This window comes from Osmerus eperlanus, chromosome 2 (genome assembly GCF_963692335.1).
Source record: "Osmerus eperlanus chromosome 2, fOsmEpe2.1, whole genome shotgun sequence".
In the NCBI taxonomy this organism is placed as follows: domain Eukaryota; kingdom Metazoa; phylum Chordata; class Actinopteri; order Osmeriformes; family Osmeridae; genus Osmerus; species Osmerus eperlanus.
Window position 1 is genome coordinate 7,433,865 of NC_085019.1, and position 139,060 is coordinate 7,572,924.

At 45.5% G+C, this 139,060-nt stretch overlaps 13 protein-coding genes across 18 annotated transcripts in view; 8 read left to right on the top strand and 5 right to left on the bottom strand.

The window, feature by feature from the left end:
* Window positions 1–9,026: 9,026 nt before the first annotated feature.
* trip10a (thyroid hormone receptor interactor 10a) lies at window positions 9,027–23,213 on the bottom strand. Its single transcript, XM_062450068.1, is given in 17 exon segments — window positions 9,027–10,705; window positions 11,605–11,738; window positions 11,868–11,956; window positions 12,348–12,480; window positions 12,613–12,722; window positions 13,278–13,301; window positions 13,592–13,756; window positions 15,710–15,898; window positions 16,027–16,173; window positions 16,349–16,477; window positions 16,845–16,949; window positions 17,537–17,599; window positions 18,272–18,309; window positions 18,312–18,418; window positions 18,720–18,776; window positions 19,398–19,513; window positions 22,925–23,213. Coding segments are annotated over 17 exon segments (1,782 nt in total). The 5' UTR covers window positions 22,949–23,213; the 3' UTR covers window positions 9,027–10,553.
* Window positions 23,214–23,967: 754 nt separating this feature from the next.
* Window positions 23,968–30,300, bottom strand: icam5 (intercellular adhesion molecule 5). Its single transcript, XM_062450069.1, is given in 10 exon segments — window positions 23,968–25,364; window positions 25,567–25,839; window positions 26,034–26,261; window positions 26,532–26,768; window positions 27,064–27,216; window positions 27,219–27,359; window positions 27,594–27,866; window positions 28,108–28,482; window positions 28,573–28,851; window positions 30,086–30,300. Coding segments are annotated over 10 exon segments (2,220 nt in total). The 5' UTR covers window positions 30,141–30,300; the 3' UTR covers window positions 23,968–25,158.
* Window positions 30,301–30,426: 126 nt separating this feature from the next.
* On the bottom strand, window positions 30,427–35,888 carry angptl6 (angiopoietin-like 6). Its single transcript, XM_062483056.1, has 7 exons — window positions 35,465–35,888; window positions 34,350–34,840; window positions 34,076–34,213; window positions 33,781–33,976; window positions 32,492–32,685; window positions 31,291–31,561; window positions 30,427–31,075 (listed from the first exon to the last, which is right to left on the bottom strand). The coding sequence occupies exons 2-7, from the start codon at window positions 34,812–34,814 to the stop codon at window positions 30,891–30,893; spliced, it is 1,449 nt and encodes a 482-aa protein (XP_062339040.1). The 5' UTR covers window positions 34,815–34,840; window positions 35,465–35,888; the 3' UTR covers window positions 30,427–30,890.
* A 360-nt stretch (window positions 35,889–36,248) lies between these two features.
* Window positions 36,249–40,372, top strand: ppan (peter pan homolog). Its single transcript, XM_062480363.1, has 13 exons — window positions 36,249–36,500; window positions 36,782–36,952; window positions 37,098–37,199; window positions 37,568–37,618; window positions 37,767–37,937; window positions 38,150–38,226; window positions 38,447–38,554; window positions 38,756–38,879; window positions 39,044–39,122; window positions 39,309–39,438; window positions 39,523–39,683; window positions 39,796–39,954; window positions 40,308–40,372. Exons 1-13 carry the CDS (start codon window positions 36,486–36,488, stop codon window positions 40,370–40,372), a joined length of 1,413 nt encoding a protein of 470 aa, XP_062336347.1. The 5' UTR covers window positions 36,249–36,485.
* On the top strand, window positions 39,976–44,732 carry eif3g (eukaryotic translation initiation factor 3, subunit G). 3 transcript variants are annotated; one of them, XM_062450072.1, is made up of 10 exons: window positions 42,095–42,237; window positions 42,323–42,369; window positions 42,938–43,026; window positions 43,126–43,185; window positions 43,314–43,418; window positions 43,556–43,757; window positions 43,863–43,979; window positions 44,212–44,348; window positions 44,432–44,538; window positions 44,628–44,732. In XM_062450072.1, the coding sequence occupies exons 1-10, from the start codon at window positions 42,215–42,217 to the stop codon at window positions 44,641–44,643; spliced, it is 903 nt and encodes a 300-aa protein (XP_062306056.1). In that variant the 5' UTR covers window positions 42,095–42,214; the 3' UTR covers window positions 44,644–44,732. The 3 variants fall into 3 exon arrangements, 2 of the variants coding, with proteins under 2 accessions (XP_062306056.1, XP_062306057.1); XM_062450073.1 differs by having other exon boundaries at window positions 43,863–43,973; XR_009928351.1 differs by lacking the exons at window positions 43,126–43,185; window positions 43,314–43,418; window positions 43,556–43,757; ... (2 more) ...; window positions 44,432–44,538; window positions 44,628–44,732 and adding an exon at window positions 39,976–40,760 and having other exon boundaries at window positions 40,924–42,237.
* A 947-nt stretch (window positions 44,733–45,679) lies between these two features.
* dnmt1 (DNA (cytosine-5-)-methyltransferase 1) lies at window positions 45,680–55,659 on the bottom strand. 2 transcript variants are annotated; one of them, XM_062450070.1, is made up of 34 exons: window positions 55,494–55,659; window positions 54,721–54,763; window positions 54,499–54,606; window positions 54,180–54,417; window positions 53,997–54,069; window positions 53,798–53,888; window positions 53,669–53,709; window positions 53,548–53,599; window positions 53,218–53,301; window positions 52,974–53,083; window positions 52,667–52,878; window positions 52,409–52,560; window positions 52,093–52,280; window positions 51,676–51,690; window positions 51,198–51,381; window positions 50,936–51,033; window positions 50,571–50,724; window positions 50,308–50,423; window positions 50,022–50,223; window positions 49,789–49,922; window positions 49,492–49,671; window positions 49,138–49,362; window positions 48,813–49,005; window positions 48,629–48,713; window positions 48,397–48,531; window positions 47,980–48,262; window positions 47,728–47,869; window positions 47,435–47,601; window positions 47,139–47,316; window positions 46,855–47,050; window positions 46,573–46,736; window positions 46,271–46,387; window positions 46,044–46,137; window positions 45,680–45,955 (listed from the first exon to the last, which is right to left on the bottom strand). In XM_062450070.1, exons 1-34 carry the CDS (start codon window positions 55,538–55,540, stop codon window positions 45,900–45,902), a joined length of 4,557 nt encoding a protein of 1,518 aa, XP_062306054.1. In that variant the 5' UTR covers window positions 55,541–55,659; the 3' UTR covers window positions 45,680–45,899. The 2 variants fall into 2 exon arrangements, with proteins under 2 accessions (XP_062306054.1, XP_062306055.1); XM_062450071.1 differs by lacking the exon at window positions 51,676–51,690.
* A 1,757-nt stretch (window positions 55,660–57,416) lies between these two features.
* On the bottom strand, window positions 57,417–74,449 carry s1pr2 (sphingosine-1-phosphate receptor 2). 2 transcript variants are annotated; one of them, XM_062450074.1, is made up of 3 exons: window positions 73,996–74,449; window positions 59,600–60,825; window positions 57,417–59,385 (listed from the first exon to the last, which is right to left on the bottom strand). In XM_062450074.1, the coding sequence occupies exon 2, from the start codon at window positions 60,747–60,749 to the stop codon at window positions 59,634–59,636; it is 1,116 nt and encodes a 371-aa protein (XP_062306058.1). In that variant the 5' UTR covers window positions 60,750–60,825; window positions 73,996–74,449; the 3' UTR covers window positions 57,417–59,385; window positions 59,600–59,633. The 2 variants fall into 2 exon arrangements, with proteins under 2 accessions (XP_062306058.1, XP_062306065.1); XM_062450081.1 differs by having other exon boundaries at window positions 57,417–59,395.
* Window positions 74,450–95,260: 20,811 nt separating this feature from the next.
* On the top strand, window positions 95,261–101,685 carry LOC134010805 (hemicentin-1-like). The gene is made up of 9 exons (XM_062450092.1): window positions 95,261–95,561; window positions 96,130–96,405; window positions 96,633–96,956; window positions 97,064–97,285; window positions 97,449–97,676; window positions 97,784–98,050; window positions 99,170–99,487; window positions 99,587–99,835; window positions 100,432–101,685. Exons 1-9 carry the CDS (start codon window positions 95,444–95,446, stop codon window positions 100,635–100,637), a joined length of 2,208 nt encoding a protein of 735 aa, XP_062306076.1. The 5' UTR covers window positions 95,261–95,443; the 3' UTR covers window positions 100,638–101,685.
* Window positions 101,686–106,619: 4,934 nt separating this feature from the next.
* On the top strand, window positions 106,620–111,025 carry LOC134010826 (hemicentin-2-like). Its single transcript, XM_062450112.1, has 5 exons — window positions 106,620–106,753; window positions 107,303–107,578; window positions 107,805–108,134; window positions 108,413–108,658; window positions 108,782–111,025. Exons 1-5 carry the CDS (start codon window positions 106,702–106,704, stop codon window positions 108,943–108,945), a joined length of 1,068 nt encoding a protein of 355 aa, XP_062306096.1. The 5' UTR covers window positions 106,620–106,701; the 3' UTR covers window positions 108,946–111,025.
* Window positions 111,026–111,179: 154 nt separating this feature from the next.
* Window positions 111,180–114,291, top strand: LOC134010837 (synaptogenesis protein syg-2-like). The gene is made up of 6 exons (XM_062450123.1): window positions 111,180–112,110; window positions 112,501–112,767; window positions 112,895–113,227; window positions 113,323–113,574; window positions 113,666–113,724; window positions 113,824–114,291. Exons 1-5 carry the CDS (start codon window positions 112,059–112,061, stop codon window positions 113,671–113,673), a joined length of 912 nt encoding a protein of 303 aa, XP_062306107.1. The 5' UTR covers window positions 111,180–112,058; the 3' UTR covers window positions 113,674–113,724; window positions 113,824–114,291.
* A 105-nt stretch (window positions 114,292–114,396) lies between these two features.
* Window positions 114,397–117,512, top strand: cdc37 (cell division cycle 37 homolog (S. cerevisiae)). The gene is made up of 8 exons (XM_062450101.1): window positions 114,397–114,671; window positions 115,018–115,299; window positions 115,423–115,528; window positions 115,611–115,726; window positions 115,864–115,986; window positions 116,088–116,270; window positions 116,381–116,452; window positions 116,831–117,512. The coding sequence occupies exons 1-8, from the start codon at window positions 114,564–114,566 to the stop codon at window positions 116,969–116,971; spliced, it is 1,131 nt and encodes a 376-aa protein (XP_062306085.1). The 5' UTR covers window positions 114,397–114,563; the 3' UTR covers window positions 116,972–117,512.
* Window positions 117,513–117,790: 278 nt separating this feature from the next.
* On the top strand, window positions 117,791–126,973 carry tyk2 (tyrosine kinase 2). Its single transcript, XM_062450131.1, has 25 exons — window positions 117,791–117,940; window positions 118,840–119,039; window positions 119,412–119,535; window positions 119,634–119,763; window positions 120,058–120,221; window positions 120,353–120,731; window positions 120,830–121,015; window positions 121,270–121,427; window positions 121,503–121,620; window positions 121,731–121,914; window positions 122,045–122,163; window positions 122,326–122,502; window positions 122,698–122,785; window positions 122,986–123,113; window positions 123,272–123,407; window positions 123,692–123,843; window positions 123,961–124,111; window positions 124,217–124,308; window positions 124,593–124,785; window positions 124,945–125,063; window positions 125,579–125,751; window positions 125,848–125,965; window positions 126,084–126,194; window positions 126,275–126,475; window positions 126,731–126,973. The coding sequence occupies exons 2-24, from the start codon at window positions 118,856–118,858 to the stop codon at window positions 126,413–126,415; spliced, it is 3,525 nt and encodes a 1,174-aa protein (XP_062306115.1). The 5' UTR covers window positions 117,791–117,940; window positions 118,840–118,855; the 3' UTR covers window positions 126,416–126,475; window positions 126,731–126,973.
* A 2,304-nt stretch (window positions 126,974–129,277) lies between these two features.
* The window catches only part of raver1 (ribonucleoprotein, PTB-binding 1), an 11,763-nt gene continuing 1,980 nt past the window's right edge, over window positions 129,278–139,060 (top strand). Inside the window, exons 1-14 of one of the 2 annotated variants that reach the window (XM_062450150.1) lie at window positions 129,278–129,655; window positions 130,856–130,922; window positions 132,947–133,416; window positions 134,475–134,666; window positions 134,777–134,897; window positions 135,473–135,573; window positions 135,688–135,759; window positions 136,048–136,126; window positions 136,250–136,452; window positions 137,489–137,573; window positions 137,713–137,855; window positions 138,231–138,302; window positions 138,396–138,530; window positions 138,900–138,962. In XM_062450150.1, coding sequence (XP_062306134.1) covers window positions 129,332–129,655; window positions 130,856–130,922; window positions 132,947–133,416; window positions 134,475–134,666; window positions 134,777–134,897; window positions 135,473–135,573; window positions 135,688–135,759; window positions 136,048–136,126; window positions 136,250–136,452; window positions 137,489–137,573; window positions 137,713–137,855; window positions 138,231–138,302; window positions 138,396–138,530; window positions 138,900–138,962 — 2,127 coding nt within the window. In that variant the 5' untranslated portion in view covers window positions 129,278–129,331. The remainder of the gene's footprint in view (window positions 129,656–130,855; window positions 130,923–132,946; window positions 133,417–134,474; window positions 134,667–134,776; window positions 134,898–135,472; window positions 135,574–135,687; window positions 135,760–136,047; window positions 136,127–136,249; window positions 136,453–137,488; window positions 137,574–137,712; window positions 137,856–138,230; window positions 138,303–138,395; window positions 138,531–138,899; window positions 138,963–139,060) is intronic. The other variant, XM_062450140.1, reaches the window with a different exon arrangement.

The window sequence follows — 139,060 nt, forward strand, 5'->3', positions numbered from 1 at the left end:
TGGCCAAGTGAACTGAGATAGAGAGGGGAGGTGGGAGGTGGACTGCAGGGTTGACAATAGGAATATCAATTTTGATCAGGATACGAAGGAAAGGTAAATACTGTATGATCTCTGTCATGGATTATGAATGTTGGACAAGGGGTTTGTCATAACCTTCAAATAGTGAAAACAAAGAAATGGCTTCGAAATGCAAAGATAGCGATTTTTTTAATTAAAATGACTCGATATATATGAATTCATTATCAATCAATCGATAGTTCTGGGTGTTTGATTACTGCCATCGCCTTGGCAGTTCTATGATAATTCATGTGGATGTTGGACTGGGCAGGCGTGCTGCAGTCGAATCCTAGCTCAAGGCTTGATGGATTCTCCCAGCCCGTCCACCAAACCCAACATGAAGTTGCGCATGTCCTGGCGACAGCAGCAGCAGCTTCCCCACAGAGACCGTGGTTGGCTAGGAGGAGAATGTCAGCATGGGAGAGAAACAAAGTCATATGCTAAACAGAAAGGAGGAGAAATGAATCGAGGAGATGACGCTGCCAGTAAATCTTTGACGAGTGTAGTGGAAATTTGGAATACAGTTATAATGTGTGTGTTTTATATATGAGGAATGTGTTTTAAGGGAAGTCTAAAGTTGGTTGAGAAGCTTGATACAATGAATGTTGAATCAACTCCATTTGGTAGAGATGCCATTTGCAGTTTATGACACCTGGGGAGGATGAATTGTATTGTTATTGTGATCTGAGGGAGCAGTTTAAGATAGATGAACTGATCAAGCTGCTCTGACCCTTCCTGTTGCATGGGTGGTGTTAATTAAATATTTGTTTGAAGATGTCCACACAAAGGACAGTTGACCATTTGACTGGTGAACTCCTGTGGCTTTACTATCTACTGGTTTGGGGAGAGATGCCACATCAAAGAACTGTAGGACACTTGGTATGGAGTCAAACTGTCACTGAGCAGTGCTGACCAATCACAGAGACCGCCATATTGATGGATTGACCATCAGAAGAACCATTTGTTCTAAGTTTATATAAGGCAGGGTGTTAGGGTTGTTCTTCATCACTCTTGCGAACGATCTGTGGCTAGCACCCCCTTTGTTATGACTGATCACAAAGTACTTTGTTAATTCTTAATTTGTACAAGCTAAATAAATTTATTGAAACCGCCATCTCTTGACTATTCAAATCTACACAGTGCCACTAGAATTTTTCCCCAACACGAGTCCCAAACTATTCCTCGTGTTTGGCAAGTGAATGCTTGGGTATTTGAATCATGGCGGAGTTGTTGTTTTTTTCCTTGTCTTTGTGAAGGGTAGAATCACTTAAAAGGAGTCACCCGAACCAACATAGGATATGTGGAACGGCAGGATGAGTAGAGGGACACATATTCACAGCAGGTGCTTGTGTGTGTGTGTGCTTGCTTTTCTGCAAACAGCATTTCTGTTTGATAATGCAATGCCTTGCTTCATGCTTGCCCAGTTGATTTGGGTATTTCCTGTTAATGCATTTATCCACAGGGTTTTTCCTGTACAAAAGCTCTGGTATACCAATGAGCTACATGCAATACATTATTGTAGATGACGATCGGGGTTAGGTTAAGGTTATGCAGACAACTCCAAGTGGTTACAGTAGGTTTTAGTCTGGGGTTAGGCGAAGGTGAGATGGATGACAAGGTAAGCAATGTGATTTCCGTCTCTGTTTCCAACCCATCCTTTTCACACTGCGTACAATGTTTTATTACTCGCAGTATCTGTCCTACAAACATTTTTAGGCATACCTTTTTGCTATTGAAATGCATTACGGGAATGTTGCATATTTGTGTGTGTGTGTGTGTGTTTGTGTGTTTGTGTGTGTGTGTTTGTGTGTGAGCCTCTGCATTTTGCTGGTCCCCTATTTCCATGAAAACATGATGGACCTCATTGGAAAGGTAAAGTGACAGCCATGTTTAATTTCCAAGCAATAACATAAAATTGAACACATTGAAAATGGCTGGTGACAAGGCTTTTCATCATGAGAATAGCCCCAGACAAATAAAAAAGCTTCACTGTAAAACCACTCTGCCCTAGCTCGACTTAAACAAACACATTAGGCAAACACCAGCCTTTCGAAAACACTCGAAAACATCTAAAAACATACTTCTACACGCAAATACATTGACAGCTTCGAGCACGCAACCTCCTACAAAGCCAAATCCCCCCTCCCCCCCAAAAAACAGACTTAATGCTTCTTAATTTAGTTGGTCAGGACTTCATTCCTCGGCTAAGAACAAAACAAAAATCTATTTTCTGAGCCTCTGAATGCAGAGATGAAAGTAGTTCAGCCGTGGGTGCGGAATAGTGAGGATGAATATTTATACAGACCAACACGTGGGACCACTTCACTCAGCGGCGGAGAGCCCAACTGCAAGCAGTTCACCACTCTCCTTCCTCAAGCCCAAACACAGCTCTCCCTCTCTCCCTCAACTCCCCTCCAACTCAACTCCCCCCCCCACACACACACACACCCACACAGCCCGTCTCCCTTCACTGCGTGCAGGCCACGGGTCTTATTCGCAGCAGAGCCCGCCGGATCCAGTGACATTAACTCTCCCTTTCGGAAAAAAAACATCCTTTTCGGCAGGAGCCGGAGAGCGATCCCCTCCATCCACGGGTGGGAGTCACAGGAAGGCCCGGTGCGTTCCGAGGACGGCCGCAGCCTGGCGTTTTATCTGCAGACAAAAGTAGCTCCAGGGTGAAAGGGAAGTGGAGGGCGTTTTGGGAGCCCCGCTGAGAGGGCCCTCAGCCCCAGATCACTGCCCCTGCTCAGAACCAGCACCTTGTCACACAAGACGAGCCACAACATCGCAGCCGTTATTATCACGCTTCAAACATGCATTGCTCTCATTACCGAAGCCTCTCTTGATAGCATGGGATGGAAATGAGCGATGCAGGGGCAGTGGGTGTTCGAGAGGATGACGTACCACAACGTGTGCAGTCTACAGCCGTTGTTGTGAGCAGATATAGATGGAGTGGAATGGGGTGGATTGGAGCTGGCTTGGAGCTGCAGCGTGGTGCTGCTCATGGCACGGTCTGTCCACTCCCAGTGTTGGTGAGGATGCAGGGTTTTAGAGTTCACGCGGTGCAGTTTGTGCCCGTAACACTGTCTGTTCTTCAGACAAATACAGAAACGGCTCTCACTCTCCTGTCTCGTTCCAAGAAACAACTTTGCTCTCTGAGTGTAACCGAGAGAAATACAGCCTCCCAGGCCAGCCTGCCCCAGACTCTGGCCCTGCCAGACAAACGAGCTCGAATTTCCCTGGTGGGAGCGGGTGAGCCTGCTCGAACTGCTTCGAGTGGAATGCCTGCCCCGTTTTCCATCTCATTGCACAGCTGGCAGCTACATCTGCATATGCCAATTTTGCCACTGCCGCAAAGGGAACCATGTCATGTGATTTTAAAAACATGGTACACAGAAGAGGCCGCTCAAATGTTTGGGGAGTTAAATGATGGTGCTCTGTGCAACTGAGCATTATGTTCAAATGGTTTCAACGTTTTTTTGGACACAACAGTAATGTTTTTTTGTCTCAGGGGTAGATACTTGCCCTGTGTGTTCTGCGGGTATTGGGTGTTGGTGTGCGTGTGGGTACTGCAACGGCTGACAACTGACAATTAGCACATTTCAGCAGCTGAGCTGTTAAATATCACAGTTCAGAGGTCTTCTTCAACAGAAATATAACAGATCGGCCTGGTTGGCGGCTCTTCCAACAAGACATTGTTGTGGACGCGTGGTCCGCCTATAATTGCAATTACCCGGCAGAAAAGAGCAGAGAATCAAATGGGGCCATGGGGCCATAGAGTAAGATGAGCACAGCAGCTTCCGCTAGAGACAGGCTCCTGCCCGCAGACATGAAAACACCGACAGAGGTATTCGGGGGCGTCGGAATTGAGGGGTTTGATTTGATTGCCTTTTGTGTAAGAAATCATTCAGCCTCCGGTGAAATATCCGGAGACTGTTCTCGAATCATCAACACACACCGTCTCCTTCAGCGGTTCCTCACCGTCGTCGAGCATGACGGCATGACACCGGCGAGGCAGGTGAAGTGAAGCCATCACGCCCAGTGATGCGTACGGTCCTTGCTTGTAGCTCACCAATCATCGAACGCCATGGGGCTTCTACCTGACGGTGCAGCGGTTCACTGTGCAGACCTAGGCCTCACTGCAGCCTCCACCAGCCTTAACTGCCGCTGGGACACATTATTCATAAAGCCTCACCCTCTTCCATCTGTTCTGCTGTTGCGGTCTCTTTGTTTGCGCGTCGTCTGGGTCCTCCCCCCTCGCCCTTGTCGATGACCCTGGCGGATTGATTGAAACGAACGCTCCTCTCCGTCACGACGCGCTGATGATTCAAGGAGCGCACAGAAACGCTCTTTCGCTCGTTCTTGCTCTCTCTCTCTCTCTCTCTCTCTCTCTGCTTTCAGATTGCCTTCAAATGAACGTGTACGCGTTCATCCATCCTAGCTAAACGTCACTGTTCCTCAGCAGCTTTCTCAACGTGGAGGATACCAGAGAGACACATTAGACACGCACTCAGCCAAGGCAGGGATCTGAATTCAAGACTAGGAATTGTACAGTTTTATGTGGGGGCATCCTGTGCTCCAGCTCACAAAGACCCACACGGGCACACTCACCGAAAAGGCTCACAAAGACCAGAGAGGAAGTGACACCCCCCCCCCCCCCCCCCCCCCCCGAAAAAAAAAAAAAAAACTTGAAACCTACAAGCTTTTTTCTAACTCCTGGTAATATGAGCAGCTCTGGAGAGAGAGTCCTCTGTTTTGGGTGGAGCTGCGTGCTGCGTGTCATCACAGCCAGCCTCTGTCTGTGATGACAACCACTGACTCAAACAGGAACAAGAGGAAGTCGCTGGGAAGACAACTGACAGGGGGGGGGGGGGGGGGGGGGGGGACCGTGCGGTCCAGCCTTTCTCCCCTTGCATGTCTGCCTGCCTCTAGTATTAGTCTGTCTGCCTGCAATTCTTTCTGGCCTTCCTAGGCCTGTCTGTCAGCCCTGTTCGTGGCTGAGGATGAGGGGTGTCAGTGTGACTCGTGAAGGCTGCCTCTTCCTGTAGCTGACATTTAATCCATGCTAATGTATCACTCCTCCTACCACAGCAGACCTTATTGGGCGGCAGGGGCTTCTAATTGACTGCAACAGCCTTGGACAAATTGCAGGTGACAGTTTTGTGTGTGTGTGTTTGTGTGTGTCTGTTGCGTGTTTCATTTTAATAAAGAATACAGGAGACTTGCACACAGAGATTCTTCTGCAACAGCAGGAACACGAGCATGTTACAAGACTGATCTGAATACATTTGAATAGCTTAGAGGTGACAGGAACAGTGCAAAGTTCCTTCAAATTTTAATGAAATTTTTTTGCTGCATTGAGGTAATTGTTGGCAATCATTTTGGCATCATAAATAGCGCAGCAGGTCAATGTTAGTGCATCTGTTATATGTTTATTAAAAGAGGAGAGAGCGCTAACAAATAGGAACGAATTGGAGTTTCTTATGAATATAGGGCTAAAGCTGTCAAACATAGTTTTTTCACTAAACTCGTCTGAGAGCCTTGGGAGCAGCAGTCCACTCCGTCTCCAGAGATAATAAAAACACAGATTAAATTAATTTTCTGTCAGTCCTCCCCCTGCTGGCTGTGCATCACAGAGATTGATTTTCGTCGTGTTTGCTACAGGGAGATGATCATCCCATGGCTTCAAATAAGTGTTATACCAACAGATTACTGTCACTACGGTCTGTCTTACACACAAAGCAATGTTTGTGGCGGATGTTGACGCGTAAACTGTCACACAATAAAAAAGACGCATTGATTTTCTTTTTTTCGGGGTGTGAACACTAAAGAACGTAAACATCAGGGAGGAGAGGATAATAAACATTTCTCTGACAGACAGAATCAGCCATCACTGACCGCTCACTAAATAAACGCTTCTTCCTATAGAGACACCACTTGGAGTATTGATTCAAATCACACAACGGAGGCCCTGGAGAGAAGGACGCTAATGATGAGAAACGTACAGGTTTCATCTCATCGTTTGGCAACTAGAACTGTAACTTATATTTCACTATATATGTAACTTCACTTCTGCAATGAAGCAAACAGCGATTAACGAAGCAAACGAGTTCCCCGCAAGGTAGCCACCACACATCCGGAGGACAAGGGAACAGGAGCAGTACTGCATTCAGATCCTCACCAGGAGAAACACACAGGCAATGGGGACTGTGTCCGAAAAAAACAAAAAAAACACTTAATTTGTTCCACCTCTCTGCCTCTCTTCCTCTCAGCTCAATCCTCCTACTTCCTCCTACATTCTCCCAGCAGCTCTCTGAGGCCCATGGCCCATCAGTCCAGTTTAGACCTCTGAGGGGCCATCCATCACCAGGCCCACACTGTAGCCTGGGGATAGATTTCCGCTCCCCCAGCCGGCTCATCAATCAACAGGGGCTACCCTGCATACCCAAGCAGGCTGGAGAAGGTGGGAAAGGCCAGACAATGTCACATGTACTACCAGGCACTTTCTCAAAAGTGATACAGCAGCCTAAATGAAAATGGGGTGAACCTCAATCTCGGAAGAACATTCCATTTCCGTCCTATGCGTTTCGGTTTCCTACGAAAAAGAAATGACTCTTTATATGATAAAACTGCCCTTAGCTACTAGTATTTTCTTTTCGACAATCAAAGAGGGAATTCTGTGATTAATGCCTGACTGAAAATGGGGCGGAGTCCCATAAGTGACGCAAACCAATGCAAGGAAGACAGAGACTTGAGCCAGCGGAGAGCACAACTATGATAATCACACGCCACAGAGACACAAGGAGGGAGCTGATGCAACAATATAGAAAGAACGTAATAGGGCGAGATGGGTGTGAAAGAAACAACGCTGGGATGTGGGCGAGGATGTGCGAGGCGAGGTGGCTTATACAACCAAAGGGCACTAACAGGCTTCGTAGGAACATGAACAGTGCTCATTAGTCGCAGCTGCCGAAGTCTAGCCTACAGAGCTAATGAGAGGTGTGCATCTGCATGTGTGTGTGGGGGGGAGAGGGGGGGGGGGTGCGGGCGGTGTGCGGTTTTGTGTGTGTGCGTGTTACTCCTTGTCACAGGGCAGAGTATGTGCTGGTGTCAGCCCAGCCCGAGCCAGGTGCCCCCCCTCCACACTGGCTCCTCCCGAGCCCTGGGTGAGCGGCAGAGGGGAGAGAGAGCTGCTGCCGCAGACACACTTTGCAATTAAAACCTCTAATTAATCAGAGCTATTTAAAGAAAGCCATTCATCCCTCTCGGCATGCTGCACGCAGACAGGAAGGCAAGATAAACCACAATGTTCTGATTTACCTTTTCTCCAGCAATGCTCCCCTTTTACCGGCTTTAGCTGCTTCATGAAGACTGATTAGAGCAGCGCTGGTGTAGGAATTGAAATGTAGAACACTGTCTGAAGTCAGAATAAAGAGCTAGCACCCTCATAAAAGGGTGAGTGCTGGTTTATGGCGTTTGTTTTAAGTGCCAGCACAGCAGTCTCCAAAGTTTGTGACTTGTGAGATTGATCCAGGACTTGAGATCTTCTAATGGCTTCTTTAATTGTCACAAGGACAAGTGTAAAAACACTTGACCGTGACTCAAGATTTCATCTTGCTTTTCTTCTACGACATAAATCTGAAAGAGGATTGAGTTTTTGAATATTTAATCACCTCGGGTGAACACTGCAGATAAATAATTGCTTGTTTTGTAAGAGCAAGCTGCAATGAAATGGCTTTGCAGCCTGATGCTGTGTGTCAAAGGTGTCAGAGTCTGATTCCTACTGAAGAAAAGATGTCTACAGGCTTTCAGCTTGTTGCTTTTAACATTCTATAACTCTAATTACTTCCATTCAGCTGAACTACAATGATGTAATCATCGACATGGTGCTCTTCAACTGATAATCATGGCTTTACTTAATTGTGAAGAGCTAGGTCCACTGGATCAATCAAAGACAATCCAGTTGACTGACAATTAGTTAAATGTCTTTCCCAGCATGACACTTTGGTAACCATGGCACTGTGCTCCTGGTGTTCACTCACCTTGACTTACCTACCTCCAGAGACCTACTCTCATCACCGAGGCTTGTGATGTTGTACACCTCCCTACTCATGATGTTCATTACTTAATGGGGCACCTCAAAACGCCAACTTCATAACCTTCTAATGTAATGTATCCCCACTAGCAAAGGATAAATATGATGTTGAGCTATGTGTGGACATTTACCGCTGGCAACTTTCTAGACATGCAGGTCTGTTCTCTAGCAAGCCCCTGCTACCAGCAGTATTGCATATCCAGTTGAGACAGGCAGTCTTATGGAAAAGCTGACCTTTACCAATCCTTTAGAGTTAAAGGGATGCATACAAATGATGATACTCAATCAACTGACCAGTCAGTCAGCGTGGGTGGTTGCCTAATTCACAGTGTGGTGCCGCAAAATAGATTGAGCTTCACATTGAGTATTGATTGAACCTTTTATGTTTCTTCAGCTCCTGTTCGTAACCCTGGTACACAATTCAGGTATGATTTTCTTTTTCTTTTTTTTGTGAAGGGAAAGGCTTTACAAGACCAAAATCAATATTTTGACAAAGTGCAAGACTAGTGAATGAAGTGCATGCCTTGTCCACTAAACATAATGCAAGACCCTTATTTAAATCATGCAGATAAATTTTGCCCGTGCAATATAAATCAACGATGCAAATTTCTGGCCTACATTTCGCTCAAATACACAAAGTTAAAAATATGCACCGTGTGGAGGAAGAAACATGGAGAAGTGAACACTGCAACACTGCCACCTGCTGCTCTAAAGACACACTGCACGGATCAGAACATTCTTTATCTAGGATGTACAGTAGACCGGCTGAGAGGGCCAAGATGCTTTCTAGAATTGAACAAGACAGGTAAATACTAACGATACGGGTCATCAAAGTAATGCAAGAAAAGAATCAGAAAAGAGAACACACAAAATCTAAAATGTGCTTAAGGTTTATTTAGTCTTGAAAACCAAAGACATTTCAATGCAAATATGGTATATACACAATGCTTTAAACCAGAAAGGCACAGGGACACGAGTCCATTTGACATGAAGAACCCCCTTCCTGTCTGGCTCAATAACACACTGATGTACTGGAGACAGGTATCAGTCCAGACAATATGAACATTCTTGTCAAAAAACACTTACACACAACTTAGAAATCTTTATTCGTGAGGTTAGAAAGCTAATAAGACAATAGTGGTGTTGTGATAGCTAAAATATATATATATATATGTATATATATATATATATATATATATATATATATGTATATATATATATATATATATATATGTATATATATATATATATATATATATATATATATATATATATATATTACTTATTACATAAATACAAAAGTCAAACGGCACATTTTTGTCTGCATCTATCCTAAAAATGTGTACTTGTGTCTACTGACAGTCCTCCATGTTTTCAGGGAAAAACCACAAGAGCAAGTCAATTCCCTAAAACAAAACAAAACTTTAATTCAACTGGAATCCTTAAGTACTTTATAATAACTTCAACCTTCTTAATAAATTATGTTTTAATACAAACAAGAACTTAGCATTTAAAGATCTTGATTCTAAACAGTTATTTCGTAGACACCATTGTTGTTATGGTTTTAAGTGTGATGAAGATATGGTGTTGATTGTCTGACCATTCGAGTTGCCATCACCTTATAGTCTTTGGCCTCATGTGTAAAACTAATTGAATCTGGATGCTAGACGCTGTTTCTCTACCAGGACTTAACTCTCTACCTAGAACACAGAGGCAGAACTACCGAAGCCCTGGTATTGTGCAGTTGTATAAATTAAGACAATTCCTTTATTTCTTCAGAGACAAAAACAACAACAAAAACGCAGGAAACTACAGAAGGGCAAGAACGTACTTTGATTCGCCATTTGTCTGTGAGGGAGTGAGAAAAGACGAGAACAGCTATTTACAGGTTAGGTCACATCCTCCCGATCCTAGCTCCACCGGCCGTCTTCTCGCTTCTCTCCTCATCCTGTGGACTCGTGGTGTGGACAGGGTCGCACGCTGACGACGGAGAACAAGGGTTCGTAAACCCCACGTAATCATATTCATTTACTGACCATAACCACGAAGCACAAGTCGATATCATGGCATGAACTCGAGCAAACACGTGTGTGGTTTGTGTAACTACGGGCCTTTACGGTGACTTGGTACAGTCACAGAGACCCTGGAAGCCCTGCGCACCCATCTCTGGCCAGCAGGTGACAAATAAGTATGGGCGTACATCACTGAGGTCCAGTCAAGTCTGTTGGCCCCTCGGCTTTCGAATGGACATTCGTGTTTGGGGTGGTCCCGTCTCGTGGTACGGTCACTTCTCTGCGATGGGTCTCGGGGGCAGAGCTGTGATCGAGATGTTCAAATGATGGGTGGACTTATGGGAAGACCCGCGGGGGGAAGGGTGGGCGGGGGGGGAGGGCGGCCTGGGTCACTTGTTGAGGGCGATGCTGACGTAGGAGGTGGGGATGTAGCCCTCGTCGCCGTTGGTCCTGCGCACCCGCGTCCATCCGTCCCCTTTGTCCTCCTCCACCACAGACAAGACCTCCCCCTCCTGCATGGAGATGGTCCCCTCGCTGGCACCTGCCGGGTGGGGAGAAGAGGGGAGGTGGGGTGTTGGGAAGGGAAGAGGAGGGGTGGGGTGGGGTGAGGAAGGATGGGGAGAGGAGGGGTGGAGTGAGGAAGGATGGGGAGAGGGGGGGTGGAGTGAGGAAGGATGGGGAGAGGGGGGGTGGAGTGAGGAAGGATGGGGAGAGGAGGGGTGAGGAAGGATGGGGAGAGGAGGGGTGAGGAAGGATGGGGAGAGGGGGGGTTGAGTGAGGAAGGATGGGGAGAGGAGGGGTGAGGAAGGATGGGGAGAGGAGGGGTGGAGTGAGGAAGGATGGGGAGAGGGGGGGTGGAGTGAGGAAGGATGGGGAGAAGGGGGGTGGAGTGAGGAAGGATGGGGAGAGGGGGGGTGGAGTGAGGAAGGATGGGGAGAGGGGGGGTGAGGAAGGATGGGGAGAGGAGGGGTGGAGTGAGGAAGGATGGGGAGAGGGGGGGTGGAGTGAGGAAGGATGGGGAGAGGAGGGGTGGAGTGAGGAAGGATGGGGAGAGGGGGGGTGGAGTGAGGAAGGATGGGGAGAGGGGGGGTGGAGTGAGGAAGGATGGGGAGAGGGGGGGTGGAGTGAGGAAGGATGGGGAGAGGGGGGGTGGAGTGAGGAAGGATGGGGAGAGGGGGGGTGGAGTGAGGAAGGATGGGGAGAGGGGGGGTGGAGTGAGGAAGGATGGGGAGAGGAGGGGTGAGGAAGGATGGGGAGAGGAGGGGTGAGGAAGGATGGGGAGAGGAGGGGTGAGGAAGGATGGGGAGAGGAGGGGTGGAAGGAGGCGACGACACGCAGAAGCGAACGGTTAGTGACAAAAGATTCCTCTGGAAAGGGGAATCCATTTGAGTGGGGGGGGGGGGGGGGGGGGTCCGGGACGGCGTCCGCGCGGGGCCTCACCCGGGAAGCTGTACATGGCCGTGCACTGGCCGATGGGAGCTGCGAGTTCCTCGTCCTCAAAGTCGTCGTCGAACTCGGCGTAGATGGCCTGGGGACGGTCGGGGGTGCCCTCGTCAGAGTGCGCTACGTCAGGGCTGGGGGGGGAGGGGGCACGGAACACACACACCGTCAGGGGGACAGTCCGGGTACGTACGGCCCATTGGCGTCCGGTACTCGGTGTTCTGAAGGGCACACAAGAGCGTTGGGGACTCCCCCGGGCTCACCTGTACACGTCGTGAGCGCCGTTGTTGTTGAAGGAGTGGGACGTGTAGCGCAGCGTGTCCCCTCGGCCTCCTGCCTCGGCCAGCCACGACTGCAAGATACGAAGCCCATGCATACGATCAGGAAACACTGTTGTAAAGCCCATGCATACGATCAGGAAACACTGTTGTAAAGCCCATGCGTACGATCAGGAAACACTGTTGTAAAAGCCCATGGATACGTAAAGGAAACACTGTTGTAAAGCCCATGCGTACGATCAGGAAACACTGTTGTAAAAGCCCATGGATACGTAAAGGAAACACTGTTGTAAAGCTCATGCATACGATCAGGAAACACTGCTGGGAGAAGAGAACCCACAGAGAAGGCAGAAGGAACGTTGTACCTCTGAAAAGAGTATCTACCATATACACTCATATAGAGGGCAAGAAAAAGGCACATTACAAATGGAACTGTATTTTTTTTATCATGACAGGGTGTATTACCTCATACTTGTTGACTTCTCCCCTCAGCCTTTCCATGTTCTGGGCTGTCTGGGTGATCTGAGGGGCCAGACTGGCAGGGTCGCCCATCTGGGGATTCTTCTCGTAAACATCCTTCATCTTCCCCAGGGCCTCGCTGCAGACAGGGGGAAGGGAACAGGGCCGAGGCGGAGAGCGTCAGTCCCCGTAGGAAAGAACCCCCCCGCAGGGCCCAAGCCGAGGTAAACGCCACGCTCAAACGCTCACAGCAGGTTGTCGAAGCGCTCACCTCTGGTCGACTTCTTTCTGCAGCTCCTTGCCGATGTCATCGAGTTTCTGCTGTAACCTCTTCCTGCGCTGCTCAGGGGGCAGGTGGCCAAAGTCCTCCGTTACTGTGGGCTAAGGGTGCAGAGAAAGTGAGGATCACAGCATTTCTGTACACACACACACACACACACACACCACACAGACAACTCTAGAGGAAGGTCTGTGGGTTCAACGGTTTTACTGACAAAACATGCATGCATTAACTTTAAGATAAGAGTTCTTCATTTGGTTCGCTGAAAAAGCCCAAGACTTCCACCTTTACCCGTGTAATTACATGCAATCCCGTTTTATTCAGAAAATCACAAATTCCCTAAATGACTGAGCTTATAGGTGAAGGTCCAGTGTTTTCTGGTCATATTCGTTGTGGAAGAAAAGGACACTGTAAACAAGAGAATTAGCACTTGTCCCAAATATTTTAAGCTTTTGTTTGCTTTCAATAGAGCACAAAGACTAAAACACAATTACATGTCCCCACCACCAGGTGGCACCAACTCTCAAAAAGGGCATGCACTAGCAATCGTGTGGTGATTGAGGTGGTCCCGTCTAAAGCTTGTGTAAATAGTGAGCACCCCATTAACCCCCCCCCCCACACACACACACACACAGCTCCCTTCTAAACGTCATTACCGTGGTCCTCTCTGGAGTAAACCTCTGGAGGGAGAGAGAAACACAACTAGCAGTAGATCTACACAAAACATCCTCACTACTTTCCATTGAAAACACACACACACACACACACACAACAGGAGAGAGAAAGGTCTAGACGTACTTTGGGTTACGGAGTGTCTGAGGAACAGTACCATTCACTTGAGGAGTGACGTGTTATAAGAACCACAACATGACAACAGGTTCATCTCAGCAAACAGGTTGGGCTGGGTGGAGGCCTCGGAGAACGGGGCGTGGGCCCCCGAGCCCTCTCACCCCTGACCTTGGTGACTCACCGATCGCCTGAGGGTCCGGAAGGAGGAGATTCGGGGTTTGACTGTCTTATTGATCTCCTTCAAACAGTACGACAGGGGGTCCCGGCCAAACTTGGGGGAGGGGGGTCCGTTAGCGGGCGAGGGGGCGGGGGGCGTGGAGAAGGGAGCGGGCGAGGAGGGAGAGAGCTGGGGGGGGGGGGGGAGCAGGACCAGGCACAGACACCCAGGGGGGTATGCAGAGGGGATAGGATGGGGGTTGGGCAGGAGGGAGGGAGGAAGGGTGGGAATAAGGAGGTGAGGAGGTGTGGGGTGGGGGGGGTGGGGGGGGACCATGGGTGGAGGGAGGACAAATAACAAAAACAAACAAACAAACAAACAGGTGACAAGGGAAAGAGAGAGACACCGTCAAACACCTTAAGCGCACCACACAGCGAGGAAGACAACGTTGGAGCTAGCCTGGCGGGAACCCCGAGACCTCGGAGGACAGGGGCGCCGCGCTCCTACAGCAGCCCACCACCACCAGCAGCCAAACACGAGACAGGGCGGGGCAGGGGGGGGGGGGCAGAAAGGCCCCCCAGGCACATCACTGGTGATGCCGATCAATGAGTAAACGATACGTCCCATTGGCTGACACCAAATCCATCGTGATTACCCGTAAGTACAGTTCCTTCAGGGCACGCAGGTATACTATCCTAACTGAACATACGACGATGGCTAAATTAAATCAGGTGAGAACATAAATCAATTTCCAGCCAAGTTGGACACATACCAGTACGGATGAACCAGGTGTAACATGTCAAAATGAACGCGACACAGCTGAAAGGAGGGGGGGGGGGGGGGGGTGAGGGCGTAACTGTTGGAGGGGGAGTGGGGGGGGGGGTTTGGTACTAGCCGGCTAAAATCTCTCTCAACTACATCTACGGTAAAGCCACGGACAAAACTCCAGAAGACACCAGGACCAACACAGGACCCCACACACACACGCACGCACGCACACACACTCACACACACAGAACAGTACACGAGGGTGTAGCAGAGAACAGAGCCACACAGCCCAGCCCAGCCAGTGGGGCATGCAGCAGCAGCAGGGGGAAGAGCGGGGGGGAGCAGGGGGGATGGAGGGGGGATGGAGGGGGAGAAAAGAGGGGCAGGGGGGTGGGTGCTGGGGGGGGGGGTCAGTTAGGAGCTGGCTCAGGGGGCACGCTGAGGAGATGGTTTACTACACCCCCTTAAGGCAAGGTCAGGGTGATCCATGATCTCCAATGAAGCTTTTGAGCTCTCGTCTACATGGCTCCCCATTTTGGCAAAGGCTTTTTTGGGGGTGGGGGGTGGGGGTGGGGGGGGGGGGGTGGGGAGGGGGGTTAAAACATGACTCGGCCACTCACTGAGACTTCCCTGATCATGATCCGACCCCGATCCGATCCTTGGCAGAGAGCAGTCTCTGTCATGCGACTCTGAGGATGCATTATAAGCAGTATAATGGCAGCAGTGTTGTTTGTGGATGCCTGTTAGCGGAAAAACCAATGTGTCTGTGCCCTGTGCTGATGAAAGCACAACCCCGGCACAATGCTGCCAGTCGACCTATTGGAAACCGGGGTCAAATGCTGCAGAAGGGGGGGCGGGGGGGTGGGGGGGTGGGGAGGGTAAATCCCAGCCAGGGAAACAGCCATGCAGGAGGTCTATTCTAGAAAGGTGATGCACGGGCATATCTGCAAGCATCGTTGTTTGTTTGTCTGCACGCTTGTTGGAGTATGTGTGTGTGTGTATTTGCGTGTGTGCGTGCGTGCAAGAGAAAGGGAGGACCGTGCAGTACGGAGCTCTTAGTTAGTGGGAGGTGTGTGTGTGTGTGTGGCCGCAGCTTCAGGTCTAGTGAGAGTTCCCCAGCGAGGGGTGGGGGTGTGGGGGGGGGTGGTGTTCTCCCAAGGCTCTGCCTCTCTGTCTCAGCCCCTTGGCCTCTGCCCTGACTGCCTCTGCTCTGCCTCTGCCGGAGTAAACATACCCTGTGGCGCGTGTACGTTTGGTCCAAACCACTGTCTATTCCTCATGCAAAAACACGGCCCATCTAACATGGTCTCGGCTATAAAACGCGGGGCCCGGTCTAGATGGTGTTGACATGGACCCCCCTTTCCCTGCACCTACCTTGCTCTTCTTGCTGAACAGCCAGAAGGGCTTGCTTTTGTTCTTGCCCAGCAGGTCCAAAGGGCCTTTAGGGGTCCCCAGGCTGCTGTCGGACGAGGCCCGGTTGATCCCCTGGCTGTAGTCCTCAAACTCCAGGTCACCCGGGCGCTCGAAGCCAGACTTGTGCTGCTCTATAAGAGCCATGGAGTCCTGGAGGACGGGAGACCAGCACACAATGACAGAATCCATATTCGAGTCTGTCTGTACTGAAATCCACTGTGTGTGTGTGTGTGTGTGTGCGTGCGTGTTTTTGACAGCATGTGATAAGGAAGCCTTACACTCCTCTCATTGATATTAGTGCCAGCTTTAGTAATGCCTTCCAGACACTTCCCAATGATGGGCGTCACGTGCTTCTCCGTGTCCGAGAACAAGATGTAGCCCTGGGCCAGTTTCTTCACCCTCCTCTCATCCATGTCCTGGAGTTTCTGCAACACACACACACCCGTTGACATTGGTCGTATCCCCTCGCCGATATTAGCGCACGCAGAAAAGGGGAAGGGACTCTTTTCGCTTGGCCAGCGAACCGACCCCACAGACCCCGTGCTGTGCGAGTCTGAAGGGGCGACTCGGGGGCCTCGGAGAGGCGGCCATCTTGCTTACGTTGAAGATGAGCGGCATGTCGCCGAAGTAGAACTGGCTCTGCTCTTTGTTGTACTTCTGCAGCTGCGCCGCATAGTCGTTCTTACACTCCTCTGCTATGTGTGTCCGCATGTGGGCCTGCTGCTTTGCCTAGAGAGAGAGAGAGAGAGAGAGAGAGAGAGAGAGAGAGAGAGAGAGAGAGAGAGAGAGAGAGAGAGAGAGAGAGAGAGAGAGAGAGAGAGAGAGAGAGAGAGAGAGAGAGAGAGAGAGAGAGAGAGAGAGACCATTTTGAGAGCTCAAACTCCACTGTTAAGGGAGCAAACGGGGAATGTGTCCCCCCTCCCGTCCCCCCCCCGTTCCCCCAGAGGTTCAGTGAAGTGAATCTGGAAGTCTGGGGTAAGAGAGAAAAAAAGAAAAGAAAAGAGAGAGGAGGGCCAACACGGTGGGGGGGGGTCCGGGTCCATACAGCTTTCATCCCGGTGCTTTGACCTTCCAGGTCTCTATCGGGCGTACTCACTTTCTCCACATCGGCCTTTGTCGCATTGATGTCCTGGTCGGTCTTCTCGGCACACTGAGCCGCTCTATCGGCTTCCCGCCACTCCCTCTCGAAGCGCTTCTTGCTCTGGTGGAGAGGCACCGGGAGGAGACGCTGGTCATTTGCGCCCGTCCACGTCAACAATGGGCATGGTCTGACTGGGGATTTGGTTTTCAGAGAGCCTTTCTCGGCCAGGATTTACATCAGGTAAAAAAGGGTTTCCCCCCCCCAGGCTGTAAGGAAATGGATCCTTCCGGAACGTCCCCTAACAGGGCTCAGGTCCACTGAGGTGTATAGTCAGAGGCAATGGGCAAATATTGGATATTTTGGACACTCAGACAGCCTTTTTTCTCCCCATATACAAATCAAATCCCCATACTAGGAATACAACGTACACACACACACACTCTCGTTCAATTGTTCGACATTGTATTGTCACTGCAGTGAAGACACAAAGAAACACAGTGGGCAAATGCCAGGGACAGTATGGAAATTCGCCTGGCTGCGTTGACGGGTCGAAAGCGAAAGTACAGCCCTTTGAAAAGAAAGAATGCACAGGGGGGAAAAAAAAAAGAAAAAAAACCTGCACCCTCCATTACACTGAGCAACAATTTACACTGCATGGAAATCCAGTGGAACATACAGAGTTCAGCTGCCAGACAAGCCAAACTTACACTGTCGAGCTGCTTATAGGTGATCTCCAAGCTCTGCTGGGATTTTTTGGCCTCGACCAGATGCTGTAGATGTGTCGAATGAATAAGAGAGAGGGAGAGAGAGAGAGATGGAGCAAGAGAGGGAAATGGACAGAGACAGAAAAGAACAACAGACTATTAGAGGGAGACAGCAGATGACAGAAGGGTGACAGTAACTACTTGGATAGTCAATGGGCTGAGGGGCACCGAATAAACAATGGCCTCCGAACCCACAACGCCAAATAGATGATAAACAAATACCAGTGTGTCTTGTTTGGAACATCATGTCTACTGGGAGACTTTGTACAGTGCTGCTCTGTTAACATTCCAGTGGGAACGAGCCAAGGCATTCCTCACCGCCAGTGACTCAATACTAGTGTGACCACCCTCCCCCGGTCCCTCCCACCAGACAACAAGCAACGCTTCCTTCCTGCCACAACACCCAACCTATACATCATCTGTACACCTCCTGCCATCTGACCCTCCCTGTCCCTCCCTCCCTCCTCCACAGCTGTTCTCCTCATCCCCTCGCTCCATTGTTTCCAGTGCTTCCAGAGTTCAACGTCACCCAGTCTGAACCCAATCCCTCCTCCCGTCAGGTGACTCTCTCTCTCTCTCGTTTCTCTTTCTCCATCCCTCATTTCTCTTTCTCCATCCCCCTCTCCCCCTCGCCCCCTCTCTCCTCTCTCTCTCTCGACATCCCTCTCTCCCCCTCACCATCTTGCGCTCCTGCTTGAGCTCCTGGAGGTACTTGTGAGCTCGATGCAGATGTTCATCATCATGTTCTCAGCGATCAGCTCCCTCTGGCCCGCGTAGTCGTTCATCTCGTTCAGGATGTCTAGGAAGGACTGGTGATTTGAGAACCTACAGGAGGGGAGGGGCCAGGAGAAGGAAGGATGCAGAGATAGGGTTTCGAGCAATTACCAAGGTTGTTGATGAAAGGCCTCAGCCAATGGACGCCAAGTAATGACAGGCTCCATTCACTTCATTGATGCTGTCGCTCGGGCCCGGCAAGGATAGTAGCAGGCATTTGCATTGCTAAAAACGTTACTGTGCTAAGCTTCCACATCCCCATGGTAACTAATATAAGCGTTTCGGTGTTTTAACTATTGGGATTTGATAAGTTGAATATGCTGCCGTGATGCAAGCCTCGACCGTTTCTCACCGGCATTCCGGCTCCTCTTTACTCCCTCGTTTAGGGTTGTATTTCTTCGTCAAGTTCCTGGGACCACATGGGAGAGAGAGGAGGAAGGGAGATGATTAACGGGTCGGCATTGCAACATTCGACAGACATTTCTGGGGTTCTGGTGTTTCATTCGACACAAACAAAAGCAACCCCAAAAAAAAACAAAAAAAAGGCCCACTTCTCCTAATCTTCCTCCTCTCACTCTCCTGACCACATCCCGTCTATCATGCGCTAGTCTACTCCCACTTCCCCTCCTGTCCAGCAGAGCTCAGCAGACAGCAGCTGGTGGCTGATTGTGGGGCCTGGGGAGAGCGAGAGTGAGCCAACGGACAGAGTGAGGAGCAGAGAGAGAGAGAGAGAGAGCCATGTAGGTCTGAAGCTTGAGAATGAGGCCAGTGTTGCTGGGAGCGTCTGGGCTGGGCCCAAGCCAGCACGCAGAGGAGGAGGAGGAGACTAGTTCGATTCGGCCCCGGACAAGTCATAAGACTTCAACATGCATTTCATAAACAGCATTTCCATGCACACACACACACACACCAGCTGCTGTAGGCCAAAAAGCCACAAACATACACAAATCACACGTAAGCACACAGGCATATATGAGCCGGGAACATTCATTTGATGTCGGTGAGGAACCATGTCAGGAATGAGACCTACCTCAGTTGCTTGGCATAGCTCTGCTCGATCTCAGTCCTCTCCTTCACAAATTTGACATACTTCTCCACCAGTTCCAGGCCAGACTGGGTGTGCTTCTCGATGATGTCAAATTGGTCCTTCGGACCAAAAAGGGGTTGGAGAGAGGGAGAGAGCAGACGAAAAGTGAGCTACAGATGGTATTCCTTGTGAACAGGAGACAGATGGACATCGCAACAGCAGATCGGGTGTTCCACATGATGGTAACGACCTCGTATGAAGAATAATGGACGCCAAAACTCAGAACAAGTTGGGATTTATAAAACTCTAGATACCTTCTTCCGTCTCGTCGACCTCCCTGACACAGCTCCTTTCAAGAATTCACCATGAAAGCATAACCCTTGACCCCGGCAATGTTATCTATGGCTTTTAAATCGTGTCAATGCTACGGAGACAGACAGGGGATACTCAGAGAAAAGGCCGGCCCAGCGGCAAAATGACCAGGGTTCTCAAGACAGGAAACAGGAAGGGTCTCCTCTCTCCCATTTCCTGCGTGTTTGCAGACTGTATCGGGGTGGCGAGTCGAATCATAACACAACGAGAGTACACCAAACAGAGAAGGACTATTACTATGCATCCCGACTGAGAAGACATTCCTAGAAGGACAACACAAGTGTAAAAGGCACCACACGGGCCACCTTTGAACCAAAGGAAACTCCCACACTGGGACATGTTAATGAGGTGATTGTAGACCTGTCTCTTGCCTGCCAGGACCTTATTTGGCTGGGTGCTTTATGAGCACTTCAAGCACAGACAAGCCTGTTACAGAGATGATATCTACAAAAACCCCAATCCTGCGTCACTCCCCCTTCCACAAACACCTCCCTCCAGCCCTCTCCCTTCAGTCTGATGACTTTTACAGTATGGGGGAGGGGGCACCTCTTGGAAGAGATTCCAAACATGCTGGGCCATGTTGTTCTTGACCTCTCTCATATGCCCCTGCATAAAGAAGATACACAAAGAGAACGGGAAATAGAACGTCGCTTTTCTTTCCAGGACCTCTGTCCACTAATGAGTATCAAAGTCACTCCCTGGGTTTTTTACGTTTATATTATGTGAATGGGGCGAGCGTCTGTGTGTCAGTGTACAAGCGTAACACACTATGTACAAAAATGAGGTCATGGGTCGGTGTTAGAATACCCGGAATAGCATTGTCTTTTGAGTGCCTTCACTGAATGAAAAAGAAGAAACACATTAGACAACCGACTTTCAGGAAAATAGAGCCATTCCTTTTCTTTTAGGAAGTGAAACTTTTTCACTACCTTTATTGGACGATTTCACCTACAGGCTGGCTTTCAAATAAGGCAACACAGCCCCTCAGGAAACAAAAATATGATCAAGCCAAAATAACGTTACAAGCTAAATGGAGGCTCACTTTCACACGAAAGCTAAGGAACCTAGCCTAATCAAGGCGTCACCCTGGTGAGACACCCAAATGCAACAGAGCACATGTTTCAGTCTTTAGTCACTGCATTTTATACACTTTATGAAAGTCTCATGGGCCTGTCTGGCATGTTCCAGGTTGGCAGAAGACACGATTCTTTCACCAATAGGCCCAGGCAGGCAGGCTCTTGCACTGTAAAAACTTGTCGCTTAAAATAGCAAGAGGATTAACGGCACGGAGAGCAGGGGACAGATGTCATAGTGCATCGTTGGCCGCGAGGTTTCGGTTACTAAGAGAACACAATCCAAACCAATTAGGCCCCCGGTCTTAAGGTGTACAATGTTTTTCTCTCTCTCTCGCTCTCTCTCTCTCTCTCTCTCTCTCTCTCTCTCTCTCTCTCTCTCTCTCTCTCTCTCTCTCTCTCTCTCCTCTCTCTCTCTCTCTCTCTCTCTCTCTCTCTCTCTCTCTCTCTCTCTCTCTCTGTCTCTCTGTCTCTCTGTCTCTCTCTCTCTCATATATCAAGTCTGTTTTAGATTCGGAATTAGGCCTAATCTGTCTGTTAGAGGATACAAAGGTCTTAGTAAGAAACAAAGAGCTTTAACCCAAAAAGATTTCCACGATATCTGAAATTCAGATACAGGAGCAGACTTCATTAAATTAGGGCAAAACTAATTAGGTTGGTGCTCCAGCGTTGTGATTGGAAAGGGGACAGGGGGGGGAAGAGGCCCGGGGGGGGAGGGGGGGGGGGGGGGGGGGGACTCTAATGAGGTCAGAACCTCATCACCCTCATCTCTGTAACGCTCTATTTACATATTCTGTTTCTGGTACTGTACGGCTTCCCCTGTGGGTGGGTGTCTGTGTGTGAGAGATGCTGCTTTCTTTACTGTCACTTTAACAGAAAGAGGTGTTTGTTATAACAAAGATGAGACCGTGCAATAGCGTTCGGCGCATGGGGTTCAGAGCATGTTCTGGCTTGGTTTGATATGTCAGGCCAGCCCCAAAAGCTTCCTCTTCATGACTTTCCAACAGAGGATATAACTCGTTTCTGATAACAGTGCAAAAGACCACACGGATCCTGATCTCATCTTCCTACAATGGGAATTTTAGACATTTTCTCTTAAGCTCTTAACAAGTAACTTTTAGTTTTTTGCTTCCTTGTACGGTCAATATCAAATGGCTAACTACATTTTCATGCATGTAAAAAAACAAAAACATTGCTTGTCTAGTAGGTGGCGTCTAAAGTGTCGTCATCGCTTCTGAAATAGTCGCAGGGACTTACAGGCCTTGATTGTCAACAGAATTAATGTGGAGTCAGGCTAGAAATATAGTGTCTCTCTTATGCATCGTTCAATGGCTACATCGTCACTACTTCCTTTTAACAGTCAATGTCCCAATACAATAGGTCGTAGGACGTACTTGAGACCATAACAAACATGTTGGATACTGTACTGTATGGCTCCTGCAGCTGGGTAGAGTTTACAATCTTGAATAATACAACAGAGAATCCCCCAAAAATTGTTACCTGAATACTGAGTAAATACCTACATGAATGTATCTATAACTTTAACATAAATATGTCTTAAAGGTGTATGTAGTTACCAAGATTATTGTATTGAGGGCACAACATATTTTCAGTATACAGTTCACTCTACCTAGCAACACTCAAGTCATGACAGTGAGATCAACAAAACAAAAATCCTCAACCTGAATTGCCAACGAATCTATATTTCAAATCTGGTTCCATTTAAACGTGACTACTTTTAATTGAGATAAGCTAGCTTGCTCGTTTAGCAATAACGTGAATCACGCCGCAAATTATGCGCGCAATTGGCTTGGAGCTGTGAGAAACATTGCAAGTAGGAAACGTTTAATTTCCTAACCCTAAACTACAGTAGCCAGTTGATCACTTTCTGTAACATTAGTTGAGTCTGACTAGTTAGCCTTTACTGTAACACAGTTTTCTGGGGATCGTGTAACTCGTCCGTTATACAGTCAACTGGCTAAACACAATCCTCACATTTTGCAAGCAAACATTAGAAATCTTCATCATTGGGAAATGCGATCTATTTCACGTGTCAACTTCAATCTTGACAACTGGTGAACTTACCCACAGATCTGTGCCCCAATCCATCTTCAATTTGCAGATTTCTCTCTGTAGCCACCCCTGAATACAAAGAACTTCTTCAAAGTTGTCCCGACATTCAGAGGACGCCCCAATCCCTAAAGATGATGAACTGTAACTCTAGCACACCTCTGAATAGGTTCTACACACAGTAAATCGTTTATTCTCAATTGTCGCAAAAGAGTGAGCTCTAATTAGTTAGTTAGTTAACTAGCTAGCTACACTAAATAATTTTCCAACTTCCAAAGGAAAGACGGATAAACTAGCTTTCATATCCGCGTCACTCCTGAATCCTAATTCTTAAAGGGGCCGCACATTGGATGGAGAGTGAACTTCTGATGACATTGCCAACATTTGCATTGCTACCACGCTAGCAAATTGTTGTTGTGACATGAAAGGGAAACCGTTTTGATGCACGTTTATATCACTTAAGTTTATATCACAGTCAAGGTAATACAAAATGTTTTGCGACAAAATCCTTAGGACATTTACACCAATATAATCTATAATGTGAGAAATATGTGTGTGTGCGTGTATGTTTGGGTGTGTGTGTGTGTATGTTTGTGTGTGTCTGTGCAAGTTTTATAGTGGCATTTTAGGACATGATTATTTAACGATTAGCTCCAGGACCGGGCATTGTGCAAAGATGTAATTTTTCAGGTGTCCATTTCGGAACCCATCATGCGGGTCTGCGTTTGACGTTGTTTGGATAAGCTTCCAGATCCCAAAAATATTTTTTCATGATTGATCCCTTTCAGCCATGTTGAGTAGAATACAGTTGATGAAAATGCTAATGTTAAAGTGGTAGAGAAATGCAAATAAATTGTGGAATGCATGGTATTTTGCCTCTTAATGCCTGCAATGCAATGAAGAAAACTATGACAGCAATAGAGTAAGGTGAGCAGTGCTGACTGCTGGCATAACATTGAATCAGCTTCTTTCAAAGGATTTTCTTGAGGCATGAAATGCTGGCTAGTTAACAGAAAAACAATATCAAGTGGACACTTTATTCAGTATAGATCAGTGCATTTTGTTACATGAATTAATGTGTTTATTGATGCAAAAACTCTGCCTGCACATTGCAAATGTGCACAAACTGCTGTTAAACTAACACCAAATCAACTAACCAATATAATAGCCACTATTTGCATCACAGGCATGGGTATTGCACTATCTATAGTTCCAAGAATCTGTGTGTCTGTGTCTTTGTGCCACCAAATCAACAAAGCAACATCTTAATCACTGGCTGTTTAAAACAAGAACATTTTTCATACCACTTTAGCTTCCTTGTCGGTTTATTTATATGAGTCAAAGATATAGTGAGCCACAAGCAACAGGAACAATGTTCTTACGAATTAACCTCCTCAGTCAGTTGTCTGGTCTTTATGTGAAAGCGATATAGAAAATACAATACTAAAGAGCACTGCATAGCACAAAGGAAAAAAAACACAAATGTTAATGTAAACATAGCAAACATCCCTTAGGCAGAACTGTACATGTATGATGAGTTATGCCTACAATTATGATAACTGACTCAATAATTGTGCATGTAATGACGTATGTGATAAACTAAATGTATCGATGTTTATGGGGGTAAGACAATTTATCAGAGAACCAATATGATACATTTTGATTAACATAACATAAGCAATTGATAATGTAGGAAACAGCAGACATCTCTAGGCTACATAAAATGTGCACAACTGCACCAGAGCATTGGCTGTTTGTGTATGTGTCACCTACTTCATCACAGGCACTGTGCATTATCTATAGTTCCATGACTTTGTGTTTTGTGTGTCTCACTGACATCTTAATCACTGACTGCATCATGGGCACTGTGCACTAGTTGAGACAAAGATAAAACATTAGCACTAAAATGTCTTACAAAAACAAGAATATAAAAAACGCTGCTAAACACATTTAATTGAAATAGCTACTGTACATCAAGCTTGAGCACCTAACAAGCATCAAATACAGTATTTTAAACACACCACACACCAATTATTGGTATTACCAATAATGCTAACAATTGTTAGCATTATTGATAATCCTGTAAGGGTCATTGAAAACACTAATCTTAGTCTAGAATTGGAGGCATTAAAAGCAAAATTATAACACAGAAATTACACAATCCAAAAGAGATATGAGTAACAGCCTGACATATAGCAAAGCATCTGTCCAGTTGCTCAATCTTGATTAAATTGCCTAATAGAGCCCACTCAGTGGGAACCATTGGCTTTCTGAGACAGTGTGTTTAAAGGAAAATCAGTTGATTGTGTCTGCTGTCCAGTCTCTTGAGGGGTGGGGGTGAATATATAGTGTCCTCGTTTTTTAAAATGGTGCTTCACGACCATGATTATGATGATCATTAAGAACAAAATGAGTAAGATGATCATAATGTAATACAGTGTGTCACTGGAGGGTTCTGCAGCGGAAGGGAGAGAGTGATGAAGAAAAGAGTCAAGATTATGTATAGGCATCCTGCCAGGTGTCATTAATTGTGAACAATTTAATCCATTTAATTTAAAGGGGCTTTGTAATTGAAATGATCATGACTATCAGGAATGGCATCATTAAACGAAGGATTTCTGTGCTTCCATTACATGATGCATAGTTATATTTATTACCTTTCATCATCACTGTCACTGTGATCATTCTGGTCATTTTCCCAACTCTATTCGTGGCAGTGCAGCTGTAGCTCCCAGTGTTGGTCGACGTGGCTCCTGTGATTCTGACAGTGCTCTGGCGCCCCCCAGTGGTCACATTTACATTTCCCGCAGCGTCATCGTAGGTCCACTCCAGTTTAGGAGGAGGGTTTCCCTCAGCGCTGCAGACCAGAGACTCATCACCTCCCTCAGACAACTCCAGCGTGTCCTCTCCTGGCAGGAACTCAGGGGCATCTGAGGGGAGAAGAGCAGCTGTTAAACCTCTCGGAGCTGTGCGACTGTAAAATGCCAGACAAGGCTAAACGGAAGCACAGTTCAAATATTGGCAGGCGGCTATTTCAATTCTCAAATGTGTCTTTTCAGCTCCAATGACTCATTCGCAGCCTTCATGCATTAGCAGAGAACTTTTGGAGCCTCAAATCACATACACAAGATGTTGACATCCATTTTAAGATAAGAAGTTCCATGTTTGTTGATTGCTGAGACGTTGTACTCCCCGCTATCTTTCCTGGTCAGACGCACAGGTAAATCTACTTCTTTCCCATCTTTCCTCCAGATAATCGTAGGTGCCGGCATCCCTCCAGCTGAACAAGTGAGGTTGTGATTTTTACCCTCTTCCCCTTCATAGTGAACAGGGCAGATCAACTCAGGGGCATCTGTAAAGGATAAGGATGGACATGTTCGTGTTAAATAATAAGTAGGCCATAGAGACCATGTATCAGATGTAATTTACATGTACATTCAAACACAACATGCAGAGAAAGGACACATTTGCGGGTTTCACAAGAACTAATGCACTGTAAGTATTGCTTTCAGTGTGATTAGGCCAAGCACAGAGCAGTTAGTCGAAGCGAAGCTTGAAAAAAAGCGTCTTGAGACGTTGATGTAATACATGTATTTACATATACTGTATGCCATTCACTTACATTCCACTGTGATGGTGACCGTAGAGTTGACAGCGCCATGGTCATTGGTGGCTGTAAAGACATATTCCCCCGAGTTCCTCCTGGTCAGGCGCTCAGAGCTGTTTAGCAGTCTCCCATGCAGGTACCACTGAACATGGGGACGAGGATTCCCATCGGCTGCACAGATATTCATGTCCAGGCTGAATGTGTGCTCCTTACCAGCAAAACTGTTTGGACACTTGCGGATCACTGGCTTATCTGTGAATTGAAAGAATGTTTTAAGTAAATGAGATACAAGCAACGCACACTGTGTAATTCTGTTTTGGGAATGACTAATCGCAGGGCAGGTCTAAAATCTGCATCAAGGGAAATTGGGTCACATATCTTTAAGATAAAAATGAAGGGAATTTTTCAGCAAATGAGATACGTCCAAATACAAGCGACACGCTGTTTAATTCTGTTTGGGGAATTAGCAATCAAAGAGCAGATCAAGGGAGATTGGAAAAAATAACACAATCAATTACGATTATTAAATGTGTAATAAGAGACTCACAGAACACGGTTAGGTTGAAATCTGAATCAATAGCAGAAGGATGTGGTCCCTCTGGTCCCAGGTTCAGCTGAGCCTCACATCTGTACAGTGCTCCGTCATCTTCTCTACTTGGGGTGATGGTGAGGATAGCTGACTTATTCACCGGTGTCTTACGGTTTCATTTCCTTTGTACCAGGTCACAGTGAGTTTCCGGACAGGAGCAACATTGAGGACGTCACACTGCAGCTTGTACTCTGTCCCTTCCACCATTGGTCCAGTGTGGTTCAGAGGAGAGATGGACACAACGTCTGGAAGTTCTGTAAATACATTTGAGTCACAAAGAAACATTTGGGGCGATGTTGACCTCATTACTAGACCAGAATTTGGCATGTAATATTGGGTGCACAATACAAATTTTGTATTACACCAATCAAACCCCTCTCCTGTGAAATTGGACAATTACCTTACTACAGATAGAGTATGCACATCAGGGCACATTTGTTCCCTTTCTGTTACACAAGGGACTGTGGTTCTTGCCAGAAAATACTCACGGTATAGAGTGACCCAAAGTGTCTCTGTATGCTGATCTCCATTCTTGAGATTGATGAAGCACTTTGGACTTGCATCCCAGTCTTTCAAGCTCTCTACTGTCCACATGACCCATGTGACGTTGTCAACCAAGCCTGTGGCTCCATCAGATGCTTCCCAGCCCATGCCTTCAGGGTCTGCTACCGATGTGCTGCAGTTGACTGAAACTGAGTCTCCATACCTCACCCCCAATCTGGAAGGGTTCATCTCCAGAGGATATAGGCTAGTTGTACCTACTGTGGTAGAAGAGGATAGTGTATTAGTCAATTTGTTTTTAACACAAATATTTGATTGCCAATTTGCAGCAAAGCTAAAACGAACCTCATGTGTTGTTCAAAAGACAATATCGCCCTCCTCTGGCACTAAACAAAAGTTTGTTCAAAGTCTCGATCTTCTTCTGCCTCACAACGCGAACAAAGAGCGTAGCCTATTCCTCACGCAATTAATTCATACCCCCCCGGATTATGAAATACTCACAGTGCACTAACATATTATGATGTTCTGATGTATTAACAGGAGAAGGATGTGGTCCCTTTTCAATAGAATACGTTGATGATGTGTTGGAATATTGTGGTCCCTCTGGTCCCAGGTTCAGCTGAGCCTCACATCTGTACAGTGCTCCGTCATCTTCTCTACTTGGGGTGATGGTGAGGATAGATGACTTATTCACTGGTGTATTACTCTGGTCACCATAAGAGTCTGTCTTTATGGTTTCATTTCCTTTGTACCAGGTCACAGTGAGGTTCTGGACAGGAGCAACATTGAGGACGTCACACTGCAGCTGGTACTCTGTCCCTTCCACCATTGGTCCAGTGTGGTTCAGAGGAGAGATGGACACAACGTCTGGAAGTTCTGAGGTGGAAAAAAAAAAATTGTTGTCATTGTTCCCTTGTCATGTATCATTTATTGCTAAGTCTTTCCTATCTTCAAGTCAATACTTACTGTAAATTATCAATGTGAGTTTTGTACTGCACCAACTTGTTTTATTGAACGATATGTTGCACTGGGGCTGTGGATCCCAGCTTAATAAATTATCCACTTTCCAGATGACAAACTGTACATATTCTATTGAGGTGCTTCCTTCAGTAGCCACCCAATGGATCCCATCAGAGATTTCTAAGGTACTGCAGTTGACTTGGACTGAGTCACCATGTTTCACAACCAACTCATCCGGTTCCAGAGTGAGATAGTTCCTCTCAGAGGGGCATTTTCCACCTGACGCTGTTGAAACATTGTGGCACATTACATTCTTATTCTTATTTATATTCTTAAATTAGTAGTAGTAGAAGTGTAGTTTCACAGTAGCTTTTACAAAGAACAACAATAGGGTCAGACAGGACATGGGTCTACTTTGATGAGCACAGTGCATTCTACTGCTGACTTTTTACACTATATTTACACTGTTACCAACTCCAACTAAGTGAAACCATGCTAAACCACAATCCTCCCCATGCATATCAGAGGCTTTTCTTGAACTCAAACTTCCGTTTGAGTTCCGCTTTTCTTGAACTCAAACTTCCGTCAAACTCAAACTTCCTCCTGTTCTTCCGTTAACCGTTCTAGTGTTAATCACATCATCTAACACCTACCACTCCCATTAGAATAGCATAACACATCTACTAAAAGGATCCGCCATTTCACCATATGCTTACACTTTGTTATTCATTTGGTATATTTTGTTAGCATTTTAGTTTGTTTATTAACTTTTACATTAAGTCATTTAGCAGACGCTTTTATCCAAAGCGACTTACAAGAGAGAGCTTTACAAAAAGTGCATAGGTCAATGATCTTAAACAACGAGAGAGCCCCAGAAACATTGCGGGTAGGCAAAACATGAAGCATACGTTGTGAAAAGACAAATTTCAATTACACTTTTGAATTTAGTTTGTGAGTTTATAGTTTGTCTCTGCTCTGTCTCATCACAGCCTAATCTCAGTTTTATAAACTTTTCAATTTTATAAACAATTCTGTGGATGCTCAACCATTGTGGGGTGTACATATTTGTGTTACTCACCCAACGTTTGCGGATGCTATGGATTCCAAACTTTATTGGGTTTTGAAAACAAACTACAAATATTACAATATCGGTAAACTACCCTCCAATTTCCACCTGGCTGTAAAATAGTGTTTAAAAATTAAAATGGGGTTGTAATAGCATTGTGCAGGTTCCCAGAAGCCATTTTGGAGTTTAACACACCACAAAGAGTGCAAGGTTTGACAAAAGCAGGAGACATTCAGACAGGCAGGAAGACAGACTGGATGTTCTTGGAAATATTTTGTGATGGATTTTAGGCCACGCAGTGGAGGACCACTGGTGAGAACATAGTTACTATTACGTTAAAGAAAAGACAAAACATGTATTTGCTATGTGGTAAACCTTAACCACAACTAACAACATATACATAACATCATACTGTGTATAAACCATTATGTCCACACCATAGTTCTTACTTACCGATGTGTAACAGCCCGATCACGAGGGAGACCAACATGCTATGCTGTAGGATCATATTGATGCTCAGATAATCAATGCTTTAATGGAGGGAATGGATGGGGGTGTTGACAAGAGGATGCTCCTGGCTGTTAATAGAACCACCTGGTTCCTTGCTTAGTTCTGATAGTAGAGACCTAGTACCTGTTACTATACCTTACTGGCATACGCTGTCCCGTCTGTGTGAAGGAGAAAATGAAATTGAACATAGAAAGTCTGACCTCAAAAAGGAAATAGAGGCAAAGAGGATGCCGCTAACCACAGTCAGTCACAAGTTGCATCGACCAAACAGACCACTCCCATCCTGTAGATGGATCTTTTTTATTTAAAAAAATGCAATGCAGAAAATATGAGTGTTGGGTCATGTACATGTGACTTAAAAAAAACAATACTCTTGTTCGTGTTTCTGCCACCAAGTTCTAAAACAAATGTACTGTCTATTCATATTGCCCTTATTGGTATGTATGTACAATATGTACAACCAAATCACCAAAGCAGGTTTTGCTAGACAAACAATTTAAATACCAGTCATTCTCACTGTTATCATCCATTGGCAAGCATCTAAACATTTTACCTTCAACACTCACATCAGCGTCTGATCTGAAATGATGGCCGATAACGTATATAGAATGTTTCCTCTTTAAAATGTGTTTTTAAAGTGTTTCAACATAGATGGTGCAAAGTGAAACTTCTGAAATACAGTACACATGCTCACACACTGGACACTCAGCTGCATTTCTTCATCACCTGCCTATGGACAGGCAGTGGGTTATGTAGGTTTGATCATCATGGTGACTTTCTTTAGGGAGTAGGAGCCCCCGTGGAACTCTGTCCAGTACACTCCGTCCTGGTAGCGGCTCCGGTAGTGCCCGCCTCGATACCAGACTCCATTCAGATTGGAGTGGGCACACATGTGATACCACCAGCCCCCTTTCTGGTAGTGTGCACAGTTTCCTGGTAAGGACAGAGAGGAAACAGACTGATGAAACCAAAGCAGCCTTTTTAAAAGGAGCCGTTTCTGCCTCCACTCTTCTACAAACCACAATTACCACCGTGTACAGTTTATTTCGACGTGACGTTGCCATGGGATATCTTTCGAGCGCACTATTTCGAATATCTTCAAAATAAACAATACAATAAAGAAAAGAAAGTGTCTAAGGCAGCTTTACCGGAGTAGCCGTCCTTGTCCCGGTCCAGAGTGGTGAATGCCCTGTTGTTGTGCCAGGAGAGAGAGTCCCCAGCATTGCCACTGTAATCTCCTAGTCTCAGACGGTACCAATCAGTCTCTGGCTCCAGGTGGAAACTGCTGTACTCAGCAAACACGTGCCGGCCCTGCCAGTCCTCCATGGCCACCCGTAGCTTGTAGTGGGCCTGTTTGGTCAGCCAGTACAGGTGCTCTAGTCCTAGCCAGTACTCTCCATCCAGGTTTCCAAAGCCTTGCTGGTGTAGAAGGATACAAATGCTTATAGGATTGAAGTCAGCGGAGTCTGTCATAAGGATTCCTCCGGAAACCTATTGTATTTTTTGGTATTCTTCTTATTCTAGTAACCTATTTAGGTTTAACTCAAGATCTACCAAATAGATTTTGTGTATGAAACACCAGGCCATGACTTACACCAAGAATGGCACACATTTGACCTTAGGGGGCGCCACAGGCCACACCCAAATGTCTAGGTCATGTTTGTAAAAGTAGCATTTTGACAATATTGTGAGACTGCGTTGGACACTGCATAGTCCCATTCACGTTAGTCACTGAGTGTTCTGACACATTCACCCTGTCCAAGTGTTATAGTGCCTGTGGCTGAGTTTTCTAGAATCTGAAATCTTGAGGATGTCAAATCAAGTCTCAATGCATCCAGACTTTAAGAATTCTGCAGGTTGAGATGCTTTGATGATTCGTTTGTCAGCAGTTAGGTCTAACCCTCTAACATGTCAATTTTACAATATTTTGCTCATTTAAGGAGGAATCTGCCATTGCTGCTTGCAATTTACTTTTTATTCTTTATTCCTAAGATTATTTAAGCTTGTGGGTAGTTTTGAGTCTTTGAGTATTACAGCCCACAAGCATTTCAGAAGTTTAATGCCTATATCATTTTGATTGCAAGCAACCCAGACTTGATGTAACTTTCGATTAGATTTGAAGAGAACTGTATTGATCCCTGAGGACACGGCAGTATTGAATAGAAATAACAGTACAAATGTCTACAGCTAAAACAAGTTTGCACCAAACTCATAAAAAATGAATCTAATTTCATCACGTACAATGACCTGAAATGAGAATCAAATGGGGGGAGCGGGGGGGGGGGGGGGAGATTACATCTAATCTAGCCTTCCTACTCCTAAACAGTATGGCGGCCAACGGGTGATCACCTTATACTGCTCCCAGTTTCTGAAGAAGTTGACCGATCCGTCCTGTCTCCTCTGGATGACGGTCCAGCCGCCCTGGGCCTGGGCCTGCTCGCACCACGCCTGCAGGAGACGGTTGGCACTCTGTGGGCGCAGCAGATAGATCCCACTGGTGGCCTCGCCTGAGTCCAAAGCATGCTGGCAGTCCCGCCAGGGACCTGGGGAACACACATTGTACAACGGCGTGATCTACAAAGGCTGTCGGTGGAGTGGCGTGTGGGGGAGCAGGGTGCATAGTAGACAGGGGTCTGGAATTCGGTTTGTTTTAAAGCCAACAAGGTCGCAAACACACACCAGGCTTGAGCGCTGCCTCTGTTCATTTGTTTACTGCAGAGGAATTTTTCCCAACACATGTTGTGTGTCTCCTGTCACTCTAAAGATACCGCATGTAGGCCTAGAGCATGGACACAGAATGTCTTGAACCCAACACATTAATCCTCATGAGAGTCTCCTCTTTCCCATACGACGAGATCAAGGGTCAACCACACCATACTCACAAATACAAGTAAGATCTTTCATTGTACATCGTTCTGAAGACTAGTTATCACAACACACTAAGTGATTTGGGATCACTTTGCAGCTTCTAATTACAGTAGCTGCTCGGGTGGACCTTGTCTATCAAATGTACCACACACTCATCCAAATGGTCTGCCCTGTAATCTAGGACATTCCAGCTGAGCAAACAAAGGAGCACTGTAGAAGTTAGTAATTCAAGGTTCCATAGCATTACCCTAGAGTGGGCTGTGATTAGTGTGTGTGTGACAGTGAGAGAGAGAGAGAGAGAGAGAGAGAGAGAGAGAGAGAGAGAGAGAGAGAGAGAGAGAGAGAGAGAGAGAGAGAGAGAGAGAGAGAGAGAGAGAGAGAGAGAGAGAGAGAGAGAGAGAGAGAGAATGAGTGTTTGTTTTAACAAAACCCCTTCTCTCATCTAACGATAACAGCTGGCACTCTGGAAACATTGTTTAAGCATTCCCAGAGAGATAGCACTCCTATCAGCCGGTCACTGACTCCTTGAGGTTCTGGAGAGTTATATTGCACTGTCAAAACTGACAGTGTAACATACACTCGCTCTGGTTGCTGTCAGAGTTCACTGATATCGAATTGGTGAAAAGATAATCTAAAAAGGAGTCGGCCACTAAAATGTAAACGATGCAGGATGAAGACATGCTCTGTTACCTTTCACACCCTGCCCTAAACAGGAAAGCACTGTTAAACTGTAGGCTTCTACTATGCAACACATGTCTGCAGTTCTGTACCTGGGGTCTTGGTGACAGGAAAGCTGATGAAAGTGGGTTCTGTGGAGACACTGGGCATATTGGTGGGGAGAACGTTGGTCTCCTGGGACTGTTCCTTCTGTAGGGGAGGGGCACCCTGGTCTCTTTGAACATTGTTAGTCATTTGGTTGGGAGCAGAGCTGTCATTGAGCTGGGGTCTTGTGGGCGGAGAGGTCACCTGTCCGAATAAAACAGGAACACAAGTGTCCATCATTGCTAAAGCTGAATTCATGTTGAGACGACTTCTTGATGTGACAAATGCAAATGCATCCCTCACCTGAAGGGGCGGAGTTATGTCTTTGGTCCGAAACTGCTTCTCCAAATGGGCGATGAGCTGGCTCTGGTTGACCATCATGGACGTCAGGACTCCATACTTCTTCTCCAGCTCCCTGTAGCTGCTGGATACCTGCAGAACCTGTGGGTGACCCACCACGATGCCAGACAGACAGCAAGAAAGAGGGAGTGGAGTGAATGGGTTCGGGTAAGCCCGGTGTGCACGTTTCCAGAGATGAGGAGAAGCAACATATCGAGGAGCACTACTCTCTGCTTACCTGCGTCGTGGCATTGAGCAGTAGGCTTTCTAGCCTTTGCTGCTCCCACGCCTGGTCCTTTTTGTGGATGACCTCATGCAGTAGCTGGGCATAAAGCTGGGTGATGCGGGCGTTCATGCTGCTGCTCTCCTTTCGCAGCGCCCTCAGTTCGGTGACCAGGGCCCCCTCCTGCTCCAGTTGCCCCTGCAGCTTCTCCAGCTGCCCCTGCTGCCGACTCAGCGCTGCCCGCAGCGCCGCCAACTCGGTGTGGTTGGCACCGGCAGACTCTGTGTTCACACATAGGGCCCCCTTGAGCTTCTGCTGGGGAACGATGAAGGTGTACGAGCAGCGGCCCGGCTTTGTTTCGGACGAGCGAGGCTTCTGAGGACTCCCCCCATGGACGTCTTCCTTCTGCCCCCCCACCTCGGACAGGACCAGACCGAGGGTTAGGAAGAGAGTCAGGCCAAAGCTCAGCGGATTCTCCATCTATTTGTTCAACTTTTAAGCTGTGTCTGTCCGGGAAAGAAACGTCCTTCGGTTAGGGATTAAGTAACAATAGGGTTAGTCCATCCTATGCTTATGACATATAGACCATTAACAGCATTCTTTGGGGCAGCCAGAGCTGCATCTTAAAAAATCACCAGATGTTCTTCTGGAAGGTGAGAACACATTTTAGGGTTTGGTCCTGGCTGGAGATCATTAGCAAGTAAACACCAGAGGTAAAGTAATCAGCATAAATGGCCAATGTCAATATACCTCCATCCACTGGTCAACACAATCCTCTCAGACTCAACTCACACCCATCAGAACAACCATAGTCAACGCCATAAAGACCATTAACACCACACCATATTGGTCTTAACACCATATATGCAGCAGACATTCTTCAATGAAAACATTATTTATAACTAAATTATTTGTGTTTCTTTATCGACAAAACACGCTGAAACCTCCAATTATTAAGTATTTAGAACACATACAATCAAACATATAATTACATTAATAACTTATTCTAGCAAACAATCTAACATTTCCCCCAAAAAGATACAGCTCCATCTGTCTTGGCATGTTTGCTGTACCACCGTTCCAATTAACATGAGGAGCAATTGTCACTCAAACAAGCTAATGTAACTTACCACAATTCTGATCACAAGCATACAACAAGGCAGTAGGTTGGAAGACTGTCTTGTTTTCAAATGACAAGTCAGGTATTCTTATTGTGAAAAAGTACCACTTCTTCCGAAATATTAAATCCTTTTCAGTGAATGGTTCACAGTCAAGCTAACCTGCTCGTTCCCTTAGACGCAGACAGGCAGACTCACAACACTGAGAATGAAAAAGGGCAGAGACATGCAGTTAAACTGAGATTTCTAACAACATAAATACCTCCCCTTCAATACATCCCTGTCACAGGACCTCCAAACAAAAAGGGCATAATTACGAACTACCCTAAGGACACCCCCTTCCAAGTGCCTATGGCCCTACCCTAAAGACAACCCCTCTGAAGTGCCTATGGCCCCAGCTGCCTCTCTATGGCCCTCCTCACCCTTTGTCTTCCTTTTGCTATTCTGGCTGATAGTGTGACACATTAAGCAGTTTTTCAGAGGACAGTCTGTTAACTCATTCAGCATGGTAATATATTAGTATCCGGTAATATATTAGTATCAGGTGTGATTGTATGTGATAACCAATAATCCACTTTCAAGAAAATGGAGCTGGAGGCTGGGGTAAACAAATAACCAAAAACCGGTTGATGGTCCTACTATCAGCAGCTATTTCCCTGAGCTATGGGAAGGTACCGTATGAGTATGAATGAGAGCAGTGACCAGCTTCTTTCCACATAGTCATTGAGTCAAACTTCTGAGTGCTGAATAGGAACCATTAAAAAATGTTAGATCGGACGTCTCAGGGTGTAACACAACAGATCAGAAGCGCCATATCCACACACGTGCTAATGAAACGTTCTTCTACTATCACACACTGAAGAGACCGTGCCTGAAATGGAGAACGCTCCCTGGAAATGCGGGCATTACGCAATGATTAAGTCACGATAGCCTGTTAATTTTCCACGTTTAGTCTTATTACATTGTTAGGTATACATATTTATTACAGCCCCTCCATAGCACTGCTGCTTTTTTGTTACATTTGGACACAAGCATGGGGAAATCAAAGGTGAGTAGCTAGCTTGCTAGCTAGCATAAATGAAGTTTGGAAATACTTGATAGCCGAGTAGCTGGCTATCAAGAAAGTTACAACATTGGTGATATCATATTAAACGTATACAAGCATGATATAGCAAGTGCTAATTGCATGCTGACTTACAAAACAAGATAAATCCCTCTATAGCTACTTAACTACTGTAGCTACCGTCATGCTAGTGTGGCTAAGTAACGACGTGGAATATCATGTACTGAGTGATATGGATAACCTTGCAATAATTGACATCATTTCAGACCAAACACCAGAAGAAATCCCGATTACAAGCGAATCATGTGGCAGAAGAGACATATGCTTCTGCCCCACACTCCTTCGTGTTTCAACGTGGGAAGGTTGGTAAGAATGTCGGCCAACTCGTGATGGACATGCGGCGTGTCATGGAGCCCTTTACAGCAGAGTCACTCAAGGTTCGTCTCGTACAATCCGTTTGTTTTAATGTTAACTGTTTAACACATTTAACAGTAGCTTGTGTGCAAGCCACACATGTCCACTGTTGTTTGTGCGTATATGGCTTATAGCTACGCAGTTTATTAACGGAGTCTTGCTTTCCAGGTCAGGAAGAAAAATGTTCTCAAGGACTTTGTGTCAATAGCTGGACCCTTGGGAGTGACACACTTCGCAATATTCAGCAAGACGCCCAGCAGTATTAACATGGTGAGTGCCAAGAAGTAATCCATTTGTTTGAACACAACAAGACTGCTGAAAATTGTCATTCCTGGTCAAAGACCATATGGATGCATGCAGTTTTACAAGGGATGTCATTATTCAAAATGTCAGAAATTATGTTTTTCCTGACACGGATGCAAGTGATGATTTTATGAGAATATCTGACTTGATGATTAAGAATTCTTTACTGATGCATCCATTTGATACTATACTAAGCCTTGGGTCAGTTTGAATCCACAAGTGACCCAGAAAGGTCTTATGAGTACATACATAAATAACCCTAGTGTAAACATATGAATATGTCCCTGAAAACATAAGTCTATTTTGCTTAACGAGGGGGTGGCTTGTTTTTCCAGAGGCTGGCTCGGCTGCCCAAGGGCCCCATGCTTCACTTCCGCGTGAAGAAGGTGAGCGACGACTCTTCTCTGTAATACGGGGGAAGGATTTGCTCAAAAGGGCGGCGTTGCAATGTGTGCCTCACTTGTCACCTCGTTGTGACTCGTGTCCTATCCCTCGATATATTTGTACTCAAGAATCTTTTTGTTGTTGTTGTAGTTCTCCCTCATCAAAGATGTGGTGTCTTCTCTGAAGAAGCACAGGATGCATGACCAACAGTTCACCCATCATCCACTGCTGGTCCTCAACAACTTCAGCACAGACGGCATGCATGTCAAGCTCATGGCCACCATGTTTCAGAACATGTTCCCGTCCATTAATGTGCATAAGGTATGTCCAGTGAACACAAACTAAGATGTATGCCAGAGTTCATAGTTTAGGATCTGTCAAAAATGATGAAAGTATAGTCTTCTGACATTTACTGATGATCAATCAAAAGTAAACGCTTTCTGACTTTCTAGAAACTTTGACGTCTATTCACTCTTCTAAAATGAACGTTGGCGTGGATAACGTATATTGGTGTTTGGTGTTTTTTCTCGTAGGTAAGCCTTAATGCCATTAAGAGGTGTGTTCTGCTGAACTACGATCCTGAGTCACAGGAGATTGAATTTCGTCACTAGTAAGTATATCGATTTGGTATTCATAAAAAAAATCATGTTTAAACATTCTGCATAACAGGACGGCTTGGGCTCAAATGATGACATATTGTGACTTGACTGTTCAGTGATGCATGTTCAAAGTAAACGCACTGACGGGCCCCACGTTGAAATGTCCCCCTGGCTGATTGGTGTTGGTCCACACTTAACCCCTGCTCGCGCTCCATGTGTTCCCCTCTGCAGCAGCCTGAAGGTGGTGCCTGTGGGCATGAGCAAAGGTGTCAAGAAGCTGATGCAGGAGAGATTCCCCAACATGAACAAGTTGGAAGACATCAGTGAGCTACTGATTAAGTAAGTATTATAAGAGTGCAGTGATTCACAGGTAAAACCAACGCGCAATGAAAATGTTTCTATATAACTGGAACTTTTAATTTGGCTGCATTTGACGCTATCTCAACAGCTTTCCTGGTGACTGCTGTGCGATTTGTTAACCAAATACTTTGCTTAAAGAGCTACTGATTTCCCCTTCATATTCTTTGTGTCCTTTTTCAGAGGCGCGAATCTTTCGGAGAGTGAAGCAGAGCAGGATGGAGACCACAACATCACTGAACTGCCCCAAGTCTACTCTGGAAGAGGAAACATGGCGGCAGAGCAGAGCGCTGTGCGATTGACAGAGGTGATTTAGAAGACCATTACATTTAGGAAGAGCATCCTCACACGTTTGTTTTGGCACTTGCATTGTATTCATATAGCAAGGCACTTTTATGCAAAAGGGATGTATACATACAACAGTTCCAATGAATGTTGAGCTGTAAAGCATTGGTGTCTTGTCCCTCCCAGATAGGTCCCCGTATGACCCTGCAGCTGGTGAAGATAGAAGAGGGCATGGGGGAGGGCAGCGTCCTCTACCATGCAGTCAGTAAGTACACCTGGCTGTCTCCGCCCCCTTTGTTTGTCTACTGGATGTACATGATGATGAGAGAGAGATGATCCTCCTGTGATTTATTTATACCTCAAAAGTAAACGCTTACTGACCCATCCACTGGCAGACTGCGTATGAATAGTACACTTTCCCAATCTGTTGTTGACATTTAGTCTTTTTTAGTCTCAAAGACTGAAGAGGAAATTCAGGAGATCCTTAACCGGAAAGAGGCCCAGCTGAAAGAGAAGAGTCTGCGCAGGAAGAAGCAGGAGAAGAATGTGGCCGAGAAGAAAGAGAGACAGGAAGAGAACAAGTGAGTTTTTCTGGAGACGTTCTTGGCCCTCCTCCCATAGGTGTGAATGGTACAGGTCTCTGATGTTGGTTCATGTCTTGGCAGGAAAAAGAGCCTGGCAGGTATTAAGAGGAAGCACCAGGAGACTGAGGAGCATGACAGTGAGGTAGAGGATCCTGGGATGCAGGAGGGCCAGACTGCAGCCTACGAATCCGATGATGAGGTTGAATACTACCGACAGGCTGTGGGGCAGGAGCCTGATGAAGGTAAATGTAATCCATTTATTGCTGTCCCAGTTGTTGACCTATGTTCACCTTTGCAGATGCATCAGTATACGATTGAACTGTAGCTAATTATAAATGTTGCGCTTTTTTTCAGACATGTTCCCTGCTGTCAAGAAAAGGAGAGATTCCAGCAAATTCCCAGGACCCTTTAAGAAGAGGACACAGTCTCCTGGTGCTGAGAACAAGCATAGTTCGCACAGCAAGTCCGCGAGAAGACCTGGTCCAGGAGGACCGCCGAGAGACAGAAGGGGAGGCGATGGGGAGAGAAGGGGAGGCGATGGGGAGAGAAAGGGAGGGAAGAAATTTGCGGAGAGGCAGGCAGGGAAGAAATTTGGGGACAGGGGCAAACATTTTGAGGGCAAAATGAGACCTGGTGGTAAGAGATTTGGGGGAAAGAAACATGAGGATGGAGGGAAAAAAATGTTTGACGGAGGAAAGAAATTTGGTGGAAAGAAAACAGGGGACAAGACTTTCAAATCTAATGGCCAAAAAGGCAAACCTCGTCCAGGCTTCAAGAAGAAGGGTACAGGTGGAGGAGCAAAGCAAAGCTTCAAACCGAGGAAGGGCAAAAGCTGACATTCTCTAAATAGAAATCTGTACTAGCAGATATGGGGTGCATTGTCTTGCTGTACCACCAGGGCACCTTCATGGACATGAACCTGGTGTCATAAACTGATGTCACTGGGTTATGCAAGTTAACCAGTTCTTGAAAGGACACTATTGCATCGGCAGGAGGACTTTTCAGTGACAATTCAGTGATGCTGTTTTCTACCATGTAAAATATTTGTAAAAATGATTTTGTTGATAAAGGGTTAAGATGTATGCAATATCTAAGACTTTTATTCATGAACTTCTTTGGTAGTTTTACCTGTGACATATACATTGCATAAGTACATAAATTAGATTAAAACATCTGTGGTGACGCTTCCTCAATTTGTGACTTCAAGAACAAAGCAGGAAATTCTGTTCTTGACTTTTCAAAACGGAAGTGGTGGGTATCTGCATTCTAAATCTGCACTAGCGTTGTGTGAGCAGCTCTGTCACAAGTGTCTTAATAGCGTAAGTATTGAGAAGCTTGTATTTTAGTTTTTTAAAAAGTGTATAAATTCTGACAGATTTAGGGACAATTAAGTGAACTTACTGTGTTAGGAATGTACTATAGTTATCACATGGCTTAGGAGATGGAGTTGATAATGGAGCATTTATATTTTCTCCTTTACAGAACTTGAATTGGGGCACCTGAAGAAACTTTTACATTTTGGGATTATAACTGGGTATCATGACTAACTACTCCGTGGGTGAACAGTTCCAAATGCGGTTACTTCCTTCAATGTATGGGATTGAATTTTGTGTGGCCTTGGTGGGTAATCTGTTTGCACTGTGGCTCCTGGTAACCAAGGAGAGGAAGAACTGGCACACTGGTGTGGTGCTGTCGTGTAACCTCGCCATCAGTGACCTGCTCTATGTCCTCACCCTGCCTCTGCTGATAGTCTACTACGCGCAGAAGAAGAACTGGCCCTTTGGAAATGCAATGTGCAAACTGGAGCGCTTTCTGTTTACCTGTAACCTGTACGGGAGCATCTTCTTCATCATGTGCATCGGTGTGAATCGTTACGTGGCCATCGTGCATCCGTTCTTCACCCGGACCTACGTGCGCCCCGCTCATGCCAAGGCTGTCAGCCTCGTCACCTGGATCATTGTGGCAGCCTTTTCCTCCCCCGTGTTGATGTTTGCTTCCACATGTCCGAAAGGAAATGTGACTTACTGTGTCTCCCATTGTGAAATGAAATCTGACGAGTGCTCTCACTTCAACTACAAGCTATTTCTAGCTCTGGTTGGGTGTTTTGTTCCCTTTCTGGTCACATTTGCTTCTTATAGTGGAATTATTTGGGTTGTGTGGCAGAATACTAATATTACCCCTCTGGAGAAAAGGAAGGTGGCACTTATGGTGCTGTCAGGCATTGTGTTGTATGCTGTTTCATTCTTGCCCTATCATGTCTTACAAAGCTACCACTTTTATCTGATAAAAATTGAAACATTTGATAGGAGGATCTATGAAGCCTACCAAGTATCCAAGGGTATGGCAACTCTGAACATGTGCATTCATCCTCTTCTCTATATGGCTGTGTTTAACAGCTTCAGAGTCGCTTGCTGTGGAAAAGACCAAGATGACAATGTATAGAGAAGTTTGAAAGAAACCTTTATGGTATGAAACCTTAGCTTAGCATAAATGTATTTTAGATTTAGAATCAACCTGTAGCTGGAACACAAAGCCACTCAACATGCTCTAAATTGCTTTGCTGTATTTTGCGATATTTGAATTCTATAAACCGACACAATAATGTATGATCTATAATTTAAATAAAAAGACCAAATTACACCATCAGTCCTCTGCACCGTGTTTCAAGGACAGCCGTGCCTGTGGGCGGCGCTCAAACTTTCGTCGGGTACGACATTTTCTTTTGCTCGCGTCCCCTTTCCGATGTTCTCTGGCCGCTGAGCGCACCGCGAGGATGCCGTCGATCGAATACGACGAGTGAGTCTTTCCTCCAATATGTATCAAATTTGTTGACAGCATATCCTAAATCGCCCTAATAGTGTTTCCTTGCTTTTCTCTCTAGTTCCAAGCCCAGCTGGGCCGATCAGGTTGAAGAGGAAGGAGATGAAGGTATTTTACTTGTGAGCTAGCCTGTGTGTGAGCTGGTGGCCCAAGATGCCTCACGTAGCTAGCTCTAGCTCTACTTTGTAGTTAGTCAGCTAGCTTACTCAGTCCCAGCGAATAGAGAGGCCAAGACAAGGCGGTTATCCACGTGTATAATTAACCCTGTGTGAATTAACTGTGCCGGGACACATTTTATACATTTGTGAATGTGTACTTGAGTGATGTAATTTGCTAACGGAACATTGAACCGATACGACCGTTCGTTGCATTGGGCACTGTCAATGAATTTAGCTTAGCGCGGCTAACTCAGCTTGCATGCGCGTTTACCATTCTGTTAGCCTAGCTTTTAGCTAGCTTGTAGCAGTAGCAAAGTGTAGCTAGCTATACGTTATTGTATTACTGTAGTACTTGCAGATATACAACGTTCACTAAAACCTTGGCCACAGTTTGAAACTGGCAATATTTCTGCTTGATAATGTGTAACATATTAAAATATTATGTATGTTTCTGATGTATGGTATCAGAACGCATTGGCAATCAGTCTAATTGATGTTTGGATTATCCTCCTCACCAGGTACCCTACCATCTCCAAAAGAAACTATCAAAGGAAATATTAAAACTATCACAGAATACAAGATTGACGAAGATGGAAAAAAGTTCAAGGTACTTTGAATTAGTAATTTATACCCTCATATTGGACTGCATGCCATAACCGTTGCTTACACTCTAAAAAAATATAACCTATTATTTTGTTGTTTTTAGATTATACGAACTTTCAAGATTGAGACCAGGAAAGCCTCAAAAGCTGTTGCCAGGAGAAAGGTTTGTTTTCCTCAGAGATGAATGTTCAATTCACACCAAGTAGGCTACCTAGTTTGAAATGTTGAACCATTATAGTTTGAGATAGCTGCTATGCAATGTCATTCTGACATTTTGTTGTCTCCTAATAGAACTGGAAGAAGTTTGGTAACTCGGAGTTTGATGCTCCTGGTCCCAATGTTGCAACCACCACAGTCAGCGATGATGTTTTCATGACCTTTATCTCCAGCAAAGAGGTGAGGAAGTGGTGCTGTTTTACTGTCCTCTACAGTCTTGAGTCACAAAACACCTATGTTGGATATTTTAGTTTGTAGACTTAAATAGTCTGCCCAGGTAACAGACGGATAATAAACATATGTGTAACCTATCCCAGGACCTGAATGCCCAGGACCAAGATGAAGACCCCATGAGCAAGATAAAAGGACAGAAAATAGTGTCCTGTCGAATCTGCAAAGGGGACCATTGGACCACCCGCTGTCCTTACAAGGATACTCTGGGCCCCATGCAAAAGGAGCTGGCGGAACAGCTAGGCCTGACCACAGGGGACAAGGAGAAATCGTCTGGTATGGACAATGGTAAATAACTCCTCGGGCCGTCCAGATTTGATCTCACTGTGAATGATTTTGAAAGTGGAACATGCCAGATTAGACTTCCCACCCGCCTCTTTAAATTCCCATCAGCGGAGCCTGAGCCTGCCGCGCCAGCACAGAGCAAGACTGGGAAGTACGTCCCCCCGAGTCTGAGGGATGGCAGCACGCGCAGGGGCGAGTCCATGCAGCCCAACCGCCGAGGTGAGTGTGAGTTTCAACCCACCTCGATGCATACAGTACTTAGCCCATCTCACTTTAAATCAAACAATCATTTTGTAAATAAAAAAAAACCTTGTAAATCCTGATCAAAAAGTCACAAGTTCAGATCCCTCATTGTATGGTCGCTTTGGATAAAAAGCGTCCGCTAAATATACACATTATCATGGTATGTCACACACTTTGTTTTCGTGGCTCAATGGCCGTGTCTTCCCATCCCCAGCGGATGACAATGCCACCATCCGAGTGACCAATCTGTCCGAGGACACCCGAGAGACCGATCTGCAGGAGCTCTTCAGACCCTTCGGCTCCATCTCCAGGATCTACCTGGCCAAGGACAAAAACACCGGCCAGTCTAAAGTAAGTCAAGGTTCAATCATGTCATTTGGATGCCTTTTCGTAGGCCGCGTCTAAGGCCGTTTCTCTCCGGTCTTCTTCCTCAGGGCTTTGCCTTCATCAGTTTCCACCGTCGGGAGGATGCAGCCAGGGCCATCGCGGGGGTGTCCGGGTTCGGATATGACCATCTCATCCTCAATGTGGAATGGGCCAAGTGAGTATCACGCGACTCGTGAGAGCTGTGAAATCTCGTGTTCCAACTGATTTGGCTCGACTGACTTTTCGACCCTTTTCATTTTGCAGGCCGTCAAACAACTGAGATGAAAAGAAGTCCATATTCCAGCTGGATTCCAGATTTGATTCATGTAACAGAATGTGGCCGTTTAAATAAAGCAGTGGGGGAAAACTTTTTTTTTTTTTTGTAGACACTCGCACTACTGAATTCTTGAACTAATGCACTCTAGTTTTTCCTGGATCAAGGTCTTTGGAGGAAGTGCAGTGGACAAAGGTATATGTGGCAAAATTGAACAACTGTTTTAACTGTAGTCATGTACCTGAGCATGTTTTCTACTTGGCAAATTAAGTCAACTGTATTGGTTGGCTAATAGCTTGCCAAAATGGCCAGACAAACCATATAGCTTTGGCATCCAGATCCAGGACAATCTAGATTAAATGTAGACTATAGAATGTTGGCAGAGGCATAAAATCGCAAGGTGGTTTATTTCTACGTTCTTTTTACAAGATGGGGACCAAGGGTATTTTAGCTTACCTCAGTGGACAACTAAATATTAAGTGAACCCTGATGTCCTGTGTGCCACTGAAATTTTAAAATGGCCCAGTAAACTCAGTTTTGTGTGGAAACATTTAAAGATGCTGTAAAGGGGGATTGAAGATGAGTTAAGTTCATCACACCAAAGAATGTGTTAACTACCCATTGAAATGGAAAAAAAAGACTATGCTAAATTAGGCTTTGAAATCGTAAGAAAATCAGCAGTCTTCTCTGAGGGGGGGTGTCGCTTGAAGGAGCTGAAGCTCAACCCCCTCGAATTTGAGTTTAGCAACACTAGCTAAATCAATTAGATATCAGAACAGACCTACCTGCAGTCTGAGTGTCAGGTTTTGCCCCGCCTATACAAAACCTGAGCTGAATACGGGTGAGAAACTGTTCAACGGTCTAACCACATTTCAGAGCGACAGAGCTTTGCACATGCTTTCAGCAACTCATTTCACACAATGTACTGAGAAGCAAATCATGGTATTTGCTTTGCAGCTTTTGAGTCGTTCCAGATGAAGTTTGAATGGAAAAAACAATGAGTACATGGTTCTTGAAAAAAAAAAAAAAATCCCAAATCAAATAAATGTCATTTCATAAGCTTTATTTGAAATATTACAACATATAAAAACTACATACAATTAATTCCACTTTCAGTGTTGATATTTGCAAATACACGGTTAAAACCACATTAAAAAAAAATCATTAACACGAAATAGTACTGCACAGAATGTCCAGATAGGCCACAGCAGTGACAAGGCTCAAAAAACTGAAGAAGTTCGAGACTTGGCTTCAGGATGTGGCTAGTTCGAAACCTCCATTTTCTCCTGCTTCACATCGTTTTCCTGTTTCACGGTTTCTATGGAAAGGGACCCAAAAAAAAAAAACGTTGTAAAGCAGGTCATCACGCACACGCACACATTTTTGGAAAGACAGTCGGGCCTCACCTGAAACACTCTCCTCCTTGATCCTCTCCAGGACACATTTCTTGATCTCGAGCCCAATGGCTCTGGAGAGAGGGGGCGGCACTGCATTTCCAACCTGGAAGACATGAAGGACAGGATGAAGCTCAACATGTTAGGGAGGGAGAGTTTAGTTATATTTTTATATATATATATATATATATTTTTTTAGAAGACTTAAAAACAATGGATTTCTTGGAGGAAAAGTTTACCTGTCTGTGTTTGTCAAGGACGTTCCCAAAGAAGCGGTAGGTATCGGGGAATCCCTGAGAGCGTGCACACTCCCTCACACTGACCACTCGGTGCTGCTCTGGATGCAGGACACGGCCCTGGACAGAAGGATAAGAGTTTTTTTGCTTAACAGCCATCGACATACGTTTGGATCAATGTGTGTTACAAGTCCAATGCATGGCCCCTGTTGGGGTACAGAAGGTTACCGACTTAAGCAGCAGACAGCTGGTATGATTTGAATGTGTTAAAAAGTAAAGTACGCAGACTTGGGGCTGCAGTGTACCTGCTTGCCCATGGGTTCAGGGTTGGTGACTGTGGTGCTGAAGAAGCCATCCCACTCCAGTCTCCCATACAGGCCGGCCCAGTGGTTGTGGCGGTTGCCCGTGTGAGGCAGGCACCAGGGGATCAGCGTGTTGAACTGCCTGTCAGCTGGGTCACATGGCTTACCTGGGAGGACACAACCATCACACCATCTATGAAGGCACCCAATTCAGGGAGGGGGGGGGGGTTAAGAAGTACAAGGTTATGGCCAAGGATGATGGTGATGTTTGGATGAATCTCCCACCTCCTGCACAGGTGCAAACACCCCTGAGGGCACCAGTGCCACTCCGGCCGTTCTTCTTGTCTGGGTGTGTGTAGCGGAGCTTCTTGGTGTTGGTACCGTCTTTCAGCCTGACCTCCATGTTGGGCAGGTCCCTCCAGTCCGAGCCAGGGGCCAGGGGGATGTGCCTCATGCGGGCTGCCACCAGAGCGCTCATGTCCTGAAAAACGGGGGGGGAGGGAGAAGTTGAACGTATACATGGAAACAACATCCTCTCCCAGCCTCCAGTTCACCGGAGGGCGGCTCACCTTGCACACGTGGTCCCTGAGGATGGGCTGGTACTGGGTTCCCCTGATCTGCCTCTGGAACCAGGACTGGGGCTCCCCATTGTAGGAGATCTCCAGGGCCGCCGCCCCGTTACGGATCTCCGGGAGGTCCGACATGGTGTCTCTGACGGTGATGGTGCGGTACACGCCTCCGTTACCTCTGCGAGAGAGACAGCGACTCGTCAGTGGAGAAGATGAGGCCTGGGTAATGAACGTTCCTCATCGTCTGACTGGCCGCCCCGAGTGGGCGGTAAGGCCAGGTGGTGTCGGGGGGTTACCGGGTGACGTTGCTGACGTATCTCTTGTCGTCCACCACCACGCTGAGCGAGCACGCCCGGGGGGCGAACACGTGCAGAGGTTCTGGGTAGCGAGGCAGCTTCTCCCCAGGAGCTGCAGCCAGGATGATGGCCCTGCGTCTGGTCTGGGCCACACCATATTGGCCAGCCTGGGGGGGGGTGGAGAAGAGAGCACACAGCACGTATATTTACAGGGACTCAGAACGGGATGGAAACGCCTTCAAGAGTACAAAAAGATGGAACCATGGAGCTAGCCAAGTTCAACGACGCCTCACCTGAAGGACACCGAAGGTACACTGGTAGCCCATGCGCACGAGGCAGCGGAGGGTCAGCTTCAGAACCATGGAGCGCTTGAACGAGACAAAGTTCCTCACGTTCTCCAGCAGGAAGAACTTGGGTCTGTAGTAGTCACAATAACTGCAAGAGGGAGGAACATGTTTTGCGGAACTGAAGCGGGTTCGTTTTGACACTATACACAGGCCCACATTGGGCTTACGACCATGCTAGGTCACCCCTGCTCTACCAACCTGAGATAGGAGACCACCAGGGAGTTCTTGAACGTGGAGTAGGTGCGGGAGTTGAAGCGGTTCATCCCGCTGAAGCCTTGGCAGGGTGGGCCTCCGCACAGCATCTCCACGTCGCCCTTTTGAGGCAGCTTCTGGCCCAGGGAGTTGGTCTTCTCTCCGGACATGACCAGTTTGAGCAGCACGTTGCAGTCCTCCGTGAACACGGTGGTTCCGGGGTTGTTCAGCCTGAAGGCCTGAGCGGCAGGGTCCCACATCTCGATGGCCCACAGAGTCTCGCAGATCCCTGAGGAGCCCAGACATCGCACTCACTATACATGCCGTACAATTCCAACCTTTATTATGATACCCGAGTTACTATTATAAGGCCGCGGAGAACGAATTCCATTGTGAAGACATGAGTCATAAGGTTGCACTTACCAGCCTGGTGGAAGCCTTCAGACAGCCCCCCACAGCCAGAGAACACATCCAGGGTGCGGAACTTGGGGACTGTGGGCTCCTGAGGCTCCTGGTCCTGGGTTTCCTGGGTAGCCGACGACTTCCCTTTGCCTTTCCCTTAAATGGAAGTACGGATATAAAGTTACGACATTGGTCCTGAAATGGCTACAAAAAATGGCTCGGAACTAGATTTCACTTCATCGTTTTGATTTACCTTTGCCCTTGCCTTTTCCTTTCTTTACAGCTGAGCGTGCATGATTGGGCGGGTCCTCAAAGCTCTTCGTCTTTGCACTGTACGCCTGAAATTGGATACGAATCTCACCAAAAACGGACGACCTGTTTCACTCCACGCGTTTTCACGGGCTTCACCTAAGAGCGCCACACTTCTCGAGCCTCACCTCTAGGAAGTAGAACCGGTCGGGCCCTCCGTTGGTGAAATCCTGGACAGACTCGTAGAGGTCCTCGCCATATTCCACCCGGCAGCGACACACCACGTCCGACATGCTGACGGTCACCTCCTCGTCGCTCCAGTACAGCTGGTTGATGTCTGTGTGATAGCCTGCCTTTACACCTTTGTGAGTGTTCTCAGGTCTAGAGGAGAGGTGGGAACACGTTAGAGTTCCCAGGCAGAAGTAAACTCATCCTTTCAAGTATACCTTGTACAAGTACTATACGTGAGAACTTGTGTCATTTATAGGTGATGACATGCGGCTGGAGTTTCACCTGTAAAACTTGTACAGACGCAGTTTGACCTCCGACGAGTCCGATTTTCCGTTGCTGCGCTTCTGGCAGAAGATCTCCTTAATGCGGCCGATACGGAAAGGCTCCGGGGCATCCAGGTTGGAGCCCTTGATATAGTCCGAGGACTTCCTGTAGTACTCTGGATACAGATCCTCATCCACGTCCTCCTTCCTGTGGGAGCGCTTCACCGGACTGGCTGCCTTCACCCTGAAGGGACCCATCCACAACAGGAGCATTGAGACCAAATGACAAAACAGCCCAGAGAGACAGTAAGATGGAACGGTATCTCTGTACAGGTCAGTGATTCTCCCTGTCCCCCCCCTCCACCCAACTCACCCAAAGCAAAATGCATCTGGGGGCAGGTAGACACTGTCTCCCACCCTGAACTGCTCTCCGTTCAGGGAGACCAGGCCATAAAGGGTCTTGGAGTCATGGTCCTCGTCCTTCAAGGGCTCGGACACGCAAGGAGTCTCCTGTTCCTCCTTCTCGTGGGCTCTACTGCAGCCAGCGCAGAACCTGACCAGAGGCGACACCATGTACATTAACGTCTGAAACGCTGCAGGACCTCTCCCCCCTCCCCCCCCCCCAAACACGCAGCAGAAAGCAGACAGGAACACGAAATGCCAACCCCACCTGAACTTGCAGTCCTCAGAGGGAGCAAAGGTAGGAGGGCTCTCGAAGCGGGCACACTCGCCCTCGTACCACAGCTGGTAGAAGAAACTCTTCCCGTCGTCCTCAATCACCTTTATGTCGTCGTCCATCCCGCCCTTGAGGAGAAGAGGAATTAACATCCAAGTGATGGCCAGAAGATCATTCCTCCCCCCCCCCCCCCCACAAATCTTCAGAAGAAAACCAGTGTTATTTACCTCCATGAACCAGTTGTCTGAGGGAGCCTTGTACATCACGTTGACCTTGCCCTCGACGAAGCTCAGCTGCATGTCCTCACACTCGTCCACCAGGAAGAGCTCCAGGGGATCGGAGGACTCCCCCAGCACGGTGTCGGTGCCACGCAGGAACCAGTGGGCATGGAACATCTTGCCACTGTTGTCCTCCCACAGCGCTGTGATCCTACACAAACGAGGCACCGTTAATTGCAAGCGAGACTAACCAGCCTGAACTGAGGAGATCCCTCTCGTTGGTGATGGAACAAACCTGGCCAGGTAGAGGGGAATGGATGGGTCTTCAGAGCTGACAGAGACACAGTCGCCAACTTCCAAAACCTCATTATTGACACGCACCTTCATGTAGTACTGCTTCTTCCCCTCGGTCTGTAAAGCATGATTTGTAGAAAAGATTGAAAAAATATATATAGATACAAACATCTAAAATAAAAACTTTAGACACAAGAATCTGGTTAAGGGCATTCTGAGCATTGGCCATGGTGACCCTGAGGGCAGGGTGTGGCTGGGTAACACCTTGACAGACTCTCCAATCCAGGCCTGCTTGCTTTGGGCCTGCTTCTTCTTCTTGGCCTGAGACACTTTCTTGGAGGGGGCCTTCAGAGGCAACACATCCTCTTCCTCCACAACTTCATCATCTTCAGCCTCCTTCACAGCAAGGTTGGGGCATCTAAAATATTTTTTATTTTTTTTTAAACAAAAAAAAAGGGTGGGAGGGGGGGGACAACAAAGCAGACCAAGTCAGCCATTTAAACTGACCATGTCACTAAACTTGTATAGCTCTCAGCTTTAAGAGTGAGTTAAGTCAAGTCCACATTGCTCCCACCTTCCCCGGTAGCTCACTGGGTAAGAACACGCAACACTAGCTAATATTCACTTACCTCCTCTTCTGACAAGCCTGCTTGCTTCGGCCACTACCCCCAAATTTGATCATATCCTTGCAGGCAGAGCACTTTCCACAGTCAGAAGCTTGACAAACCTTGAGACAGAGGAGGACATGAGAACAGCCATGTTGAGATTCATTGCTTCAGTCATTTCAGGTCACTGTTCCAAATGGCTCGGCTGAAAACTCTGCAGGACTGAACCCGTATTCCACGACCCAATCCGCTTTCAGGAACGCAAACGTTCCACGAGCGCTCTCACCTCACAGACGGCACAGCGCTGACGTTTGATGCCGCCCCTCTCTATGTCATTCTGGTCGATCTGATCAGAGAAGAACGTGTCGAAGATCAGGTACACCAGCTTGGTGGTGGTGGCTTTGGTGGGCCCTTTGCTGTCCTTCTCGATCTTGGTGGGGTGGCGAATGGCCTGTCGGCGGGCAGCTCTCCTGTTGAAGGGAACCGAGCAGGTGGTCAGACGTGGGTCGCCACAGCAGTGGAACTGATGGGAGAGGACACTTGGTGATCTCTTTCAGCCCTCGACAACCACAGCAGCAATGGTGATGGGAGCCATGCGGTTGACATGGTTAACACTACAGGCAAACACGAGTCAGTCACAGTTTGGGGATGAAGTTTCACAGTGTTACAAAACCAATCCACCTCAACAAACAAAACAAAAACAAAATAAGCTTCCATTTTACCACACAGAAGTTGAGGATGCATTCAGAACAAGGACTACCTACCAGTACAACAGCATGCTGCATTAGGGGGATGTCAGAGGAGTGTTAGAAACATTAGGGAGAAGAGGGAATGAGCAGTAGGAAGACCAACCTTCCCCAGTAAAAATCAGCTCAACATGGGAACAGCAGCTCTGATTAGGGGCTATTTTGATCCAGGGCAGTTAAATAAATGAGAGCTACTGCCAGACCAATGGGGAATCTTGCTTAGGAAGTACACTGCTCATGGTCACGACAAATGCAAGACTTATTAGCACCAACGTGACCGACGGCACACCCTGACCAAGATCCGAAGTGGCACCGTTTGGATTCTTCCCACCAGAAGAGAAGACCAGTCCAGTCCAGTCGGGTAGGGTCAAGTGTTCCAACCCCTCAACGACCACCTACGGGAAACGAACCCACAGTCCGACAGCAGTACCGTACCTCTTTCCGAGGGTGACCCCAGCCAGCTTGATCAGGTCCCTCATGCAGGGGGTGACGATGATTGGCTGCTCGTCCGAGTCTCCCGCCTCGTCGTAGCTCTCCACCTGCTCCACCACAAACTGGGCGTGGCGTAGCAGGGTGTCCTCCGTGAAGCGGTTGAAGTTCAGCCCAGCAGGGGGAACCGTCGTCTGGGGAAGGGGGGGGGGGGGGTAGGGGGAGTCAAGAGACGGGGAGGTCAGTACAAACAGCTGCTGGTCAGACACAGACGCCGGCGCGTGCCCCGGTAACGCGGTGGGGACAGGACCCCTGGGGTCACCTCGATCTTGTTGAGGAGATCCTCGTAGCTGACGTCCGGGTTCTTCTGCAGGAACTCCACCACGATCTTGCTCATGTAGATTTTCTCCTGCATCAGTGCGAAGATGGGCGCGTACTCCTCACTGGAGTGCATGAGGATGTAGTCAGCAAAGGCTGCAGAGAAACATACAGAAATACAAATGATGAGTCATGTTTACACTGTTGGGGGGGGGGGGGGGGGGAAGCATGGGGCAAAAACCAATCCTTTCAAATAGATTACCTGTAGTGAAGCCGATAAGAGCCTTCTCTCCACCATCGAAGCCAGTGATCCACCATGCATTTATGGGACCAAGCTTTTTGGCAGGAACGCCGCCATCCATACAAGGGTTGTCATCATAGATGGGCTTTACTGAACAGCTGAAGTACAACTCCACGTTCTTCTCAATCAGCCCAGCATCGAAAGGACACAGGTGTCCACGCTTGTCGTACACACTGCAAGCAATTGAAAGCGTTCGTTTGCAAAGCGGGGAGAACCAAAACACGGATGAACGTAGCAGCTGTCATGGCGTGCGTTTCCCCCCCCCCACCTGAAGTTTGTGATCTTGTGCTGAGGAAGGTCTTCGTAGCTCTCAAACCCATCCTCGTTGGAGTCGAACAGAGAGAGGCGCTCGTCTGTTAACATTTCTGGCTCGTCCAGCTGTGAAGGCACAACGGAAAGTAAGGCTTCGACAGGGCCTGGGGTTCTTGGATTGGATCAACATAAAAAAAAAAAAAAAAAACAGACATGTAATGCAATGTCACATCCTCCATCACATTGCGCACAAGGCTTACCGCATTATCAGGATCTCCCTGAAAGAACTTTAAGTCAGAGTCGTCCAGATACTGCCTGCAGTCTGGACACTTGGGAGGTGGAGTCTAGAAAAGGCAACGTACATAAATCACAACGACTCAGACAATCTCTGCCCTCTACCTACAGATGAAATTCAGACAGTTAAGTGACATACAAAACCGTTCAATCACATTGAACTCATCAATATGTCAATTGAATGATAACCTGCAAAAAAGGGCACTCGGTGTCTTCAAAACCCTTCAATGAATTTTTGCACCCTTAACTAATTACAATAAATGCATCATTTCGGGTAAGTGACAGACTTGACTTACCTTGGCTGCAAGTACAGGCTTGGTTTCATTCTTAGATTCCTCTGGACGTGCTCTGTAACAAAAGGAGACTGTTAGTAACAAGCAAACGGCAAGTGGATTGTGAAGGTGTTCAAAAGCTTACTTGTCGTCAGACTCCACTTTTAAACGTTTCTCTTCCCGCATCTACAATAAAAATACACATTTTAAAACAAAGCAAGTTGAGAATAGATTTCACAGAAACGCAAGTGTCTGATATCACCTTAATACATACCTCCTCCTCCTCCGATTCCTGCTCCTCTGGCTTCAGTTCCTTTTCTCCATTTGTGGTCTCTCCATTCACCTCATCGGACTTGCGTTTTTGACTGCAAGTAAGAGCGTGTCAAATTGACTGTCGATTCCGAACCATACAATTAATAAATACACCCACCCATAAATATCCAGAAAAACGTTCAAATTGTATTCATACATACACTTTGGAGAACATTGACAAGATGGTGGGCTGCTTCCCAGAATTTCTTGTGACCCTAGCACTGGCAGGAGATTCTGGAGGGGAACATGCAGGCATTGACTTTAGAAGGGATATTACAATTGTGTGTGTCAGGTTTGACATATGAATCCTGGTAGATGTGACGTGTCCACCGACTCCAACTCACTCTTGGTCTCAGCGTCAGCCTTGCTCTTCCGTCCACCCTTGCCTTTGGGGGCAGAGGGTGATTTCATTGGCTCAGCTTCCTCCTGAATGGCCATGTTTCCTTCCTCCTCGTCCTTATGGGTGCAGTTTGCAGCAAAGCCATTTGTTTTCCCATTATGACCCACAGTGTCACCATTTGCCCCATTCTCCAAGCACAGCTCTATTCCCAGTAAGGCCTTCACTTTAGCAAGGTAGCCATCCTGATGGGAAGACATTGTGCGGTGAGGAACAGTGGCCCTGTAGATTAGAGGTATTCAATTAAAACAATCAAATTAACATACCATTGAGAGCTCTGAACTCTTCATCTTTGCTTGTAGGCTACTGAGCTGGTCCTGAGCATCCTTATGTAGGAACTCCTGCACCAACCGGAGCTTCTCTTTGACAAGTTCCTGTAAGGAAGAACAGTTACCTGTTACTCAAGTGTTAGACTTTGATGTAACAATCGTAAAACAAGTGGCGCACTTAACAGAAAACAAAACGGGTCTTGACAATGTCAATAATACCTCATCCGAGATTCCATCCTCATCCTTTTCCAGCACCTGCAGCCTGTGAGAACAAACTCACCCATTAACTGAATGCTTACCTGCCTCATACGAATGTGACAGCCATCAGACAATTTCAACCTCATGCATCATAGATACACATTTCGCAAGGTGTGCTACCTTTGACTACTAGTATTTACGTAGCCAGCCATCTAGCCAACGATATTTCGCTAGCTAACGCAATAATAAACGGGGATTGCTATTCTGCAAGTATGATAATAATGATCGTTATTCGAAATCAACGTTAATTACTGACGGCCTCTTGAAAGGTGAAAGCATCTGACAATCAGCTTCTATTATTTGGCGCCAAAGCTACTCCCACGCTGCATCTCTCCAATGCACGGTGGAAAAAAGCCATGCAGCTAGCCTAGCATTGCTATAGCTACAATTGACAGCCAACGCACCCAACTCATTTGGAAGCTCAGTGCTAACACCAGCTAGCTGGCGAAGCCATGGATTCGAGCATCGGATGTCAGACCTCTTAGCTGGTCAGCCATCTAACAGATCAAGTGCAGTCCGAAATGCAATAACATCATGGCGAAACAAAAACACACAGTCTACACTTTAAACAAGCACAACAACACACGCCTTGTCTACGAGGACAAAGGTTGAATGAATGCAGTGAATGATGTGCAATGTATGCTTGCTAACATTAGCTAGCTAAACAACTGGCTGGCTGACTGGCTATAATGGAATATGGATATATTTGCAACTGTTTCTAAACAATTTCATACCTTTTCCTGACATCCTCTGGCAGAGACAAGGAGGTCTTAGCTGGCATTTCAAGTGTACGAGTGACAGAGTAAAATACAAAACGGATGTGAAGTTAAAAATTCGATAAAACAGTGTTCTAAAAGCAATGCTCTGTTTACAACAGTGCGTGTGGCAACTGCTGCAGTGACTGCGGTGGCGCTAAATGCTGTTTAGGCCCGTCGTTTCGCGCGGAAACCCGGGTATTCTGGGCTGTACCATTATATAAATGTATAGGGTAAATCATGAACCGGATAACGAATTAAATTGGCCTGAAACCTTTATTGTTGCAGGTTCACTAAAAATAAGAACGTATATATTAAATATATATATATATACTTCACTCTTTGCATACGTTGCATTCCACTTATACACATATATCATGTTAGGTAAAATAAGGTTGTCCCCTTCGCTTCTACATCATAGCCTACCTGACAGCTGAATAATAAGTGTTTATATATATACAGCTTTAATTTAATTAATCATTAATCTGCCTGTTGCCTTCTGGTCAGTAGCCTATTGACCTTATGCCAGTGACCATTTTCAATTATTAATTTAACAGCACCGGCTTCACAAAAATCAAGACTCATTTAGGCTATTGAACAGTAACAGTTGCAGTCAAATTTAAATAGCCTACTCATTATATTCACGTAGAACCCTTTTAGTAGAAATGTGTTACACTATTGATAATATGCTAATATGTGGAATATTTTCATTGAGGGATGGAATACTGACCAAAAAATAATAAATCAGAAGATGGCAGCAATGTTCAATTTATCTTGCGCTGTATCTTGACTGCCTATTTACAAATAGCAGAATTCGTTTTCAAGGGACTGGGCCCCATCGGAAGAATTTTAACCTGTTTTTATTTCGATGAAGGGCTACACTACAACAATAAAATCCCATTCTGGTTTTTATTCAGTCAAGTCCATCGATTTTTTGTTATCTTGGCATAACAGCGGGCTACATTTGAGTTGTTATGTTACACACCAACCATAATTAAGGCGCTGAATGCTGGTTTACCCACAAGATGGCAGTACAATACAAATTGTTGACTGGCATTGAGTATGGATTACTCCATACTTCAAGCATGGATTACTGTGTGGAAAATTAAACAAATAAAAAAGGGAGTTTTAGCAAGCAGTCTGTTTACTTCCACCATGTATTTTCTGTCTCTCTGTGTAAGAAGTAGCATGTGTTCAATATAGACAGCTTTTCTAGTTTCATAATAATTGACTATTCACGCAATATTGTGCTCTGGATGTTTTAGTGTACTTTACTGACAGGTTTCAAAGCCTGATGTCATATCCTTCTAGGCACTGGAAAGACAGGCTGTGGTTCCAGCAGCACAGCCCCCTGAGGCTGATGCAGCCAATGTTCCCACCCAGGAATTCTGGACGTCTGACAGCAACCAAGCCAGACTCACTCCCAAGGCCACACTCTGTCAGCCTCTCCCCCGGCCCCGAGTCTGCCTCTGAGCCAAGAACCTCTCCTGTGGCCAGTCTTCATGTATCTGCTTGAGGAATAATCTGCCACACCCCATTTTCTCCCACCTTGCCCTTTACATACCCAATTGATTATAACCTTCTTTCTTGTCCTCCAGGAGTTAAAAATACGATAAACCAAGTAAGATTTGCATTATATGCTTTTCATGTTGAAACGTGCATTTCACTCACTTTGTTTGAGCATGTCTGGATTACCATTTGCATGTGGCACATTAAACTGACAGAGCTAAGGCCAAATGGATATCCTTGCTAAATAACATTCCCCTATGTCAACATGAAGTAAAATGTTATTGAGTGACCCGTAGTTCTCAAAGACCCCAATTGTTTAAATCATTTCTTACTTGCACAAGTTCACATTCACTCAATTAAAATCCATAATCGTTTATTTTGATATTTCATTTATTTTATAAAAAGGAATGCAATTAACAAATTGTTTATGTACCTCTATTAGTGTTTAAGATTGTACCAAATTAACAGGCAGCGTGCTAATGGACACAAAGGCTATTGCACACAAGACATTCCATACAATAACAGAGTTCATACATACATACTGTACATAGATACATACATACATACTTACATACATACATAGTAATTCATATATCATAAAAAACAGACAGGGTTAGGCAACAATGCTGAAGTGAAGTGATAGGTAAGATTTAACCAACTTAAACACATCGGTCTTCAAAAAAAAAAAATGGGCGAGAGCAGATATTATGTAAGCTGCCAAAGTGCTTTTACTACTACCAAATGAAGGTTGATGTCTGGATGGCATAAAAACTGCACAGAAACATGAAGCGTGTCAAAGGTGTGTGTGTCAAACAACAGGAACCGTCAATGAACAACAGGACATCCTGTGACTAAAAGAAGTTGAGAGATTGTAGTTCTACAGAGGATGAAGTGGTGGTCGACCTCCCACATAGCCTTGGAGCCGACTCTGAAACCGGAGTGCTCTCGATTTTGGGAAGAGAGGGATTTTTGAGAAGACTAAGACATGTTTACTCTGGACAGATCCCATTTCGTCCTATGTTTGACTAAACTATTTGACAATTAAAAACGGGATTATTTTTGGTAATGTTCCGGGTCATGTGCTTTTTAAGACTTCACAGTGAGAGTGACCTACCCTGTTTATCCCACTCTCTGCACGTCAATAGATTATCAATGCACAATAGGCAATGATCAATAATACTGTCAACAATGGAGCTGCTGCCCCAAACACTTCATACTTACATTCAGCCTCAGTCCCCAGGAGGAAGGCACAGGTACACACTCCACAATGCAGCTGTGATGCAACAAAGTTGTCAAGACAACGGTCCCTCCAAGTGGAGAGCTGCTAGACAGCTGTCATTAAGTGAAATGTATCAGTGCTAACTCACTTCAGGAAATGTGCTTCCAGATTGGGCCTTCCTCTTAGGAAACTGTTAAGTTACAAAAGACAACAGTAAAAGCGAGAGGGACAGATTACAAGGGCAAAGAGGGAGGGGTAAGAATGTTAATGAGGAAGCTCAGACTGTAATATACCAGTAATATACACAGTAGTTTTTACAAATGAGTTAGAATGTCATGCAATAATATGCAAGCAGAGTACTTTTTGCAGTTAATCAAAAGGGTTGTATGCATGTTTATATAGAGACTATATAGCCCTGTTTAAGGGGTTAACTCAAGGGGGTTGGCCGATGTGGAGTGAAGTGCTTACTAGAACAAGCCATGGCTTCCTGTCTAATAGGCCTCAATACTGGATGTAAAGGCCTCCTTTCCTCTGAGAAAATAACGTGGTTCGATCCTGGAACAGCCAACAGAAATAAACAATTGCACAATGCTTACATGTCCACAAAGTGCAATTTTTGAAAGCTTAATAACATTGATGTTAAAGTATGTATTTGGTGTTGTGTATTTGGCTTTCAATAGAAGTATGCATACCCGAAAACAAGCTGCTAAGTACAATAAGAACCATTACTTAAGAATCTCCATCAATGACTGTGATTGCTGAGGCTAGCCACACATTTAAAACGTTTTTTTTTCTTTCTTTTTTTTCGCATTTCTGAACATTCTCTGCGATTGTAAATTCATGGAATCAAGCATATTCACTCCAGGATGATTGTGTTGTCACGCTCTTACATGGGTGAATCAATATAATGCTGATTGTGAGCTCACACTGAAATGATTGTAATGAGAAGGGATTCATTGTAACCAGTCTCTTAACAGACAGTTGTTGTGTCCCAGCGTTCAGATAGCCAGGGTTCCCAGGTGTGCTTTCATCCTTTTAAGTCTCTACACCTGCACACAACTCTCCTCCATGATCCACCACACACACACACACCATCTTGTTCTCATGCTAGCTAGCCCTCTCTCTCTCTCTCTCTCTCTCTCTCTCTCTCTCTCTCTCTCTCTCTCTCTCTCTCTCTCTCTCTCTCTCTCTCTCTCTCTCTCTCTCTCTCTCTCTCTCTCTCTCTCTCTCTCTCTCTCTCTCTCTCTCTCTCTCTCTCTCTCTCTCTCTCTCTCTCTCTCTCTCTCTCTCTCTCTCTCTCTCTCTCTCTCTCTCTCTCTCTCTCTCTCTCTCTCTCTCTCGCGCACACACACATCACCCATACATACATTCAGACAGAGGTGAGCGTCATGTCAGACACAGGTGGTGCAGTCCTGCATGATGGGAGTGGTCTGGTGTTCGTGCTTGTTGGTGCAGTGCTCCAGCGAGCTGGAGCTCTTCAGGGGGACCAGGCAGCGGTCGGTGGGGCGCCCGCTCTGCAGCAGGCCCCAGCAGCACAGCACGCGCAGGAACTCCTTCCTCATGTCCTTACTGCGGAGGGTGTAGATCACGGGGTTCAGCGCCGAGTTCAGAGTGGCAAGGCCAAAGAAGTAGTTGGCCTTGGACAGGACCGGGCAAGAGGCCATCCTGCAGGAGGTGTCCAGGAGGAGGATGGTGAAGGCGGGCAGCCAGAACACGATGAAGACCCCCAGCACGATGGTGACTGTCTTCAGCAGGGCGTAGGCGGGGGAGTTGGTGGCCTCCTGGTGACTGGAGCGCACGATCAGGTAGATGCGCACGTAGAGGATGACGATGGAGAGGAGGATGATACTGAAGATGGTCACCACGAACAAGATGTACTTCTTGGAGTAGAGGGGCAGCACGGCGGAGCACAAGGTCATGTCGTCGATGCAGTTCCAGCCGATGATGGGCAGCCCACCCAGCAGGATGGAGGTGACCCAGCAGGCTCCGATCAGCAGGAACATGCGGCAGGTCTTGTTGGAGCCGTACACCTTCACCTTGGTTATGGCAATGTAGCGCTCTATGGCAATGGCCAGCAGGCTGAAGACCGAGGCCGCCAGGGCAATGAAAGCCGTTCCTTCTCTGATGAACCACTGCACTGGCACCAACTCAAAGGTCCTTCGACCCGATAGGAAGATATTGGCTATGTAGGCGGAACCTGCCAGAAGGTCGGAAAAGGCCAGGTTGCCGATGAAGAAGAACATGGCAGAGTGGAACTTCTTGTTCCGGAAGACCGCGATGAGTACCAGCAGGTTCTCCAGGATGATGATGCTGCAGAGCACCACGATGACGATGTTGATAGTGGGGAGCGCTGGCTTGTCCTGGGTCATGTCGTCCAGCTCCTTAGGGGTCATGTCCTTGGCAAAGGCATAGTAGTCGTGGATCAGGGTTTTGTTGTAGTACTGGGAATACTTGCTCTTCATGGCGACAGGGTGACAGAGCACGGCGGCCTTTCGACAAAGAGTCATTCACACGGCGGGAGGGAGGCGGCGTGTCTGGGCCGAAGGTCACGTCTCAGAGGCCCAGGAAGCCTTTCTGGGTCACCTGCACAGAAAGATGAGGGAGAGAGAGAGAGTTTGTGTCAGTTATTGTGAAATGATTAATTCGAATCTGGGTCAGATTTCCTGAACAGCTGAATCAGTTGAGTCGATCTTTTATCACTTCGATTTACGGCGGCCTCCTTCAAAACGACCAGATGGTTGCTTGTTTGGACTAATAAAGGGCCAGGGATTACACAACAAGAACATGAAGAACATGTGACTGTGTGAGCAATGCTGTGATTACAGTGTCCAGTGTTTCTACACTGCCACTCCGGCTAAACAAACCACCCAGTCAAGACAGTTGGAGCTGTTGTACAAGTAGAATGGAATGGCAACCGATACCGTCAGTGAGACTCCAGCAACAGATTCCAGCAATACATAATCCTCAACACTGACACACACAGTCAAACATTAGACTCGGTATCTCTCTGTTGTAAGAGAGACATCAACGTTCAACTGGCTGGAATCGTCACTTGTCGGTAGAGCAAGTGATGCCCTGTCAGTCTGGAGTGCTAGGGCTCAGCCAGCAAGCAGGTCTCAGTCCACCGGGGACATTCCACTAACCCTGTCCGAGCACTCCGCTGTCAACGCTCTTAATCTAGCACGCCATTGTTGTGTGAGGCAGCGTTCCACTCCAGTGAGCTACCTCTACCTCAGCACACAAGCCACGCCTCTCCATCTCAGCCCACTGGACGGCAGAGTCCCAAACCTGCTCTGGGTCAACTACCCGACCGGAGAGGACGGACGCTTCTTGAACTCACAGCTCGTGAAAAAAGATAACGTGGATGGGGGCTATACAGAATCTGTAATATAATCGTGTGTGTGTATGTTCCTTGACGATGCAGCCACAGCGTTGAACACTAATGCATGCTTGCCTAAACAAAGGAAAGAGGATCTGGAAATCGAATTAGGGCTTGTGTTGGTGTATTAACCATAGTGAAGGTAATGGGATCCCTCTGGGGCCCAGCTCTGAACGTAACCCAACACTGATGCATCCACCGCCCCTCTCCTCTCCCCTGTCTGGCTGCTGCCCTGCACCTCCACCATCCCTCTCTTCTCCCCTGTCTGGCTGCTGCCCTGCACCTCCACCATCCCTCTCCTCTCCCCTGTCTGGCTGTTGCCCTGCACCTCCACCATCCCTCTCCCCTGTATGGCTGCTGCCCTGCACCTCCACCATCCCTCTCCCCTGTCTGGCTGCTGCCCTGCACCTCCACCATCCCTCTCCTCTCCCCTGTCTGGCTGCTGCCCGGCACCTCCACCATCCCTCTCCTCTCCCCTGTCTGGCTGCTGCCCTGCACCTCCACCATCCCTCTCCTCTCCCCTGTCTGGCTGCTGCCCTGCACCTCCACCATCCCTCTCCTCTCCCCTGTCTGGCTGTTGCCCTGCACCTCCACCATCCCTCTCCCCTGTATGGCTGCTGCCCTGCACCTCCATCATCCCTCTCCTCTCCCCTGTATGGCTGCTGCCCTGCACCTCCACCATCCCTCTCCTCTCCCCTGTCTGGCTGTTGCCCTGCACCTCCATCATCCCTCTCCTCTCCCCTGGCTGGCTGCTGCCCTGCCCACCTCTCTAGTGCAAACTGGGCCTGGGAGCTGCTGTCTGTGACTCTAAATCCTGGTGAGACCGTGAGGGACTGGGAGTGAGAGAGCGCTCATGTGGAACGGCATCTGGACACAAAGGCAGGAATCTGAGACATCTCTTTGACGCACACGCACCTCCTCTCTCAATCCCTCTCTCTCGCTCTCCCACCTCTCTCTTTCTCTCTCTCTCACACACACACACACACACACACACAGCATGTGCCAAGTCTTGGGACGTTTGCAATACATTTACACACACACACACACACCTGTGAGTAGACATAGAAAAAAGCACCACAGTCTAGCACCACACCAGTCCAGCTGCACAGACAGATTCAACACCCAGTTTGGTCACATTGTCAACAATAATAACCAGCATACCGTTTCCTCGCAGGAACAAAGAACAATAGCTTGTTCAGAGTGGAGAGCACTGCCCTCTATCCTTATTATAGCCATTGTGGGATCACTGGTTGGACAGTCTTCCAGTAGGCTACTGCAACTGGATTATGGCAGGATTAAACATGACTATCTTTTCAGAAACGCTATATACAGCTGCTTCCAAATCTCCACTCTGAGTTCATAAAATGACAGAAATAAGGGGTTTTGATACTGGGCATGCTTGCCAGTCGCATTGAGTAATCACATTAGGTTACATTACATATCATTATATTGTTATTGTGGGATAGCCCTAATCTAATAGGGCTCAGCCGCGGACTCCATTCATCAGTCTGCCCAGAGACAAAGAGAGACAGCGTGTGGTTGGTCCATCTCAGTTTCTTTTCCTCTTCTTAATTTATCTGCTGTTTCAAACATGTTGTTTTTGTTGTGCTTTTGTTCATGTGTTTGGCATCTTAAGGCCCCCTGTCACCGTGGAGACTATGGCGTCTGTCACTGAGGAATCTGACAGCGTGTGAAACCTGATGGGCTGGTTCGGCCACAGTGCTTTGTCATCCCCGACCCGGCCTTGCTCCTAGCAGCGTGACGCTTTTGACATGACTGGCAGACAGTAGAGCAGACTCTACACACACACACACACACACACACACACACACACACACACACACACACACAACACACACGTCATAATCCCAAGGCTGTAGACATAACACAGGAACCATGTGCCAAAAATGAGCGCACAGTCACACCACCTGTCCTCCCCCCCTTCCTACCTGACACAATAAGACACGATGAAAAGGACGCGGCGTCCTGTCAGCGCCGAGCGGTCCCACCCCCCCGACACACCGAGCCTCTCACACACAGAACAGATTCCCACGGAGTGTGTGTGGCCGTGTTAGGCCGCTGCAGATCCAGGCGCTCTAGCTGTGTGAGGGGATTCTTTGTCTACAGCAGGCTGTGTGTGTGTAGCATACTGGTGACCCTCCACAACAAAAACAAAAAGAGAGGGTCTATGACCATGATCTAGACTGCTACTATCGCCAGAGCAATATTAAGGCGAGAGGAAACCAACATTCTGCAAAGACTTCTGAAATAAGTCAGAGAGGTAACAAAGTGTGTGTGTGGGGGGGGGGGGGGTTGAAGAAAGAGTGCAAGCGAGAATGTACATGACACAAGTGTCACAAGGCAGGAGACAGGAAATCGCCGTCTATCTGTCGCTTCTCCATCCAGCCTATGTTCTACTTTTGAGAGCACTGAGAAAAAAGTTGTTGTCCTCATGTCGTACGAGCGACAGTGGTGGATGAAAAAGCTGTGAAAAAGCATCTCCAACCACAGCAGACCGTTTGGGGTTTTCAACTTCCACCCGTCCTTCCCTAGCAGATAATGTGCAGTTGCAAGAGGAGTGCACCTACTTCCACAGGCGAATATTCCGACAGAATCATACAAATGCGCTGTAACATGATCTTTGGTCGCTAATCTCATGAGCCAAAGTTCCCCTGTCCAGCCGTGACGCCTGCACAAAGGCCCCAGGTGTTGTTTGGCTTTCCCAACAGCACCTGATAAGCCCCAATTAGCAGCACGTCTGCTCCGAGGTACCCCAGCGACAGTGCCATTACGCACCAGCTAGCTAAGCCACCATCAGGCAGCACGCCAATCTGGCTCCACTTTCTCCTGGGGAGAGCCTCCATACTGTATGGCACTGTCTGAGCGCTGGGGAAAAAAAACAAACAAACCAAAAAAAAACCTGCACATTTGCAAGGATGCTCTGTTCAACACCCATAAGTGCATGCCTAAGTTGATTAACCTTGTCTGAGGTGACAGTGCAAACCAGCATTTCCATCTTATCTCTGAGCTGTTTGCTTAGTAAAGAGTCATTATCTGTTCTTTCCCCAGACACACTGCTCTCGCCATCTGTCGATCACACTGTCTGTCAGACCAAAGCTGTTGTATTGGCAACACACATTCTCTGCAGCAGTCAAGGTTTCACTACTCATCTCTCTCAGGCTTTTACCATTCCGGGCAGGGTATCTTCAATGCTCCTATTGGATGCCTCCTCTTCCATTATCGGCCCTAATGGAATCGTGGGCGAGTTCTGAGAGCATTCATAGAGCTGTCATGGGTTTTGCACAACACCTTAGCCACCCTGCCCCTCCCCCCCCCCCCCAACAGTCCCTGGCTGCCTGTTCTACTACTGGGGATAGTCTCTGTGGGCAGCACTAGCTACGAGCTGAGAGATGGTGTAATAATCCGTTGACAAAGAGGAAGGAAAACCAGTAACAAGCTGTATAACTGAGTTCTGTCAGTTATACATTTTTAGAGCACTTTTTTTCTACTCTAAAGGCTGGCATGTCTGTGTGTGTGTCTGTGGTATAAAACATGCAAACCACATGCAACCCTAACCAGTCTGGTTGAAGACCGCAGACTTTCTTTCTTTCTTTTCTTTTTCCCCCTCTCTTCATTCCACGCAGACACCTTCCTCCCCAACTCTCCTCTGCCTTCGTCATCCACTGCACAACTAGCAGTTTGATGAGTCTCCCTCCTCACAAGTCATTACACACATGGGCACGTCAGGGCAGGCTCTACTGGAACACAGCGAGCAGTTAGCCACACGCCTCTAGCCTGTCCTCGCTGGTGTTAAAGCAGGTGGCAGCAGGGTGGCTGTCAGCCCATCCCTAATGCCCCAGGACTCTGGTCATGGACTCATTTCACACTGGCACGGCAGCAGCATTGATCGCCAACAGACAGTTCTCCGAGCTCAGGCAGGAGTGTTCCAAGTTCCCAGAACTGCAGTGGCAGTAGCTAGACCGGGGGGGGGGGGGGGGGGGGGGGGGGGGGGGGTTACACCGGGGTAGGGCTCAAAGAGCCAAGAGCAAGGTCGGGATGTAAACAGGATCGTGGTTGCATCCACGTATCGAACATGACCTTGGGCACGGTGCTCTCGATGGGTTTGTAGGGGTCTATACCTTCAATGGTTCGTGGGAAGTACTAGGCTCGTTGACTGCAGACTAGTATCCATGGACGACGTGGGATTGATCTGTCTTGTGAGACACGCGTAAGCCCCCTGTAAGGGCTCTTCGACCCTCAGGGGATTCTCAGCCACACGGTCTCAGATGAAGCTGGTGTTTCTGGGGAGATAGGCAGCCGTCAGAGGAGGGCTACCGTCCCTCGTCCTCTTCTGGGCTCTTATCTGTCCTTCACGCTCCAGTGCCGACAGGCACGCTGATAACACAGCTGGCCAAGAGACCCAGGGGATCAACAAACAGCTACAGCCGACACCAAAATAACAAATTACAACTGGAGTATGACTGCAGTGAGAGAGGACACTAGGAACAGTCACTTCTCATTGCCGGTCCCTCTCCCCCCCCCCCCTCGGAAAAAAACTTTTTGTCTACATTTTTTACAGACACACTAAAAAAAGTATTTTCTTCTTTTCGTTCTTAATCTGCAGACCACTGTCTACAGATCCCCGGGATCTCAGTTCCTCTTCTCAACAAATGAAACAAATCAATTTTTCGGGCAGCTATGAAATACAAGGGCTACGCAAGTGACCTCCTCTGCTTTACGCCTCTGACACACCATAGCAGAGGGCTGGCTGTTATGTTGAGGAGAAAAACACCAGAGCATGGGCATAGTGCAGAGGCGTAAAGCATGGCCAGGAGATGAGAGATTGTGGACCATTCGAGAACAATTCATTAGAACACCAGCTAAATGTTTACCGGGGGTGGTGGACAGAGTAGAAAACGAGTTTGAGAGAGAGAGAGAGAGAGAGAGAGAGAGAGAGAGAGAGAGAGAGAGAGAGAGAGAGAGAGAGAGAGAGAGGAAGACTGAGGAGGAAGAAGGGGGTGGTTTCTGTGTCATTCTGTGACTTGTACTGTCGAGAGGCAGAACAGACTCAAGATACGAGATGGAGGCCTGCGATATCTCACAGTTTTGAGCTCTGAGAGGAATTCCACAGGGGGAGCTGCACAGTGGAAAAAGAAGAAAAAAACACAGCTGAAAAATGTCTTTGTTGCTTTGTGTGAACTTGCCAAACCATGTCTCAGACAAGCACTATTCACTGTTGGTTAGCTTAACCAAACTGTTCAATTCAGTTATACTGTATATAAAATATTGGTGAAGTCATTATTTTAAGATGTTTATAATAATGCATCCCTTTCATGATGGTATCTTATCAGTGACAGGGAGAGATAAATTAAAGAGCAAGAAAACCCAGTTATTCATCAGATAAGATCCGACTTGAGCCATTTGTCTTCTGCTCACAGAAACTGTGTTTTGGTAAGATAGCAGGCCATGCTTGCAACTCCAATGAAAACATATGCCTTCCTCATCCCAGGTCCGTTATTATGGTAATTCCAAAACAGCCTCATTCTTGGGACTTCATTATAATCTTGTTGAAGCTGCCTGGTATTAAGAGCGTCTCTTATCATGTAATTGGGGATTAACTTTCCCCTCATCAGACTCGTGACAGTTTGAGCACAGCCTCTTCTGGGGGTTCTTGTCTGCGAGTACAGTTCAATCAGACGGGTGGAGCTCTGCTCAGTAGATGCACTTCACCCTGATCGCATCTCCCAACTCTCTACCTCTCTGCCTGTCTGGGACTCTTGTCATGGTTTGTTTATGGAAGCCGTTTACATGCTGCTGGTGACCAGTCTGGAACAAAGAGCCACGTAGAGTGGGGTATCGTGCAACCCAAGGAGCAGTGACCCCCATGATCAACAGCCCCCCCAATCTGCCCCACAGGGGGGGGCACGCTCGCGGAGGGGTGGGCGCCTTTGAGGCAATTACTGTAATACATTCACCCTGGGACCATCCCTGTCATCCCCTGGCACATAGTTATCCCTAATTATTCATATTATGACGATGTAAAACTGGGCACGTCTGCCTCTCATCACCCAGGCGGATTTACAGACAGAATCTCCATGTCCCCAAACCAGTCTTCTTTTCATACTCGCAAACTTACCACACAGATCTAAAGAAGGGGCCACAAAGAGGTGATTAAAAGCACGTCAAGAATGATGTATTTAGAGCTCCTTTTGAGGCAAATGGGTTCTTTTGGTGGCGCATTCAATTGTCGTTGCAGCGCGCCCTGGAGCTAGTTGTCTGCAGTCAGCTTCATGCACAATCTGATCTGTAGAACATAGCTTACAGCTGAATGAGTGCTTGCAAACTAACAAGTGGTTAGGCTTTCCAGTCCCCCAAAAAATCACACCTTTCCGAGAAACGAGTGAGAAACCTGTGTTACATACACAGGTGTGTCTGAGCTGTGGTGCACTGCAGAACAAACCGGAGGTGGCTGGGATATTTAGGCCTGTCTGACACTTCCTGGATAGAAAAATATGTATGCAGACACGTGGTGAGAAACGGGGGTGGAGGTTTGCTGGATCAGACCTGGCTGGTTTCGATCCAAATACTGGAAGAATGTGTGCTTTTATCGGGGCCGGGTCTGCACCGGAGCCTGAAGAGGAAGGGCTCGCCTCAGGTTTCAGCAGGGCCTGCTATTCTCACACCTTCCCGTGTTGTTGTCTACACAGTCAGGTATCCCTTAGTGAATGGCCTTGAATGCACATTCACCTAGTCATTGTCCTGGCTCCCTTCTCCTGTTCTGCCTCGTCCCCTAGAACTTGGGACTCCACCTAGGCTCACGTGAGGGCAAGAGAGGAGAGAAATCGATCTCGCAGGAACAATGCAATAACATGAGCGCACACTGGCATGTGTGTGTGTGTGTGAGTGTCATGTTCTGTGGATGTGTACATTACAGATGAGGGTCCATTCTCATGCGCTCTGATTTTGTCATGCATGCATGATAACAGCCCATTGCTGTGTCTATCGATGTGTGTGCGTGAGTGAGTGTGTGTGTTTGTGGGGGGGGGGGGCTTGTATGCGAGTGATTTCCCAGAAATGAGCAACGTTTGTGTGTGCGTGTGCGTGCCCGTGTGTGAGTCATGAGATGCCCCAACCATGGGGAGATGGTACAGGAGAGCAGAGGGGGGGAGATGGGTGAGGCGAAAAGAACTTAGAACAGCATCTACAGGGTAGCCTGGTCCTAACTAGACCCTCGTACATTTCATTTGAACAGAGGGTCTGGGATCGCTCCATTGACAAGCGTTAACTTCCTTGAAGGCGGGTACTCTGTTGAAGTTTAAAACTATTGGATCTGCCCAGAGCCACTCTGATCTGCCATAACCAATCGCTAGCGTTCCCCTTAGCCAACTCCTTCACCACGGAGATAGCTGCCGTAGCTTGAAAATCTAACTTTTCCCGAACCCCGTGGGGAGGAGGGCCACAACATCATGACCACCAACAAAACTCAGCAAGGATTGTTCTTGCTCCGGCTTTAACTTATGGATATTCGGCAGCGTTGCCACAACCGCAGAATAGCTTTGCTCGCATTTTTCTCCGCCGCCATTACTGAACTACAACTCAAACTAGTGCACGACATCAACGTCATCGTTCTCAGCCACTCCCTCTGTTCGCTGATTGGACCTACAAATTTTTTTTTCTGAAAACCGACTGATGCACTGAAATCCCAGACCTAGTACAGAAGCAAAATCTAAATTGAGCGGAAGTACGTAGGAGGGCAAAGCCAGGCTATCAACAGGGGCCAACCTACAGGGAACCAAAGCAGTGGGGATCTCTGGGACTCAGATGACATGCAGAATAGACACCCTCCATCTTACACTAAGGTCCTGCAAAAACAAAGAAAAGAAATGATCTGGCTAGATGCAGTTCCAGTTAACACAGCTCTGTTGTCAGAGAAAGCCACGGTTGCCTAGAGAGAAGTGTTGTAACCACACAGCCACTATCCAACAACCAAGATTGAAACACTAACAAAAGTTTGTCAACCAAACAATGACCTCAGTTGCCACATACCTCCCCTAATATTAGACCAAATCCACTCCCTGAGTAGGTAGAGAACATTTTACATTTAGTCATTTTTTTTCCTACATATAGTACTGGTGATGGCTGATGTTCCATACCTTCACCGTGAAGTGAAAAGTAGATAACATTTAGGGGGAGAAGGAGAGTGAACGATGTTGGGCTTCTTTCCATACTGCTCAGAGTTATGGGGTTTTGTGAAATGTTACCACCATTTTACAGCCTTGTTATATCCTTTACAGTACGTTTACAGGAGGCACATACAGTCTTTACAGTCAATGTGGACACAGCGTCTTACCAATTGTCAATTAGGACAGACACCATCTCGAAATCTTCATGAGCTATGCTTCTCCCATATGGTGCGTGTGTGTGTGTGTATGGTGTGTTTGGTTTACTGCTAATGGGACAGGTCAACTTCACTTCATTGCAGGGTAAACAGCCTAACCGCTACGTCGGACAATGTAGGTCATGTCAACACCTCATCTGTCTTCTTTCTAAGAAACTATTCTTTGGCCGAGACCAACTTTTTACCTCCAAGTCACTAAGCTGGTTCAACGCCGCTCTTCAGCCTAAGCTCCTTCCTTCTAGACAGAGTAATCACTGAGGACTGGCTCTAAGGCCTCAACTCCCTCCTTTAACTTCCCCTCTTTTGGGGGGGGGGGGGGGGGGTGAAGTAAGGCTTCTCTCCAGCTGCACAAACAAAGCTAGACAGGATAACAAAGGATGCCAGAAAAGGAGGAGTTGGAAGGGGCTCCGAAAACCCTCTAAATGTGTACCTGCTCCAACATCTCTGCGACCTGACCGCTGCGACTGACCAGACATCAGGAAACCACAACATGACCACATTGATTAACTATGCTGCTACAGCCGGCAAGAGAAGCTCAATCCACTCTTATTCATAAATCACGGCATACGTACAGCTTGCAAAGTGTTTTCTCTCGTCTTCCAAAGCCACAATAGAAACCAAAAGCCACAAACTCAGAATTCCATTTGAACGATGGCTCATTTAAGTGCCAAGGATGCGAGATTTTTAAGTCCAAAAACCAATTGTAATATAAATACTCCCTTACACTTGGACAAAGTTTGGCTGGCCAATGCTTCAAAAATATGATACTCCTGAAGCCAAAATAGCATTACTACAAAGACAGGATCTTTTGAGCTAAGTTCCTGCCATCATGTTTCAGGAAATCCTGGCCTGTCACTACAAGCATTAGTGTCTAACCATTTGGGGTCCAATAGGTGGCGGAAGTCAATGGAGAAGGTGTAATGAGACTCTAAAGCTGCTCAGGGATTTTTGTGAGGCATTAACAGACAGTCCTTTCCTAAAATAGGCAAAACCTTCACTCTGTAGAGAAAATCCGCTCAAGTAAATATTTATCAAGTATTCCCTAACAGTGCTTCAGTGTCGGTAAGACAGATTCTTTTTTTTTTTTTTTTATGTGGACGCCTGTTTGCGTCTGTGTGTGTTTGCAGACTGTATTTCACTGATCACTCCCTTTTTCCTCTTGGCCTCGTTTCAATACGTTTCATGCTGTCGGCTGTCTGTTGTGACTTGCACTCCGGCAGCAACAGAAGGCGTTTCTTTTGCTCCACCGACACGCCACACCCAATGGGAGCTCCAGCTAAAATCAGCCTGAGCAACTCAGATGGCTGTGGCACCGCTGAGCAGAACTATTAATATCACTGCGGCAAACCCGCAATGACTCCATAGTAGTCGACATTAACATTCCAAGATCTAGGATCTTAGCTGTTGTTATCCGCATGTGATGGACTGACCTGTGACCACCTGGGACTGTTTCGAGTTAACCAGCTAAAAGCCCAAACCTTTTGGGGATGTGTTCTTTGTTGTGGTCCTCTGATCTTTCACAGCTAGCGGCCCTCAGCTATGGCCTACCAAGTACTGTGTGTGTGGACAACAAAAGAAGTCAGTCTCCCTGAGGAAAAGCCGTCTCACTGCTTCCTTTTAGCAGCCTCTCCCAGGCCCATGTTGAAACCCGAGCATCCTTCAGGGATGGCCCCACCCACACCAAACACATCCCATCCTTCAACCTCCACATGACCCAGCCCATGAATCCCACACGTCCAGTTCCCACCACAGAATTATCATTCATTTATTTATCCATCCGTTTACTCCATCTGTTTATTTATTCACCGACGTATTCGACTTCACTTCTCACGCACTCCTTGCCGTCTCCGTTCAGAGGAGTCCCCATTGCAGATGTGACCCCCAGGACACAGGGCGGTGTTTATGGGGACTAGACTACGGGAGCACTGACCTGGGTGGGCAACAGCGCCCAGACGACTCCTGACCTCATGATGTCATGTTCTGCTGGACCAAACCAGTCTCACAGTGGTCTGACATAATGGCTTTTAGAGTGACTCTATAAGGCCTGCTAAGCTCTGAACCATGTGTGCCAGACCAGGGTCTCTTCTCTCTTTCTGAGGCTGGTAATGCTTTTAACGGCCCCCTAGGACCCCGTCTCTCGGCCCAGGGACGGAGCGAGTGTGTGAACGAGTGTGTGAGGAGGGCTAGCGGCGGTCAGCGTTGGCGGCGTGGCGGGTTTTGTTCCGGTGTAATGAGCCGCGACATCACATGGTGCAGAACGCAGGCGGCAAGCTGCCCGCATCAGGTTCCATCTCCAGTCAGTCCACACACAGCATTCTGGGGGAGCCAATCATTGTGTACTATAGAACCCAACCTCCCCCCCCCCCCCCCCCCAGTAGTACCTATACACATCCATACCCCGAAATCAATCTCTCAATACAACATCAAGCTTGACAATGAACCAGACAAAAACATTCAACACCTGATGTTCCTCTGCTCTGGGCCCATCTCCCACTTCTCTCCTTCTAAAATGATGTTATCACAGAGAAATGTTTTCTCATCTCTATGTGGTGTTTTAGACCCTGTGGTTCCCAAGTGCATTTGAGCGTTCATTTTATAGCCACTGCTGAAGCTTGAGATAATGCTATCACAAGCTTTTTGAGAGGGTCTTGTTGCTCCGCACTGAGAAAAACAACTATCCCCAAGAGAGAAACGGAAAGAGAGGGAATGATGGATGGGTGGCTTTATCTGGGTAGTAAACATGAGTTCCTCCTCCTTATCAGCTTATCTCACTGTGATTCGGGAAATCTCTTAACACAAGGTGTTGCATGAATAGATAGCAAACACCTCTTTCTCACTGTACAGTGTTTTTGTAAAGCTCATCTTTCTCAGCACAGGGACACGAATGACAATGAATTTCATTGTCAGCATGACACAACAGGTCATTCCATTCATCTTGATAAAAACACACAGTAGCTCTGACCTTCATTCAACACAGCTAATTCGGATCCAGTTCACCACACAGTTACAGTATAACCAGATACCTGACAAACACTGTAATTTTAGTTTATGTTGAACAGACATCAACAGAACTGTCATCTGGCTTCAAACAGAAAACTGAGTGTGCAGCTAGCAGGTTTCAGTCAATTGAAAAATAACCATGGTTATGTGAATTTATCAAAATTATAACTACAAATCTAAACTAACACATTAAGCATTTGGTCTAGATGTTTCAGATTAATTTAGAAGGTGTGGTGTGTCACTGTTATCAAACGCGCGATTGACCATCGTGGAAAACTGATCCACTTCGGCAAGATGGTATAATGGGATCTTTTGTCTTATTAATACATCCTCTCAGCACAATGCAGCCTATACAATGAAAGATGAGCAAACCTCGGCAACACCGTAGGGGGTGCAGCGGGTCTTGCAACGGCTACAATACGTGAAGCCCCACTGCGAGCAAACGCCAGGGAGTTCAGCGTGCCCCAACACTATCCTACCACAATGAAGATTGTGCAGCGCTAAATCTGTGAACAGTGGCCAGTTTCTTTGCTAATATTTAACACTCCTGTTATTCGTTGACTACCGCGACACAAACATCTGTCACTAACCAAATAGAAGAGTGAGAAAAAAACAGCTGACAGTGGATTTCGCTGAATAGCAGTCTAAAACAGATCAGTTCTGATATATCATTAGGCAATAGTGTGTTGATTCTCTTGCCATGTTATGCTACTGTGTAGTGTAGACTATCATGACTAGATCATGTTAATAGCTTATCTGGGAAACCTCGTGTAGGCAATCCCAATTGACCCTACTCAATCCAATGGTTACCATTACCACAATTGTATTTTACATTCAGTTGCGCGCGAGTAACACATTAATAGGCACATTTTGATATAAAAAAAAATTGCTACACGTGCGATGTCATGTGTGCTGCAGAAGCTATCATTTGTATCTAGGCTTAACTTCATTTACGTTACATATCCTGATCACTCACCCCATGTGCAATGTCGAACGGCTCAGCGTAACAGCAGTCCGTATAATCAGTGGCTTCAACAAAGTTTTATCATGCGGCTAGTTTCCCAATCCTTTCACGAAATTGACCCCGTCTGCGCGCTCTTCTGGCGATCAGAACAATTTGAAATTATTAAAAGTTTCGGAGACAACTGGACAGTCCTGTTTTAGTAACTGGTGGATCCATTCCTGGAACCTCTCTTTCAAAATCCAAATGTTGCGTCTCTTACGATAACTGGTTGTTTTTAGTTGAAAAAGGGCATATAAAAGAATGCCTCAGACTTTTGCTAAGGCTAACACTTTCTCTTTTGTTGCTCTATTCTTCGTGTCCGTCTGACTGTCCCTGCATTAACTCGGAGAACAACAGCTCCATAGGCTATGGGAAAGTCAGGGAGGAGCGCGCTCACACACATACACCCACACTAACAGCGCTTCTTCTGGGTTAATGGCATAAAAAACCATGGACTCATTTACTCTATCGACTGTAGAAATAGTACGGGTTCCATTGGCAACACATGAAAGGTTTAGGCTACGCGAAAAAATTACATTTACACATTTACTTTTATTTATACTCAATAATGACTCTAAAATGTGTAGGGAATCAGTCACGTGTATTCAGTCTATTTTTCTCTCGGATACAAATTAAGTCCAGATGTTTCATCCTTTATGTTCCACCTCCTCACTTCCTCTCCTCTTTCCGTGCTTCAAGTCTCCCATTGAGAGTTGTGACTCGACCACTGCAAAGGTATATCTCTAGGGTCCATTCCCTTGTTGACCTCTGCTTTAAAAGCAGTCTTGGTTGTCATGAACATATCACTGTTATCACGACACAACCCGGTAAAAGTAGCTGCTTCTGACTGTAAACATTTACATATTTTTCAAACCTAACTTTATTTAAAATGCTTACAGTTATGGAATCAGTAACATTTGTACATTAACGTATTTGATGACACTTTTTTTGTGTAATTTACGGTGTGTACTTTGCTTTTTTATAAAGTAAATTTTTTATGGACTTGTTTGTTTGAAATGTTTTGAATTGCAGTATGACTGTAGGTCTACTAAGGTAGGTGAAGTAGCTGTGAGGAAAGACATGATCATGATGTGGCAATCCCCCACCCCCACCTGGCCACTTATCTGTCCACCCACCCACCTTTACAGATGCTGTGAAGGAGGATCTCACTCATACGTGGGGGAAATTGTGAAATCACTGCTCATTTGTTTCAATTTTGTTCCTTTCGTTCTGAAAGACAAGACTGGCATTCAAACCACTTCCTGCATCCTTTTTTTTCATCTACAGACGTATATCTTTCTGTTCGTATGTTGGCAGGTTTCATAGACAGTGAGGAATCAGGATGGCTAATAGACAGCCTCTGAGCTCTTTATGACGGGACACGTTTCAGACTGCTAGAGTTCCACTGAGGAACCCCTGCATCTCCCACTTAGCTCAGGGGAGGGGTCAAGAGCCCTGACCTCACTTCCTGTAGAGGCTATACTCACAAGCATTCCTTTGTCTGTGAGAATGTGACTGGGCTCCAGGGACTCCCCACATCTGGCAGCTGTTATTACCTCCCCTATCAAGTCCCACAGGACGACCAACATGTAGACCGCTCTGGAGGAGCACCCCAAAAGCCCCACAAACTGAACCCATCAGGTTAGCATAGCGAGGGGACCAGGCCTGCTTGCGTACCACCTGTTGGTGTTTCCTGGTACTGTAGACAGACTGGTGATGCTAGTTTTTTGTTTTATTAATATTCTTCTTTTTTTTGTTGATGGAGACAGTTACAGAGAGACAAAAAAAATGTGAGAGGGGAGGACATACAGCAAATGGCCAGAGCCAGGGTTAATCAAATCTTTGTCCCTGCATTGCATCCTTTATCTTAGTGGTACTAGTACATGCTCTACCCAGTGACCCCCCGGGGTTATTTAAGTGACAAATTTCACTAGCAATGTCACCTAAGTTCTCACCAGTCATTGCACACCAACAACAAATGGCTTTCTTGAATGTCAGTATGAATTGCTTCAAAGCAATCTGTGGTTACCTGACTCTTCTATAACCTTGTCATCTACTCACAGACACAGACACAGACAAACAAAAAGTTTCACATAAATGAAACCAAGTATGTGCATTTTCAGTTCCAGGATGGCAGGAAACGAGTTTCATGAAAGAAGTACCATGCTCTGCCTGGACCAGTTTCTTTTCAGGCAAACTATCCCCAAAAGACTCCAAAAAGCCAACGTGGTTTAACAGTAGGCTCTGAGTTTTTTAAATTCTACTTTTAGTTCCTGGCTTACATTGTGGATTTTATTACAATCCTTAAACACAACTTACTACATATACACATCACCAATTGTGTTCAGTGAACATGTGTGCATTGTATGCTAAACAGGGAGTCAGTATTGTACAGTAGTACAAACTCTAATGGTAAGAGATACAGTTGCTCAACAGTAATCTATAGACTGATGTACCTTTCCTAGGTTATAATTGGATATGTAAGTAAATACTTCTCCAAAGTAGTAAAAGCAGAGGAAGGACCTCACTTTCATCACTTCCTATTGAGAGTTACTGAGGCGTGGTATCAGGAAGAGTAAGCCTTACTCTTTATGCTGCACATACTTTGAACTCATGACCAAAGTTAGACATGTTATTTTTGGCACTGTGAATGTTCCTTGGGTCATGTGCACTACAGTTCTGAAACGCAATATGACCTGAGGACCAAAGTGACATATGACCCTCTGGTGATTCTGATTCAAGTCCAAATAGAATTCAAATATATGAGTCACTGTCACATATCTGCCCCTGAACGATGCTTGTCAAGCTAGATGGTACCTCAGCATGTTGTTCGTCATTGCCATAGCTTAAAGTGCACACATTGACCCTTTTGTATCATACACAGGGGCAGATAGTTTACCACAAATAGCCCTCAAAATAAACCACGTGCAGGAAACCCACGAACAGGAAGAAGAACAAAAAGTTGATTCTTGAAATGTATGCATTCAAAAGCTTCCAAGAGGCTTTGTACAGCATGTTTGATCATGGTCCGATAATTTAATAAATAGGCCATATTCGGAGAATTGTCAATGTGATATTACATGTATGTTAAAATCAATGTGTTGTGGCATTTAGATAAATAGGCTTTCTTCCTCCAGGCTATGACTAGCGCAGCTTGCAGCCTCCAGAAAAAAATCATTAAACCTGCACCATTAAGCATCAATAACCCGGGGCTCCGCGTGGTTCAATCCAGGAAGTGGAGAAGGGACTACGCCACACCATTAGAGTTTTCTCCCTCTCCATAACCCATCACTGACAGAGTCAACAGTGGCTCCTGGAGTCAGGCTGTCTGATCTGTGCTCCCTGTAAATATGCTGTCAAGGCTGGTTGAAGTGTTGGTGCCCGTTCACAGTCTGTGAGGCCAAACTGGTCTCATTCCTCCAGATTTAGGTATAGTGTTACCTCACTTCTTACCTCTGCCACATCCTTCTCACTGCACAATAGAAGTCCAAGTCTTTAAACACAGAAGCTATTGCGGTGTGAGATTCGTCCTATTGTCCACATTTAAGTTATTTAATCTACAAACACAAAAGAACAACACAACCATATCGGCCACGACTGTGTATGTAGGCATCAGGATTTTGGGGGTGTTTAGGCATGCACTTTAGCCATGTCATTTTATGACAATTAGTTTCACAGGTTTGAAAAGAACACACTATGTGTTTTCTTCCTGTGTGCTTCTTCCTGTGTGTGTGTGCGTGTGCACGTCTCTGAATGTACGTGATCTCTCTATTTGTTTTCATTCTACAGCTCTGTGGTTCGACGAGTGTCTCTGTGGTGCTGTGGATGCTCGTGCTTGACAAATATCATAGAGGCCCACCCCTTTTGCCCAGGAACCTCTCACAGGAGTATAGAGTTACCTTATTATTATAGCCAAGACTGAAGCGACTGTTCCCATGGTCCTTTGCCTGTTGTTGTGTGTGTATGTGTGTGTGTGTGTCTGTTGTTTTGGAGTCTGTACTTTTCTATTGGATAACGTTTCTATTGTGTTTCATGTGATGTTGTATGACTTGTCCGCCAAGGCCGTAATCATAATATATTCAAATTTGGTCAAAATGTCCCCCCCAATATATTGATATAAAAATATAAATGTGCTACGCTACCACAGGCAACCACGCACGCTGTCCGAAATTATCATAAAAAATTTAATTTGTCCCCCCCAATGTTGACTCCATGGTTACGGCTTTGTTGTCCGCTATCCCTTGTCCACCCAGGGGTGAAGAGATGAGGAGGGCAGTAGGTCCTGTCTGTTGGAGTGACACAGGTGTTGGGGGGGGGGGGGGGGGGCTGTGAGGTTTGTGGCTTCCTGGAGATCAAGCCTGTGTTTATAGAGCTTTGCTTAAGTACCCTTATCCAAACACATTTTAGTCCACACATCCATGATTACACTATGCTCCATTAACATTATAACTGGGAGAATGATGTTTTCATAAGCCGGGCCTGTCATTTGAGCATTGATACAAGCCCTGTTAGTATGTTGTCATCCTATGTGGACCTGCATGAATGGAGGACACACACATCCACCGAGTGTTCCACTACAGAGAAGCAGAAACACAGGCTGGACTTTCAGCAAACGGCCCAGCCAAGTTTGTAAAGGGCTATTTAATCTTCACAGAGTACGGGTGAGAGCGAAAGGCAAAATCGGTTGTTTTGCCCAGAAACCATATGGCAGCCATCAATGTCTCCTCTTGTCACTGGTTAGGAAACCCAACACTCCTTCCCAGCATCTTCTTTGACCTGTATGGGAGGTCAGGAAGTCTGCTCGGAGGTTTAAATCAGCGTTTGGACTTTGTGTTGGACATGTGACAGGGTTACCGTTCTTGTATCTAACGGTTCTTGTCTCAAAAGCATACCAGCTATGGCTGCATTTGACTGTGTCAGTGACACACCGTCTCTAAAGAGTTTAGAAATTGATCAAGTCCTTGTTGAATCATCACTGATTTAGCTCTTATTTACGTAACCATTTCTATGATTGTGTGGTTTCTTCATTTTCTGTGTGTTCAACAGAATGACTTTTGCTCAAGATTCAAGATATTGTCATGTCTACGGTTTAACAAAGCTAGTCCGTAAGATGAAATGCAAGTGCTAATGCGCATGCTGGGCCTCATGTCTGATTTACTAAGAAACATCTGTTCCCATCCCTTGACCTCTCCATTAACTGGATGGCCAGTCTCAGAGCCTGCTAAGTGCTTACTCAGGTAAAAGAGAAAGATGAATTGGAGCACAGATGTTCAACAGCACTGGCTCAGCAGGACGGCATAAGATGCCAGGGCCGAGCCTCGGAACGCAGTCATGCAGACTGTTGCTACGCTGAGGATTTGAGCTGGCGTGGATGGAGAGGGGAGCGCTGGGGGAGGGTGGAGAGGGGTGTGATGGGGGAGGGTGGAGAGGGGTGGGTCATTGTGAACTGAAGAGGTGGAAGCTGAGAAGGGGGGGCGGCCAGGGGGGGGGGGGGGGTCATTGACTAAAAAGGAAATTGAGAAAGCCTGGATGGGTGAAGGCACAGGACTGAAGGAAGTGAAGTTGGTCAGTAGAGGGTGAACTGAGCTTTCAGCAAGCAGGTCAAGCATACAACTATTGGAATCTCACCTCAAGGAGTTGTTTGCACGCATGCTTCTCGTTTCATGCCTGAGAAACAAAGAGCAGACTCTTGCTCCAGTGCATATGGATCTGTGTATTTGCTCCGTGCACTATTTGTTTGTATTGGTGAGTTTACCGAAGACTGCTTCTGACAACAAATGCATGAGAAAAAAAACAACCTTTCTCACATCCCTCCCTCTTATCTGGTCATTCCCATGGGGGAACTGCAGAGTCGGCTGCAGGGGTCAATGTTGAGGGGGCATCAGATAACCAGGACCAGGGTCAGGCTACCACAGCAGTTATAGTCTACCTCTTCAAATCAGGCTCTCTTATGGCCCCCTCTGGGCTTAATTTGTATGTGTGTGTGTGTGTGTGTGTGTGTGTGTGTGTGTGCGCGCACATATGAAAGTGAGTGTGTGTGCACGCATGTGTGTGTGTGTGTGTGTGTGGATGACAGGCAGCACGGCAGGGTGGTAAAAATTCCTATATCGTAAAATAACAAAGGCTCTGCGAGGAGATGACAGAGAGACAGCCAGGGTCTAGATGTCACACCGTCCTGACACAGCCCAAAGCACTGCCGTCTATTAAACCAATCAGGCACACAGCGTGGCGGGACGTGATCCAGACAGCCACCACTGAACCAGGAAGTGGCCACACAGGGGACCTAGCGTCCAGCTGGGCTGACGTCAAAGCCACTCTCGAGTCCAGACCTCTGCTCAAGTGGATGTGAAAAAAGAACCACACTTCTTCCTCCGGTGTCCGTCCGTCCGCATTCTATCCCGAAGGTCACGCTGTGGCAGCACACTCGGCGGTTGGGCCGTGCCGAATCACCGTGGTGGTGGGGAGGGCTTCAGCGGCTTCACTAAGCGTGCTTCGCCCCCCCCCCCCCCCTCACTCTTTGATCCCGCCAGACCAGACGCTCTTCCCATCTCCATCTCACTTCCCTCCCTCCCCTCCTGCTCATCACTGGGCTGCAGGAACCCCTCCAAGTTGCTCAGACCTCTCTGTCTCCGCCGAGATCCCTCTGACTGGATGCTGCTGTCCGTTTATCAAGGACCCTCTCTGACACTTAATCCTCAGCGGGATCAGCGGAGGACACGTCTAGTACAGCTTCGAATCGGAGCAGCATCGTTACCGTTTCATGGTCATGATGTGTCCATCTTGGCGGGGTACTGGTATCAACAGTAATCAACAGTGTTGTCCCCTTGCTCTGGGTTTCCCCTGGGTAACTATGGAACATTGGGGAACATTTGACTTCCTAGCTACGAGGACGGATCAGGACCCATGTACTGTGTTTGGTTTTTGCCACTGCCTCCACTAAGTTCTTCTGCAGTGACCCCTGACCTCAGTCTCCAGAAGGTGCCATGGACAGGACAGACATGGAGCAGGACAAGGCTCCAAATCCCAGATGAGGTGGGAGGGAGAGTGGGAGGCAGACCCCAGTGGAAGATGGGGAGGGGGAAAGAGTTTTAGCTCTAAGTTTGGTGATGTTGATACAGCTGTGCAAGAAATACATGATGACCTCACTGGTCACATCCAATCAAATCTAAAATAACACACCGGCCACAGCCAATCAAAACTGCAAAAACACTGGTCATTAAAGAAATTGAAAAAGAAACCTCTAGAAGAGTGAGCCTTGAAAGTTTGGCTTCTTGTAGGCACCACTGAACACCACTGTATAAACGCTTTAATTTGAAAAAATCTAAACAACCACTACACAAGAAACTCGAATGATTCTACCGACACACAGAAAATCTCACATCTGCCTGTCAGAATCATTGACCAGTAAGAGAACTTGACCAGTGTTCAGGCATTACTCATTCCCCGCCTACATCCAGACGTGGCCAACACACTTCTTAAACTTAAAGAGATGAAACTTAATGAAATGAGGATGGATGACAAAAGCGTGCTGCCCGAGATTGAATTTCTCGTTGAATAGTTCAATAGGAGTCATGATGTCAAATGGAATCGGTCTTCCTTTAAATACACTGGGACTTCAGTTTCGATATGATGACTGATGCTAGTTTGTGTGCTCAAGCTGCAGTCTGGGACAGTCATGCTCAGAGATGAAGAAAAGTCAACTACATCTGTTTACCCATGGTGAACAATGTCAAGCATATACCTTAGTTAAACACACGAAAACACATGCACACCACACACGAGCGCGTGCAGACACACATGCAGAAGGTGCCGTAGATGTGAACACGTGGGACGGAGTACATTGTGAAATGGACGGGCTAAGCGCTCATTCCCCCATGGAGTTATGGGAACTTCCCTTAGCAGGAATTAGGATGCTGTGGGTGATGGGAAATTCAAAGGACAGGGCCCAGGCTTGTCAGACCCAAGCCTGCTCAGCCTCATGCCCCTCCTCTACAAGACAGTGTGTGTGTGTGTGTGTGTGTGTGTGTACATGCAAGTGTTTTTCTTTCAGTGTGTTTGTCTTTCTGTTTGTCTGTCTGTCTCTGTATAAATGTGTTTGTGTGAGTGTTGTAGCTTTTAGAGGTACCAGTGGTTCATGACCATGGAGCAAGCAGTAATTCTGGATAACATCCCATGTTTATCTTGAAACTCAGAATTTGGCAACACTGCAGCCGCCTAGAAGAATGCTCCGTAACATGACGAACATTGCCTGCTGGCTAACACAACGAAAAGCTGTCTTAAATTAACAGCTCATACAAGTTCCTCTCCTACAGCTATTCGGAATAATTAAATCTAAGGTTGATTGGGTGAGACTCGCTGCATGGTTTTAACCTGGTCAGCAAACTGCAAAGGAAGTTGGTGTCATGGACATGTAGAAGATTTTGTTCTTTTCTTTTTCTCGCGTAGGAGTTTGTGGTCACAATAACATCTTCATGGGTATTGAGAAACTGGTTCAAAGTCTGTTTCTCGTCATTCCTCTTTGATTTCCTGCTTTCTCCTTCCCTGTATTTCTCTTTCTTTTTGTATTTATCTCTCTTTCTCTTTGTTTCCCTCCCTCTCTGTCTCTCTCTCGCTCACACACAAACACACACACACAGACAGACACAAATGGATGAGTGTAAGTGACTCATTGTACTGAATTTGATACACAAGCTATCATAATCTAATAGACGGCTGCAAAGCTGGGCTCTTATCTCTTCGGCGGCCATTTGATGCAGCTGTGGTCAGTCCTAGTTACCTAGTATTGCTAGTTATGTACCCTTAGTATAGTTAGTCCTCATATTTAAATTTGAGATTCCTGTATGTTTAATGTTTGCACCTTCCTGCCAAAGCAAATTCCTTGTCTGTGCAAACTTTCATGGCGAATAAAACCCATTCTGATTCTGATTCTGATTCTAATCCTTTGCACTGTTGAACTCCTTGTTCAAATAATGCCGTTTTACTGTAGGTGTCCAACTTTGAGAAACAATCCTATTCTCAAAGGAGTTCCCCTGTAACTCGATGCATTGTGCAGGACTGGAGGGAGTGTTCGTTAGCTTTTTGGACTCTGCTCCATCTGGAGGTGAATTTATTTAATGGCCACAGTGAAATATAGCTTCCCTGGCCCCCACCCCTGTACCCTCCTCCCTCCAAAGGCCCAGAATTCCAGGAAAAGTTGGACTTAAGTTCTGTCTGCTATAAATCACAGTTCCACTCCCTAGCCTCTGCCTCCCCAGGACCAGAGGTGAAATATCACCCCCCTCCACTCGGCCCTTGCCCCCCCCCCCCCTCCCCCCAGCCCCCTCTCATCCCCTTCTTCTGAGCAGCAGATGGGGGGATGGTCACCTGACCAGGTGCTCCTCAGCTTTGAACCATGACACTCAATCCTCTGGCCTTTATGGCTCTGTCTGTCTCTCCACAGTGGCGTCAACATTGAGCTGCTTTCAATAAACCCTTATTTAACTATTAGCGCCACTGCACTAGCCCTGGTGTTGTTACTCTTTTATAGCCTACCATCAACTGGGATGCTGTTCATCTTAACAGAGAAGTGACAAACACTTACAGATGTGACAGACACTATTGTTGCTATGAGGAAAATCATTTTCTAAAACAATTTAAAAAAAGCACAGCTAACCTTCAGCCAGGGACTACACAGAAAACATTGTGAAGCACAGTACCTGCCAACTTTAAACATAAAGTACTTTTCAGTAATGGAGGAAAAACGTTTGAGGATTGGTCTGTGGATTGTGCGCGCATGTGTGTGTGTACATGTGTGTGTGTGAGTAGGTGTGTGTGTGTGCATGTGTGTATGTGTTCCTACATAACCTTAGTCCATGTGAGTGATAGACCTGCCTGCACATGCCCATTAGGCTAATCCAGGCTGGTTAATAAGAAGGGCTAGGTTCACATGTGAATGACTCATCCATAACAGGGGAGTAGATTCTCTGCAACAGGCCAGTGGCCCTGGCAGGAACTCTCAGCTCAGCTCTCAGAAATAGCACAAACACAGAACATCCGTAAACAGTTTAGAAGTGCTACCCTAGTTTGTTCCAAACGGGTGGGTGGGAAGTTAGTCAAGAGATGAGGAGCAGGGACTGGATGGGGGGAGACAGAGAACCACTGCTGATATTTCCTCCATGGCAGCCCAACGGGGAGGAGCTACTTCAGCCTCCGAGCTCCTCTGGGACGTTCTGCCTGTACAAACAAACCAACCCCCGGGCCTCTGGTCTAATGGGAACCAGATCTGCCCGGGCACCGAACCCCGTCTCCCTCCTTTTCTCCCTTGTGCCCTTGCTCTCTCTCTCTCTCTCTCGCTCCCTGCCTCTCTCGTAATGGCCCCGCACCCCACCAACGCACACTCCAGCCGAGGGACGCACTTCAATTATTCCAAACAGACCTGAAACTATGGCCTCTCCCTCCTTTCCCACACGGCGGTGACTCATGACGCTCCACCTTTTCTCCGTGACCCCGCGGCACACAGCAACCACGGCGACCTTCGCTTACCTCCTCGACTCCTTTTCTCTCACTTTCACACAAGGTCTCTGGACTCTGTGTCTTGCCTCACACTCGTGCTCATGCACTCCATGTGACACTTTCCTTTGGTACGTTGATCTTTATAGGTCATTCTTCTCTGCCTTGACTCCGTTTCATTGAATGACTTTCCAGAAAGTGAGATAATGTCATTAGGGTACTGATGCATTGCACGACGTGCTTTGGCAGCGGGAACACAATTAGATCCTCAGATGGTGAGTCAAACATGTTCTAATCACGCGCTGCTTGCAGGCTGCTCTGGGAGAGGAGGCCCCATCCTGCGCAGAGAGTTGCTGAGCGAGCGCAGTTCGTCTTGACGAGGATGTCTGAATGTTCACATTGTGTGGGTTCAGAGTTTATCTGTGAATGTCCTCCCAGTCTCATTGCTGGTTTTATCTGAATGTTCTGTTTCACTCGAGCATGAATAGTCAGAGGGAGAGGAGAAAGCCCCCTTAAGCACATAAAGTCTCCACATGGACTGGATGCTCAATACAGACTCATTGTGAGAGGAACTGTTTCCTAATACACAAGTTCTGTTTTCTCTTTCAGAGTGAGCCATTTCTGTGTCTGAACATTTTGCATGTCTCGGGGAGAAAGAGTGTGGGTTACAGCTGCATGTGTGTGTATGTGTGTGTGTGTCTGTGTGTGTTTGTCAGGCTGGGTGTAAATGCTCTTCAGTTCTGCCTGTCAGAATCGGCACAGGGTCGGTGATGAAGTGCCTGGAAGCTACAGATGTGTTGTGGAGGGAGAATGGCCGGAGAGAGTGGCAGGGATCCACACTCTCTGGATCAGACTGTCAGTTCAGTGTCCCTCCCTCACATCTGGGCACAAACCCACCAATGTCCCTGCAAGCGGAGGGCCGAGCTGAGCTGTGGGGTTGGAAGCATCAGTGAATGCACCTCCAGTTCCCCCATCTCCTCCCTGGCCTGCCCTCCTCCCCTCCCTCTGGGCACTGCTGTGGGGTTCCTGGCAGAGCTGCTCTCTTTGTGTTATGCAAACCGGGAGTGGCCAAGGGCAGACACACCTCCCTGGAACTGAGAGTGGAGTTTCTGCAAAGTCAGCTGAAAGCCGCCGGTTACAAACCTGTTGCAACTCAGTCATGATTCCCCTTGACGTGGAAAGACAGGCAGGTGTGTCTGTGAAATGGCACTGATAATGAGGATTAGTCAGTGAGTTATACTGTATATTTGAGCTAGTGTGAACACACCAGCCACATGATAAAACAGGGAACGGTATTTTGTAATTGCAATACTCTCTTTCTCTCACAGACACCAAATCTATCGAGAAGACAGGGCCAGGTGGGTGTTTTTGTGCCTGCTGAGGTCTAGTTGAGTTGCTAGTGTTCTTCTGACGTCATTTATTTAAGCATCTGGACTGGCAGGAACAGGCTAACAGTCAAGGTCATTGACATGTATCACATTGAAAAGTTCTCAGTCTGTCTTTGAGTCTCCCTGACTCAACTATACGGAGGATTCCCTGAGCTTAGACTTTAAACAAAGGCCCAAGAGCCCATAGATCTACCAATAGAAATGATCCCATACCGTACTCCAAACTAAAGCTAATGCTCAGCTATTGGTCTCCAACTCAACTTTTCATACTGGACAGACCCCTCTCCCTTCACATTGTTCCATTGCCACGTGGCACTCTGCTGTCTGGAAGTTAAAGATACCTGGATCCTGCTGGGTTTTCCACAGGCTGCTCTCTGCTTCCAGCATACTCCTACACTATGCAGTCATGTGATAATGATGATGATGATGTGGTGTGCGTGAGCCACTATTGAGAATCAAGAGAGTTAGGGGCCTCCACACCCCCACAGCCCACCCCTACCAGCCTCCCTGCTGGATCGAATATTCAGGGAAGTGTGGGATTACTCTCACAAGAGGAACACGAACCCCCTGACTTCCTGCCCACTGATGAGGTCACCAGTCTCTGAGGGAGTGTCTGTGAAATGCCTGCTCAATAACAGTCGAGTGATGGCAGGGGCGAGGAGGAGAGAGAGAGCAGGAGAGGGGGAGGAGAAGGACGAGGAGTGGAAGGGGCGAGAACAGAAGAGGACCAGAGGGAGGCTGAAGGAGATCGTCTGAAGGGGGTGGGGGGGTGGTGTTACTGTGCCTGTCTTCAGTCTCCCCCAGGCTCCTGGCCCCGCACAGCATGTGCTCACGTTATGGAGAGCTCTCTGTTTTCTCTTAAAAAATAGGCAACGGGGGTGTGAGTGTGAAAAAGTACACACAGCCAGGAAAATTGTAGAGAGAGAGTTCCAGAGTTGGCCAAGAAACTCTCTCTAATTGATCTCCAGATGGCTTTTGGAGAGTTGTGAGCTAGTCCACAGGAGTGCTCAGTCTGGCCTCCAATCTTCTTCCTGACCCGTGGGGGTCTTTACAATCATCAAATCATCAAAAAGATTACAATCAGAACTCCATTTGCCAACATGCTCTGCTGCTCCCTGGGGCTTTGCTAATGATATGTCAGACAAAGTAAGTCCATTGACAAACAAACAATTGTCTTTTGCACAGACAATCCAAGAGCTCCTACACTGATTTCTGGTTAGGAGAGTGCTTAAAGAGTGCCTTTTATGAAATGTTTTGTGTAACGTGCCAGGTTTTTATCCTGCTTCCTCTTGGCCAGACTCTTCCTGAATGTTTGGATGATCTAAGCCCATTTATGAGAGAGGGACCTGCTTTGCGTCTCAGTGAAGGTCAGATGAGTGCTGAGAGCTGCTCTGGGCTGCCCATCACGACCCTGGCAGCTGGGCTGCTGTGGCGTTGATGACGGGGGAGCACCTGGTGCACTGTGCCCGGAGCTGCAGGGTCTTGGTGGGGGTGAGGGTGGGGCCAGGGTGACTCCCACACACAAAGCCATCTTGTTTTAGGCCAGGCCCAGATGGAACTGCTCTGTTGCCAAGGATCTCAATCTCTACATCCTGCCACTAGCGAGTGAATGACCCAGTCTTCAAACAAGTCCCAGGAACAAAGAGTGCTACAGTACGCTGGAGCCATGGCACATGCTCACACTCTCCTCTGTGCGTACTCTGTTTCACCATCCATGCTCTCTCCCTATCTGTCCGCATTGCCATTCCTCCCCCATTCTTACCGTATCTCTCATTCTCCCTCAAAAACAAACACTTTTCTTTTTTTACTGACTCACACAATAACTCATTAAATGACTATCTGGAACAAACACATACACACACACACACACACACAAACCCCCACTCTGTCTCACCCTTGGGCAGTAAGCATAATGCCTTCCAGATGCTGTATTCTCCACCCTTACCCAACTTGAAATTGCCCCCCTCTCAGGGCGTTAATGGTGCCCAGGAGGCCTTTGAGGGGGGAAGGGGTCAGCAGGCCTTTCAAGCTCCTACAGAGTGTGGAAAAGGGCCCCTTCTCTGCTTTCCTTTCCCCAAAACCCTCCTTGATCTGCCCCTCTCTGCCCTCCTCTGCAAGGGTATAGAGCTACATGCAAAACATGGGTGTGGTTTCACGGATATCCCGGGGGGGGTGAGCATAGGCAGAGGCACACACCTAAACACCACCCGCTTCCCCTCCCCCCATTCTCCTGCCAGATGGGTAGTGAAGGCATGGTTGGGTTTCATGTATCGGCTTGGGTCATGGTGGACGTTCCATGGCTGGGTGTCTGGTGTCGGGTGCATCCACGGGCTGTCTCAAATCACCCACAGCCCTCGACGCTTCTAGTTCCTTCCATACTGTGCTTCCCTATCTCTAGCAACGGACACCCACTGTAGAGAATCAAAGAGCAGTCGCAAGGGCCAGCTTATCTAACTGTCGCCCCTCCTCCCCTTCCTAAATCGTTCACCCTGACCCCTGCTAAACAACCCCGTGTCACACAGACTCACGTCGGGTCACATGCTGTCGTCCACTAATGGGTGAAAAGCCTGATCGTCAGCCTCTTTCCACTCCTTAGTGTGGAACCAGGGGGAGCAGGGACGTCCATAGCTCCTCCAGGCCTGCTTTATCATGCTAATCCCCTGTACCAATTACCCCCGGAGAAACTCATTTAGCCACCAGACTCCCACTACTGGTTTATTAATGTTGTTTTGCCAGACAGCCTCAGGGTGGTTGGAAGGTAAAACATGAATATGAATGATTCAGAACGGCTTCGAGAATGGGAGGGCAAACATAGAAGAAGCCCAGTCAAGGAGTATGTTTTCACTGTGTGGAAACAGGAGAAGAGTCACAAATACTGGTGCGATTGGGGTACAGGGACACCGACAGGGACACTGACACAGAAAACATCTTGGCAGGCCGATGGGTCCAGTGAGACCAGGGGGCAAGAGTGTGGCCAGGACCTCATACCAGGGCTGGGTTGGGCTGCAGGCTAGGACCCCAGACCAGGGGAGAGCGGGCTGGGTTGGGCTGGAGGCTAGGAACAAGCCCCCGGTTGAGCAGCTCTGTGAGAATGTGTCCATCTGAAGCGCAGGCTGGAGACCGCCCAAAACAAACATGCTAAAATTAAACCGCAGCAAGACCAAGCCAATCTTCATGTTTAAAGTACTCACAAACAGGGGATTACAATGTTACCATCTCTAAAGCATGAATATATGACCAATTCCAAGGTTAATTTAATCACACTGCGGCCAATGGCCTCCCTACAGAACTAATGCACAGATATTGTTAGTACACTATTGATGATCAGTGAACGACATATCATTGACGTGAGAGTATGGACGTATGGGCTGAATGTACACATACTGTAGAATTGTGATGTCTGCACTGTGTGCATTTAGAAATGACGGCCCTGAATATATTTTTTGCCGCATGCTGTTTGCATCTTTACTCATCAGATAAATAATGTAACAGGAAATGTCTTTTTAGATCACTTTCTGTGTACTCCGTACTTCTGATGTGTTTGTTGAGAAGGAGAATCATTTGCTGTTTCCTCATGGCTTGGATTAGACTTGGTGGGGGAGGGCAAACCACACATTCTTTTTCTCGCGGACAGTGATTAATTCAAGGTGAATGTAAGAAACAGGAACTCATGCTGGGAACAAGTAGGCCCTGGCCTCACTAATTGTGTTCCCATGAGCTTCGTTACAAACATGACCTTGGTGTGATTGTTTGTCTGTGGTTGTAGGGGTCGCCACTGTTGCGGTTTTTCAAATCCAGATGATATAGAAGGTGTTGTTGTAGAAATCCCCCTGCTTCTAGTTGAACCCAACAAGAGAAGGGACCGAGAAAGGGGGAGACAGAGAGAGACACAGAGAGAGAGAGACACACACACACACACAGATATAGAGAAGGGTGGTTTTCATGTTGTCTGTAAATTTGGTATGCATTAGCCTGCCATCTAGTGGCCACTGCACATCTATTGAATTTAATTGAATTTGTTGACTTCGAAGAAATATTAAAGGTACATAACCACAGTTTCAGAATAATAAGCCAAGGTACAAAGTTAAGTAAAGAAAACAGTAAGGGTAGCTTGTAGAATACACACAGAGGAGAAATTACATATCAAACTTAATTGAACAGTTTTCTGAAAGTCTGAAGTAAATGTATCTATAAATACATGAATGTTAATGGTGTACAATACCAGAGCTATTGTGGTCGTCTTTTTAGCACTGGTATTGTACTGGTGAGTACTGATCATTATTTATAAAAAGCTCTATTAAAGGTGCTTATTTTCACATAAACAGAATGTTTAAACCTGTAGGGCTGGTAAAGTGAACATGTGTATATCCTTATCCCATATGTTCGTATAAGATATGACTAGAATACTAAATCCTTACTTACTCAGCCAGTAATATATCCAGTAATATATGCAGAAGGGACAATTATTTATGTAGCACATGGATGTATCACAATTCTATAATGTTACATTTGTTTGATCAATCACTGAAAAATTTTGTGGAGTTCCTTGGGGAAGATTGTGACTGAGATGTGAGTTTGATTTACACAAGAGGGAGCCAGATACCATCAACAATGTGAATATCGAGGTCATCATGACATCATTAACTCTAACCACTGAGGGAATGTACCCCTTGAACTCCATGTAAAGTCAGAGTTGGGAAGTGTCTCCAGATGCTGTGGGAGGGTCTCTTCACTCAAGTGAAAAATATTTCTTATTTATTAGAGCCTAATGCATCTCACACAACTCTAAAAAACATTCCTCCTTAATTAACAGAACATAAAATCCTCTTTAATAAGGCGAGGTACGGGCTTTCATCAGAATAAGAGTTAATTGTTGAATAAGAAGCAGTTTATTACCTGGAGAGGGTTCAAAAGAGTTGTGTCAGGATTGATTCTAACCAGTACCAGATGACTATGATGTCAATAGGATGTATGATTCAGAGTGGACAACTTGTCTTGTTCTGTTGCCACAGTACTGCATATTCCTCCTCCTCCTTCTTTCCCACCTGGGACACACTAGCTGAATCAGCTCCTCTTAGCCTGGGAGGGAGGATAACAGCCCTCCTACGCGGGAGAGAGAGCAGATTGTTCAAGCAAGAGCATTCTCCCATGACTCAGAGTGACTAAAGTAAAGAGGCCCTCTTCTCTGGAAGCTTGTGATCACTCCAAGGGAGAGCATAGCTTTTTGTTCACAGTGACAAAGTATTCCTGAAATGGAGAAACTGTTTTTCAAGAAAGGGGAACTTAGATAGTTATTTACAGATTTACATTTACATTTAGTCATTTAGCAGACGCTCTTATCCAGAGCGACTTACAGTAAGTACAGGGACATTCCCCCGAGGCAAGTAGGGTGAAGTGCCTTGCCCAAGGACACAATGTCAGTTGGCATGACCGGGAATCGAACTGGCAACCTTCAGATTACTAGCCCGACTCCCTCACCGCTCAGCCAGCTGACTCCCACATTTAGAAGAAAATGATTATGGAACGAGAGGGGGGTAATAGAGAAAAACCAAAAATGGGGATTGATGTTTCAGCAGAGGGATTGGATCTAATGCCATCCATTCAGAACCTATTCAGATGGGTACATTTACTTGTAAGATGGGATTTGTGAGCAACTCAGTTCAAATTAAGTTTCACTCCGATAGGATCTTGAAAGAGAAGAACAGATACCTAACCATTACAAAACAAAGACGATCATTACAAGAAGAAAGATCTTATTTGGACGATCATTACAAGAAGAAAGATCTTATCTGGACATGGAGGGGAGAGCGAGATGGGAGAGGGAGAAAGTGACACCAATTTTCCGCTGATTGCTTTAACGGGACTTCCTTGACAGGAAGTGTCACACTGACAAATCTTCTTGTGTCTCAAAACAATATCATAAGTGAACATTTCCTTTCAGTTATCTAGTTTCCTTCATGTACTGAAACCCCTTCCTCCATCCTGAGCCTACAGCACACCAATGGAAAAGAATATAGAGTTTCTAAAAGGTGATGATAATATCCTGGAATCCAACAGGAAATCCAGTGATTGTGAAACAACATGACTCACCCACAATATTAAACAATGTATAAACAATCCTACAATAATTGGGTAACACTAATAAATATTTGTTCTTTTCTTTTTGATGATGTGTACAGATTCACACTTTATTACTCGAACAGTTAAAATAACAGATTTAACTATCTCCAGCTTCTTACTTTTCTTCTTTTGTGGTCCTCTTTCTCAAAAATGATCACAATATGATCACAGAGGGGTTTTGAACTGCCTGATCTCTGAAACAGCTCATTTAGTATAGTTCATAAGTGTGATAGTTCTGTTTAATCATTGCATGTTGAAGATACAATTATCTTGAGGGTTATTTACTGGCCCGTCTCTGGGATACTCTACTAGATATTAGCCAAACTTCTCATTTGCTATGCATATTCGTAATGGCCAAGACAGTCTCTAAAATGTCAGTAGCCTCATGAAAAATCTGTGGACACAGAGGCACCTCTGTTGAGCTCATGTATTCTCAGTGATCATATTACATAGTGGTCTGCCTCACTGAATAACTTAACAACAGCTACATTGTTTGTAAAAGACGGACACTGTATGATTCTCAACAGTTACAACTCTACGTTCTGTATGCCTAAACGACTTGGCAAAATGTTATATACACAGTTGCTGTTGAGCGGGTATCTGCACTCAGATGTGAGAAGTGAGCATCTGGTCACCACGGATGACGTGGGCTTTGGTGGTAAACACAAGGTCAGTCTATGTTCAGGATCCAAGTATTAGGCTAATTATCCACCACATTCTGACTGGTTTGTACACACTCACCCTCTCTTACTCCAACATAGTATTACTTCAAATATCCAGAGTCAATCTGTCCACACCCATCTGAAAGCTTTCTCTTTTCCTTGCACTCTACAAGCTCTCCATAATGTGTGTGTGTGTGGATGTGGGTCTTTCACAATGGTAATTTCCCTTTCACCCTGGGTCCTGTCTCTAGTAGCACATACCGTACAGGCCCGTAAAGAATACCCCCGCAGCCCCCGCACCACGGGGGGCCTCGCAGGGATGGGGGGCCTCCTGTGTAGGCTATTCACCTGCAAACCGTTTGAGCGTTTTTTTGTTATTGAATACATTTCCCTCACAAGACAATCTTGAGTGTTGATATCTTGCATTTATTACACGGCTCTTCAGAATGTTCCAAAAAGTTCAGTTGATCGCGTCGGGGTCCTGTTCGTCCCGTCGGTATTTGTATTACATTATCCGTTACATATGTGGTGGTGGGGGGGGGGTTATTCTGCGGGGGGGCCTCATGTGTTTCCGTTACAGGCCTGATACCGTACTTTTCAGTGTTTAACTATTGTTATTCCTGTTACCGATCAGAGGTATTTCAAGCAAATTAACGATTGAAAGATAAATATTGGGCATGAATTAAGGTACCAACATTTGAAATGTTAATCCACAGAGAAAGTCGTTAACACAAAGTGCTTACATGTGTTCTAGAAAGTTTGTGTTCCGTGATGAAGCACAGATATGGATGGATCTTTTTTTAAATAGGATTAAGGTGGAGGAGAATTAAATTCAAACACAACCACCTGTTGTGGCTAATATCTAGTAGAGTATCCCAGACATTCAACTTGAACCAGTCTGCTCCAAAGACCCTTGAGGAAGGACCAAGGAGGACAGGGAAATGGCCATTGTGATAGAAACACGTCCACACATTCACACACATTGATTGGATATATAAATCTAAACAAATATCCAACTAATGATGGAATGATGAACTAATGATTCTGATTCTGAAACAATGACAGAAAGCTAACTTTGTAGGGTAAAATGGGAGCTCAGCACTGTGAGCCATGTGCAGTTTACTGAACAGACTGTTACATAAATCTGTGTTGCAGAGGGAACAGAAAATATTTGAGGTTGACCCAGTTAGCCACAAATGTATCTGCGTCCGTCAGGCCTAATGCTTTATTGAAAGAGGACTGAACCGTTGAAAGAATAGAGACTTTTAACTCAGCACTCATGTTAATGTGACTGGGGGAGTGCTCAGAGTTTGGACACTCACAGCATGAGCGCTGCATAGTTCTGTCTTATTTGGCAGCTGGTTGTTTGGTTAGTTTGTGCCTTTGACCTTGTTGCTACATACCCCTTATTGTAATACAACCATTGTTTTCTTCTGCCAGGTTGGAGCATAGGACGGTAAATTGCATCATTGTGTATGTGTTGTGTGAGTGTGACTGACCATTTGTAAATCCAGTAATAGAATCACTCAACCGATTTATGAGAAAGGGGAGAGTTTTAGAGACATGACTGGAATACAGATGTTTGTTTTCTCAATACCAATCCACTGTCCAGTAACCCCTGTGTGTCCTCCTCCACACATCGCTTGTTTGTTATGTTCTTCAACACTCTTTTTTCTATGAGCATGTCAAACTAGCCTTTAACCTTTAGGAACTACTAAGGGATTGCAGCTGTTTTACATACTTCACTCTTATTTTACATATCCATTGTCAATGATTGAAGACTTACCTTAAGACCATTACAGATGTGACTGAACAACCATATACTAACATGTGACAATGTGTTATTTGGGCTTCAGAGGCATTTGTGTTAGTTAAAATTCAGCTTTTGTACTACTTTATTTGTGCCAGCCTCTTGTGCCAGCCTTGTGCCAAGTATCGCTTTCGATGTCACAGTGTTCTTTTATCCTTGTACTTCAGAGCTGCTATTACAGATTACATCATCACATCGGCACTACGGACACTGCCAGAGGGTCAAGTTGTAGTCACCATTATGAGTCACATATTTAAATAGAAAGTGTGTTGTAGAAAAGACACCACAGATTCTAGGTTATTTCCAGATGGGACATTCCCATTGATAACATAACAAAAAAAACTATAATTTTTGTCACTGAATTAAAATGAAATCAATTACATCTGAGGCAGATATGCTATAGTTAAATATATTATAACGTGATGTGGCACAGGAGCCCTGTTGGTAAAGTATCTACAGCGTCACACATTTTCTCACTATCTCACTACTAACTTCATCAGAATACCGTTTCGTAGGAATCAATCTGTAACTGGTGAACACGTGAAGTGTGGGCATGTAGGCGACCAGCCTGAGATATCCAACTGTAAATAGCATCATGTCTTTATAAGATACTTAGGACCAATGTTTAAGTAGCCTTAAAGATGGTTTCAAATGATCTAGAATTAATCCGAATTCACATTTGTGCATATGCTCTCTCTCTCTCTCTCTATCTATCTCTCTCTCTCTCTCTCTCTCTCTCTCTCTCTCTATCTCTCTCACACACACACACACACACACACACATTTGGGAAATTCCAAAAATGTACCTTCATATTTAAGATGTGTTGGTCTTGGCCAGTATAGTTACTCGAAGGGGATGTTCCCGTACAACACGTGTTTTCATTCTTCTCAGTGTAATTCTATACAGAGCCGAAATAGACAACGAGAGCTTTGCACCAACCGAATAGCTGGTATATGAGTGGGACTGGACATTGGAAATACAACATCAGAATATATTTCACGTGCTCTAGACATAAAAATAAAATGCGTAAAACATATTTTTTGGTTTTGATGATCCAGTTCGGTGTTACAGGTAAGATGTTTTATAGTTTACGCTATATGCAATCTGCAAATCTTCATATTCTTATATTGTTCTAAATTATCTTTACTTATTGCACAGCATACGACATTACTATAATATGAATAGTAGGATTGCATGAAGCATGGGTCCTATGAAATTTTAGTGCCACGTTGTTGTTAGGAAAAAGTTTACAAGTAGCCTAGAACTAGTAAAAAGGCATTTATGTGAATTAATTGCGTGAGGAATAGGCTACGCTCTTTGTTCGCGTCGTGAGGCAGAAGTAGATCGAGACTTTGAACAAACTTTTGTTAATGCCAGAGGAGGGCAATATTGTCTTTTGAACAACACATGAGGTTCGTGTCTTGTGTTCGTTTGAGCTTTTCTGCTAAAACACAGGACACGAACCTCATGCGTTTGAGCTTTTCTGCAACTTAAATATTCACGTTAACAACAAATCGACTAATACACTATCCTCTTCTACGACCACAGTAGGTACAATAGCCTATATCCTCTGGAGATGAATCCTTCCAGATTGTGCAGACCATTTTTTCTAACATGTATTTTCAACTTTGATCTACAGGTGGACATACACATACTGTCCCTCATCTGGAGATGAACCCTTCCAGATTGGTGGTGAGGTATGGAGACTCAGTTTCAGTCAACTGCAGTACATCAGTAGCAGACCCTGAAGGCATGGGCTGGGAAGCATCTGAGGGAGCCACAGGCTTGATTGAAGACGTCACATGGGTCATGTGGACAGTAGAGAGCTTGGAAGACTGGGATGGAAGTCCAAAGTGCTTCATCAATCTCAAGAATGGAGATCAGCATAAAGAGACACTTGGGGTCACTCTATACCGTGAGTATTTTCTGGCAAGAACCACAGTCCCTTGTGTAACAGAAAGGAAACAAATGTGCCCTGACGTGCATACTCTATCTGTAGTAAGGTAATTGTCCAATTTCACAGGAGAGGAGTTTGATTGGTGTAATACAACATTTGTATTGTGCACCCAATGTTACATGCCCAATTCTGGTCTAGTAATGAGGTTGACAAATGTTTCTTTGTGACAAAAAATGCATTTACAGATCTTCCAGACGTTGTGTCCATCTCTCCTCTGAACCACACTGGACCAATGGTGGAAGGGACAGAGTACAAGCTGCAGTGTGACGTCCTCAATGTTGCTCCTGTCCAGAACCTCACTGTGACCTGGTACAAAGGAAATGAAACCATAAAGACAGACTCTTATAGTGACCAGCATAAGACACCAGTGAATAAGTCATCTATCCTCACCATCACCCCAAGTAGAGAAGATGATGGAGCACTGTACAGATGTGAGGCTCAGCTGAACCTGGGACCAGAGGGACCACAATATTCCAACACATCATCAACGTATTCTATTGAAGTTCATTGTAAGTGAGATCCCACAATTGTAATTCCATTGTTTACCTACGGTTCAGTTGTATTTTAAGAAAGAAAGCTTTGGAAGGATTATAACAATGACCTCTCCTCTTTCTAGATGGACCAGACATATTCTGTTCTGATTTGGGCATTAAAGAAGGGAGTCGTTTGGAAGGCTTCTGCTCCACAACAGGAAATCCCATTCCAAGTATCCGCTGGTTGAAAGACGGACAGTCCATGAATGCCCTAGATTCTCTCAGTAGGGGACAGGCAGGAGTGTATACTTTAGAAGTTGAAGGTCGTACAGTGACCAGGCAAGAAGTACGGGTGTCTGTGTTGTGTGAGTGTCACTTTCATTTTCTATCCTTCCTTCTACAGCGGTCTATCCTTTAAGTTGAGATCGGAAAATGCACCAAATACCTTGGTATGAATACATACAGTACATTGCTTAAAATGAAGATTATTTCTGATGACACCACTAATATTTCTGCTTTTTCTCGCAGATGGCCCGGAAATACAGTGTCCAGAAGCATACGTTGCAGCTGAGAATGCACCTCACAACTTGACCTGTATCGTAGTAGGCCATCCTCCACCCGAGATCACCTGGTTTAAGGACGGAGAGGAGGTGACCCCTCTTGAGAGTCTCAGTAGGAGGGATACAGGACAGTATATCATAAAAGCCACGATCAATTCATCAAGTGTCACCCACACTCTAGATATTGATATACAATGTAAGTTACTATAAATACAAATGATCTCCAAGTTGACATGGCTGATGCTCCAAGGAGAAGGGATAAGTAACTGGTTTACCATTTGGTTTCTTCTCCTGTGTCTTCAGATCCACCATCAGAGATATTGGAACTGGAGGACACAGAAGGTAACATTGGTTCTACTTTGGGACTTAAGTGCGTCTCCAGAGGGAACCCTCCTCCTCTCTACAGATGGATTCATGACTTCTCAACCACCAATATAAAAGCAGAACATGTAGATGGGGTGTCTCTGCTCAAAATCTCAGATGCCACCATGGAAAACATGGGCAATTACACGTGTAATGCCACAAACAGCCAGGGATCTGTTCAGAAAACCGTCAGGATTACTCTAAATGGTAACATAACTTCTGCATGAACAACTCAATGAAAATGTTTTATTTAGTTTTTTGCTCATCTTTGGTTGTGTTGAACCATCAATCCTCAAGTCCATGTGAGCAACTGCCCGCTGATCTTTTTATAGGCATGCTGTAGGAATACATTTAAACATGTAGTGGACTATTAAGGATAGTGATTTTAGTGTCAGGTAAGCTTCACTCTCTCTGATTTTAGTATGTTGTCTAATGGTATCCACCACAAACAAAAAATAGCCTTTCAGTTCAATTTGTAGATGTGAGGCTTTTTAATATGACCAAAGTGGCCAAATACAGATAAGACTGTTGGCTATATTAAACTGGCCCTAGTCTATCAATTTTAGAAAGATCCTTTAACGCGCTCCTGGCTTATTGGGGGAGGGTTTAGCTAGGGAGGCTATTTAGCAGGAAAGCTTGACGTAAAGACAACAGCTCAGTGCCGCTTTTTAAACTACGGTACTTAAGGAAAGAGCTCAAATTTGGCAAACAACGGCTTTTTATTTATCAGGCTATAACGCCAGATTTAAGGGAATGACTATGAGATACCAATACTGGAGTCGGATTATTTACATCTTTTTTACTTTGGAATTACTATCGCTGTTGAATAGTTCAGATTTAAGTAAGTTTGTTCGTGTCATATTTCGCATATCATAGACGCAAGCGACATCACGGTCGAATCAGCATTGTCCCAGTAGACCTATGTAAACACACTTATCGTTGAGAAATATAATTGAAAATGTTACTTTTACATACATGCTCCACACCGTAAACAGAGTTGAAAGGATTGAGAGAAGAAAAGTTGCGCTATTAATAGACATGGGCAATGATTTCGTTAATGCCACTGTATTTGTTATTCCAATTACTCACAGTTAGTTACTAACACCCGCAAACAGGTAGTACAATAATGTGAGCCTTTTTGTAACGGTTCGACGTTTACATTGGTGGGGTTGGAGGTGTACAATCCACCAAAGAATGGGAGAAAATGTAGGGGGTGGGGACATCCTTCCGTAATGAAAATCAGCATTTTACAGTTTGTTTTTTGTGAGTTGAAGATATTAGATTAGTTTCTCTGAATATTCTAGTATCCTATACTGTGTCCCACAGAGCCTCCAGGCGTGTCCATCTCTCTTCTGGGCCACACTGGTCCAATGGAGGAGGGAAAGAAGTACCAGATGCAGTGTCACGTCCAAAATGTTGCTCCTGTCCAGAAACTCACTGTGAGCTGGTACAGAGGAAATGAAAGCATAAAGACAGACTCCTATAGTGACCAGAGTAAGACACCAGTGAATAAGTCATCTATCCTCACCATCATCCCAAGTAGAGAAGATGATGGAGCACTGTACAGATGTGAGGCTCAGCTGAACCTGGGACCAGAGGGGCCTCCCAGTGTGACGTCAAATCCCCTCAACATCACTGTCTATTGTAATTATTCAACAGTATATATTTTAAACAAGAACAATACATTCATTTCATTCAACAGTAGTCATATACGCTGTCACATATTCCCATCTCTTTCCCTAGATGAGCCACGCATTAATACCACAAAACTTCCTGGAAAAATACCAGTTTTCTGGGGTTATCCTGAGAAACTAGTGTGTGAAGCAGAAGGTTACCCACAGCCAAAGATCAAGTGGTTGTACAATACTATGGAGATTCATGACGCCATCGAGGCTGGAGGCAACCTTACAGTCACAGAGGGTGGACTCTACAACTGCACAGCCACCAACGATGTTCAAACCACCTTCATTGTGGTCCAGGTGGTTTTAAAAGGTAATGCATCTACTCACATTAACTATGGATTTAACATTGCAGAACTCTGACAATGTTGGAATGGAACCCATCCAATGCTAGTACAACCCTCTGCCGTCTTTTGGCCATTGTCTCTGCGTTCAAACTGCTGCTAAGTCTCTGCTTGTAAGCTAGTAATAGGCTAGCCTCACCAGTCTAGTAGTAGGCTGGTCCCTATAGGCTAGTTTAGTTAGTCTCTAGTAGTCGCTAGTAGTAGGCTTTAGGTGTCTCTGATCTTGCCTTCTCTACCTCTATGAACTGCTGGTTAGAATAGGCTGATGGTGCAGCTCAATTATTTACCATCATATTGCCAGTTCAAGATGAGTTTTGGGTAATGATCAGCGTTGCATCCTAGTTGTCGAGTAACCTAGCACTCTTTAGAAAAGATAATAATTAATGGATTTACTGTGTGTCAGACATTGCCCTCTCATGTCACATATACTGTATAATTTGGGGTTTTGTCATTGCACTATTTTGTTTGTGAAGGAGTCAAATACTCTGGTCTTGAGCTTTGTCATGTCTGACCTGAGAATGAGCACAGTGTGGTTGATGGCCGTGATTTGTCTCTCTCATCACAGAGGACTACCTTCCCCTCATAGCTGGCTTTGTAGCCATCACGGTGGTGGTTATCTCTGTCATCTTCGTCTTCATCTACTCCATCTACTATAAGAACACCAAGATGGGGCGCTACAGCCTGAAGGATGCCAAGATCGACAACACCCTGAAAGGAAATGTGGCACAAAATGGCCGGGGGACACCTCTCCCCATGACCAAACTCTCTTAGCCAAATAACTGTTTCTAGGGGGAAGACAATGGGATGCGATTTTTTCCTTGTCACCATTAACTAAAGTGACCAAAGGACTGACTCAGGGCTTGATTCTCGTCGATGGGGAAGGACTTACTTGCCCTTAAGAATGAACTATTTTGCCCTCCAGCACCATGTTCACTTTCGATTTGCATTATAGAAGAATTTGAGGACGGCCAATGACGCCTGCTAATGACATCAATAAATTACTACTGAAGAGTATACTATCACTGAAGAAGAATCAGAAACAACAAATCTCTTTAAAACAATTGCTTTAAAATGTATTTTCTCTTGATGGTATTGAGAGACAGGATCATTATGGTTATAATACAAAGGGAATTGTATGTCATCATTAATCTTAATTAGCTAGGCATCATGATCTTTAAGTCATGTACTGGACTTCATGTTATGCAAATTACTTTAAAAGGTGATCATCACACTGTCAAGATCTATTGTCTTTAGAGGTATTTGGAGTCAATTTTAGCTCTCAGTGGCCAAGAAGCGCTCCTGATTGCTTGATGTCTGATGTCCACATAACCTTGTTAATGATGCATAGACTTGACGCCCCAAACCCACCCACCCCATCTACATATCCATTGCTTGCTTTATTGTAGAGCAAATAGCTTGTCAGTAGCTTCTTCTCTGTGGACTGACCACCAGTTTACACTACTACTACTACTACTACTACTGACACACTGTTTATTGGATACCAGTGATGTATATGTAGATTACCACTGTTATGCTTGACTGCAAGTATGACTGTGGTGTATGTGTCTAAGAAGGTGTCTCACAACTGCAAGCCCAGTGAAACAAGGTGTTATAATTGTTTATTTTAATGTACAGGTAGTATAACATTGTTTATTTATTTAAATATAGATATTTAGTTCTAAGAGTTTTAGCGTAATGGCACTTGGACTGCATGGGGACAGTTGCAAGATTGATGAGAATAGGGGAAACGGTCCTGTGCCTGGATCTGAATTTTTGCTACATTATGTGTATTAAAATCCTTGTATGTTGTTTATAAGTGCATATGCAGTATTATTTGGAAGAACATGCATACTTACACAAAGAACATTGGGCCTCATTCACCAGTATCTTCCTAAGTTATTTCTTATTTCTTTGTTCTTAAGAACATTTGGTGAATGAGGCCCAATAAGCCTACCACTAGGGGTGGAACAATACATGTATTCGAACCGTACGGTACGGGCGTCACGGTTCGGTGCATGAAATTACACGGAGAATACACGGTATAAAAATAAATAAAACTCGCGTGCAAATTAATTAATGTAATGCGGAACTACTGTTAGATACTCGTGTTCTTTCGGGATATCTAATCTGTAGCTCTGATTGGCGCCGCCGTTAGTCGGAGATATGCTAGCTAGCAGCACTAAGGACGAGTATGGCGAGTGGTGGCGACCCACGAGAGATAGAGGAGGACCCGCCGGCCGTTTTAAGATTGCAAGTTTGGGAAAACTTCGGTTTCCCATTCAGTTACAGTAGTAGTACAGGCTGAGTGGTGGATAAGACGAGCACTGTGTGTCGGCGTGGTTCAGCAGTTATGGGCAGTGACGATCCTGTATTCTTCAACATGTACAGTACCAGTCAAAAGTTTGGACACATTTTCCCATTTAAGTGCTGTTAAGGCGTGTCAAACTGGGTAGTGGAGAATGATACAAGGTTAAACACCGGACCAAGTCATTTGTAGTTTAATAATAAGAAATGATGCAATCACAAGAATACACAATGAAAACAACACACAGGATGTTCTTAGTCTAATACAGTGAATCAGTCGATGATGCCAATGCAGCTTCACAGAAACAGAGTCTCAGAATAGATCAAACGAAGGCCTTCGTTGAGAAAGTGGTCGTGACAGAGATCAGAGAGTTCTGCCCAGTAGTGATGTGTCGTTCGTGAACGATTCGTTCATTTTGAACGAATCCTTATAAGGACTCGGGAGTAACGAGTCCTCTCAAAGAGTGATTTGTTCATTTTCTCGTGGCCGCGCATCGGGACTGTTGCATAGGCTCGTCCAAGTAAACAGAAATGATTCGTTCATTTCCCGACTCGGTCTTCAGGTACGAGTCTTTGGATCATTTTCACGTGACCTGCATAGGTTCTGTAGTGGTAGCTAGAGGAAACGAACGATTCGTTCATTTCCCGACTCGGTCTTTCTACGAGTCTTTGGATCATTTTTCACGTGACTTGCATAGGCTCTACTGGTAGCTAGAGGAAACGAACGATTCGTTCATTTCCCGAATCGGTCTTCCTACGAGTCTTTGGATCCTTTTTTCACGTGACCCACATTGTACTTTTTAGTAGAGGAAACAGTTTCCTCATTCCCTTTCGCGTGGCCGCTGTTTTAGTAAGACGTGAATGATCTTCGCTCAAGTCATCATACTGACTGGTTTTGTTATTTTCACTTAACATTTAGACTTACAGTTTAGTGCAGTGTAATTGTTTGCCGTGATAATTAAATGCCCCCCCCCCCGTTGAAATGAACGAATGACTCGAAAAACTCGTTCATTTTACTGAACGAGATTCAAAGAACCGAATCAGTAAAATTATTCGAACTTCCCATCACTACTGCCCAGTCCAAGTTCTGTCTCCCTGTCCTTGGGAGACAAGTTTTGTCTGGGGGGGGGGGTCCCAGACAGGGAGAACTCTGATAGGTGATTGGTCAAACAGGGTTCCCGCGGGGTCTTAAAAAGTCTAAAATTCGGAACTTTAAATTTAAGGCAGTAAAACGTCTTAAAAACTGCCAGATTTTCATCCGAGGTCTTAAATTTGATTTAGTCAAATTTCATTTCCAGAACCGCTGGCCGCAGAAAGTTATGACAAAGTAGCAAAAAAGTATTGAGTCGCAGCCTACAAAGCGGAGCTCTACAAACGAAACCAGCAGAACGCTGCCCTCAGAACGTTGGTTCGGTGTGTTGTAGTTCTTTCTGGGGGATATTGGTGTTGGTATTGTAGTGAATGACGGGGATAGTTAGGGGAGCGGTCAAGCGCTGCGCTGACAATTAGGCAAGTGGCTGCACCTGTTGAAGGGAGTATCGAGAGGGATATAAAAGGGAGAAGATCGGTAGGGTGGAGTGTTGGTCTGGGAGCCGTTGTGGTGGATATCGCGGAAATAGAAATACACAGTACGCAATCGGGTGGTGGCGGCGTTCGCAGACCATTTAGGGCTGCCGGCAGTGGCGGTTCTACATTGAATTACACCCAGGGCGAGACGCCCTTCGCGAGGTTCCTGGCGGGGTAGGGTGACCTAGATAGGGGGCCTTGTCCGCTCCCAGCCTGTGGAAGAGGCTCTCCTGCTGTCTTTGGAGCGGCCTCACAAAGCGCAGACCCCAGGGGAGGGTCTCGAACCCCCAGAGAGTTGAGTATATAGGCCTAGTGTTTTTAAACTCTATCCCTTGTTTGTTTTGTATGTAACCGCTTAGGACCAGTTCGCATTTTAAAGTCATAGGGCGGCGAGCTAGTGTACCGCGGGAGGCAACGGCGCTCCCGTACAGTAGAGACCCCACCAGCGGTGGGTGTGATAGCACCCTGTGGCCATTGCTTGCCGTGCCCTAAGGGGATTGTAGCGTGGGTGTGTAGGGTGAGACACGTTTACCGTGCCCCGTGGGGGTGTTTAAATTAGAGGGTCTGTCCAAGTGACAGACACCTTGGTTGGCCCGGTGGGGGGTTTCTATGTGCGGGGCTCTGACTACTGCCGGAAGATCTGTGTGCCTGGCTCAATGCTCTCTTCTATGAATTCAAATAAAGTAACCTTTTTGTATCTTGAGTGTTCCCTCTCCTATGTCCAGCGGTGTACTCGCACTAGCCATTGACTATCTACGTTCCATAGCGGAGGCAAGGTTTATTACAGTATGTAGCTACACGGTGATAAAACTACAAATCCTGTTATAAATGCAATACCTGCCCACAAAATACGTCTGCGCTTCCTCAGTTTGTTAAAGTTCGGCTACGTGTGGAAAATGGGAAAGTGTACTTTCAACGAGACATAGCTAGATCACAGTGATTTCCGCTGTTGGTTACAAGCAAGCAAGAACCCTGTCAGAAGACCATGGGGTGGGAATGTGGCTCTCCAATTAAATGTCCAGGGTGTTCATGGTGGCACATGTGGGCAGTCCAAGAGCCTGATGATGTTCGGAGAGGGAGGGGGCGGAGAAGACCCACAGGTCTGCTCAGGGAGGGGGGCAGACAAGACCCACAGGCCTGAGGTAATCCAAGGGGGGGGGGTTCTCCAGGGAAGGGAGTAGATCACCCCAAGGTCCTGATGACGTACAGGTAGATGGGAGCTGCGCCTCCAGGGAAGGAAGGGGGGGTTGTGTCTCCAGGAGAAGGGGTGAGGCAGACCAGGCCAGGGTCGATGATGTATAGGGGCAGGTGGGGCAGGGTCTCCAAGGGAATGCAGGTGGGGCAGGGTCTCCAAGGGGAAGGGGTCGATCATCCAGTGAGAAAGGGGGGACAGGGTCTCCAAAGGAATGTGACCTCAGAACAGAGGTGGTATATCCAAAGGTAGTCAGACGGGCTGGTCTGACTCGTCCTTAAGCAGAAGATTAGAGTCCCAGCATCACCTTATCTCTCATTTTGAGACACTCTGCTCCCAAGAGCTGCGTAGCCCATTGTGCTCACACCAGTCCCTGAGTGCCACAAACTCGACTCCCATGTTGGCCTGCTTGACCTCGGCATTCCTGCACGCACACCAGTGTTACTTAGAAAGAAACATTTCAGCAGGACCTCACTTACTCAGAAACATCTTGATGCCTGATCCCATCTGTTCTTTAATAAATCAATTGATCACAATTGGATATATGTTTTAGTATTAAGCATTACACATTTGATGTACTTGACGTAGTGATTGGTATAGCAGCATTGATTAGCAGTATAGTTATCATTCCTTCACAGTGCCTAGCCTCTTACTGACATCACAGCACATCACTGGTTGTGGGGTATGTGACTGGAAATACATCTAACATGCTAACGCATCTGGCGTGTGCTAAATGACAAAAAATATCCGACGCCATCACCCAGGTGTGCCAATCACTGGAACGAGACAAAAACATTTTCAACTTCTCACTACAGTGCTTAACCAGCCATTAGATACACATACAAATAGGGCCAAATAAATTACTGACGCAATCGGAATTTACATGTCATCTTCAATGCGCCGTATTCACTCGTAGAGGAACCTGGTTTGTTTTGCTTTTTCCTCCGTTGTACCGAACTCGTACCGAACCGTGATGTCTGAACCGCGGTATGAACCGAACCGTGACTTCAGTGTACCGTTCCACCCCTACCTACCACAGATGACTCTGGATGGACCTCCTAACTGGTTGAAACAGTTTGGCGCTATGAAATGTGGGAAAGAAATTGCTGCTTAGTATTTAGGCCATCGGTTGTATTTAGGAAAATTCAGAAAGTGTGTGAGGTTGGGTTGTTACACAGTTGTCAACCTGAGATTAAACTGGCATAGACTAGATGACATCTGTTCTGTAATCTACAGTTTACATACTATTCAAACATGTGACTTCTGAAATTACATTTACATTTAGTCATTTAGCAGACGCTCTTATCCAGAGCGACTTACAGTAATAACAGGAACATTCCCCAGAGGCAAGTAGGGTGAAGTGCCTTGCCCAAGGACACAACGTCGAAATGCAATACCACCTACATCCACCGGGGCCGTTGCTTCAAGCCGAGGGGCGAGGGGTGGGGGCGGGGGCTTGGTCTCAAGTCGGACAAAAAGTCTAACCAGAATTCACTGTTTCAAGTCAGCCGCCTGCAGCCGGCTGCAGCGCTGCATGAAGTCAGTCCATGTCGAACGCACCTATTAACATCCATATAAGTAGGGTTGCCACCCGGCCACCCCCCTTTTGGACTGATTCGCTGGACCGTCATATCCTCCCATATCCAAATAAGGGCCTCCCATGTGTTCCCTGATTTCGTTTTCACTTTAGAAAAGTAGCCTAGCAGATCACGTAATTAACAAAATACATTTCCTGCTATTTACTTCTGCGTTGACTGGATTGCGTAAACGTGTATGATGGTTAACGGGATAGTAGGATTGTTCAGTTGGATAATTGTGGTAACAGGTAGGAATGGGATTATCTCGTGTTGGACTCGAAATTGAAAGTAGGCTACCAAGAAAAGCAAATTGATCGTAATTTAAAATCGACTCATACCGACCAAATATGTAGACCTACAGTTTAACAGAAATGTAAGAGGGTGGGGTTTTCCCAGACCCATTGAGCACGAGTAACACAATACAAACAGGCCGAATTTATTCATGAGGGAATTCATTTAATTCCTGATTTCCTCCAGGTTGTTGTCAAATTATGTATGTTCGAAAACTAATGTATCCGTCCGTTACGCCGTTCGTCTCGAGATGATCCTGCTTTGAAGCAATTTTATGTGATTTTCCGTAGGTTAATGTTAGAGTAATGTGTGGTCCAATGGACAAGCGAAAGTGTATGTTACGCTTCCTTAAAATTGCTTGTAAAATGTAATCCAAAGGAGCAGACTTGATTAAAGGTCTTATATGTTTATTAAAAAGAGAGAGAACAGAACACTTAATACAGAAAATATACAGAATGTCGTGCAGACCATTTTTTCTAACATGTATTTTCAACTTTGATCTACAGGTGGACTTACACATACTGTCTCTCATCTGGAGATGAACCCTTCCAGATTGGTGGTGAGGTATGGAGACTCAGTTTCAGTCAACTGCAGTACATCAGTAGCAGACCCTGAAGGCATGGGCTGGGAATCATCTGAGGGAGCCACAGGCTTGATTGAAGACGTCACATGGGTCATGTGGACAGTAGAGAGCTTGGAAGACTGGGATGGAAGTCCAAAGTGCTTCGTCAATCTCAAGAATGGAGTTCAGCATGTGGAGACACTTGAGGTCACTCTATACCGTGAGTATTTTCTGGCAAGAACCACAGTCCCTTGTGTAACAGAAAGGAAACAAATGTGTCCTGATGTGCATACTCTATCTGTAGTAAGGTAATTGTCCTATTTCACTGGAGAGGGGTTTGATTGGTGTAATACAACATTTGTATTGTGCACCCAATGTTACATGCCCAATTCTGGTCTAGTAATGAGGTTGACAAATGTTTCTTTGTGACTCAAATGTATTTACAGATCTTCCAGACGTTGTGTCCATCTCTCCTCTGAACCACACTGGACCAATGGTGGAAGGGACAGAGTACCAGCTGCAGTGTGACGTCCTCAATGTTGCTCCTGTCCGGAACCTCACTGTGACCTGGTACAAAGGAAATGAAACCATAAAGACACACTCTTATAGTGACCAGCATAAGACACCGGTGAATAAGTCATCTATCCTCACCATCACCCCAAGTAGAGAAGATGACGGAGCACTGTACAGATGTGAAGCTCAGCTGAACCTGGGACCAGAGGGACCACATCCTTCTCCTGTTAATACATCAGAACATCATAATATCTTAGTGCACTGTGAGTATTTCATAATCCTGGGGGGTATTCCAGAAAGCAGTTCATGTGACATACCCGGGTAAGTTAACTCCCCAGCAGACACCCAGCGTTGTAGCAACATTGCCAGTAGGTTGCTGCAACATTGTGAATCAGCTGGTGGGTTAATTTACCCGGTTATGTTGCATAACCTGCTTTCTGGAATACCCCCCTGATGTTTCAGTTAATGTTGAAAATGGCTTCTTCCATGTTAACTTTGTCGTCATCTGAGTAAAACAAAATATTTACACTTGCCCCCCTAGACCCACCAGTCTTCCTCAGTTCCAGCACCAAGACCTTTGAACTTAGAAACGGGGATGAAGTCACTTTTAACTGCACTGCCACAGGAAACCCTGCCCCTGTGTACAGCTGGCAGACCCCACAACCCCAGGAAAATGTGGGGGATCAACCTCTTTTTACCTCATCCTCACTGCTCCCAGGAACCTACAATTGCACTGCCTCTAATGATATAGGCAAACAAACCAAGCTGTTCATCATGAAGCGCAAAGGTAAGGAAGGGACAGTTTTATTCACTTTACAAGATAGTCTGCCTTAGTCCCCCTCCTCCTCAGTAGTATTACTAACAGTACTATTCTAATCACACGTGGCTCCTGTTTTTGTTGTTTTATCAGGTAGTAGCTCTGGGACCACTGCTGGAATTGTGATGGCTTTGCTGGCTCTTGTTGCTCTAGTGTCTGTGTGCATGGTGTATCAAAAACAGAGAAGCACTCTGGTTACTGGCACTGGTATTGCAGGGCCACAACCTTATCCAAGGCTTAGGCAGACTGGGACATAACCCCCATTAACCACACCCCTTTTCCCTACAGAGGATCGCACAACATTCTGGGCTATTATTGGATCAATGTTGGGCCTGGCACTGGTGATCACCATTACATATGCAATCTTCAAATGCAAAGCGGGTCCAGATTCTATCATATGAACAGCTCTGTCTGGAGAGTTGAGGAATGCCTCATCAAACACTCGGAATCAAAATAATGCAAGTATTTTTTAATATGATGCTAGCTTTAACCCTGCACATCTTTGAAATTGAACATTTATTGTTAAAGGTAGGGCCGGTAGTGTTGTTGAGACACTCTTTTTGTGATATTTGTGTGCTGAAAAAAAGTTCACATCCTGATAGCAACTAATAAATCTAAAGGTTTGAGAGTAAAATTGAAATAAACCCGATATCTGTGGGCGTCGCAAGACTGTAATAAACACGACCAATCGTTTAGCTTGGACCGAACTTAATGATTGAAGGGTTTTGGGCCAAATGCAATGCTTGTACCTACCTCCCAGCAGTATCAGCCAGCATGTTCAAGTGTTTTTGGGGAGTGGCTTTGAAGGGAGGGGGTGGGATATTTTAGTAGTTTGAATTATGTCAAATTCAAGTCAAAATTGCTACATTTGCTAAACATACCAATCCTACCTTTTTAAATCAGTGTTCTTTGTGCCAGATAAGTGAGTTGACAGTAACATTTATGCATTTTAGCAGACGCTTTTATCCAAAGCGACTTCCAAGAGACAGTTCAATTGCTTTTTCCCTGGCAATGTTTTTAGTGTTCAATTTCTCTAATCTCAAACCAACTAATCTCAAACACTGAGGGTTCTTTTCCATGACAGGACCTGACTACTTGCCTTTTTTGGTTTTCCATCAGGCAGATCTGTTGTTTTGTTTTTGTGTATTCTTCTGGACTACCTCCTATAGAGGAGCGGGCTAAGGCAATACCGAACAGTGATGTGAAAATACTGCAGACTGCTGGCTGGTCATAGAAATTGCAACATGGGCCATTCTGCACAAACCTGCCGTTTAAAAATGGCTAAGCTACTATTGCTGCATTTTTTTTTAAATTCATTGGACTACCCAATTAAATGGCAACCAACAAAACAATGCCATAGTCAATTGAGGAGGTGCAGGTACTGCTCTGTTTGGTTGCCAACAAAAATGATCCAGTGAGATCCAGCACATTTAAGACAACTTCACAGCAGTTTCATGACCAGCTACATTGGGGGGTACTATCTGCAGTGGAAAACCAAGTACCTGGTACCAAAAGCAAATCAAGTTTAGCCGGTACCAAAACCCAAAAGGGCCTTTATTTACATTTCACCCTGAACCCTCTACTAAATCCATAGATTTTTTGAGGGCATAGGAATATTAATAATAAGAGTGTGGTGGTATACTGCCCAGTGCCCATACTTATATGAATATTTCAAACTTTAAGTCCATCTTCTTGCAAATGTTGGCCTCTAACGCTATCCACTATATGTACTGGACATGGGTAGGGAAGCTTTATGAGTGTGATTTTTTAAATATGATTTAAATGTGTGAAAATGCTATATTGATGCTCAAGGATCATTAGGGATGCACTATACTATACTATACACTAGGTGCTTGTCTGTTGTTCTAACCCATGACGTGCATTATCATTTAAAACTGTCTTTTTAACGTAATTTTTTTTCATCAGTTGTCTCATGTAATTGTGGTTTTACTCCTTGTTTTTCTTTACTAAATAGATGATGTATTTTTATGTTCAAAGTTTCAAGTTCTTAAAAACAACTGGTGCAAATATAAATGTATTTTTTCTATGTACATCAGACAGCATTTTCTGTTCAATTTCATTCAACTATCAAGCCAGCCATGTATGTTTAGAGGGAGAATGCTAATTAAGTAAGTACGTTTTAGTGTGCCATGTTCTGCTGTCTTTTGTAGGCCTTGTTGGACCTTTCTCTCATTGTCTATCCAGCTTACATCACCCCAGCCCCAACACTGCCATACTAATCAGTACAGAACAAAGTGAATGTAAAGTAAACCATGAAAGTCCCTTTGTTTTCCTGTCTATGGTGGCCCCTATAATGACCTCCTTTTCAAAACTTTTGTAATTTGTTGTCTGTGTTCATTTCCTTCCAAATGGGTTTATCATAAAAACTGTATGGGCTGACTGTTGCTATAACAACCTGGCAGTAAAAATATTCAGGGCAGCTTGCCAGCACAGTGCTGAAAAATGTCATTTTAGCCACAGAGGAACAAACTGGGAAAAAGATGGTGGAGTGAACTGACACTGTACAACGGATCTACAGTTGTGTTTCCTATGTACTGGAATGAGCATAATAGGACCAAGTCATGTTTCGCTGTGGCTGCTATAGGCTTACATTCTTCTAACAGTATGAGGCCCGCAGATTAACGCCGGACAAACATAATCTAGTTTTTACAAAAACAAAAGCCTGCAAGCCAAAAAGTTAGAGAGTTCTCATTGCAACAGCATTCCACAATAGATCATTGTGAACAGAACAATCTAATTAATTAATGTGAAAATTAGGGCCATGTGGCATCCCTGGTAAATTAAATGCCCCTTTCTCAGTATCCGATTGCACTATGTTGACCATTCACGCTGCTCATTATTCTTATTTTTATATATATTTTATATTTAAATTGTTGTATTCTTAGATTGTTTAGTTCTTAGAAATAGTTAAACTTTTGTACTTTTACTTAATATAAGATCTGTATATGTTTAGTGTTTTGCACCTCCCTGCCACAGTAAATTCCGTGTTTGTATAACATACATGGCGAATAAACCGAATTCTGATTCTTAGTCTTGCAAAAAAAAACCTTTGGCGGTTCAATTGTTATGAGGTCAATTAAATATGAATTTAGTTGTTAAAATAACTTAACTGACTTGATTGTGTAAAGGTGGCAGTTGGTTACCTTCAGAGTGGCATATGAATACTGTCAATATCCACCCCCCTCCTGTTAACTCCCCCTCGGGGCCCTTAAGCCGAAAGAAGGAATGAGGATTCAATCGGTGAGGGAGGGCTTTTGTTGGACCACTTTAGGGTTGCCTAGCAGGACACAAGGAATTCCACTGGCTTTTCAACGTGGACCATTGTGGACCTAAAAAATAAAGTCTAACGATGGAAAACAACTTTCTGAAATGGATCCTAACATTTTGCATGTTCTATGCGGGTAAGATGTTTCTAGTTGTACTACCGATTGGCTAGTGAAATTACGTAATAGATGTATTCCTCGATCACAAACGCAAAAACATTTGTGTGTGTCAAAGCTAATGTTAGCGTAATTATAAGCCTGCATAACCTATAAAACTGAAAAAGGATGCGCTGCCTAATATTTCATTTTCATTCGGTGTGACTTGCACTACTACCAGCACCATGCTTGTAGTGCAAGCGATTCCAATAGGCTAGTGATGTCCAGACGAAACACCTACACCTGTTGCCTAATTTGAACAGTATCCATCATTTGTTTATAGTTTGTAAATACAACACAACTCATCGAAGGAATCAGGTTTTGATATGTATGATGAGTATGTTGATCATAATACTTCTATCCATGTCTCAGTGTCTGGTGAGGGGTGCTCTCTGGAGATAAAGCCATCAAGGGTGGTGGTGAGGTTTGGAGAGCCTGTATCAGTAACCTGTGAAGCCTCTCGTCCAGTACGTGTTCTGGGCTGGGAGTCAGCTATCGGTGCAGCACATACCCAGCAAGACCTTGCTGTCCATTGGCGGGTAGACAGTCTGATTGATTGGATTGAAGAACCGATTTGCTATGGAGTCTTCTTCACTGCTCCCAGACAGTGTGAGGAAAAGCTCAACCTCATCCTCTACAGTGAGTCAACAATGCCTTAACAAATGTTGATATGTAGTTGGGACTGTAATTTCCAAAAGTAGCAAATGTATTCAGTGCTACGCACAGGCATGTGTATAAAGCTTGACGCAGGATTTATCTTCCTCAGAGACCCCAGACAGTGTCTCCATCAGCTCTGTGAACCACACTGGGCCTATGTTAGAGGGGAAAGAGTACCAGCTGCTCTGCGAAGTCCAGAACATTGCTCCTGTTCAGTACCTCACCCTACGGTGGTACAGAGGGCAGACTGAAGTTTATACCCACTCATTTTCGGACCTCACTCCTACCTCACCTGTTCAAGTATCATCTATTCTCTTGGTTACACCCAGTGTAATTGATGATGGAACTCAGTACAGGTGTGTGGCAGAACTGGACCTGGGACCAGAGGGGCCACAAACTCCCCCGACTGTGACATCAGAACCTCTCAACTTGTCTGTGCTTTGTGAGTCTGTTGGTGACATTTTATATTTTGTTGTTGTCACCATTCAGATTTCCCACGTAGATAGCGTTTCATGTGCACCCATACTTTCTCCGTAGACACCCCAGCCTTCATCAGTCCCAAGCCTGAGACCTTTGTCCTTGGAGAGGGCAATGAGGTCACTTTTAACTGCACTGCCACAGGAAACCCTGCCCCTGTGTACAGCTGGCAGACCTCACAACCCCAGGAAAATATGGGGGATCAACCTCTTTTTACCTCCTCCTCAGTACTCCCAGGGACCTACACTTGCACTGCCTCTAATAAACTGGGCAAGAGGAGTAAGCAGTTCATCGTGACGACAAAGTCTAATGGTAGGACAACACAGTAAAGTGCAACAGGATTTTAATTCTGAACACATTCAGCAGATTTGTTAAAGCCTTGGTCTTGTTTTGATCTGCTTAGGTATTTAATGCAAGTGATCTCTGAAGGGTGCAAAAACACAGATTGACGGCATCATCAATGTAAGTTAGGTTGGGTAGGTCCATGGAACTTTGCCTGAATAACTTTAGAGATTTGAGTGTAAACAGATTTAATTTTTCCTGCTTACTGTCCCCTCACAGCTGTGAAAACGTCCATCTGCCAGAGCATCTCATGGAGACAGAGATCAACTTCACATTTAAAGGGCTCATTCAATAGTTTGTCGTAATGTATGATAGTTGAATATTGCTGTTATTACAATGTTATATGTAGTGTGTGGTCCCTCTCACCTCAGTGTTCGACTCAAGTAGTAGTGCATAGTCATTTTAGGCACTTGTCAAATAATATCATAACCTATTTTGCTTACTGAATAATACTAATAAAAATGGCGGCTATAATTATTTCTTGTTACACTGTAATGACCAATTCAACTCTTGATTTGAACAGAAATTTCCCTGTTGCTATCTGGTAAATATGGCACGTCGAGAGTGTCAGGAGACGGATTTTACTTTCCTTTGGCATCTTTTATTCTGACCAATGTTTACTGCGTGTAATGCAACTTTAAGTTGAATGCGATAAGCCAATCAAATTAAAAGAAGAAGAAACGTCGAGTAATACGTACGCCGTGATTTTACGTAGTGACGTAAATGGGAAAACTTGAAACGTTTCCTGTGTTGTGTTTTGCGTTAGAGCTAAATGGTTAGCTGCACACCAGTTTACTGCTCAGTTTTGTCCGTGAGAAGGAAAGTACTGTAACCTATTCATTTAGGCTTGCATACGATATTACTATCGATAGGTCGATACCATTTGGTATCTTAATCTTTAACTATCTGTAAAGTGTGACTTTTAGACTGGTGAAAAGGAGCTAGGTATTTTAGCCACCATGTCGAGAATTGACTACAGCGCATGGGACCACATTGAGGTCTCCGATGATGAAGACGATACTCATCCCAACATCGATACGCCCAGCCTTTTCAGATGGCGACATCAGGTAACGTTAGGTAGTAATATTGACTATAGAGATTACTGTAAAGTTAAAAATCATACCTCCTCCAGACCATAGCGACCTAGCTAGCTATCTTTAAATGAGATTACGGCGTTTAGATTAGCTCGTTACTAGCGTTCTAGAACCATCTAGCTAGCCGACGAGCGAGCTAGCTACTTTATCGATTGTACTATTAACTTGCTTATGATATGTTGTCACTAATTAATACGGCTTGCTAAAAAAACAAAATCCAGCACTAGCTACATAATTATACATTTGGCGATAGCTTGATTCCACTACCAAATTATAAGGCTATATTCATGTGAGATGTTATTTCTTCCTTTTGCTACAGGCGCGTGTTGAAAGAATGGATCAGTTTCAGGCGAAGGGTGAGGAGATGCAGAAAGGTCTGACGGAGTGCAAACGCAAGCTGGCAGAAGCACAGAAGAAGATGAGGGATATGTCCATCTCGGCTACAGATGATGCCAAAGCTGATCTGAGCAAGGCACAGGCAGAGGAGAAGAAGCTGAAGAAGGAAGAGAGGGACTGGGAAAAGAAAGTTGAGGAGTATCGGCAAGAAGAGAAGAAAATGCCATGGAACGTGGACACACTTAGCACGGAGGGCTTTAGCAAGGCGAGGCTTGATTCTGATTCCTGACGCTCATTCTGTACAATTCTGGTGATCAATTATCATTTGTGATACCCCTTTTCCCCACAATTTCACTGTCTGTTGCTCACTCCCTATGTGTACCCTCAGAGCTTTGTCAATTCTAAACCTGACGTATCAGAGGAGACAGAGGAGCAGAAAGAGCAGAAGCACAAGACATTTGTGGAGAAGTATGAAAAAGAGATTAAACACTTTGGTGAGAATCCGTACCCCATGTCCCTGCTTTTTTTTTTTTTGGGGATGTTGGATGGGTGTCAATGTTTTTTTTTCTTTTCCAGGTATGTTGCGACGCTGGGATGACAGCCAGAAGTACCTATCAGACAACTCTCACTTGGTGTGTGAGGAAACTGCAAACTACCTGGTCATCAGGTGCATTGACCTGGAGGTTGAAGAGGTAAGGACTACACTGTACAATGCTCCTTAGTGATGGAGTTAAATCCACAATCAAACTATTTCTGTCTGTTTATTTGGCCTGAGTGATTTGTATGTTTCCTTAGGCAAGGTTCTCTGTTGTCTATTTTCCACCTGCAGAAACATGCCTTGATGGAGCAAGTGGCCCACCAGACCATAGTCATGCAGTTTATCCTGGAACTTGCAAAAAGTCTTAAGGTGGACCCCCGTGGTTGCTTCCGCCAGTTCTTTGCCAAAATAAAGGTGTGTGTCAGAAAATTCTCAATTATATCTGACTAAAGTGCATATGAGATGTTTTTGTACACTTGGTATAACCAAAGTATAACAAAATTTCAATGTTTCAGACCGCAGACCAACAGTATCAGGATGCTTTCAATGATGAGTTGGAATCATTTAAGGAGCGGGTTCGTACTAGAGCAAAGATTCGCATTGAGAAGGCTTTGAAGGAGTATGAGGAGGAGGAGAGGCAGAAACGCCTTGGGCCTGGAGGAATAGACCCTGTAGAGGTGTATGAGTCCCTGCCCGAGGTAAGTGCACCGCTGCCCTTAGGTTTACCAGAACCATTCTGCCCCATTCATTCACACTGCATTCGGTTCTGAGCAAAGGGTAGATACAAGAGACTCCACTCTACTTGCAGGAGATGAAGAAATGCTTTGATGACAAGGACATTCAGATGTTGCAGACTGTTATCAGCAAAATGGACCCAACGGTAAGATACAAAGGGGAGGATGAATGCAGTATTTATAATCCTGAGTTCATTTTTAGAATGGCCAATTAATGGCTCCTCTTTATGGTGATCAGTGATACACTGTGATTCAAAGTGAAAATATTAATTCCTGGGGTGTGTATGGTGTGTTTTTTGTGAGAACGGACTAGGTACTAGGGTTACAGCCTGTGTGAATTCCAATAGTGGATTTAAAAACACCCCCTCCTCTAGTGTTATCATGTCGACTGTGAAAGGTCTTCAATAAAGGCATATAAAATGTACTTATACAATTTTTAAAAGAATAGAAGCTTTCAAAGATGGTTGTCATTCTTAACAAACAACATTCAAAGTGGCATTCATTATGTGATTCCCAACGTAAAGGAGGCAAAGGCCCACATGAAGAGATGCATAGACTCTGGGCTCTGGGTCCCCAACTCGAGGACAGACGATGGAGATGACAAGGAAGAAGAGGGTACTTACGAGGAGTTGAAACAAGATGTGGAAGAAAACAAGACTGAATGACCAACCGTGACTTAATGATATTGTTACATTGAATATTTTCAATGTAACATCGTATGTACTCACCCAAACTATTGCTAACGCTACACCCAATGTTTCTCATTTGTGGTTCGAGCTTTGAAACAATGCAACTTTTTCCTGTTTACCCTCCTCAAGCTAAATGATTAAAAATAGTTCTACGATATTGCAGTCATTCATCACTTGCTTTCTTTCTTTGCTTTATTCTTGTTTGGGCTTGAGTAAATACACATTTATATGCTTGTCTCAACACACTCAATTTTAATTTTATTTGTATAGCCCTTTTTACAATCAATGTTGCAGAGGGCTTCACATATGCTCATAGAGCTGTACCTAAGCCTACCCAAAACCCTCATTCTGTGTGTGAGTCTATCATGTTTATGTTTTGGTTGTAGTTATCAGAGATATGTAATGATTTCTACTGTTCTGATACTTTAACCCGGGTTATGCATGTGTAGAAAAAGGAAATGTGTGAGCTACTTGTCCAGATATCACAATACCTAATAAACAGTATCTTGAAAACTGTCTTATGTTTCATAAATTCAATTCTGAACTTTTTCATGAATGGGTTAAAGTTTATCAGTGGTAAATGTGAAGGTTAAACGTCTATTCTGCCTTTTATTGGACCACTAGGTGTCAACTTTCACCATATTGATAAGTCTTCTTAATTCATATTTGTAAGTACGTGTATTTTGCTTAATAAGAATTTTAAGTTGCATAGGAAGTCATGCACATATATTGTGGATTTTTATTGCAGTTCGCACTTGGCCTTTAAATAGCCTACCTACCATATGGTTCAAGGGGAGTGGCCCCAGCTTTTCCTCATACAGTAGACTACGCCACTGGAATGCGTAAGCGTGGTAGAAATACGCATCACTGTTATTAAGACAGTGGATATCGTTTCTTGTTACAGCTTTGTTTGGTATTTCATATCCGAATTTAAACATCTAAATGGTAAGACACTTACGAATACACATTTGAAAGAAATACGCTATCTTTGGCAGGATTTAATCAGGAAACGAGAGCTAAACTCATAGGAAATACAGTACTTATTATATTTAATGTAAGTAATACTCCTAAGATCCTAATTGAGTAAACTTGTATCCAAAATGATCCGCTAAACGTTGAAATATTGTTTACTATCACTTGTTCTACAGCACTGGTTCTACAGCTGTGTTTACCTAAAAGCTTAATACCCGGAAGGCCTTGTTAGAATATGTATCGGGAAGCATGTGCATAGCACAACTGTATATAAAGAAGGCATAGCCTAACGGGGAAGACAATAATTGAGTGTTCAATGTAATTTATCAGGTGTTTACATTACATTTACATTTATTCATTTAGCAGACGCTTTTATCCAAAGCGACTTCCAAGAGAGAGCTTTACAAAGTGCCATAGGTCACTGATCATAACAACGAGATAGCCACAAAACATTGCGAGTAGCCAAAACATGAAGCACACATTGTGAACAACCAAAATAAGTGCCAAAGGGAAGAACCATAAGAGCATGTAGTTAAACAAGTTACAATTAAACAACATGAGCTGCTATAAGTGCAAGTGTACCTGTGGAAAAACACACAAAGGTGTGTAAAGTTGTTGTCGAAAGTATCATTCCTTTCATTAATTGAATACAAACAAATAAAATGGTCTACATCAGAATTTTTGTGTGTTGCCATCAGTAAGGAAAATATACAAAGCGAACTTCCTTCTTTACTTCAAAATTCCACCTTCCACCTGTAGGATCACAAGCATAGACATGTCTATGATCACAAGCATAGACATGTATATATGTCTATGATCACAAGTACTAATGAATCTAATGCTTCCAGTCTTGTGTCCTTGTGCTGTCATAGTGATAAATTGCCAATAATGTATCGGCGTGGGCGCTTCAAGAGTATCAAGGCAGCGGACTCCACTGGCCATTGTGAGCCCCCTCAGAGTCGCGGTATCCATGTCTACCTCTTCTGGACCAAGGAAGGCGCGCGTTATATGTCCCACACAGACTGCGAGGTCACAGATGAGGATCTGTGCATCTCTGCAGCCCAGGCTGTTGGTGAGAATTGTTGTTGAAAAACAGTTTTGTGCTGTATGTAAAAATGTAACCAGGGTTCGAATTACGGGGCGATTGGGGGGGTTTGACCCCCCCCTAATTAAGACTGGGACGGTGGACTGGGGGGGTCGATACATTTATATATCGTTCTTACCTGTAATCGTAAATATCAATTTACGCCCTGGAGAAAAAGTTGACCCCCCCGATTTTCATTTTATAATTCGCACTCTGAATGTAACCAAAGATGATTTTGGCTGCATGAAAAATCTTAATTTATTTGTGTTATATTCTCCAATGGGTGTTGCTGGTAATGTGTGTTGTGAGCCTCTTTCACAGCTGTGTAACCTTAAACCAAACTGTCCTCCTGCCCAATAGGGATCACTCCATTGTGTCATGCTCTGTTTGCCCTGTATGATCCCACATCCCTCTGCTGGTTTAGCCCAAACCACATCTTTAACCCAGAGGAAACCTCAGGCCTTGTGCTTCACTATCGTATGAGGTTAGTGTTTGTAAGAGTCCAAACTGTATTAAGACTCTGTACAATCATTTATCCCATGGTGCCCATAACAATGCTTGAAAGGAAATTCTCTTCCGTAGATTTTATTTTAGGAACTGGCATGGGCTTAATGAGCAGGAACCTACGGTACAGCGCTATGCTCCACGGTCAGGTGAACAGGGCCGCACATCTCTGCTTGAAATGACCTCCCTGGAATATCTGTTCGCTCAGGTGTGTTCATTTGATTTCGTACAGAGCCTTACTGTTGTGTTGTGACAGTCTCAGGACTGCAAACTCCGAGACTGAGTGACTTGAGAAACCTTTCTGGAGAGAGATTGGGACTCAGGATGTTGGGTTGTTGGTATTGTCAATCTCATGACGAGCTGGTTCTGGATCTCCAGAACTCTTGGGTTGTGGTTTTTGTGTGGTTCACATTAGTTGCAACCCTATGACATAAACCCACTTAACTCCAATTCTTACTTGTTGCACAGACTTACGATCTGCCATCTGTTTCATTTGCTGCAGGCAAAGTATGATTTTGTGAATGATGTAGCTCCAATGGAGGAAGCCCAGGGAGAGGAGGAACTGAGTCGTTTTAAGAATGAGAGTTTGGGGATGGCTGTGCTTCAACTCTCTCATCAGGCTCTGCAAACAGACTCAACCTTACAAGAGGTGACCAAGTCTATCAGGTAATGACATACTTGTATGTGGAAATATCAGTGTGGCTTGAAGCAGGTCCTGTTACTGGTGGCAAGCTTTACATTATTGAGTACAATTCATTGGAAATATTGTAGCCTTCATTTGAACTCATTTTCCACAGCTTCCTGCAGTGCATTCCAAGATCCTTCTCCAGGCATATTGCCAAGGACAACTTCCTGACCAAGATCCGTATCCAGCATGTGTTCTCTGACTTTGTGAGAACCTTCCAGAAGCACACTGTTGGCATTGGCCGGCTAGGCTCTCAGGAGGTCATGTATAAGTACATCTCCACACTGGAGTATCTGGCCCCTCGCTTTGGCACAGAGACCTTTGCTGTGTCCCACCTGGAGCTGCGTGAGTACGATGATGGGAGTGGCTCCTACCTCAACTCCACCTATGCTCAGGGTGCCACTCCAGACAGCTTTCGTGCTGAGGTCACGCATGAGATCATGGTGTCTGGTTGTAAGGGAATTCAGTGGAGGAAGGCTTCAGTGCAAAAGGTTTGTGTCTGTGTGAGAGTGAGAATGTGTCTTGAGACTGTCTTGGCTTTTTGTGGGGTTTTTTAAAATGCGTGTTCTACCTCATGTTTCTCTAATAGGCACAGGCCAACAGTTACCTTGGGAATGACTACTTGGAGAACAGAAAGAAAATTAAGCCGCAGCCATGCCAACAGGATGTCAGCTCTCTCGATAAATGGACCCTTTTCTGTGACTTCCCTGAAATCTCCCATGTTGCCATCACTGGAGACTGCATCTGCATCAGCAAACAAGACAACCACTCCATGGTCAGAGCACCTGCTACATCGTTTGTCAAGTACCTTGCAATCCACTCCCTTTACTCTCTACGTCACTTTAGACTTAGACTGACGGTATTCCTATTTCCATGGTGTGTGTCTGTGCACGTGTGTGTGAGATAGCAGTGACATCCTGTACGTTTTGTGAATGGAAGAGATCTGCCTGTGACACGTGGTACTGTAGGGAAGTGGGAGAGGCGTGTAGGTTCTAATGGTGGTATGCGTGTTTGTATATGAGGATGTAGGAGGTGCAGATGAAGTCTAGCCTGGAGGCTCGCTCCCTCGTCTCCCTCCTGGATGGGTACTTCCGCCTGACGGCAGACGCCCACCACTACCTATGTCATGAGGTGGCTCCACCCAGAGTGGTGCTGAATGCCACGAATGGCATCCATGGACCTATGCAGTGAGTCTTACTCTTGGCCTTTCTTTTCCTCGGTTCGTATTGTCTGTTTTTCCCTCACTCACTGTGCTTTTTCAGTGATGACTTTGTGCTGATGAGGCTAAGGAAGGAGGCAGTGGAAGAGGGACCCTTCCTGGTGCGCTGGAGTGTTATTGACTACCATTGCATTATACTGGTTGTTCTCAACAGGAGTCAGGTAAGTTTTAAAGTGCACTCGTACTGTCAGGGCCGTGATTTAAGTGTGGGGAAAACTCACGTGATTTGGATGAGACTGTATTTGTGTCTTTTTTCCCTGGCATCACACAGAACGGCGAAGGTTCCATCCACAAACAGTTCCGGATTCACCAGAAGGGCGGTGTGTTTTCTCTGGAGGGCTGGGACAAGGAGTTCTCCTGTGTAAAGGAGCTTACAGACAGCTTGAAGACATTCGTACTGAAGTCAGGCACAGACAATTTCTCGGTCAAGAAGGGCTGTCCACCCCGGCCTGGAGGTTGGTTTTATGTGTGGCTGAAATGCTTGTGTACTTTGTGTGATAGTTGTTCCTCTTAATGTCAGTGTTGTTGCTGTTTTCTGGTTTGCCTGTGTCGAAATGAAGGTGTATGTGTGTGTGTGTGTTGTAGACTTGTCCAATCTGTTAGTGAAGAGGCCAGGGGCAGATTTCTCGGTCCAGCCAGACTCTGTGACCCTCGACCTGACCCAGCTGCGCTTTTATCCAATCAAAGACAAGGAGATCACACGGGTGACAGAACCGCTTTTACTTTTACACCTTTCTCACCACCCTCATCTGAGCATCTGTTTCACTACAAATATCCCTCTGACTAGATTCTACCTTAGGGGTTATTGCTCTTAATGTTGAGTTTGGTTCTGTAACGTTTCTCTGTAATGTTTCGGCCGTGAACAGGAGCACCATTTGGGACGGGGCACAAGAACCAATATCTATTCTGGACGTCTGCTGGTCAGGGACGGAGGGGAGGATGAAGAGGAGGAGGAGTGGAACAACAACAACATCAACAATGATCGCAAAGGGATCAGTGTGGTTCTCAAGATCCTGGATCAAAGCCACAAAGACAAAGCATTAGTGAGTTCCCATGATCCTAGGCATACCCAAACACTTATCGGATTTGTAGTTCTCTGTCACTGTCTCTGGTTTGCTAGCCTTTCTGAGTGTTCAGATCTTGAGAGGTACAAATGAAGTGTATAGTAATGTGAAGCTGGTAAAATGTACACACATATTCTAAATGTTCCTGTAACTTTTCCTATTTGTCTTTCCTAGGCATTCTTTGAGACAGCAAGCTTCATGAGTCAGGTGTCCCACAGTCATCTTGTCTTTGTTCATGGAGTTTCTGTGAAAGGATCAGAGAGTAAGTGGAACGTCACTTTTTATCTCACTTCCTCGTTCTGTCTAACTTCTCTTCTAGCATTTTCACTTCCCTTTCACATTGTCAGTTTATAGGTAAACTATGATAAAAGGAACTGCTGGTTGATATAAAACCTCTATATGTGACATAATACATGTGTCTTGTGTCATGTCAGTGATTGTTGATAATTGACCTCTTCACAGACATCATGGTGGAGGAGTTTGTGGAGTTTGGGCCTCTGGATGTGTTCCTACGTAGGGAGAAAGCACTGGTTACTCCTCAGTGGAAATTCACTGTTGCCAAACAGCTGGCCAGTGCCCTCAGCTACATTGTAAGTTGACCCCTGACCTCATCATGTGGCAACAGAGACCGTCCCATTGCCACCAATGCTTTCAAAACCTATTCTTTGACCTATTTGAACCCTCAGTTCTGTAGCTGTTGAGTTGCATGTGCTCTGTATCCTATGATGAACACCTATTCCTTTCGCAGGAGTCCAAACGCCTGGTTCATGGAAATGTCTGTGCCAAGAACATTCTGGTGGCTCGTCGTGGTCTTGAGGATGGCACCTCTCCTTTTATCAAACTGAGTGATCCTGGCATTTCTGTCACTGCCCTTTCCAGAGAAGGTTGGTACTGCCAATAACCTACCCTCATTACTTCTTATCGTAGGACTGTACATGAATGTAATGATTAAATGTAATTGTGTCAATTTGTTCATTTTACACATTAACATAGTTTCCTTGTTACACTGCCTTATTTATCTTATTTGACTTCCTGATGTTCTCTATCTTACTTCCTGTTGTCTCATAACACCATATCAGCACAAATTGAACAGTTTAAAGGTGTTATAACATGCCCTACATTTTTCATGTTCTACATGTAATGACTGGTTTGACTGTCTTCAATACAGAGCGCCTGGAGCGGATCCCATGGATTGCCCCAGAGTGTGTGCCGAACGGGGCCCCCCTTGGTATCGCTGCAGACCAGTGGAGCTTTGGGGCCACACTGCTGGAGATCTGCAACAACGGTGACCTGCCCATGAGTCGCAGCACGCTGTCTGAGGTGGGGCCTGGTCTGTCGCCTCCTCTTGGCTTGCACCCACTGTTCCTGGCCTCTCATTTTCAATGTCACTCCTTTTGACCCCCCCCGCCCCCCCCCCCCGATCTCTCACCTTGACAGAAAGAGCGTTTCTACGAAACACAGAAGCGCCTCACCGAGCCTTCCTCTCAGGAGCTGGCCAGCTTCATCAGCATGTGTTTGACATATGTACCCGTGGAGAGGCCATCCTTCCGCATCGTGCTCCGTGAGCTCACGGAGTTACAGAACAAAAGTAGGTCCTCTCCTCGCCCTCGGACTCCTCTCCTCCCTTTTTCTATCTCTTCCAATGGATGGTTATGTCCGTAGTGTCAGTGAGTTGACGACCTTGTCTGTCCAGATCCAGACATATCCCCCAGTGAGTCTCTGCCAGATGCCGACCCCAGTGTTTTCCACAAACGCCACCTGAGAAAGATGCGGGACCTAGGAGAGGTCAGTACGTGCCCCAACGTGTCCGTTTGCCCTAGTTATTGCAAGTGTACCACTCACTTGTGTGATCTTCTGATATACCTTATCAGATCACAGAATTATTTCAATGTACACTGGAATCCAAGTCCAGAGGAACACTTTCCTACTTATAGTCATACAAGAATAGTAAAAAATAATAATTACAAAGTGATGTAAGCTCAATGTCTCCCCCTGGAGTCAATAGAGGGAGAAACTATATTTCACACATCTCTCTTGACAAATGCTTTGTATCTATGCTTTGTCTCCAGGGTCACTTTGGGAAGGTGATGCTGTATGTGTACGACCCTGCCAATGACGGGACAGGAGAGTGGGTGGCAGTGAAGACTTTGAAGCATGAAGGAGGTGGACATCTCCATGAAAGTTGGATAAAGGAGATCAAGATCCTGAGGTCCCTCTACCACAACAACATAGTAAAGTACAAGGGCTGTTGTTCGGAACTCGGTAAGAGCTGCCTAGATGTGGCCCTGCGTTTCATCCACCAGCAACCATCATGCAATATGCTGTCAGCACCCATATGTTTTGTTTTCATGTGAAAGAATAATAGGAGTGGCATTATAGTGGGGTTCGGTGTGTGTAAAGGAATGTTTTGGCTCCCTGCAGGAGGGCAGGTATTGCAGCTGATCATGGAGTACCTCCCCCTTGGCAGTCTCAAAGAGTACCTTCCGAAACAGCGCTTGGGTGTGGCACACAGCCTTCTCTTCGCCCAGCAGATCTGCCAGGTTAGTTCTGCCCCATCGGACACTATAGAGGTTGAATATGGATACATACGTGCGTGAAATAATTTGTCAATGAAGGATGATCTTAATGCCCCGCATCTTAACCTCTAATGCTGGGTACACACCACAAGATAATCGGGCTGATTTTGGTCCGATTTACCCCTTCCGACAAACCTAGGTAATGTCCCGATTATCTACAGATTATTTTATCAGATTTTCCCTTGGTGTGAGGTGTGTTTAGGGTGACCGAACTTGCTCAGAAGATTGTCGGAGCCGCCTCGAATGCGAATGTTGAATATTTACGATCAGAAAATCCAGATGTGTGGGGGGAACCCCGTTGACAAACACCACACACTTTAGGAGCAAAACGGTTGAATCTAGGATTTTTTTGTCCTCATGTTTGCGGTCTCTCACATTTTGAAAATCTGAAAAGATAAAAAAAATATTTTAGTGTGTACCCAGCCTAACTTATATCTTCTTTCTCTCTCCTGAACATCCCTTTGTCCTCTTCTATCAAGGGGATGGATTACTTACACTCTAAGAGGTACATACACCGAGATTTGGCTGCACGGAATGTTCTGGTGGAGAATGAGGGTTTGGTGAAGATTGGGGACTTTGGCTTGACCAAGTACATCCCTGAGGGAGAGGTTTACTACCGTGTACGGGAGGATGGGGACAGTCCGGTGTTCTGGTGAGTTCTGTAGGATTTGGGACGGTCCAGAGTGGGAGCTGATCCAAGGCTCTGTTACCTGTGGGATTTGACATTTTTGTCTTCTGTTTTTTGCAGGTATGCACTTGAGTGTCTCAAGGAGAGCAAGTTTTCCTTCTCCTCTGACATTTGGTCTTTTGGTGTGACGCTCTATGAGATACTGACCCGCTGTGAATATCATCAGAATCCCCCAACAGTATGACATCCTCAGCCTTTTCTCATTGACTGTCTTAATCTTTGATGTAGAGAGACAATCTACCTATGTAGGGTGTGTGTTCAAGTTATGAATGTATATTTTTATATCCTTTCTGTAGAAGTTCTCAAAAATGATGGGAAATGAAGACGGACCAATGACACCAATGGTGTTGATAAAACTTCTCGAGAGAAACAGGAGGTTGCCCGCCCCACGTGACTGTCCTCATGAGGTAAAACGACCATTTTGAACTCCCAATGTTTCTGTTGGTCTCATGTACTTTATGCAGCCCTAATGCCTCTCTTTCCTCAGGTTTACATGTTGATGGAGCGCTGTTGGGATGTTGACCCCTCTCGACGTCCATCTTTTCAATCTCTCATTGAGAGTATTGAAGCCATTCGGCGGACATATGAATTTCAGCCCAATGTTCGTTTGGCCCAAATAAGTCAGTAATGACTAAACCACTTGGGACTTAACCTCTCTCTATACCTCAGACATTTGCTATCTAAGACTTTAACCCTTGTGTTATCTTCGGGTCATTCTGACCCATCAGTCATTGTGACCCACCGTCGTATTGCGACAAATTTACCTCATACAAAAACAAAGTGAAGCATTTTCTTTTAACTGTCGGGCTGTCTCAGACCCCCCACATTGGAATGGTTAAAAGAAAATTATTTGTATTTGTTTTTGTATTGGGTAAAATTGGGTAAACACAACGATGGTTCGTTATGAACCTTTGGGTCATGTGACCCGAAGGCAGCACGAGGGTTAAGTAATTTCTTGAACTTTTGTATTCTTCAGTGTCTTCTGTGGTCGGGGCTGTTTAATAGGTTTAAATAGATTTATGAAATTTCAATAAATTACTGATATAGGAATACTTGGATTAAACAAATATTAGTTTATACAATGATAATCTGTCTGTACTATTGCCAAAGATAATGAATATTGCCATTCATGAATGCATAGACTAGGCCTACAATAAACAATACCACTTTTATTCAGTAAATTGCACTGTTGGTGTTTACAGTTTTAGCTTTATATATTTGCCATAGTCTGTATGTCCGTTATGATTGCTTGATCTTGTGATGTACAAAATAGTCATCTTAAATAAACTTGATCACATTTTCCACAGCAAAATGTCAAGTTAACACTCCACAACACTACTTTATTTTAGTTGATAGTTAGCCCATAAATATTTGGACAGTGACAGTTTTCATAATTGTTGCTCTGTATGCCACCACAATGGACTTTAACTGCATATCGGTTATTTTATTTCAAGTCCAGCCTTTCCGCTTTAATTCAAGGGGTTCAACAAAAATATTGTAAAAAACTTTTAGGAATTGCAACCATTTGAACCATATGAATAGCAATGCTAATAAAGTTACACAATGGGGTGTGAGAACCATCAAGGAGAGTCCGTCCAGAAACTCCAGACTTTAGCATATGAGAGGTGGAGGCAGGTTGACACCCACCCTTACAGGCTTAAAGTAATTAGACAAATTAACAATCATAAATAAAATGTTTAATACTTTGGTCGAGAATCCTTGGCAGGCAATGACTACTTGAAGTCTGGAACACATGGACATCACCAAACGTTGGGTTTACCCATTTGTGATGCTTTGCCAGGCCTTTACTGCAGCTGTCTTCAGTTGTTTGTTTGTGGGACTTCCTGCCCTTAAGTTGTCTTCAGCAAATGAAATGCATGCTCGATCGGATTGAGATCAGGTGATTGACCATTGCAGAATATTCCACTTTGTTGCCTTAAAACTCATTTTGCAGTATGTTTAATACTGCTTTCGCAGTATGTTTTGGGTCCATCTGTGTCCATTTTGTCCACCCAATTAACTGTGCTGAATTTGATAGAATCTGTGCAGACAATTTCTCTATATACACTTTCCATCCAGCTGATTCTGTGTTATCAATAAACACTAATGTCCCAGTACCATTGGAAGCCATGCCATCACACTGCCTCCACCGTGTTTTATAGATGATGTGGTATGCTTCAGATCATGAGCTGTTCTAAGTCTTCTCCATACTTTTTTCTTCCCATCCTTCTGGTACAGGGAGATCTTAGTTTCATCTGGCTTTTTTTTGGCAAAGTCTAATCTGGCCCGTATTCTTGAGACTTATGAATGGTTTGCGACTTGTGGTAAACCCTCTATTTGCTCGTGGTCTTCTCTTTATGGTGGACTTGGATAATGATATGCCTACCTCCTGGAGTGTTCTTCACTTGGCTGGATGTTGTGAAAGGTTTTCTCTTCATAATGGACAGGATCCTGCAATCATCTATCACTGTTGTCTTCCTTGGACGTCCAGGCCTTTTGTGTTGCCAAGCTCACCAGTGCATTTTCTCAGAATGTACCAAACTGTTAATTTGGCCACTGATGTTCCTGCTATCTGTGTTGGATTTTCTTGACGTGACTTGTCAACTATGCGGACTGAGCGAGCCTATGATGGCTAATACACTTGCATTGAAAGCTCCTTTGACCACATGTTGGTTCACAGCAACAGATTCCCAATGCAAATGCCACACCTGGAATTAACTCCTGACCTTTTACTTGCTTAATTGATTAAGAAATAACAAAGACTAACCCACACCTGTCCATGAAACAGCTTTTTTGTCAATTGTCCAATTAACTTTTGGTCCCTTGAAAAAAAGGGGACTACATATTATAGAGTTGTAATTCCTGAACCCTTCCATCAATTTGGATGTGAATACCCTCAAATTGAAGCTGAGAGACTGCACTTTATTAATTATTTAAATGTAACCTGAATATATTTTGGTTAACACACACATTTGTATCCGTGATTTTCTGGAAATCACGAATTATTTATTTGTCGACGTTTTCTATCTCTGAAATGTAATATTAGGCGCATCATAAGACATTAACTGTGAGGAACAAATAATATGCATTGCAGTCATGTTTTGAACCATGAAATGACTGGAAATGTACTGATGGCAGACAGGCTATCCAGCAAGCCCGTCCATTTACCCGCCTCTGCCTGCTTTCTCACGATTTATAAGCCGGAGTCCACCTACGTAGGGCTAGCTATATTATGCCATTCAGCTTTGTCCAACTTTGTTATCTGCATGTGTATGCAATTACTCGTTTGCGTTGATCCCATGTTGTATCTCGATGTCACACCACGAAAGTCACAATTGGGGACTATCCAGTGCAAATTCCGCCCACGACATGATTAGCCAGAACTTAGATACAAAACCAGCATACTCCAGTTACGTTGCGTTGCAGAAAAAAAGCATCTTTCTCTCGTCCAATGAGAAGCCGAGTCTCGCCCATGTGTGTATTGTTTAAACTGCTCAAATCTATCCGGTACGGTGTTGTTAGAGTGAGTAAACTTCCAAGCTGAATGATGGCGGCCGCAGTGTCCGTTAGCGCAGCTGCCAGAAAAGAAACCCCAGCAGAGCTCAATTTTACAACCCGTCCACTTCACGAAAGCTTCGACCCCGCCGTTGAGCACGAAAACTTGGGGTTTGATGACTGCGGGGATTCTGAACTCGAGGCGAATGACGATGATTCAGCCACGGGGTATGAGTGTCCACGAAGGGTCGACGAAGAGTTGACAGCACTTAGCCCTGAAGAGATTGAGAGTCGTTTGGAGAGAACACGTAGAGAATTTTATAATCGTAGAAAAATAATCATAAAAAACCTGCCATCCGACGTCAGTAATCAGGTAAGTTTGATTTAAGATGCTCCTCATTTTTATAGACTGAATTACTCGTGTCCAATGTCAGGACAGTACACAGTAGGATGATGCTAGCTGGTCCAGGCCATGACATGTTTGACCCAGGACAAACCTGCACTACCATATCGTGTGTAACAAGTGCACATCCCTTTTTTAGGCCAGCATTATTATTACGGACCAGGCAGAATGCTGCTTAGTTAGCCTGCGTACGTGTCCACAAAGTTGACAAGTCACGGCAAAGTTGCCCAAGAATAGAAGCTAGTAGTACTAGATGGCTAGTAGCAGGCAAGGATTGGAGTGGTCAACTGGTCCACGGCCTGTGCCGTGTGTGAATGATGGTTCCTCGGTAATCACGCGTGGTGAAATGTGTATGACTAGCAACCACTTATCCGTACTTATGGCTGTTTAATGTGCTGAAAGTGAATATACGTTAACATAACATTTGAACGTAAACATAAATATCTGTTGGTTATACAACCTTCAATTGTGGTTTGCATTTGTGAATGAAGGGCTGATTTTGTTACATTATCAGAGTTTAGTTGACAAGTTGATTAGGGGATTGTTGAACCTAAGTAGAAACCTTCCAAGTTTGAATGACGTTAATATAAACTGTAGCTAGGTCATCATAGACACAAATTTCGGAACATGCCTGACTCGTGGGGAATGGTGGCCTGTGCGCATGGCATTGTTTGGATGGGTGTATATTGGGAGTTCGAGATGGGAACGGGAGTTGCAATGACAAAAGGTTGAAGGCGTAAAGACAAAACGTTTCAGAAAATGCTAGACAGCATTGCAGTTCGTTTGTGGAACAGGGAAAGCATTGTGGCAGCTTGTTACTATATCTCCTACAACAATAAGCTAGTTTTTTCCCCACAGGCGCTGTAGCTATGACTTTTATTGTTTCTTGAAATGCAAAAGGCAGTGACCTGTTATCAGTTAACGTTAACAAGTCATGTTTTGTTAATGTCATTATTTATATATACTGTAAATTATGAAGTAACTTTTTTTGTATTGTTAGAGCTTAAGTAAAGATTTGCACATCACAATGTATCTTTTGTCAAAAGTAGTTTATGTATTTTGATGGGAAACTTGATGGACACCACAAAATTGTCTTTTCAGTTGTCTTTCTAAACAGCATGTAAATTGTATACTTGGATGTACTGTAATTGCCACACTTGTCTATTACAGGAGGTGCATGAAATGTTGAGCAATTATGATCTCAAATACTGCTTCGTGGACAAATACAAGGGAACAGGCAAGTCTGACCATTTAACATTTTGAAACTTAAGTAGGTATTTAAAGATTATGATTGGGTGTGCTTTGCCTTCGGCAAGGGCACAACCTTTGTTCTCTCACATATATATTATTATTTCTTTTTGCCCCCCTAAAACTCAGTCAATATTTGGCCTACATAGACAACCTAGGTGTCAAACGTTTCGTCTTGGTAGCGATTGAGTTGCTTCTATTGGGATTTAAGTTCCGTTGCATGGTTTAAGTGGAAATTACGTTTTTGTGGCGAAAAGTGAAGCTAATGGTGGCTAACTTGCTAGCCACAGTCAATGACGCTACTTACGTCACGAAAACTCGCGTGACTACCTCTAGCAGAACATTAGTTTAGCAGCTCCTTAACTTCTGGGAGATAGCTAAGCTAACTGCTTTACTGCAAGGGAGCTGCAGAAACGCCACAAGCAAAGAGGCCAGGGTGATAATTATTTACAAATTTTACTTTGTGATATGACACACAATTGTGACGTGTAATGTACAATATAAGCTGATTTTATTAAGGAAATACATCTACTTTCGGAAACCGTAGTCGACTATGTCACTGAAGTATTAGCATCATGACATTAGCCTCTGTTGGCCGGGCAACACATACTACAGTGGTCTATGATGCATCTGTTTTCAATCGTTAAAATAAACATTCCTCACAAATACATTTTCGTTGTAGGATTTATTATGACATTACAAGTAAACGATTTGTGGGTGAAATTATCATTACCTGTGGTTTCAAACCAGTGTTGCTCACTGCAACGCTGTAGCCTACGCGAGACACTACAAAAACATCTACACAGCTGTAGGAAGTCAAACGGCAACAGAACATGTTAGGCACTCCCCTTACTTAAATCAAAAGTCTAACTACTAACCTTAACTTCATTGCCACAGCCTAAACTTTGTCAATCTGTTCATGAAAATAATTAATTTCAGCCTAAACCGTACAACGGAACGTTAAATCAAATTCAACCAACGCAATCGCTACCAAGACGAACACAGCAGTAGTGTACTGTACAATTTACCGGGGCAGCTTCTCCACACAGGGCTATAATATCGCACTTGGCGTTGTTACTGACAATGATCGCTACCAGTGAGCTTTTTATGAAAGCGATTTTCCACTAAATAAATGTCAAGCTTATTTACGTTTTTGGGGGCATATTTTCAGTTAGCAGATGGTACTGTTTGAATCGCGATTCCATCTTCTACTGCCGGTAACGTCGTAGAATAATCTTCAAAGGGGGTTCTTTATTCATGAATGAATGCAATATGAGTAGGCTAAATGCCTTAAAATATCACGAGAAGGGACAAACTTAAAAGGACGTTTAAGTCATAGAGATTAGGTAAATTTTTACACCGGTCTGCCAAATTTATTCGTTTTGATTCAACGATGAGGCTGCCTCTTGCAGGGGAAATGAGAAGACAAATATTTCATTCTACACTTCACTCGGATTTTCAGTTGTAAATGAGCAGCAAAAAAAATCTTTTAAATCTATGTAATCTTTATGAATAATAAGTATGCATTTTTATATAAAATATCCAGAAATATCAGTTGTAAAAATGTCATCCAAAAACGGACCCCTGTGCAACCGACGCAAGCAAGCACACCCTACAATTTCCACAGAAATTGTACCCTCTAGTTTCTATTGTATTTCATTATAGACATTATTGCACTGGTGGTCGATTTTCATACCAGGCTGATGTGAAGTTGAATAGCTTCACTTTCAATGTAAATAATGTTATCCTAGACAACCATTGAAGTACTGGAAGCCACTTGCCGGATTGATTACAATATCACTTTTAAATCACCAACCTTGCCTTTCATCAACACCACCATAAAACTGACTGGTGTCAGAACGGAGGCATGGTTTCTGTGAGATCTAGGCAAGCAGGCTTTACTCACCGCCTTTGAGCTTGTCACCCTCACTCGCTCTGCATGTGGCTAATGTAACCTCCCCCTCACTCCTTGGCAACATCTTAGGGTATGTTCTCTTCTCTCTGTTCCCTCAGCCTTCGTCACACTGCTCAATGGGGAGCAGGCGCAGTGTGCCATCAAAGAGTTCCACCAACACTTTCTGCGGGACCGGGAGATTTCTGTGCAGCTGCAGCCCACAGATGCTCTGCTGTGCATCGCCAACCTGCCTCACGCCTTCAGTCAGCAGCAGTTTGAGGAGCTGGTCCGACCGTTTGGCAACCTGGAGCGCTGCTTCCTGGTCCACAGTGCCTCTACTGGCCACTCCAAGGGCTACGGCTTTGTGGAGTACATGAAGAAGGACTCGGCTGCCAAGGCCAAGTCGGAGCTACTGGGGAAGCAGCTGGGCTCTCGTATGTTGTACGTCCACTGGACCGAGGTGGGCTCGCTCACCTACCCCCTGCTGCACTCCAGGTGCTTGTGTGTGGACCGCCTGCCTCCAAGCCTGCTGACGGCGCAGGACCTCCGCAACGCCCTGGCCGACACGCACGCGCCCATGTTCTGCCAGGTCAAATGAATGAGCGTGCGCACACACACACATCGTCACTCTTAGTCAGACGTTTTCTTGTGCTGGGTGAAAGCGCTGCAAATATTGGTGTCAGGGGCTCATGAATACTACATGTTGTTGTACCCTGTCTCTGCTTTTGAGTAGCAAACACAATATGCCTGGTACATACTTGACAGTGTAATTGCTTTTGGCACACTTATTTTTGTAGCTCATTAAAAGTTAAGTACTTAACTGCTGCTAGTTATGTCAGCAGGAGGATGTTTCCATCATTGAGTGTCCTTCTGAAACGTGTGTTGGTGATGGAGCCTGTTCAGTTTGAATTGTGTTGGTGTAAGACTCAAGTGGCTCGTCTATGAGGGCTACATTCTAAGTTCTTTAGCGCATTAGAGGCATAACATTCTAAAAGAAATTCTATGTAGCTTTTGTTTTTAGATCTTTGTGGTCCTCACCTTTGCCCTGCTCTCCCTGTGGCCACTCAGTTTCTATAGCAATGAGAATTAGTCGTTTCTATAGCGATAACCACCTGACTCTCCCAGGTGGTGTCATTCAGTATGCCTTTGGCCCCGGCAGGCCTTTCTGGAATGAGAGAAAAGTAGCGCCCTCTCGCCGTGACCCCTCCACTCAGCTACTTTAGGACGCCGTAGTGCGAGGGCATGCCATCCACTGGAATGGCTCCAGGGAAGTTTTAGGCATTTCAGCACTTGTTTGCTAATCGGCAGGTCAGAAGGTCAACGTGTTAGCCTGTTGAGCGATGATCCTCTGGTTTGAAAAGTCATGAAGTATTCACATCATTTAAGCTGCCAGAGCAAGTACAAGAGGGCCTACATCAGATGTCCTTCACCATATTATGGGTTTTTCTGACTAGATGCATTTTGGGAACGGCTTGAAGGCATCTAGTGATTTTAAGGATAAGTGGTGAAGATGGTGCCTCTTTACCATTGCGGAAAGGATCAGTCATCGATAGCTAATCATTTATGGTAGATGTCAGTTTTTTTAAAGAACACTAGTAAGGCATGATGCGGCTTCACTTGGATAACCCGTTGCCTTCTCCTCTTCAGTTGGCTCAGGGACAGGACGGAAGTTTCAAGCGTTTCGCGGTGTTGGAGTTTGCCACGGCGGACATGGCCGAGGAGGTGCAGAGAACGACGGACTCGAGGGTCTTGGGCGGCACCCCCATCAGGGTCTCCTTCTGTGCCCCTGGACCCCCTGGGAGGAGCATGTTAGCCGCTCTCATTGCTGCCCAGACTATGGTACAGCCTTTTACCACAGTGATGGCCCCCCCCCCCCCCCCCCCAATAATCCACTCCCCCAATGATCCACTCCATCCATCCCTGTCTGACTCCTCCCTCTCCCCCGCTAGGCTCTGAACCGAGGGAAAGGGCTTCTCCCAGAGCCCACAGCCATGCAGATCCTCACGGGGCTGAGTAACCCTGCCACCCTCAAGATGCTGCTCAACCCCATGACCCAGGGTAGGAAACAAGGTGAGAGCCTCAACCCCCCCCCCCCCTCCTCCGACACTGTGTTGTGCTGTGAGGAGGGCTAATGGTGCAGGCATGCAAACTCCTCAATCACCTTTTTGAAACCAAAATGGGTAACCCATGTGATTCGTGCAGATCCAATGATCCAATGAACACAGCATTTTACCCGTGCTTCACTCCTAATGCCTAAACCTCACAGCCAATCAGAGGCAGAGAAGGGAGAGGTTTACAGACCCATTTTACATCATCTCGTAGAAAGAATTTGAATACAATATTAAAAATTGTCTATTGGATGTGTTAGCTTTACAGTAAGTGATGGTTTTGACTTATAGAAAATAAAGTAGTTCAACACAGGTAATCCCATTCGTTTTAATGTTTAAGAACATGAGATTGTTAACAAGAGCACAGATTCTACATTGATCTAGCCTCTTAATTTTGCTCTGAAAGTGCACCAGATTGATCCGTTTAACTTTAACATTTAATAAATAAACCCCCTAGGGTCGGGGGTTCGCCGTATCCTTCTCACCTTTTTTTTATCCCTGACCTGTTTGCATGCCTGATGGTGTCTCGTTCTCCAGGTCTCCTCGGTGCAGCTCCCACAATGCCCCTCCTGGCCAACCCTGCCCTTTCTGCAGCTCTCCTCCAACTCCTTCTCCAGAACCAGGCCCAAGTCCAGCAGGTAACCATCACTCCCATCCTGCTTGTCTGTGTTCCACCTTCCCTTTCCAATCTTTTATTCCTTTCTATAATTTTTTTTATTGGCGCCATCTTCTTTCTAATCCTTTCCTATCAGCAAGCCTTTTTAGGGAATCATCTTCTCTGGGCTCAGGTGCTGCACAATAAAGAGAACCGCCTACTACCTTGTGTGAGTGAACATGGAGTGGGTTTGATTTGTGTTGCGGTGATAGATGTGTAGGTTTGTCGTGGTTCTGTGAGTTACCCTGGGTTGGTAAGTGCTCTTCCTTGTGTTTTCTGGGACTCGAATGTCGTGGCCTCTTGTCACCTGTTTTTGTTTTTTGAGGGAAAATCTCATTCTTATTCCTACATTTTGGTAAGTAAATGTCTTGGGAGAAAATTCATGAGCCAGGTTGCTGTGTGTATGAGACCCATCTGTGACCTCCTGTTCTCCTTGGCCCTTCTTTCCCCCCTGCAGGCAGGACTGATGGGGGACAACCCTCTGGCTGCTTTGCCTCTCCAGCAGGGACTCCATCTGCTGGGAGACTTGGCTCAAGGTTGGACATCCTCTCTACTCTCTGTCTATTCTAACTAGTGTCTTTGCCTAAGCCACATGATCCTGGTTGCCTTATGTTACTCTGATGGCAGGGCGATCTTATGTTCTTTTCCTCTCCCCCCAGGAGGTGTAGTTCCAGGTCTCAACCTGCAGACTGACCCGCTGGGCCCCATCAAGCCCTCTTCTCTGGGAAGAACGCTGGGCAGGGAGCAGGACTCCCCCACAGCACCATGCAGCTTTTCTCAAACCCCCTCCCCCACCCTGCATGGCCTCTCCATGCCCCTCCTGGGGGGCATGTTGGGGGCAGAGGGCCTCACAGCACCCACGGTGAGATGGGGGGGGGGAAGATGAACCACACTGCTTCTAACACCACCTCTCTACTAGGGGTGGGCGGTATACCGGTATGAGCGTGAATACCGGTATGACGCTGTGCCATGATATGGATTTTGCCATATCACGATATATTAATAAATGTATTAAGTAAAGTGTTTCTGTTTGGTGTCACATACAAGTCAAGTGATGCAGCCTAGTGGGGTAGTCCAAATTTGTATCTTTTACAAAAAAACCACATTTAAACATGGACGCTGCACGCATTGTGCCAGCCAATGAAAGTCAACAAACAAGCTAGTTCAACTCCAAAGGAAGCAAACATTCATTGGAGTAAACTGCTTTTGTTGGCAAGCGTTAATGATGTCTGAAAATATTAACGCCAGTGGACAAAGAAGAATTGGTAAGAAAAGGGGGGCCTCTTCTGTTTGGAAATGGTTTGGTTTCAAATTATCTGGCATCAACCAACAAACGGTAGCCTACTCTAAGTTGTGTCGTCGAATTGTGCTAGCCAAATGTGGAAACGCTAGCAAATATTTTTCACCACCTGAGAGCCATGCATGTGTGCGAATATGAACAGTCTACCAGAATGCGTTTAACAAATCCAATGCCAGGTTGGTTTGAATTGTGAAATGTTTATTGTAGGCCAACAGAATCGAGTATTCAGCCATGTAATAATTGTTTATAGCTAACTCACTACAAATATTTGTTTTCTTGCAATCCCATAAACGTAGGCTTCTGTTGAACGCTAGTCGCTCTTCCGTGGCAAAGCACTGCAAAAGTTGGAAAATTCAACTCATGCGACACACCGGAGTTACCCAATCAAAATCCATCCGAGTGCGGTAGATTAGCCCCTAGGGTGTGGATTGCATTGTCATGACATTTTAATAATAACTAAAATATTGTGATATATAACGTTAGTCATTGCTTACGACTTATACCGTGATTAACATTTTAGGCCATACCACCCAGCCCTACTCTCTACCCTCTGGTATGGGCCTGTGGACATGTAGTAAACAATCTTTTCTCCTTGCAGCTATCTATATTGGGAGATCCACTTAAAGATGTCAATCTCTCCCAGAACCTCTTTCTCAATGCCCAGAGCCTGTTCCCCTCCTCAGGTGAGTCAGCCTTCAGATGGAACCCTCCGTGGCTGTGCCTCCTTGCTCTGTAATCTCTCTGCGGTCTTCGGTTTTCCGCCAAGGGTTTATTTAGGCTTGACCTTTTCATGCTTTCATGCTTCTGTTACGACTAATGCAGGCGCGAGCTGTCGGCCCCATCCCTACAGGAAGAGACCGACGCTAGGCAACGCGTCCAACCAACGCGCAACTCACAGCATCCACTCCAACTACAGCTTGCGTTACCAGGAGTCCTACACCCCAGATTACCATCCGCTGCACCAGGTAAACACCTCCCTTCTGGTGCCCTGGCCACAATGGACCATCTGTGCACCGCTGGCCTTCTGAGACTTGTGACAGAATGCAGGGTCATTGATGTGTGCTTTGATGCTGGGGGAACCCTGTTGTGTCAGTAAGGTCACCGAGACCACTAGGGATGATTCCCCTACCGACGTCCATCTCGAGTCCATAGCTGGTCACTGCCAAGTCTGTTATGATAGTGCTGAGCCGTGGCGAGTATCTTTTGCGAGCGGTTTTTTAAACCACCAAATCATGTCGAGTTATGAATATTCACAGAGGCTTAAAATATCAGGGGGGACATTTTCCACTCGGCCTGTTTGGGTTCTGCTGTGTGATGCCCATCTGTCCCTTCCTCCCAAGGACCCTCTGGCACACCTGTACGAGCAGCAGGAGGTTCTGGAGACCGGGGCTCTGACAGGGTTTGGACAGCAGGTAAGATGCACACGTGTTCCTGTTCTCGTTTCAGTGTAGAGGTCTTCTGCCCTACACCTACAACCTGACTCTTCCTGTCTTATTTCCCTGCAGCGTTCCTATCAGGCTGGGTTCAGTGAGCTCTCCTCCCCCTACAGCTTCCCCCCCAGCCCGCCCCTGTCCTCCTACTTCAGCTCTGGGCCTGGAGGCCCCGGCCCTGACGGCCTCCCCTCCAGTCATCTCAACAAGGTAGGCCTCACCATCTTCTTCTTCTTCTAGAAAGTCGGCCCGTGCTAATGGACTATTGATGAACGTGTCGTTTGCCCGCACCAAAAGCCGTTACTGCACTAACTCGATATCTCTCACCTTGGTGTTTTTACTTTGATTATTAATTGGCTTAGAGATGCCCTGTGCCAGGGCCACAAGGCTGTATTCAGGAAGATGATTCAAAACTGTAAATGCATTTCAACCACTGCTTTTAATGGTAATGCTGTGAGACTCTTATCAACCTCAGCATTTGGGTTCTCTTTTGGGCTTTTTCCGCACGTTTTCACGCTCAATGCTTTATAAAAAAAGATTTTGTATTTATTTTATCTTTTCGCCCTCCCGACTCTGAAGGCGGTTGGAATGCCTCCTGTTTGCCACAACAGTTACCCTCCTGGTCTAGAAAATGGGATGAAGGTAATTTTAACCTCAGTCAATTGCATGACTTTTTACACCATTCATACTTAATCTTTTTTTATTTTTTTTCAAAGCTTTTGTGACCGAATGAATTTCCT

Bases quoted from the DNA above. Each gene is read 5' to 3' on its own strand.
- ppan (XM_062480363.1), top strand. The intron at 37,619-37,766 runs GTGAGCGACGAC...TTGTTGTTGTAG, and splicing joins TTCACTTCCGCGTGAAGAAG to TTCTCCCTCATCAAAGATGT. The intron at 39,439-39,522 runs GTGAGTTTTTCT...ATGTCTTGGCAG, and splicing joins GAGAGACAGGAAGAGAACAA to GAAAAAGAGCCTGGCAGGTA.
- tyk2 (XM_062450131.1), top strand. From the start codon at position 118,856: ATGTATCGGCGTGGGCGCTTCAAGAGTATCAAGGCAGCGGACTCCACT. The intron at 124,112-124,216 runs GTAGGTCCTCTC...TTGTCTGTCCAG, and splicing joins CACGGAGTTACAGAACAAAA to ATCCAGACATATCCCCCAGT. The intron at 126,195-126,274 runs GTAAAACGACCA...CTCTTTCCTCAG, and splicing joins CACGTGACTGTCCTCATGAG to GTTTACATGTTGATGGAGCG.
- LOC134010826 (XM_062450112.1), top strand. From the start codon at position 106,702: ATGATGGTTAACGGGATAGTAGGATTGTTCAGTTGGATAATTGTGGTA. The intron at 106,754-107,302 runs GTAGGAATGGGA...TTTGATCTACAG, and splicing joins TTGGATAATTGTGGTAACAG to GTGGACTTACACATACTGTC. The intron at 108,135-108,412 runs GTGAGTATTTCA...TTGCCCCCCTAG, and splicing joins TCATAATATCTTAGTGCACT to ACCCACCAGTCTTCCTCAGT.
- angptl6 (XM_062483056.1), bottom strand. From the start codon at position 34,814: ATGGAGAATCCGCTGAGCTTTGGCCTGACTCTCTTCCTAACCCTCGGT. The intron at 34,214-34,349 runs GTAAGCAGAGAG...GGTCACCCACAG, and splicing joins TGCTCAATGCCACGACGCAG to GTTCTGCAGGTATCCAGCAG. The intron at 31,076-31,290 runs GTAAAGCTGCCT...TGTCCTTACCAG, and splicing joins GGACAAGGACGGCTACTCCG to GAAACTGTGCACACTACCAG.
- dnmt1 (XM_062450070.1), bottom strand. From the start codon at position 55,540: ATGCCAGCTAAGACCTCCTTGTCTCTGCCAGAGGATGTCAGGAAAAG. The intron at 52,281-52,408 runs GTGACCCCAGGG...CCCCTTCCCCAG, and splicing joins ATCTCCTCAACAAGATCGAG to ACGACGGTTCCCCCTGCTGG. The intron at 49,363-49,491 runs GTGAGTTGGGTG...GGGTCCCTTCAG, and splicing joins CCAGATGCATTTTGCTTTGG to GGTGAAGGCAGCCAGTCCGG.
- eif3g (XM_062450072.1), top strand. From the start codon at position 42,215: ATGCCGTCGATCGAATACGACGA. The intron at 43,186-43,313 runs GTTTGTTTTCCT...GTCTCCTAATAG, and splicing joins AAGCTGTTGCCAGGAGAAAG to AACTGGAAGAAGTTTGGTAA. The intron at 43,980-44,211 runs GTGAGTTTCAAC...TCCCATCCCCAG, and splicing joins GCCCAACCGCCGAGGTGAGT to CGGATGACAATGCCACCATC.
- s1pr2 (XM_062450074.1), bottom strand. From the start codon at position 60,749: ATGACTCTTTGTCGAAAGGCCGCCGTGCTCTGTCACCCTGTCGCCATG.
- cdc37 (XM_062450101.1), top strand. From the start codon at position 114,564: ATGTCGAGAATTGACTACAGCGCATGGGACCACATTGAGGTCTCCGAT. The intron at 114,672-115,017 runs GTAACGTTAGGT...CTTTTGCTACAG, and splicing joins TTTTCAGATGGCGACATCAG to GCGCGTGTTGAAAGAATGGA. The intron at 115,727-115,863 runs GTAAGGACTACA...TTCCACCTGCAG, and splicing joins TTGACCTGGAGGTTGAAGAG to AAACATGCCTTGATGGAGCA.
- LOC134010837 (XM_062450123.1), top strand. From the start codon at position 112,059: ATGGAAAACAACTTTCTGAAATGGATCCTAACATTTTGCATGTTCTAT. The intron at 112,111-112,500 runs GTAAGATGTTTC...TCCATGTCTCAG, and splicing joins ATTTTGCATGTTCTATGCGG to TGTCTGGTGAGGGGTGCTCT. The intron at 112,768-112,894 runs GTGAGTCAACAA...TATCTTCCTCAG, and splicing joins GCTCAACCTCATCCTCTACA to AGACCCCAGACAGTGTCTCC.
- LOC134010805 (XM_062450092.1), top strand. From the start codon at position 95,444: ATGAGTGGGACTGGACATTGGAAATACAACATCAGAATATATTTCACG. The intron at 96,406-96,632 runs GTGAGTATTTTC...ATGCATTTACAG, and splicing joins ACTTGGGGTCACTCTATACC to ATCTTCCAGACGTTGTGTCC. The intron at 99,836-100,431 runs GTAATGCATCTA...CTCTCATCACAG, and splicing joins GGTCCAGGTGGTTTTAAAAG to AGGACTACCTTCCCCTCATA.